This window comes from Brienomyrus brachyistius, chromosome 15 (assembly GCF_023856365.1).
Source record: "Brienomyrus brachyistius isolate T26 chromosome 15, BBRACH_0.4, whole genome shotgun sequence".
NCBI classification, from domain to species: Eukaryota; Metazoa; Chordata; class Actinopteri; order Osteoglossiformes; family Mormyridae; genus Brienomyrus; species Brienomyrus brachyistius.
This window is the reverse complement of record NC_064547.1, coordinates 3,934,227-4,059,116: the sequence shown is the minus strand read 5'-3', so window position 1 is coordinate 4,059,116 and position 124,890 is coordinate 3,934,227. Positions and strand designations below refer to the sequence as shown.

Sequence of the window (124,890 nt, the reverse complement as noted above, 5' to 3'; positions counted from 1 at the left end):
ATAAGCGCAAACAGTCAGAACCCGTCCCCCCACCCGAAGGCGAAGGGAGGCTACCCTCTGGTCCACTGCGGTAAACCCCAATGTACAGGCACCCAGCCTGGGGGCAATAAGTTTGCCCACGCCCGCTCGGCGCCTCTCCCCGTGGGCAACTCCAGAGTGGAAAAGGGTCCAACGCCCCTCAAGGAGACTGGTTCCAGAGCCCAAGCCGTGCGTCGAGGTGAGTCCGACTATATCTAGCCGGAACTTCACAGCCTCGCGCACCAGCTCAGGCTCCTTCCCCATCAGAAAGGTGACATTCCATGTCCCTAGAGCTAGCTTCTGTAGCCGAGGATCGGACCGCCAAGGTCCCTGCCATTGGCCGCCGCCCAGATCACATCGCACCCCTATGGCCCCTCCCATGGGTGGATGGATGTTTAAGTAATCATGAACAATTTGGAAATCCTTAGAAGGTCAAGGGTTGCATAAGCTCATCGATGTTAATTATCATTACTAATACTAATGACTATACCGATGTTTCTCTATCCTATTTCAATATGTGTCCCCTGGTGTTTTAACTCCATGTACAGACGACCTGCCTCATAATACATGAACTATTGTTTATGGGTGAGGAAGTCATCTGTGTTTGTGCAAAGGACCTATTTTCAATTACTGTAAATCTGTCACATCAAAAGCCTCAACGCACACATATATCCATCCATCCATCTGTCCACCTATTTTTTATAAAGTGTTATTCAGTAGCTGGTGACTGAGATCCTGGATCCTGCACCCAGAAGCTCAGGCCAGGGCCCACAGTACCCCCCCAGTATGGGATCCCAGTGCCTCACAGGGCATATATTCACACTAAGGGCAGTTTAGAGACAGCAATGCAGATATGAAACTATGAGGCCAGCTAAGGTCCTGTGGTCACCAGGGCTTTAGTGCTTAGTTCCCTCGCAAACACACAAAGACACGCTGTTAAGCTAAACTGCTCACATTGCTTTACATATGTCCTGTGATGTAGATTGCCCCACGTTACCCCCTGCCCGGTGTCTGCGCAAGCTTTGTATTTGCTTTATTAGTTCACTCGAGTCACATAATTACTAATATCTATCGTACATAGAGTTAAAGATATATTTCCAGAAAGTCAGGGTCGGCTTTTGGTGAGAATAAATCGAGAATCTGAACAGCACGTTGAACGTAAAAAGGTACAATTGTGACACCTACTGGCAAAAAGCCCAAAAAGTGCTTCGGAGATGAAGCTCTTTGCTGGCACCACGACTAAAAGAAAACAGCAAGCAGGGAATGTAATAATAATCCAGCCATCAGCCACTTATTTTGTGTGGGATACCGGTCCATTGCTGGGTACACGCACTCTACAGGCAACGCATAGTCAATTGTGAGGCAGCATGCAGCCTTGGGGGCTTTGAGGCAACAGTGGTATTATTACTACTGTTATTACCAGGGGTGCTGTAAAGGACTGGGGGGGCGGGACGATTCCAAGGGCCCCTGAATGACAGGGGACCTAAAAAATGTGGAAAATAACTGGATTGGTCTGGGGGGCCCAAAGTAATATACTTTCTTCAGGCCCAAAATCTCCAGCTACCCCCCTGATTATTACTGTTGTTATCACTACTATTACTACTCATAATAATAATAATAACAGATTCTTGATCATATTAACTTTTATTATTAGACATGTAGTTAACTGGTGTCTCTCAATTGCCTGTAGTGTGTGTGTGTAGGGGGGGAGGGTCTGATATACATTACATTGTGGGGACCAAATGTCCCAAAAATGTGTTAGAAACCTGTTATTTTGATATTGTGGGGACCATTTTTTCGGTCCTCACAAGAGGAAATTCAGTTTTAGAAAAATCTGTGAATGAAATCAAAAAACTAAAAATGACAAAAGGCTCGTATTTTATTTGCTTACTTATGGTTAATGTTAGGCCTGGGTGGGGGTTAGGGTCAGGGTTGTCAGTAGGGTTAGGGTTAGGGTCAGGGTCGTCAGTAGGGTTAGGGTCAGGGTCATCAGTAGGGTTAGGGTTAGGGTCGTCAGTAGGGTCAGGGTCGTCAGTAGGGTTAGGGTCGTCAGTAGGTTCAGGGTCGTCAGTAGGGTTAGGGTCGTCAGTAGGGTTAGGGTCAGGGTCGTCAGTAGGGTTAGGGTCGTCAGTAGGGTTAGGGTCAGGGTCATCAGTAGGGTTAGGGTCAGGGTCGTCAGTAGGGTTAGGGTCAGGGTCGTCAGTAGGGTCAGGGTCGTCAGTAGGGTTAGGGTCAGGGTCATCAGTAGGGTTAGGGTCAGGGTCGTCAGTAGGGTCAGGGTCGTCAGTAGGGTTAGGGTCAGGGTCATCAGTAGGGTTAGGGTCAGGGTCGTCAGTAGGGTCAGGGTCGTCAGTAGGGTTAGGGTCGTCAGTAGAGTTAGGGTCGTCAGTAGGGCTAGGATCGTCAGTAGGGTTAGGGTTAGGGTCATCAGTAGGGTTAGGGTCAGGGTCATCAGTAGGGTTAGGGTCAGGGTCGTCAGTAGAGTCAGGGTCGTCAGTAGGGTTAGGATCGTCAGTAGGGTTAGGGTCAGGGTCATCAGTAGGGTTAGGTCATCAGTAGGGTTAGGGTCGTCAGTAGGGTCAGGGTCATCAGTAGGGTTAGGATCGTCAGTAGGGTTAGGGTCAGGGTTGTCAGTAGGGTTAGGGTCGTCAGTAGAGTTAGGGTCGTCAGTAGAGTTAGGATCGTCAGTAGGGTTAGGGTCGTCAGTAGGGTTAGGGTCGTCAGTAGGGTTAGGGTCAGGGTCGTCAGTAGGGTCAGGGTCGTCAGTAGGGTCAGGGTCGTCAGTAGGGTTAGGGTCAGGGTCGTCAGTAGAGTTAGGGCCGTCAGTAGGGTTATGCCCGACCTTCTGCCCTACGCTGTCTCTCTTCCTGCCTCACTGACCAGGACAAGCTGCTGTAAGTTGGATATATAATAAGACCAGTTAAGTATCTCATATTCATTTTCAGGTAGGTTCAATGTCACCGTTCTCAAAATTGAATAGGAGGGAATTAAACATTATAAACTGAAGGGTGCGTAAGACAAAATTAAAGGAATCCTTGCAAGCGGTGAACTGAAAAAATGTGTCACTCGAGGGCATGGCAGCGGATTGCGTGGAACGGCATAAAAGCGTGTCGTGAGGAGGCTCAGCGAATGTCGACCACAATTACTAAACAACCACATGACTGTCTCTGATTGGACAGCACCCAGTTTCCTGAGGGCTGAAACTCACGCTTGCGAACGCCAGCCACAGGCGCTCAGCTTGATAAGATGAGGTCGTACATTTCGGAATAAAGGGGCACTTGTGTTTGGCGAGTTCACTTTGAATTTCTTTAATAAATCTATTTACTGCACAGTGATTCAAGTGAAAAGCCAGGAAATACTATTTACTCAAAGACGTTTTAATGTGGCCCCTGTGACAATCCTCAGCACTTTAATACTTAACATTTACTAATAAAATCCAAGAGTGGAGAAAGGATACAACACGAGCCTCCCATTAATTGGTAATATTTAAAAAAAAATGAAAATTTAGCATTTATAATCTATTGCTTTTATGTTATATGTCTGTCATATAAAAAAAATATCTACGTATAATCTCATAGCCTCACAATTAAATTTCACGTAAATTCCCATTCAGAATCCTAATTTTAATATTCCTCATCAGGTATGCAGATACGTGGGTCAAAAGTGTCACCGGAGTAGGGTGACGAACCTAATCCAGGTCAGGGGGGAGACTATGAGCCAGGACAAGGTTTGTGAACCACTATTTCAATTAAAAAGACTTGGAGTTCTTGCTGTGTGCTGATTGGTCAGTCTCCTATAATCATGCATGTGTCACTAACGTAACGAATCAGCTGGATGAGTCTCTCAACAAACCAATATAAGCACAAAACAAACAATTTAGCCAAACACAGTAACCTTTCAGTTTTGAAGTAGTTTGAAAAATCGTAGGTCATAGTGCCCCCCCCCCCCCCGACATGATTTAGGTGGTCACCCAAAGCTGCAGCCCTTGAATGCACTGACGACGATCAACCAGGCTATGATCATGACGCAACACAGAAGAAAAGCCTTCAGGGTCCTTGAGGAGATGGAAAAAAGTGCTACAGTGCCTCACAGTGGCCGCTTCGCTGTAGTACATGCCTTGCGAGGAAAATACAAACAAAACACTTGTTATTCTGCCGCTGCTCTGTGTTCATTCGAGAACATCAGACATTTTAGTTGGTTTATTCAGTATTGTTCTATTTATGTCATTTAAATAGGAATAACACTGTATATGTTTCCAGCACTTCGAAAGCAGTGAGATTTCCCCTACGCTTACACGATCGACACAATGAGCTGGGGGGGTGAGTCCTCAGATTTTTTCAACATAGTTCCCAGGGAAGAGGCCCTCCCTGCCCTGGAATCTTCCTCTCCACCAGCCAGAAGGGTCTGCAAAGGCAAACAGGTGCAATCAGACGGCTGCCCTAACTGCTCTGTGAGAAGGCGAGAGTGTGCGTGTTCTCACGCCAGCTACGATGCGTCTTGCTCGCTCATCCTCACCTTCGTTGAGGAGGTCAATGATGTCATTGACGTCAAAGCTGAGCTCGTCGACATCCTGTCCCACGTATTGGTACAGGGCCCGGCAGCGAGGGCCTGTGGGCCGGGGTTGGGGTTTGGGTCGGCTCGATGGGGCAGGCGGTGCGTGACTGACGCTCCTCCTCCTCTGCATCCTAGAGGAAGAGGCAGAAAGATAAAGCGAGTAAATAGTTTCTTCGCATGATGGGTTGTGCCGCTTTGTACAGATCTTTACGGTAACTGCCAGACGTGGTTCTATGAGTAATACATACCCTGCCACGCCTTGGTCCGGCACATTGAGGAAGTCCAAGTTTCCCTGTTTTTTATGCCCTGGCCTTTCTCGGGACTTGATGGACCCTAATTTCGGTGGCCCTGTGGTCGGGGGACCACCCCTCTTTTGGGGTGCGCTGTACATCTGTTCTCCTTTTGTCGATCGACCGTGGTTACTCTTCGAAAACTGGGCTGCGCCATTTTGGTGCCCTGCATTGAAGTGGCCACAGACAGTCACATTGGGGTTAGGGTTAGGGTTAGGGTTAGGGTTCTCTTTAAACATTTAGTCTCTTTATGAATAATATTGTGAAAACATCAGTAGACGGCATAGTTGAGGGACAGACGATGTGACCAAAATGTTTCCACGTCCCTGCAGGGATTTTGCTGTTGTCCTGGTTTCTACACAACTTTTGGGTAGACGGTTAAGGAAATCCTCCAGCTGGAGGGATCTGGAGCTGAAGATGACCATGTGTGCTAGAAGAGAGACGCACCTTTGCTCTGTGCTGGGCCCCGCCTCCCTTGGCCCTGGGGAAGGCTTTTCCTTGTTGGCTCTGAAAAACATTTGTTGTGATTATAAACACATCACTTCTTGGTTTCAATTAGCGAAGCCCCCCCCCCCCCCCATTCCCCCCCCCCCCCCCCCGAGATCTGCTGCTGTGATGAGAGCAGAGCCACCATCGCTGCCTCCCTCTCTCTTTTCTTCAGTTCTTTCTCTCCCTCTGCTCTTTCTTTCTCCACTCTCCTGCTCTGGCACTCACTGGATGTCTTCGGTAAGCCGTCTCCCACGGTGACGTTGAGGGTCTTTCCCGCTGGTTTGCTCTGGGCCAGGTCTCCCTGCCCCCGAAGGAATGCCACATAGCGGGAACTACCACCTCCCCAGCCTTCCTTCTTCACCTTGAACTCCAGTCTGAGAGGGGAGACGGAGGGAGGACATTATGGTAGGAGCCTAACCGGCCACCTTGGGCCGCAATGCCGACACGTGACTGCGTGCGGGTGCGGGTGCGTCTCCGGACACTCTCGCTCGCACCGGTCGTTGAAGGAGAGGGACAGCTTGTTTTTCATAACTTCCTCGTAGCGCTTGCACAGCAGGCTGAGGAACTCCGTTTTGAAGGTGGACTCCAGCAGACTGTCATACTGAGAATCGTGAATGATGAAGAAGTCATCTTGTTTTGTGCTGGAAGGGAACAAGCGTGGAGATACGTGAGAGTGATCATTATTACCGATGCTCTCTGTACAGCTTATTATGTTAATCGATAACACTTTACTTTGAGATGTGGTCCTTTACTAACTATTAACCGCAGCAGCAACAGAAAAGCTAGCTGCAACAACTGAGCAGTCATTCGTGTTTTATCAGCAAATTAAGCAAAAGGAGAACACATGCAGCAACAAGCATGAGACATATTCTACTTCCTGTATTAGCCATAATTAGAATAAAGCAGAGACGAGAGCATCTTCTACTCAAAGGCCGATGACATCACCTTCACATGGAAGGCTGTGGTTGAGTTGTCAAAGCAAGGGGCAGGCCTGAGATGACTCAGGGCCGGTCCCCACGGAAGCCGGCTCTCTCACCTTAGCGATATGCAGCGGATGCTCCCGATCTCTAACTTCCGTTTCAGCACCTCTTTGATTTGTCCCTTCTCTGGGCCTTTCTTCACCTTCTCTCGGCCTATGAGGTAGATCCCCTTTGGCGTCAGGATCAGGTCCCTTTTGATCGCCTGGAAAGCAGTGAGAGGAACACATGCAGTGTGGTATCACTCACGGACATGTACTTAAGCAATCTACAGTGGGAGTTACTCTGTAAGTGATGGGGAATTCTGAAAAAATTACGTAATGAAACAATAGTCTAGACATCGCATTTCCTGTTTTCCTATGAATGTAAATTTTGAAGAGTCATTACTTCAGCCTCTCCACACCACATGCTCTCTGAAGTAACGTGTCTACTTATTTTCACGCTGCCAGACAGATCTGGTGCGTAAACTAGATATGTCTGCTCTGGAATGGCCCACCTTGAACCTGCGATCGAATTTGTTGACCGAGTCAGCAAAGTCCACGCGTTCCCTCTTGGCCAGGAACTGCCGCAGCTCTGGTCTTTCCTCCATGCCCAGGTAATCGCCGACAAAGTTGCGGTTGATGCTGTTTCTGCGGCGTTCCTTTGAGTTGTACAGGATGTCTGAAGCTGAGGGTATAGTAGAGACTGGTGTGAATGCAGATGGAGGATAAAGGCCAGGAAATTCTAAGGCATATCTCAGAATGCCCTCCCTCAGCCCCGCATCATTTCCACAGGACAGTGTTTGATGTTCAAACCCACGTCTTCCTTGATGGCCACATCAGGTCTCCCCTTTGCCTTTCACCCTCCAGGCCCAACCCAAAGCCCTTTTACTCACCCTCCTCTCTCATCTGCTCATACTTCCTCCTGGCTATGTACTTCCTCCAGGCTTTCTGGATGGTCCTGGCAAATGTGTCAAACTTCCTCTCCCTCATCTCCTCCAGTAAAAAAAGCTGGTGACAACAGTTAGGACACAGAGTGTATTGTGACTTGTTATAATCGGCTTCCTGCATAGGTTACGGAAAGGGGCGTTTTACATTAACCAAGATAATGAAGAAGTGAATGCCATGCAAGGTCAGTTGGGTGTTTTGGCTAGTCTATACGTGTTATGAAGTGTTTCAGGGAGGCCAGCCCTACAGTCCATTCATTTGTACTAATTTGACAATGTGTATTATTCACCTATAATGCATAAGTTCCAATGCAGCAAATGTATGGCCATACCGATTCTGGGTTTTTGACAAAGATTTTGGAGCGGCCCATCTGGTACTGGTCTGTATCCATGTTGACAGAGCGTAGAAGATGCTGTACTCCCTGTTTTTCTTCTCCCCTCCAGCATGGCCATGTCTCCGCTGTCAGGATGGCATACCTAAGACAGGCAGACGGGAGACCATCTCATCAAGGGTAAGGGATCATCCATTAAGGGTAAGGGATCATCCCATCAAGGGTAAGGGATCATCCTGTCAAGGGTAAGAGATCATCCCATCAAGGGTAAGGGATCATCCATCCATCCATCCATCCATTTTCCAAACCGCTTATCCTACTGGGTCGCGGGAGCCTATCCCGGAAGCAATGGGCACGAGGCAGGGAACAACCCAGGATGGGGGGCCAGCCCATCGCAGGGCACACTCACACACCAGTCACTGACGCATGCACACCTACAGGCAATTTAGCAAGTCCAATTAGCCTCAGCATGTGGGGGGAAACCGGAGTACCCGGAGGAAACCCCACGACGACATAGGGAGAATATGCAAACTCCGCACACATGTGACCCAGGCAGAGACTCAAACGCGGGTCCCAGAGGTGTGAGGCAACAGTGCTAACCACTGCACCACCATGCCACCCCCATGGGATCATCCCACGAAGAGAAATGCAAGATAGGAGTGGAGATATGTTGGAATCACACACATATACAAACTGAATAGAACAATCTGACAAACCCTCCACTACCTCTGTAGGAACTTGTTGAAGACGCGACGGTACGCGAAGCCGGCCCTCCTCACTCGGATGTTCTCTCTCAGGCCCAGGTACTCCACCTGGTGCTTCACTCTGCACATGGCCACAGTGATCACAAGCCTGCCCACCTCGCACAGTTCCCACTGGACATTCACTAAACAATCGGACACAAGAAACGAACCGGCTCTCCTCCCAGTCCTTGGACCTCTTGGTCTCGTTGGGCTTGATGCATCGGATGTAGTGTGGCGTGCACTTCATCAGAGTGTTCACCAGGTCATTCGCTTGTTTCTGCAGACAGAATGCGTCTGGTCACCCGATGTCATGTGACGTCCTCCACACTCGTCCTCTACACTGTAATCTAATGTGGGTTTTGCTAAACGCAGCAGACGATAGGCCAGAAGTCACACGGCTGAGTGGCAATATGCATCAGACCTTGATCTTTGTGCTGGCGGTGCTGGGCCGGCCCTTCTTCTCCGTGTTCAGGTTTTCTGGAAACAGACTCCGTATGAAGTCACTGTGGGGGGGGGGGGGGGGGGGGGGACGGGAGACACCGCAGCCATGAAACTTCCCTCCCTCAGAAATACCTCAACACACTTCAGCAGTCCTAAGCTACGGCACTTCATGTCAATGTCATGTCGCCTGTGAGGCGGCAATTTCTGTCATCTTGCTCTTATCTTTTGTCACATCGCCGATATCTTGCCCAGTACAGAATTGGCATGCGAAGGACGGAGCCCTCACTATTCACTGCTCTGCATCAGCTCAATGAGGTCCGTGAAAAGCACGTCTCGGTTTCTTTCGCAGAACCCGTTGATGTCGTACGAGACCTGGAATAAGAGACGAGAGCCAACCAATAAAGCACTAATGTCACTTCGACTCTCCACTGCTTATTCGCTATTTATTCACTATTAATAATTACTTTTTCACCCCTATAAAATCTTATTCAGTATCTAATTCTGAGAAGCTCACTGCTCTACCTGGTGATAGAAACCCCTCCTCAGAGTTATGCCCCCTCCCCCCCAGCCGTGCTGAGCCCACCTTGCCTGCATAGTGGTGGATGACAAAGCCCGAGCTGAAGTTGTTAAAGTGATCGTGAGTGCCCACGGCGGCCTGCAGCTTCTGCAGCAGCGTCCCATCGGCCCCCTCGCCCTTGGCGTGCATCGTGGCACAGACATCATCCAGCACACTCATGATCCCGGGGGGATTCTGTAGATCGGGGGGATGTACTGGTGACGACATGCTTTAATGTGTCTGAGTGAAGCCTTTATAAAGACCTATAACACCTGGAATAACTGCAATATGTGCATCCATCTTTCAAAGCCATTTACCACAGGATCACTGTGAACGTGGACCATATACCAGGAAGCTCAGGGCATAAGCAGTCTCTGAGTGGGATGCCTCAGTGTGAAAACTGGCTAAGCTAGTGACCTCAGAGTGAAAACTGACTAAACTAGTGACCTCAGAGTGAAAACTGACTAAGCTAGTGACCTCAGAGTGAAAATTGACTAAACTAGCGACCTCAGAGTGAAAACATAGTTAGACTAGCTACCTCTGAATAGCTGTCAGACATACAAGAGCAGCAGGGGAACTCAGGGCAGAAAACTTACCAGCTTATTCTCTATAAGGTCACACACCACTTTGTTGTTAAAGTACTCTATGGGAGTCCACTTAATGCCTTCCTGCACATACTCTTCCTGAGAAAGTAACAGGAAGCAGGCTGCTGTTAGTACGAGAAAGTGGAGGAAGGGAACGGACCTAAAAATGACATATGACGTTATTACAAGCAGACTGTGCTCTAGGCTCTCAAGATGAACCACAATCTTATACAGTTTGATATTCCGTGACACAGAGATAAACAGTGAGAAGAAACAATGGCGGAGACTTTCATAAATACAAATAAGTAAATAATCGTGACGTGCATCGACATATACAGCTCAATTTGCCTCAGCTGATTACAACTGCTTTAGCAGTCCCATGCATCTGCAGTGACTGGCTTGTACATGAGAAATAGATCAACCTCAGATATCGCAAAAGCAAGACTTGGAGAGAATGAAAGTGGGAGCGGATCTGTACCTGCTCCGCCTTCAGCGTCAACTCGATGAAGATCTGCTGCAGCTTCTCATTGACGAAGTTGATGCAGAACTGCTCAAAACCGTTTTTCTGTACGAAAAGGAGGAGCGAGTGTCCGTGTCCATTTCACTTCAAACTCACAACTTACTAAGACAGAAGAGAGTGCCCTTTATCAAGGTGTCTCAACGTGAACGTGAATACCTGGAATATTTCAAAACCATAGATGTCCAGAACACCGATGCTGTACTCTTCATATGGTTTCTGCATGGCTTTGTTGATTGCCTGAAGGGGAGATGCGGTGTGAAGGTGATGAGAGAGCAAATGAGGTTGACATGTGCCAATCAATTGCGCTTCAAGGTACTGTCAAGCTTTTGGCATGATTCTGACCTCCACCAGAAAGTCAAAGAGGCGTGCATAAAGAGCCTTGGCCAGGGCATCGCGGGTGTAGCACGCCTGCTCCTTGCTCAGCGTCACGTCGATGGACTCGGACTTGCCGCCCCACTTGGAGTCCATTTTGCGGCTGGTCAGCTTCTCCTGCAGGCGACCCGAGTTAATGCCCAGCAGGTACGCGGGGAAGGCGAGCACTGCGGAGCAGATGTGAGGACAGGGGCATGCGTCATGCAGAAGGCCAGCGCTGACACTGCAGGGGGTGTCGTGCTGGTGATAACAGAGTGGTCATCAGATTCCCTCTCTACCTTCAAGAAATGCCTGGAGATCCATCTGTTCCATGAATCCATCTACTAGCCTGATGCTTCTTTACATTCCCTGAATGTTCTTATGTTGCGTTTCTGGTCAGTGAATAGTTATATTAAGTTGTTGCTTTGCTAGAAGTCGTTGTGTAGATCCCGCTCACACTTGTACCTGGGCAGCTCAGCCTAGCTGCACATATGCCTTGTTGACTCCTTGACAGCACGCATGTTTGTCATATGCTGTTTGCCTGGCTTGTAAGTTGCTTTGGACAAACGCATCTGCTAAGTATGTAAAGATGTAAATACAAATGTAAAGTATGCTTGCAAACAGGAGTGGGAAAGCATTTCATGGGGTCCTTAGCCGTCACTAGTCATCTCGTCGTCTCAAGTCATTCCATTCAAGTTCCAAGTGATGACCCAAAACAGGAATGTCTCAAGTCAAGTTTCAAAACAAGATAGTCAAACACTAAGTCAAGCCCCGAGTCAACAAAAGAAAGTCTCTAGTGAAGCCTCAAGTCCTACACTACAAGTTTATTATCCTTTTTTCCAATTTAATGGCACAGCAAAGCTATATAGTATATAGCTTTAATAACGTAGTATGTATAGTGTATAACATTGCTGCTTTGGATTATAATCAGACTTGTGTAAGACTTTGCCTAGGACTTCAGACTTTGTTGATTCGGACTTGACTTAGTGTTTGACTATCTTGAGCAGAAACTTGACTTGAAACTTGCCTGTTTTGAGTTGGAACTTGAGTTGTAAGATTTGAGACTTAATTGTTACTCGAACTCTTGTTCCCATCTCTGATGTTTAGAAGTCCGTGTGAACACCAGCAAACTGCATGGATGTCGGTGTATCTCACTCACGATCTGTGCTCTCCACCTGGCCGTAGTTCCCAGCTTCGATAAAGTTTATGTTGCCCAGGTGCAAAATGCCTGCCACAATCTGTAACACCAGCGTCTGACACTCCTCTGTGATTCCGATCACCTGCATAGCTTCCTAAAAGCCGAAAGACATTGCAGAACATTCCTCAGTGAGACAGCTGGCACATTCATGCTGAAATTAAGCTGTAGGTCTTCGTTTTGACACGGTTAAATTTCCACCGTGATAATCTTATTAAGAGCTTTGCAAAAGCAAGTGCCTTACAATGTGCTCTTTAGCAATCAGCGGCAGATAATAGCTTTGACTGTCATAATACGTCTGGAAATATCAGTGTCTGGTGTGTCAGAAAATGTGAGCCTCACAGACCCCATGTGACGTCAAGACAGGCGAAGTGCACTAGGCCATGACTAGAAAGATTATAGTGCAAAACAAGCATTTTCAATTTTGCCATGGGTACATCTTTTGCCAAGGATGTCAAATCCCGACTGGTCCTGTCCTTTGTGTTTCTTCCCCGTTAAGCCAGCAGGTGTCGCTGGTCATCCCATCACCCCTTGTCAAACCCTTGTGTGTTTCTGCTGTTTCCCTAAATGCTGCATAGCTCAGTGGGTTTAGCATGTGGCTCAGCGACTAAGTCAGTGGTTATGGGTTCAAGGCTGATCTTGGGCCAGCCTGTTTATTTGTAATTCTTGGATTTTGTTTTTGTTTCTCAGTGTTTATCTTCTATATTAGTTTTCCTGTCCTAGGTCTTCCCTGCTTGTGTTCTGTTTTGTTCCATTCAAGTTCTGTTTGATTATCCTTGCTTTATATTCTTAGTGTTAAATTCCCAGCATATTACCTAGTTTTCGGTATTAAGTTCCTAGATTCTGTGCTTGTTAACTGACATTGGTTCCACCTACTGCCCGTTATCTTGTGCCAGTGCATGTTGAATTTCCAATTCTGATGCTCGTTGTCCTGCGCCCTGTGTTGATTGGTTATTTAATTAAGCCTTACACCTGCTCCTTGTTTGCCTCAGCTTCTATGTATATTTAAGTGCCTCTGCTTTCCTCTCCAGTGAGTGATTGTATTAGGTGCCTGTGTTAATGGCGCGCTGCCTGGTTTCCTTAGTCCTGTGAACTAGGTGCGATCACTTTTGAAGCCAGAGTCTTAAAATTGAAGTATAACACTGTTTAGTATTTGTTTTGTACTTCTCTGATAATTTTACACAACTGCAGTACTGTGTAAAAGTCTTAAGCAATCAAAGCTGTTTATCTGGGTAGGAACTGCATGCTTGGTTAGGAGAAGACACAACTTAACATTAGAACACGTGCAAACTAAGTCTAACAAAATGAGAATTTCTTTTGTTCTCTGAAAAGTTACTGATGTCTCGCTGCTCGGCTAGACGAACACCACTTCATTTCCTTTCCTTCTCCTCAGGGGCACCTCAGTCATTCCCTTTTAAACTACACCACAAGCTCAATTAATTTGAGGACAGCATGTGGTGCAGTGGGCTAAGCCTATGTGCGTGCAAGCAGCAGGTCGCAGGTTCAAACCCAGCCACAGCATGTCTGTGGCTCCTTGAGCAAGACCTGTAACCCCCAGCTCCCTGGACACCATTGCGGGTGGCAGCCCTTCACAGACAGCTTACTCTACATGGAGCAAGCTGAGGGAGGCGTAAAGACGATTTCCCCACAGGGGGATCAATAAAGTATCAATTATATTATTATAATTATTATTATTATGATTTGTAGTTAAGAAGTCAAAGAGGAACTGATTAGCTGTAAGAGGTGTGCCAGTGGTAAGCTGACGTTTTCACAGACACAATATCACAGTTTTTAACTAACATGAAGATCATTTAAATGCTTTCTTTGACTGCCTAAGACTTCTTCAGAGTACTTTATTTATTACACTCGTCTCAACAGTCCACCGAGCTGAAGCAAGACGGTGTACTACAAAACCCCCCACCCATCCATAACCACAAAATGGTGTCTATCCCAAGAAGCACTTGACGATCAGGCAGGGTTTACTCTCAAACCCACTACTGATAAATGAAACACACTGCTTCACCTACATTGTACATCTCTGGATTGTGGGAGGAAATCTGGAAGATATCGGCACAAACAAGGAGCCCAGGCAGTTATCAGGCCTGTATGTTACCTACAAAACCATTGTGGCGAGGAAAACGACCAAGGAGACCAACCATGCAAGATTTCTTATTTTGTACCTCTAGAGGCATACAGTGCCGTCCACAGATATACAGTAAGCCGATTGCAGTGAAACTAAATGCATTGAGTCACATGGGCAGGATGAGATCATAAAAACTTGAGCAAAGTAAAAATATAATGAATTTCTTTCATTTTACCAAGAAATAAATACTGTACAGTACTGAAACTCTTAAGAACAAAACATTAGATTATGGTCTTAAAAAAATATTTTTACCATGGTTTCCTGGAAGTCTTTGCTATCAACGGTTCCATCCACCTTGTATGTGCCAGACTGATTCAGGTAATAGAAATAGTCGGGGGTCATGATTCCCAGGGCTTCTCTCTGCTGGGGAGATGCTCCTTCCAACAGCTGGATAAAACAAGAGAGCGAAAACACCTATAGATACACCGTGCTTATATCACACACCCCATATGTGGGCTGCAGCTTGCTTTAGATAACTGAAATAAGACACTAAGAATCAGACCGAATACGGCGAGATGTTGCGATAGAGCAGAAGCTGGCCTGTGTCTGCTGGAGCCTGACCTGGTAGTAGATGTGGAAGTTCCTCTCGCTTTCATTCTGGTTGACCACTCTGGACTTCTCGAGCAGGAAGTTGGAGATCTTGCCTCCATCTGGTTCTCCTCCACGACTGAACTGAATCTCAAAGTATTTACCCTGTCAAGTCAGAGACACAAACCCACGATAAAATGTCAAATAACACGAAGAAAAGCATGCTATTTTAATAACAATTTTGTTTTGCCTGATAAAAAGTAAGTGTATTGGTCGGAAGGTCTAGACCATCTGTATTCGACTGATCTCCTCCTCTACAAAAACATGCAGACTGAGACTAAAAGCTTCATGATGCTTTCAGACTGTGCTGAGCAGCGCACACATGCCAACATGCTCGAATCTCATGAGCTCTTTCACCAGCATGTATATTTGCAAATGTAATTTCGTGATAGAGAAATTCATCAGTGACCCAAAGTGGTAAAGGAGGTTTGGGGGAGGGGGGGGGTGGATGAGGAACTGGTTAATGGTTCGGTGGGTTGAAAAATCTATTTAGGTAAACAAGCTGCCTGAAAAACCACACATGAGCTTGATGGTTTATAGACAGTTAGCAGCTGAAGTATGAGAACCTTCACAGAAGACAGGTGTTAGAAAACGCCAAGTATTGGTGTGAGACACCAGTAATTATTGAATATGCAAAATACAAGTTTAAAATATGAAGTCTGGAATTTGAGGAGGGTTCTTATCTGAGGAGGAGGGACTCACAAAGCGGCTGGAGTTGTTGTTGCGGACGGTCTTGGCGTTTCCGAAGGCCTCCAGTAGAGGGTTGGATTGCAAGATGATGTCCTTCACATGCTGGGGGCAGCCAGAGAGGAATGTGAATACGGACGAATGTGGTGGGCAACTGACTGCGTACAGTGCAGTGTCAGCTGGCACACAGGCCGGCACGGGTTACAGAGGCCGGCACGGGTTACAGAGGCCGGCACCTACCTTGTGTCTGCTCTGTGCCCACACCCCTCTCCCCTAGAGCAGTGTCAGTAAACCCCAGAGGAATGTGAGAAATGGTAACTGACACTGAGGCTTCCGTCTGCTGACCACAGCGCTCACTAACACAGCCCGACCCGTAAACAAACTACACTCATTTACATATATGAATAACGCAGCACTGAAGAGTCACTGTTACATTAATTATATGTTTTTTATTGAGGTAGTTCGGCTTGCATAGCTATATATTTGCATTTTCCCAAAGGTACAGCAGTTTTCCTTCCGGGATCTGAACACACACCCTTCTTGCCAAGGCTAGTTCCTTGGCATCGGCACTGACTTCTATGCCAGTTTAAGATTCCAACTCCGCTTTGTTTTCTATGAAGCACCCGTCTACCCGGCGACGGCAGCACCGAGTACCTGCACTTTGGGTCCCCCGCCGGACACCTTGGAGATGTAGCCCATAATATACTTGGCAGCTACGGTCTTTCCGGCTCCGCTTTCGCCACTTCGGTGGTGCAGAGACAGACATCACATGGAAACACACACAATGCACTGGTCAATGCTTACACCAGTGCTTTCCAACCCGATCCATGGGGATCCACAGCCAGTCCACATTTTTGCTCCCACCCAGGTCCCTATCAGACAGTCCACATTTTTGCTCCCACCCAGGTCCCTATCAGACAGTCCACATTTTTGCTCCCACCCAGGTCCCTATCAGACAGTCCACATTTTTGCTCAGGTGGAAGCAAAAACATGGACTGTCAGCAGGTCCCCGAGGACAGGTTTAGCAAACACTGGCTTATAGGGCAGGTCAGTCCCGCTTCCACAAAGACGGAAGATAAGCATATTAGACAATGTTTAAGCCACTGTAGAAGAAGGTACTTTCAGTTTAAAACCTCCTCAGGAAGGAAGTCCTCTATTTGTGTAAGGTATTTTGAGAAAACCGTTCTCCATTAGTGACAATCTACCGGAAGTCAGGTCCATAAAGCAGAAATCAGAAAGTACAAGCGTGCAGGGTAATGGGCCCAGATCTCCTGTGTCACTGTGTGACTTAGTCTAAATATTACCCATAATTGTCATATGAGCGTGAAATGCCTAAATTGGCAATAAGTTATCAATTATTAAAAACTAGGCAATGCCTATGTTCTTGGCATTTGAATGAACAGAAGTCTGGTTTTTAATATCATCACGTGGGAAATGCATTGGTATGTGAAATCTGCACTCACTGTGCTGCCTTTCATAACCTAAACCTGAGCCTGTGACCGTCAATCATTCACTGACCTCGAGTTGCAATGCGCTACAGTACAACACCCAACTACGGATCCTTCTTGTCATCGCAGACGATAGAAACTCGCTCCAAACTACGGCCGCTTAGAAGCTACCTTTACACATGTAAACCACAAGAGTAGTCAGGAAACTGAGAACAGGGGCCCCTCTGCTAGATGGGGGTTTTAAAGGTAAAGAAAATAATGATGATGCAAAGAGGGGAATGCGGTTTATCATCTTGCAGATTTCCTCTGAATCTGACTGCCCTGTCAACAAAAGCTATGGAGCACTCATACTTCCAGCATCGTCTTAAAGTAGATACACTTTAGGCCATGTTGTGAGATATAACTGGAATAGCCAGTGCTGGGCAGTAGCTAGTTACATGTAACGGCATTATGTAATTAAATTGCAAAATAAATGTAACTGTAACCTATTTTAGTTACTGAGAAAAAAACATGTATTCAGATGAAAATTCTGGCGATTACGAAGGGGTTATATCTGAATATATTCTTTTACGGAAAAAGCTCATATGTAGAACATAGTTATTCTGTTGCTTTACATACTTTTGCCATGCAAAAATGCCTTCTATGGCTTAATTGCCGACCACATTGGTCAGGCGAAGCTATTGGGATCTGTCAGCTTTAATGTTTAAGACATTTGTTGGAAAAGTAATCAAAATGTAATCAAATGTAATAAGTTACATTATTTTGATGAAGTAGTCAAAGTCACATTACTTATTACATTTTTAACAGGGTAATTAATCTGTAACCTATTACATTTCAAAAGTAACCTAGATACGGCCTATGAGTGTTTCAAAATCGCCATCATATTCCACTTCTCAGAAACCATAATCTAAAGAGGGGAACTGAATGATAGTCTTTGATAATCACAGATAAAGAGGCAGAGAGCTCTGTTATGAGAGATTCCGTGTTAATGAAACGTCCAGTGAAGGCAGTGAAGGTTACGTACCTGATAATAACACACTGGTTTTCACTGTCGATCATCATGTTTCGATACATGTTGTCTGTCAGAGCATATATGTGTGGTGGGTTTTCATACTGGGCCTAAGAGACAAACGGAAACGATTCGAAATGAGGTCATCGTTTATTCCGTGCCATGAGAGCTACACTCTGAGTCAGAATGAAAGCAGGAAGGTCTCACTCACGGCTCCTTGGTAGAGTTCGATTTCCCGGTCTGTGAAGTAGGGCATCTGTTTGAAGGGGTTAACAGATATCAGGACAGAGCCGATGTATGTCTGAATTGTTCAGTTAAGTACCAGAAAGGAGATGCGGCAGAAGTGCGGTTGTGTCTTTTCCCAAACTGCCTTTCAGCCGGTCATTCTCAAAGCAAAAGAGAAAAAAAGAGAAACCACTCTGGAAACTAACGTCGACATATCAGCTGTTATTCTGCTTTCATTGTGATACATGTTATTTCGCCATGATGCAATAGAAGAAAAACCCGCGTATTTGAATGCAATGGAAGGTGCTTCAATATAACAGAGAACGGGGCTCAGTATTTAAAGGCCAACAATAGTGACAATGTTCTGATGACGCGGATGACAGGGGTGATGCTCCGCTAACGGTGAGTGCAGTATCATCTAAATCCAATACCCAACACTGAACAGCTTCAGACAGTAAAGAAACTGCAGAGAAAACAGAGCAAGCAACTGAAATGTTGACTGAGGAATGAGGAAGTGTGCTGACGAAAGGCTGACAATATGATGCTGCACAAAACAGGAACTACTGTTTGCATGTTTAATTCAAGGTTTTCAGCTTGTTCATCTCTCACTTCTTCCCACTCACAGTACAAATATATATATGAATAAGGCTGTTTAGAGCTAGCAGGTCTTATTCTTTCAAACGAAACATCTTTGAACTAAAGGCAAACTTCGGAGGAGCCTGAATAATATAGCCTCTATCTTGGAGTGTGTGGAATGAAGTTGCAACATTTTGCTTGTGCAGAATATAGATGCGATGTGTTCTGATGGTTTAGATGAGATACAAATTGTCATTATATAAACATACTCATAAAATTCCACATGGACCTATGTTTGATTCACTGAATTTATCTAATAAGCCCAATTTTTCAGCTCTTTCCCTGCATTGAAAACAGACATGCTAATGTTTTTTTAACCAAAGACACAAAATAATCTTAATAGAAAATAGTTTGTTTATATTTTTGTACAAGAAGGACCTAGGGTATTTGATGACGATGCAGTAAAGGTGAGATCTATAAGAAGTACTGAGTTTAGTATGAAATGTATAAAATGTGATGTCCCGCCCATCACACTCCCGTGCTTCTCGTTTTCCTTGTATGGTAAAGAAATTGCAAAACACGAACAAAGCTCATGTCACCATGTTTTAGGCTGGACGGACCACGCCGCAGGATGTGCTACTTCCCCAATATTTTCAGTCTCCTTTCAGAGCCAGCGTCCATATTTATATTTAGAGTACTAACCCAAGCGGAGGGCCTAATCTTGTGCATATTCAACTAATGACATGCGTTACACCGTTGTGTTACGATGTTGTCGTAGCATGACATGCACTAATTTTATTCCACAAGCCGACCTCCCGATTAAACGATCATTCACGACAGGGCCGGAACATTCAAAGATGGCCGAGTCGATCGCATGTATGAATATGGGTGGCTGGATGCCAATTTAGATGGACTACTGTGATTACAGCCCCCCCCCCATATCAGATCGATTGTATTTTTTTGTTCTCACAGCTATCTGAAATGTACCTTTCACCATCTATTATTATATTAAGATGGTGACCACAGTTTCGCACTCTTTCACAAGGAGTCAAACACTTTGTTATGTAGCCAATGTGTTTAGAGAGGCAATAAAGCTGCATTGTAAACCACACACACATCACACCACACATAATCACTGAAACAGAAGGATACAAAGATGTAGTCATCCATGTATCGCTTCTTCAGGTTCTCCACGATGGCGTCCTCCGTGATCTTTGATAAGAGGACCATGTCATCCACTCCACTCTGCTTCACATTCTGACTCTGCCAGTGGTATTTACTACCCTGTAGGGGAAATACAAGCATAAAGTGTCTCCACAGGACAAGTAAACCAGATCAAGTGATAGGTGTAATCTCATATAATCATCCCGTTTTGATACACTGGGGCATTGTTTACTTACTTACTAACTGACTGACTGTCTGTCTGTCTGACAGACAGACAGACACTTTATTAAACCCGAAGGAAATTGTGGTATGTCTAATATAGGTATGTATAATTCTGATATCAGAAAGGGGCTATAAGAGAGGGTCTAAAAGTGCCAGCTATATGGCTTGTGACATGCTCTTAATTCATCATTAAATCTGGTCCGCATATCGATCTTTCGTTTTACACAGCAAATATAAAAGATGTAATGTCCATATCCCCCCCCCCCCCCAAAATCGGCAGGCTTCACACACAGATATTAGTGGATTATTAATGCTACAACATTTTTTATTATCTCCCAATTCTCCTTCAGCTCAGAAACGCCCTCGAGTGGCCGAAAGCCCCCCTAGACAGTGCCCCCCAGGTTGTCTAAGCTGAAGACCCCTGACTCATGATCTCAGTTTAACCGTTATTGGCTCCTCCTCCTCTTTGTTCCCCAGCTAAGCCATTTCATGAAACAGTTACTTTACAGCACTGAGAGCCTCATTTTTTGTATTTGCTGGGTTCATCTACTTTCTTTATGAAATGAGACTAATAACATTATCTTAGAGATTAAGATTTGAGTATAAAAATCTATATTCTACTCACAAACCAGACTTCCTATCAACTAGCACTGGATGAGTTACGTATTATATAATTACTCAGCCCCTAGGCATCTACGGAAGTTGTTACATTTCTTGATCACGTTTCAACCGCTTTTAATTTGGGTACAACCACTACCAAAATGGTGGACATTGTGGTTACGTCTGTGATTGTAAATTACCAAATTAATAATATATACCTGAGACAGACTAATGCAGATCCAGGATTTTTTCAGATGCTGTTGTGGAATTTCAATGCCATTTGTATGGCTGGGGACGGAATTCAGCCCAGAGTCACGCTCACCCATATGTAAGCATCACCGCCAGGCCACACACACCAGCAAAATGTTTCCAGTTTTTTGCTGTTACTTTGAACAGCATTAGGGGTGCATAGTCTTGCTATTGTTCTGTGTGTTTGGCCCACGCCCATTCAACTTTAGACTTTCGCAGTGTTTGGAGATGTAGAACAACTCTGAACTTCATCTTGCACTGCCAAAGAACCTGAGATGTCTTTGCTCTCCTTCCACGCGTTTTCAAACCCACCGGTAACTGTGATTAAGGCTGAGCATGCGCAGAAGAGAAAACCAGATCTTCTTCTGAAGAAGATCTCTGCCTTTCAGAAATTATTCCTAGAGGTTCTTTGCTGATCACCACAGTGTTGGATCTGGTGTTCAGCCTTTGCCTATCTTGCCTGAAAGGATCATTATCACTGATACTGAAACAGGGTTTCTGTTACGGCCAAGGCTACGCTGATGCGGTGGATTGTTAGCATGGCAAGGGTGTGATAAAGAAGGGAAAAGGCTTCAGCAACCCTGAGGGATGCGTCTCTGATGGCCACTGTCTTGCCCTTACTCTTTTCTTGGCTTGTCCCTGGGGCAGTATCTTGACGCACCAGCCTTTTTACTGGCCGATTCTGTGTTTGGCCAAAATGCGTACTGCTGCAATTCACGCCCACTCGTCCATTGTGATAATAAGCACCTGAGACACCAGTCACTTCATGACAATGCGACCACTGAAACACTAGCCTTTTTTATGTTACATGTAGCAGTTCCTATTAAAAACTAAAACTAAAATGTTGGCACGGGTAGAGAGGAACAGAAAGCATGGAAATCTTAAATTATGGTCCAGTCACCCTCATAATCCCCATTTATTTCATATACTGATAAACCAACTACAACATATCAACAGCAGCCTTCTTGAACACAAAATACATAGCCCGGTAGTACTCAAAGAGGAAGTGTGGTCAAGGAGATTGTAAGGCCTTCTGAAAGTTCCTCCTTGCCCCCAGCCTTGTGAAACTTCGATGTTGTGACACGCAATTCTACAGTTCCTTCAGATACTGCTTCCTCTTCATGCTGGTCAGATGAAAGTTCCTGTGGTCAGGTCTCCCAAAAAACCCGAAGAAGCTAACTGAGAAACAGCCCCTCAAGAGGAGAGATCTTTATAAGTGGCCAAATCCGGAAAAAGGGTAGCACGTTACCAACGTGTGACCTCTGGCGTACCCAGACCAGTCATCGTGAAATCGTGAACATCGTGAATGTTAAACCAGACCCAAACAAGGAAACAGAAACAAGGCTGAAGATGTTGAGTAGAGGAGCATAAATCACACAGAAGAGTGAGACTGTAAAAAAAAAAACCCAATCCATACAGCATCAGACAACAAAACAGTATATGAAGGTATTAATAAAAAATAAACAGATAACTTAGACGGCACATGAGTAATCAATGAACTGTCTGAATGATATTTTGCTGTGAAGGGCTTTGAGTTTATGTAACAGCCCATTAAAAGGCGATCGGGTATAAGGTCTGCAGGCATCTGGAACACGATCTTACAATCATGGAGTTTGGTTTTTTAGAACCTTGGACTGAGCGCTATGCAAACCTTAAACAGGATGAAGAAGACCTGAGCCCAAGTCTCAGGATTCTGTCTGATCTTCCAGTGCACCTGTGCATATCTGTATTTCAATGAAGTAACTCCCCACACATTAATGTGCGGCAGGAACATTATGGCATCTCGAATATCTATCAAATTAAACTCTACTCATCATTTGACAAAATTATGGATTCCAGTCATAAACTCTGAACGCAGTCATACTGTATGTCCTATGTTTTAAATACCGCACTGAAATGACATTAATGAGAAGATATTACTTTGCCACATCAAAAAGTCAAGCTTAAATTTGAATTAAATACAGGCTTGAGTGAATCAAACTTCCTCGTCTAACACATACACCCCGCCAATGAAACAACGGAAGGAGCTGACCACATTTTTAGATATTTAACAGCTCTACACGGAATCGTAATAATGATCGAAATGAAACCGGTCCATTATTGAAATTAAGGCAAAAGTCTTCATTAGCTGAGAAACGCTTCGAAACTTTGTGCAAATAACTCATAATGTTGACCGTCATTAAAATGAAATTGGATACTGAAATATCAATGCAGATATTATAGATCTATCAGATAGTGGACATTTAATTCAAACTTTTTTTTCTTGCCGTGTAAATATGTTTTAAGGTCAGTTTTAATTTTGGTAATTTTTGCATCTTTTAACGGGACAGATATTTCAACAATAGGCTGCAAATGAACAAACTTAAAACACCGATGTGAAAGACAATTTCCCCACCATCACATAGTATTAGCTGCTGCGGCGGTGCATTAGCCATCAAGCCCCAGTGTAAGGTGCAGCAGGGAAGGCGAGTTTTACCATGGCAGCGGCGTCTGTCCTCGGCGGACGGGGAGCCTCTCCTGTCTTGCGGTCCACCGGCCGTTGTGTTTCTCACCTCAGAGCCTGTGCACTGGAGCTGGAGATCAGACGGGGCAAGGAGATGTGCTCTGACTGTGGACTCAGACTGCAAAAAAGCTCTCACTTCCTCATCCTCCCACACAACAGGGCAAAGACCTACAACCTCTCTTCCGCCAGATCGGCAACACCTTTCCCTATTAAATATCGGTGGACTTTAACACTGGCCTCTGCCTCCGGAGAAGGCGAGCTTTTCCGGCAGAAATACACTCTTCCGATCTGGTTCACACAGAATGGTCTCCCCGCGGCCTGCCCTGCCTCATGAGCTCGAGGAAGGTGGGGATCCAGGAAGGTTAGATGTTCAGAATTAGTCCGTTACATCTCCCTTTCCGGCCAAGGTTACACCTAACTGATGAACAGCAAACTCTCCTCCCAGTAATCGCTTAGTAGTAGTTGTCACTGCGAGGGGGGCACCTCAGAAAAGGTAATGTAAAAGTTACAGATGCTGACTGTGCCCAAATAGCATTTCAACGGTAGTGATTCGCAATATCGATGCATTAAACTTTACTTCCAAATGATTTTGAATGAATACATTTGAATTAATGTCTACTTAGTGTTTGGCCATGAATATAGCGGTGTGCTACGCCCCCAACCGCAATAATTTCACTACTCTCCCCACCCATGAAGACGGAAGACTTTTTACTAACATCGACTCCTGGTCACAATGCATCGATCAGAGACATTTAGCACTATAAACGCAAAAAAGATGACAAAATATAGTACCAGTTATTGTTGTCAGAGGGATCTGGATTGCGTATTAAGCCCATAACAAACAATTAGCCCCAATTTCAAGAAAAATGACACTGGGATACTCGATGTAATACTCGAGAATGGGAAAAATAATACAATTAGCAAAACAGTGTAAAAATGACAGCATCGGTCCCCAGAGAAACGTGTGTCCAAGCGGATTTCGATGTCAGTGCTGAAACTGGCTGCTGACAGACCGATGAATACCAGTAGTGAATAAAGGGCCACTGCACATGAAATCTATTTACAATGCACCATATTTAGTCATTTATTGAATTATTTTCATTTCAACTGGTGTACATAAGAATCGCAAACATTTCGATAATACTGGATGTACAGTACATATCTAATAGCATGTGAAAATGGCATCTGTCCACATTTTCTCAGAGAAGAAAAAAATGGTTTGATTGTGGTCAGCCACAGTACATATTTGTTAAGCTTATATCTTGAAAATTTAGTTTTTAAAAAGTTCTGCTGATTTGTTTCTGAGTTAAAATCATCAGAGTGATTAATATTGAGTATTATTTCTGATGCAAAAAGCTTCCGAATGCGCGCGACGCAGCTGCCCGCTGGTCTGACTTGGGGGGGATCGCCAGCTTATTGCAGAAGGGGGGAATCGTATGCCCTCAATTTCTGCTCCTCTTCCCCTGACTGCGAAATTGCTGAAAACTAACCTCAACCAAACCATTTATATTAACTGAAATACATGGAAAAAATAGCACCATCTCGAAGCTGTGTAAGAGCGGTAGGTATGATATCTCCACGTGACGTGCACCATTGTGGCATTAGGGCAAGTGGCAGATTCAGCAAGCTTTTGCAGCCATATATATATATGCACTTTATATTCTTCTATATATTCTTTATATTCTTCTTTTAGGAATCAAAAACAAATATCAAAAAATATATCTATTTGTTAATGCTATGTTAATGTCTGAAACTTTTATTTATTTAATTTAAATGAATATTAAAAGTTTTGTTGCTCAGAGTTTAAAAGGTGCAAAATGATACATGGCTGGAAGAGCTTGATAAATCAGTCCATCCATCCATCCATTCATCCACCCATTTTCCGTAAAAGCTTAGGCAATACAGGGCATGGGGACCCTGGAGCCTTTCCCAAGAGGCATGAGGCATAAGGTGGGATACACCCTGGATGGGATGCCAGTCCGTCACAGGGCAAAATCAAGCCAAACCGTTTAGTAATAAGGAAAACTGGACATTCCCGTTCAAGTGTACTGCTGGTCTTCACACACTGACATTAAAAGCACTGCAATCCCACACTGCATTCCTACTGTTATTGCACATGAAGTGCTACATTAGTCATGCGACAGTGCTTTTCAAATACAGCAGTGGGAGCAGGGGGCTGTCCTGGGTACAGTAAGGAATTCCTACCGTGCCCCTGTCAATGGCAGTGCAGTAGCACGCAGACTGACAGAAGCGTAGGGCAGTGATGAATGGACTTAATGGCACGTCTAGCAGCCAGACGCATGCTTGTGAACATTGACAGGAACAACTGTGCAAATCCATCACTTCACATGACGTATCAGATGATCTGTGAGGTTTCCGAAAAAAACAGAGCGATGCGAAAACAGCAAAACAAGGCAATATAAATTCCATCAAAAGCAAAGGGGAAAATATCAATTTTTTTGTATCACTGCAAGGTTTCAACGCGACCACAACATGTAATACAGTGTTATGTTATACAGTGGTCTCCCATTACAGACATATTAACAGGCTACAATTTAACAGGAATAAGGATTTCAAGTTGAATGACAGTTGCAGCAGAGGGTGGCTGACGGGCTGCTATGCATTCCCTATTTTTTCATTTCATTCCTCTCTCATTTTTTCTTGCTGAATAATACCCGTCCCCCCCACCCCCCATGACCACTGCATAATTCACCGTCTGTGTAACTCAAACCCCCCCCCACCACCACCACCAGCATTGCAGGTCATCAGACGTGAGCTGGGCACGAGGCTGGGGAGTAGGGAAATCAATGTCCTTGGCAAGTCTTACAGCACATCTGTCTGAAGTATGGTCGGCTGCAGAACTTAAACCTGAGCACCAGGGGGCAGTATGCCACTGTGTTCACATCTTTGCATTCTGCTTGAAACGAAGAAAAAAAAAACAACAGGTGAGAATAAGCTAGGGAATGGGAGGAAGCATGAGACAGGCATAGAGCAGAGCGCCCAAGTCCTCACCTTCAGGGTTGTCCGTGGGGCCCAGTTCACACTTGCTCTCACACTGCTTCATGACTGCAGGCCGGTGGGTCTCGGAGCATTCGTTGGACTGATGGCCGGTGTGCATGAGGCACTGCACAGAGCGCATCTCCTGACCCAGCCCGCACTTTGCCGAACACTACGCCACACAAAAAGACAGAGTTGGGCTCTCATCATATACTGCAGTGGCAGACCGCAGGCCAAAAACCTCTTAAAGGAACAAGCGCATGAGGAACAGAAACCGTGGCTAATCGTCGGTACGTTTGCCGTCACCGCTATCAGAATGAAATGTTTCCAAGTTTCTTAGAAAAGCCCATAAATAGGGGTGAAGCGGCGTTTGAGAGAAGCTTTTTATAACCCTTACTTTACTTCCCTACTGTGGCAAATTGGTACGGAACCCTGGATCAGGATGTAGCAATAATAACACAAACATTTGTGTCTGCATTAAAATAGCATTTTCTCACCTCTCCCCATGGGCCAGTCACCCACTGCGGCGGAGGGCATCGTTGGAGGTTACAGCGCACCCTGCTGGTGGGGCGGCTGCTCTTGAGGCACTCCGCCTCTGGCAGTGCATCCCCACTCTCCCCTCTCTTGCACAGGATTACACGATGCCTGTAGCCTGGGCCACAGCTGGAGGAGCACTGAGGATGGAGACAGAGAAACAGATGTAGGCTTCATCCCAATTGTCCCACTTAAGGGTAAGCGCACTGAGATACTACATTACGTACGCTGACGTAAGATGCAAAGTGCTCATGTGTATGTGAAGAGCCCTTCTGCACTATGGGCACGAACGAGCAGGTCGCACGTGGTAGTGTGTAAGTAAGTGGGGAGTTAACTGGGGTTAAGGGGATGAAGCCATCTTGTCTGTTCTGGTCCATTTTAACCAAACCATATTTTGGATTTCGTGCCACATTAAAGCTATAGAATAGATTAATACTGTCTAAACTGAGTTTTTTAATCCAAATCCTAGTGATATTGGGACTTCTGCAGATAAACTTGTAATCCCGGTACTAGCCAGGCGAGTGAACGTAAAATGAGTTGAACTGGTAGATAATTTCAAATGCAACATTTCGACTGAGCTCAACAAATATCATCAAACACACAAGACATTTTATATGTAACTTGGCTGTTTGTCTTGCTAGGTATCGGTACAGTAGCTTACACTTTGGCTAGCAGGTTTAGGGGTTTATTCAGTTAATTGGCATTCCGTCTGTCAAATTCACAGCAGCTGTCATTTATCAGTTGTGTTACGTACAGTACCAGTCTAAAGTTTGGATATGCGGAGCTGCCAACAAAGAAGAGTGACAGTGATGACCTGTCCACCTGACCCAAACAGCAGAAATGGTTTTGGAGGAGTTTGACCAGAGAGTGAAGGAAAAGCAGCCAGTGAGAACTCAGGACATGTGGCACCTCCTTCAGGACAGCTGGAAAGGCATCTTAGGAGGCCACCTCATGGACCTGACATGGAGGAGTCAGTAGGGGCAGCCAGTTTCTGGAGTAATTTGGGTTAAGAGTCTTGCTCAAGGGTCCAGTGATCACTCTGCTGACCCAGGGATTTGAACCTGCAACCTTCTGAGTCGCAACCCACAGAGCTGACCCCCCGCAACAACTAATTACTATACTATTATAATACTATTGCTTTGTTTCGTAGTAGAAATACACGTTTCCAAACTTTTGACTGGCACCACACACACACACACACACACACACACACACACACACACACACACACACACACACACACACACACACACACACACACACACAGAGCCTTCAAAGCACTGTGCTTGCACAGCAGATGAAGGACAAAAACATTCAAAACATTCGGTTTCTTTTGAATATATATTTATATAATCTTCCTGGCCCACCCTATTACAGAGAGCTGGAGTCAGGCCTGTTGTACAGCCCAAGCATGAACAGCTGCAACCAACAGCAGACTAGCAACAAACTAAACACAATTTGTCCGACACTAAAATCCCAACTGCTGGAAACAAACAAACAACGAAACATTTCTGTAGGAGGAAGTACAATGCTATCACAGCCAGGGTTGCCAGCTTTGGTCAGCTAGCGGGATTGAGACTTTCATTTCAAGACAAATCTACACATACATTTACACGTATGTAAGTTTTATTAACTTGTAAATAGTTTGTAGGGTTCGCAAACTACCCCATCGCTTTTGTTGTTGCTAATTTTGGGTTTATAATGGAATAATATTGATTTGCCGTAAGATTTCTTGCGTGAATGCGGGAGTCTGAAAGCGTGAGTATCACAGCAGATGCGTGAGAATCGGTAACCCTGCACAGCTGTTATGGCCTGTGTGGTCCTGACATATAGTAACATTTCTAGGGAGTGCGCGTCTACGCTATACTGGCGACGTCGATTAGTACTTATCAGCATTAACTCTCTTAGCCTGTTGATTATAATTGACAGAGCTCTAATAAAATGCAGCCTGAAACACAAATCTGCAGATCTCAATCTGGTACAGGCTGTGAGTGATACGTACCTTACAAATAACTAATTACCACATACAGAGGGACTGACAAATTAAGAGAAACAGCAAACTGAAAAGGGCCTAACTTTGAAGTAAGCAAATCAGTTACAAATTCAGCCACAAGTCCACGATGTCTGCCAGCACTCTGACAGGAGTCATCAGGGCTGATAATCACTACGCTTTGTTGTGTAACAGCCACAGAGTCTGAGGCCATTTTACAGCACCAGGTGCACCTGGTGATACAAACACTGCTCCCTCATCATGTTCTATGTTCCCTGGCAATAATCTCCCCCCCCCCCAAAAAAAAAACACACTACTAAATATATTCAATGGTGGTCTGAAGAACAACAGGATGATGTCAGAAGTCTTCCTTCAAAGAAGTGGAGGTTCACAGTGCTCCATCATGTCAATACACACAATTTGGGGCATGTATGACATCATCCCAAGAAAGACAGAAGCTATTCATAAAGCACAGTGGCTCTAGTCCTTATTAGGACATTTTTATTAACGTATTTGCATTTCCATTATCCTGTCTATCCCTATTTGTATTTCTTGTAACCCTGCCCACTCATCCTTTGACCTCTCCCAGCTCTTTGTAGAGCTCATGGTCAAGGTGGCACTCTGAGAGAAACCTGCGACATTTGTATCAGATGTGTCACGTCTCCACTATTATGAAGCAAACAGGCTTAAACCAATACCGGCTTTCTAGCAGAGTTGGAAAGTTAAGCTTCAGAAAGTACAAATCCAGACCAAGACTTTGTTACAACCAACTAGTTGAGTACGTATAAATAGTCATGTTCACAGAGTATTCAAATTGTTGGTTGGAACAAAATCTTGGTCTGGATTTATACTTTCTGAACCTGAATTTTCCACCTCTTTGTAGAAGACTTTCCTGGTATATATATGGGTCACTTGGGCTTTTGTGTTAGCTCACAAATCATTTGCTGCTGCTAGCGTGTCCCAGCAGGCTAAGCCTCAGTGCCGACCATTGGAGGGTTGCTGGTTCAAGCCTGGCTTTGGCAGAATAGTCCAATGGTCATGGCCCTTAACCTGATGCAGGTGGCTGCCTTTCGCTACAACTTTCCCTCACCTACATATGTGTCTGTGTGTCATGGACGGCAAGATGACGTACGTCAGAAGAGAATTTCCCCCACAAGGGATCACTAAAGTATGATTATAGTTAAACAGGCACAGTGCAATTATTAATAAATATGTATGAAATACATAATCTGAAAATCAAATAGTATGGATTAAAACTGTCTATTATTTAAACCAGTTATTAGTCCAGTTATTATTTTTACTTTAAATGAATACAGTGCAATTAATAATAAAAAATATGCATTGCGAGGTAACACAAAAGTAGGCCTTATGAAATCTGGTAAAAGTGTTGCCACTGCATCTTTTTTTCCTTTTGGTAGCTGATACAGAAGGTTATTGTACCTACCCAACTTTTACTACAACATTTAATGCCAGCGAAATACTTTTGATACAACAGATACTTTTACTCAAGTGGTATTTTAATGGGTGACTTTAACAAAGTATTTTAATGAGTAAGGTTGCTTATATGGATCAAAAAGCTTGGGACAGAATCATTCCTGCCCAAATACTGTCAAAACAATTCGCTTATAGTAATCAAGTAGTCCGCTTATAGTGTTCATGACAACATATGGAAAAAATTGAAATGACCCTTTTTTCCCCCTTTCGACTTTGATAAGCTGACTCTGCTAAGCGATAACCCGTCTGCTTCTGGCTAGCTACCTGAGGCTAATGCTGCGTGCACAGAAAACATGATGAGAAAAAGAAAGTAATTTTCTCTCAATGACAAATATAGGCGGGCAATTATACAATGGGTAAGACACACGAGGATGAAGCAAGGACCGAGTACAATCACAGTTAAGGGCACACACAACAACTGGATACACAGCACAACAAGTACCTACACTAAAAAATACAAACATGGGCTATATACAAAACATACAAGGGGCTATATACACATGCTCATGAGGCATGCTGGGACATGCAGATGCCGCCGGCGCTACAGTATCATAGCATATCTGAAATATACATAGTTTAATAATTTAAGTTCTGTAGTACTGTCATTTGAATCTGAAACACATGTATTTTACCCTTTAAACTTGACTGACCAGCGATCCCTAAAATGCCAGGAAGTGTCAAGTCCTGTCATTTCCCCCGAAGCGTCCCCCACCAGTCAAAGGCACACTGGGCATCAGAAAGAGCAACAGGCCTTACAGGACAGTGCATCTGCAAACGACTGCTATGTAAATCCCCGACTTGTCCCTAGTAGGAAGACCTGACAGTAACCCTTGATTGTAGTTTGCAACTATGGAGTGAAATGGCACCGACTCAGATGGAGTGTATCAAGGTTGCAGTACACTATCCTAAAAATTCGACCATACAAATACCTTACACCAACGCCCAAATATGTTAAATGATAAAAACACGATATGGCCAACGACACCAGAAACTTACACACTAACTATAAAAGAAAAAACACTTCTAAATGTAGCATAAGGACTTTTTTGGAAAGATCGTGAACTATACCTCAGACCAGTCCAGGGCCAGCCATTCGGGGGGGCAGGTCTGGTTGTTACAGGGTTCGGTGAGGGAGGGACGTGGAGGCGCGCACATACTGTCATCCTGGACTTTCTCCTCCGAGGGTGAGATCTTCCTCTTGCAGAGCACCTCGCGGGTACGGACACCCCCGTTACAGCTGCGACTGCACTCAGACCACTCCCCCGTCCACCACCTGTAAGAATGGGAAACACACACATCGGCTCTCACCAGCTATATGAATGGTGTACACACACACTGGCTCTCACCAGCTATATGAATGGTGTACACACACACCAACTCTGACCAGCTATATGAATGGTGTACACACACACTGGCTCTCACCAGCTATATGAATGGTGTACACACACACCAACTCTGACCAGCTATATGAATGGTGTACACACACACCAACTCTGACCAGCTATATGAATGGTGTACACACACACCGGCTCTCATTAGCTATATGAATGGTGTACACACACACCAACTCTGACCAGCTATATGAATGGTGTACACACACACTGGCTCTCACCAGCTATATGAATGGTGTACACACACACCAACTCTGACCAGCTATATGAATGGTGTACACACACACCAACTCTGACCAGCTATATGAATGGTGTACACACACACCGGCTCTCATTAGCTATATGAATGGTGTACACACACACCAGCTCTGACCAGCTATATGAATGGTGTACACACACACCGGCTCTCACCAGCTATATGAATGGTGTACACACACACCGGCTCTCATTAGCTATATGAATGGTGTACACACACACCAGCTCTGACCAGCTATATGAATGGTGTACACACACACCGGCTCTCACCAGCTATATGAATGGTGTACACACACACCGGCTCTCACCAGCTATATGAATGGTGTACACACACACCAACTCTGACCAGCTATATGAATGGTGTACACACACACCGGCTCTCACCAGCTATATGAATGGTGTACACACACACCAACTCTGACCAGCTATATGAATGGTGTACACACACACCGGCTCTCACCAGCTATATGAATGGTGTACACACACACCAACTCTGACCAGCTATATGAATGGTGTACACACACACCAACTCTGACCAGCTATATGAATGGTGTACACACACACCGGCTCTCACCAGCTATATGAATGGTGTACACACACACCAACTCTGACCAGCTATATGAATGGTGTACACACACACCAACTCTGACCAGCTATATGAATGGTGTACACACACACCGGCTCTCACCAGCTATATGAATGGTGTACACACACACCAACTCTGACCAGCTATATGAATGGTGTACACACACACCGGCTCTCACCAGCTATATGAATGGTGTACACACACACCAACTCTGACCAGCTATATGAATGGTGTACACACACACCAACTCTGACCAGCTATATGAATGGTGTACACACACACCGGCTCTCACCAGCTATATGAATGGTGTACACACACACCAACTCTGACCAGCTATATGAATGGTGTACACACACACCAGCTCTCACCAGCTATATGAATGGTGTACACACACACCAACTCTGACCAGCTATATGAATGGTGTTCACACACACCAGCTCTGACCAGCTATATGAATGGTGTACACACACACCAACTCTCACCAGCTATATGAATGGTGTACACACACACCGGCTCTCACCAGCTATATGAATGGTGTACACACACACTGGCTCTCACCAGCTATATGAATGGTGTACACACACACCAACTCTGACCAGCTATATGAATGGTGTTCACACACACCAGCTCTGACCAGCTATATGAATGGTGTACACACACACCAACTCTGACCAGCTATATGAATGGTGTACACACACACCGGCTCTCACCAGCTATATGAATGGTGTACACACACACCAACTCTGACCAGCTATATGAATGGTGTACACACACACCAACTCTGACCAGCTATATGAATGGTGTACACACACACCGGCTCTCACCAGCTATATGAATGGTGTACACACACACCAACTCTGACCAGCTATATGAATGGTGTACACACACACCAACTCTGACCAGCTATATGAATGGTGTACACACACACCGGCTCTCACCAGCTATATGAATGGTGTACACACACACCAACTCTGACCAGCTATATGAATGGTGTTCACACACACCAGCTCTGACCAGCTATATGAATGGTGTACACACACACCAACTCTGACCAGCTATATGAATGGTGTACACACACACCGGCTCTCACCAGCTATATGAATGGTGTACACACACACTGGCTCTCACCAGCTATATGAATGGTGTACACACACACCAACTCTGACCAGCTATATGAATGGTGTTCACACACACCAGCTCTGACCAGCTATATGAATGGTGTACACACACACCAACTCTGACCAGCTATATGAATGGTGTACACACACACCGGCTCTCACCAGCTATATGAATGGTGTACACACACACCAACTCTGACCAGCTATATGAATGGTGTACACACACACCGGCTCTCATTAGCTATATGAATGGTGTACACACACACCAACTCTGACCAGCTATATGAATGGTGTACACACACACCGGCTCTCATTAGCTATATGAATGGTGTACACACACACCAACTCTGACCAGCTATATGAATGGTGTTCACACACACCAGCTCTGACCAGCTATATGAATGGTGTACACACACACCAACTCTCACCAGCTATATGAATGGTGTACACACACACCGGCTCTCACCAGCTATATGAATGGTGTACACACACACTGGCTCTCACCAGCTATATGAATGGTGTACACACACACCAACTCTGACCAGCTATATGAATGGTGTTCACACACACCAGCTCTGACCAGCTATATGAATGGTGTACACACACACCAACTCTGACCAGCTATATGAATGGTGTACACACACACCGGCTCTCACCAGCTATATGAATGGTGTACACACACACCAACTCTGACCAGCTATATGAATGGTGTACACACACACCAACTCTGACCAGCTATATGAATGGTGTACACACACACACCGGCTCTCACCAGCTATATGAATGGTGTACACACACACCAACTCTGACCAGCTATATGAATGGTGTACACACACACCAACTCTGACCAGCTATATGAATGGTGTACACACACACCGGCTCTCACCAGCTATATGAATGGTGTACACACACACCAACTCTGACCAGCTATATGAATGGTGTTCACACACACCAGCTCTGACCAGCTATATGAATGGTGTACACACACACCAACTCTGACCAGCTATATGAATGGTGTACACACACACCGGCTCTCACCAGCTATATGAATGGTGTACACACACACTGGCTCTCACCAGCTATATGAATGGTGTACACACACACCAACTCTGACCAGCTATATGAATGGTGTTCACACACACCAGCTCTGACCAGCTATATGAATGGTGTACACACACACCAACTCTGACCAGCTATATGAATGGTGTACACACACACCGGCTCTCACCAGCTATATGAATGGTGTACACACACACCAACTCTGACCAGCTATATGAATGGTGTACACACACACCGGCTCTCATTAGCTATATGAATGGTGTACACACACACCAACTCTGACCAGCTATATGAATGGTGTACACACACACCGGCTCTCATTAGCTATATGAATGGTGTACACACACACTGGCTCTCACCAGCTATATGAATGGTGTACACACACACCAACTCTGACCAGCTATATGAATGGTGTTCACACACACCAGCTCTGACCAGCTATATGAATGGTGTACACACACACCAACTCTGACCAGCTATATGAATGGTGTACACACACACCGGCTCTCACCAGCTATATGAATGGTGTACACACACACCAACTCTGACCAGCTATATGAATGGTGTACACACACACCGGCTCTCATTAGCTATATGAATGGTGTACACACACACTGGCTCTCACCAGCTATATGAATGGTGTACACACACACCAACTCTGACCAGCTATATGAATGGTGTACACACACACCAGCTCTGACCAGCTATATGAATGGTGTATACACACACTGGCTCTCACTAGCTATATGAATGGTGTATACATACACCGGCTCTCATTAGCTATATGAATGGTGTACACACACACCAGCTCTCACTAGCTATATGAATGGTGTACACACACACCAACTCTGACCAGCTATATGAATGGTGTACACACACACCAACTCTGACCAGCTATATGAATGGTGTACACACACACCAGCTCTCACCAGCTATATGAATGGTGTATACACACACTGGCTCTCACTAGCTATATGAATGGTGTACACACACACTGGCTCTCACTAGCTATATGAATGGTGTACACATACACCAGCTCTCACCAGCTGTAAGACTCATAAATACAAATAAACATCCAATAGCTGCAAGAATCGATAACATACATGAACATAAATTAATGCACAATAAGATCCACCAGTTGAGAAAAACACAAACCAGCTGTGAGAATCGCACGTACATTTGATTTACCAGATATCACTCATATAACTTTACTTAAACACATAAGCCCACACTAACACTCACCAACCATAGCACATTAACACTATTAACACATTAACATTTTCTCCAAAACATTAGCACAAAACCTCCAGACAGCTTTAAGGGTGAAGTTCAGGGTGCACCTACCCAGACACACACAGTCCCATTAACTTGTACCTTGCAGCACGACAAAGTATAAGTGATTATTCACATACAGATACCCAAGAGCAAGGCTTTTCTCCAGGGGATGCAAGGTAAGACAGCCAAATAGCATTTTCATTTGAAAGGTAAGGGGTGCAACTCCACCCCCTGCAGCCGTAGTGAAAACGCCCGTGCAGATACCTACTCTCACACACACCTGGCATACTCAAAATATCATTAATAGTATTACTTTTCTAACAGTGAATGTCAGTGTGCAGACTGAGCATTGCTACTGTAAGACGAGCCGACCACCAACACATCATGAAACTGGAAGCTCACGTTGGCGGGCACGGCTCAGAGTTGCACGCTCTCTTCTTCTCCTTGGGTTTGCTCCTCTTGTCGCAGAAGTGGTTGAAGACCACCGAATGATCAGCCTGCTTCTTGCACGCTACCTGCTGGGTCTGAATCCCTGTGAAGATGAGCAGAGCAGAACAATGACCTTAACTCTGGCCCGGTGATATTACAGGGGGGATCCATGCAACGGAGCGGGACCCCGACCCACTGAAAAGCCACTGGCTGGTTTTGGTGGCATCACATTTCAGGTTTGGGAGAAATAGTTTGTTTTTTGGGACAATTAGTGATTTCATCAGGTATTAGGTTTTCGGTTTGCTTCTGTCACATGTGCTCCCCAAGCACAGGTGGCTTCAGACCCTCCTGAACCCAAGGAGTTTGGCAGGTTCTGGGTGTTCATTCATTCATCCATCCATCCATTTTCCAAACTGCTTATCCTACTGGGTCATGGGGGGTCCGGAGCCTATCCCGGAAGCAATGGGCACGAGGCAGGGAATAACCCAGGATGGGGGGCCAGCCCATCGCAGGGGACACTCACACACCACTCACTCACGCATGCACACCTATGGGCAATTTAGCAACTCCGATTAGCCTCAGCATGTCTTTGGACTGTGGGGGGAAACCGGAGTACCCGGAGGAAACCCCACAATGACATGAGGAGAACATGCAAACTCCACACACATGTGACCCAGGCGGAGACTCGAACCCGGGTCCCAGAGGTTTGAGGCAACAGTGCTAACCACTGCACCACCATGCCGTTCATGATACGGTGAAATGCATGTGTTTGTGAAGCGTTGTATGTGCGTGTGATGGGGAGAGCTTTCATGGGCCAGGGATTAAACTAGAAGGTTGTATGATTCTGGCAGAGGGACGGATGAAATCCAGCAAGGTAGGCAACAGCAGGGGGCGCACCTCCGGCACACAGGGAGGAGCAGCGGGACCAGGAGGTGTAGTGCCAGGCGTATCCACTCAGTGCGTCATGTTTCATGGGGGGGTTGAACCGGTAGTGAATCCCTGGGTTTGGCTCCCGTACCAGCACCTGCCCACACACAGTTGTTGGTGAATTCAAACTATCCATGACACATACACTGATGTATCCTGGATGCCACTTGAGCAATTGGGTGAAATTGTTACCATAACAACAAGCGATATGTTGGTGGGCCCGAGTGCCTCCAGGGTTTCCGGTTCATCAGCTGGCCGCCGGTAGTGGAAGGTGGTCCCAGCAATGTCGAACCTCCGCGGGGTGTCGATAGTCAGCTTCCCATTAATATAGTACTGGTCCCCTTTACCCTTCAGCACTAAGAAATGGGATTGCAGGGTGACTGTCCACATGGAAGCCATGTTTCAAGGGGGATCCATGTCAGGCAAACTCAGAAAATCCAATCAAGTAGCCAAATAATGGAACATTCGGTGCCACAGAAATTGTTTTGTAATGAGCATCATTGTAGAACTTTCCAGAAATTAAAGGACTCACCCAGATAGTTGAGGGAGACGTTTAGCTCCTGGATGTGAATGAACACTGAGCCTTTTGGGATCTGAACCACCTCTTCATAACCTGAGGACCCAAAGACCAGATGGGTGTGTCAGAAGAACAGGCACCTAACTGTGGAGCGAATGATGCATAACTACTGTTTGACTGTGCCGGTTCCCAATGGATTAAGCAGGGCCTCTGGATTCCAGCAGAATTCCTGGAGAACATCCCTGCAGCTCCACTAGTGAACAGCAAATACGTCTGTAACCAGACTGGTCTGTCCAGCCACCACAGCCCTGTAAATAACTCCAACCCCGTTCAAAAAAGAGGAATGAAATAAATAATTCATTCCAAGTCAAGGGAACCGTCGGGGGAAGGAGAAGCTTTCCTCCAGACCTTTTTCTGGAGCAGAAGCCGGGGGGCTGGGGGGGGGGGGTGTGAGTAATTTTCGGCAGCCGAGAGCCCCACTTGCGGTTTCTGGTGGACAGGAAAACGGAGACGCTTTCCTGTTAGAATCCGAGGACCCGTGTGGTAAACAGAAGACGCAGAGTGCCAGAGAGCAGTAAACCCCCTCCCCCTCCCACCACGGTCCTCGAACCCTGAGTGACCCCTTGTCCCGGCCAAAGCTGGATCCAGGTCAAAGAGAGAACAGGGAAAAAAAGAAGGGAAGAGAGTGGAGAAGGGTCGCAAGAGATAAACGAAGACAGAATTCGGTGAATGGAAAAAAAAGCACGGAAGTGTGACGGAGAAATAAATGGGACTCAAATGACGATTAAGGCAACGCTGACAGGAACCTGTATTTCTGTCATCTGAGATTAGGAGGCCGAAACAGTCGGACCATGGCAGCAGTCTGAGACAAATAACAACCTGGTGTCCTGGGAGCGAAAAGGAGCAGATCGTGATGCACTGGTAAAGGTCCAGGATAATTAGCGGAGATTTAGCCCTGGGGTCAACTTTTTAGCGGGTTGGTTTTCTATGGGACACGCTTCTCCGGAGCAAAATTACGCTGCCTTCAGCAGGGTGAGTCCACCACTGGGCCGACTCGCACTCCCGGCTTTTTGGCTTCAGCGTGTAAGAAATCTGATATCTGGCACTGAGTACAGCCTGCTGTAATTCAGACGGGAAGCGAGGCTCAGTTACAAAAAAAAATTCAGTGTGAGCGAGCTTAGTGCGGGCTGTAAATTAGCCCCGGCTCAAAATACATGGTACGGCTGCGGCTGGGCCGGGCTGGGTCCAACTGTCCCCAGATACGGCTGCCCCCACAGCGGGTGTCAGTTCTGAGGCTTTCCGGGGGAGGTTGGCCCAGAATAGAGCTGGACTGATGCTCAGATCCATGGGCAGCTAGAACCGAAGGATCCTGCCTCATTTCAGTCCAACACCACAAGGTCATGCCACAAGTCTGGCTTACCAAGGCAAAGGACTGGCCTCACTGCCAATGACCCAATGTATGACCCATCCCAGGCACATTAGGCTGGTGACCTCAGGTGCTAAGAGGGATTAGTGGGGCTCAACAGGTTAGGATTCATGCGCCCACAATTGGCAGAGTGATGTCATCACCAGGCCCTTGAGCGAGGCCCTTAATCCCAGTCGTTCCAGGGATTGCTTGACTCTGCTCTCGCAATCGTACATCACTTTGAACCAAAATGTCTGCTAAAAAAATAAATGTAACTGTAAATGCAATGGGATTGCAGAGTGACCCTTAGGGGCCAGGGAAGGGCTAAAGACAGAGCCACATCCAGACACATGACGTACACGCGGTTTATCCTGCCCAGGAGCTGCCACCACTCGCTCCTGCCAGAAACCCTGCCTGCTTATATTCATTCTATATATAAGAACATTTTATCAGAACTAAGCCGTCTAGACTCAAACTGCTAAGCAGAACGGCCAGCTGCGGTCCGAGGGCAGGAAACAGCACTTGCCCTGGAAAGTCATTTTTAAGCATGATTTTTGGGGGAAAAAATTATGGGGAGTGGAGTGGAGATGCAAACAGTCTACGTGCAAACAAATAATTATAAATCATTCCAAAATGCCTGAGACCCCTTAACTCCGCGGGCAACGGTCCAGCGTGTGGTGGAGTTTTATCTAAAACCCAACAAACAAGCACATAATAATACCGCTTTAATTTCCGCAGGGCGATTAAACTGACTGTTTACTGGTGTGTGACTTGGCACAGTAAAATTCGCCACGGGCCAAAATTTTTATAAATATTTATGCTCACAGTTATTTTAGATTTTCAGCTTTGGTTTCAATTTCTCCATATTTTAAAGAGAAATTTTACTGGGCCAAAAAACAAATAAGCACTGCAATATTTAATGGGATGTTCCTTGTCACTAGGTCCCCGGACAGGTTCAGTTAATGCAGTACTGAGGCTGAGCTGGGGACCTTCTACTACTAGTAGTCATGGAAACCAGCATCTTCACTTCACCGGCAGTGTCTGCAGGACCGGGTTACTTTTGCCTTGGCATGGATTTACAGATTTGACGAGATCTGGAGCCACGTTCCAAAAGACAGGCGGAGAGAGAGAGGACAGAGCAGTACATTGCTGTGGACCTGCCCTGCTTTTATACCGAGTTGGTCAGAATGAGCTCAGCAGGCGTGGCGTTGAAAGGACGAGTACCTCCTTCAGGCAAGGAATCATTGAAGATGCCCTCAACGACCTCACAGCTGCTGCCGTCGCCCCCGCAGACCCGACATCGGTCCTCTCTGGTGTCGGAGCCCAGGATCCGGTCACAGCCCACATGCTGCCAGACATTTGGGGATGAAGGTTGGGGGTCAGAGGGAACAGATCTGGCACTTTTGCCCAACAGAGGCCTCAAGCACAGAAGCCAGACTGCACTCACCTGTACTGTTCACCGTAGCGCCTTTATTCACGAGTGAAGCTATCGCTATACTTTAGACGGTCGGAATATATTTATTCAGTGTCATCTAAAGAAAAAAATCCTCCTTAACTTTATTCTGTCATAAAACGTTTGCATTTCCTAACAGGACTTGTGAATTATCCAAGGAAATTTTAAGTCTCGTTTAATTCTCACCATCTGCATCATAACAGCTAAATCTGCTTTGGTTTTCTGACTCTACCAGCTGGCCGACAGAGGAAAATAGGTTTCAGTTTGATAATGAGTGCAGAGACACTTGTAGCAGGCAGACCGTGCGCAGGACGGGCCGCGGGTATGCTGGGGACATGTGTTATGTAAGTCTACACGATGCCATGTGTTTTTAAATGGGCCTCCCAACTTAATCAATCTCTCCGTGTCTGGAAGCACACGGCACCGTGACGAGAAAGAAGCCTTTGCACTTTCTGCTGCTCTGCTGTGGAGCAAACGCAGGGAACAGAGAACAGGAAGACAGGCACAAGGAAAGGAGAGAGTGAAAGGAATGAAATGACTGGGGGAGGAGATGCGGAGGGAAAGCGAGTCCGATCCTGCACAGCTGCCCACAGACGAGCCCCACAACGCGAGGGTCACTGAGTTCTCGTTCAGCTCAGGCCCAGCCTCGCTGTTGATAAACAGACTCGTTCCCCTGGAAGGGTGCCACGACTCCCACTTAACCCAAAGCAACCCTGCTCCCCCCGCACTCAGAGCGAAACAAGAACAATCAAACAAACGCTAAACAAAACAAAAGAGAACAGAGAGAGACTTCAAGCAGCTAATGAAAACCTGCTATGTTCTATGCAACGGCACAGAAACTGTACAGCAGCTGCTGTGGTGTTTCCTCCTGGATTTTCTCTGCTGAAAGGTTTCGTGTTTTTCCTGCACCTAAATTCACCACGTCCCGCTCATGGGTTTACATCAACAGCTCAGGGTACAACTATGAGCCGCAGTCTGTGAGTATGACAAACCGAAATGCCAAATTTGTAAAAGGAAACATTTCCAGGAGGGACTGTAACTTGGATGGACAGCACAGAAGCAAAAACCATTTGTGCGCAGAACTTGTTCTGCCGTTGGTTCAGACAGAAATCCGTCTGTCTTCGGACAACACCTGCCATACCTTGCACTCCCCATTCACACAGACGTCCAGAGAGTCATCGCGACAAGGTGTTCCGTCCACCACGGCTGGGGCGCGCTCCGTGTAGAAGTTGTAACCCTCCGCCAGGCAGTTCAGTGAGCAGGACTTTACACCACCTGAACAAAAGAAAGAGGAAACGACATTTCTGGATGTTGATCATGTATGGCTTCTGCTTTGGCTCATACACTCTTCGCTTGCATCTGTGGATGCTGCAATGAGCTGTGTTTATCAACATTTTACCAAAGTACTCCCGAGAATGTCCTTTTATGGATGCTCACTTTAAACCCAATCAGGATGGCATCACCTGTTCTCTGTTGATCTAGTCACCTGCAGGATGCTGCAAACAGGATATTTTTAAACATCCCAGTGGTAAACACACCCCTGTCCCAGTTGTTTTGAAACACGCTGTGGGCATCACGTTTAGTCCATTTATAAAAATAAATTAAGTTGAGTGGTTCAAGATTCACATATGTGGCTTTGTTCACACTGCTTTGGAAATGGGGTCGCATTACCTGCACTGCATTTCAAGCATTCACTGGAATTACATTCAACCGCAGTCACTCAGCATTGTTCCACTTTGCTGAGTTTACGACGCTACGTAAATTACTAATGGCCAAAATACTAATTGGTGCCACTTTCCAGTTTTCCCGTTACACAGTGGCACATACGTATGCTTTGGATTTCTCAGAGGGAAGACAAAACAAGTCAATTATATAAAATGTTTCCTTCGATTATGCGCTCGCGCCATGGAGATCGAAAATGCCTTTGATGGCCGCGCGCAGCATTTTAATGGCTTTACGAGTCATGCCGTGAAACGTCGTCGGTTTGCTCTTCCACAGCTGCTGAGGACTGTGGTGCCAAGGTGGAGACAGAGAGAAGGAGAGGAAGGGAGAGAGAGAGAGAGAGAGTGGAAGAGGGAGAGAGGGACGTAGAGGGGGAGAGACAGAGAGACTAGAGGGTCCGAAAGGGGAGAACACTGGGACTGAGGCCAGCTGAAGGCGATTATACGAGTATCACTCTCCCTCTGCTGCCCAAACACACAGGCACTGACACACATGTGTTGGTACATACAATCTGTTCTCTGATGCCTAACCAACCCTGCAACCCACCCAAAAGAGGTTTTACACTTTCTGAATAGCTACAGTAGACCCCTATTTTAGGAAGAGATATCAAGAGTGGTGAATTTTTCAAAAAATTCCCGGGAATGTGGGATGATCCCATGGGCCATATGAGAGACAGGGAGAGAATGTGAGGATGGCGAAGTTCACTTGTGCCTGCACAGCCCCCCCCCCCCCCCTTTGAATTCACATGCACGCCCCGCTGAGTGGCGAGTGCCCATTCCTACAGGCTGCTTCACACCTCTCCTTCCCACCGTGTCTCACGCTGCCCCGGAACGTGATTTGAGAGGGAGGCAGACAGCTGAGGGCCTGCAGTTCCTCCCTCCTGCGCTCACATCTCCCTTATCGTCTCTCTGACTCCATAATTGACCCAGATTCCCTGCCTGTGTCTGGCTTGACACCAGTCATGTGAATCTAGCAAAAAAAAAAGCAATAATCCATCGTAAACTTCTTTCCGGCCGGAGCACCGTACTGCAGACGACAATCAGAGTTTATTTGTATTTATTGTCTCAGCATTCCTGCTGGTGACCCCCCACTTCACACCAAAAAATCTAAAATGGCTTCCTACATACTGCTGGGGCTTCCTCTCGACTACAGAACCTCAGGGAGGCAGTTTGTTTGTTTGTTTGGTTTCCACTTTATGTGGTGTGAAAATTCCAGGATCCCAAACAGGAACTATGAGGCCCTTCAGGGAATAGTGGGAAAACCAAGACTCCTGCGCTATTCTACTCTGCTCCAACTGCAGAGCGCAACAAGCGTTTGCGCGTCTGCATATGTCAGTGTGCGCCAGCGGAAATGCGAAATCAAGGAGCACAGGAACCCTTTACGTTATCTCGCTTCATCTCGGTCTGCGATGTAGTTTACGAGTCGTCAGCTGCAGCCAAGGGGGCGTGGCCAATAGGCAATGGCTCGCACGTGTGCATGAGATTTGTGCTAGGATGAGGAGGCGATAAAGAACGGCTGGCTCGCCGGATTTATTGGGCAGACTGCAACGACTTGAACGGATCCGGAAAAGTAAACGTGGCCGCAAGAACCTCTGCAAGCTCCTTTCACGAACCTCTTTGGCTGACTAACAAACGCGTATGAGCACAGAGGGGTAAGAAAAGAAAGAGAGAGAGACTGAGTGTGAGGAAGAGTGAAGGGAGGAGAAACTGTGGTACTACTGGAAAGAAAATGGAGGGATAGAATAAACAAAAATGTGGGGGGGGGGGTGGGGGGGAGCTGAATATAGACAGAGAAACAGTAGACGGACAGGACAGAAGTGCGGTCCGAGATGTATGACCAGCTTTGCGAATGTGATGCAGGCTATGGCTGGGTTCATATTTTAACAGCTGCTCAGGATTTTCATTGTAAAATCAGCTGACTGGATGAAAGGGGCACTTGTTGTCTGCAGTTGCAAAGCGCCTCTCTGTAAGCCATTATGTTATTGGACTCACAGATGAAAGGCAGTTATGTCGTCGAAAGTATTTATCTTTTGCGTCCAGCTCGGTGCTCATCAGGCGCAAGGAATTCTAGCGCAGGATTCTGGGAGAGGGCTTTCCAGGGCGAGCATATGGGAGCCAGACTGGAGGGTATCGGCAGCTCCCCCTTCCTGGCCCTCATCTGGGCCCCGTGCCCCGACGCAGCGAGACGCTGAGCTCTCCAGTGGCAGGTGGTGCATCTGCAGCCACATCACAATGACACTATAGCCCAGGAAGCTGGGGGGGGGGTGTGGCCACTTCTCAGTCACCTGGCAAAGAGCGGAATGGGCCCCATGCTGGCCGCTTCATGGACATCAGCAACATATAGGGTTAGCAAAGTATCCCTTACATGCAAAAACCTGCCATAAGGTGTCTCACACAGTCCTGGTACTAACCTCCTCTATACGGTTTCCAGGTGTAGAATTTGCCTCGGAATGGCACGTTATCAAAGTCGGAACACTGAATTTGCCGGAAGTCCTGAGACCCGACAGGACACTCCTGAGGGAGAGAGAGAGAGACACTGATAGTTAGGCCTGATCAACCTGCTATTACATCCATGGCCACCTAAGTGACCACGGTAACCTATCTATGGTAAGGAACTTACGGTGCACGATATTAAGTTTAATTTCATATGACCTTAATCGGTCTCCAGTTTGTATTATTTTTGCTCTGAAACCTAAACTACAGCAACAGGTGGAAGTTAGGAGTTAAGAGTGGGGTGACCTTTCGGCTTAACAGGACCTAGGAAAAGGAGCTGGGATTAAGGAAGAATTAGCCCTTTCATGGTGGCTGTGGCGGCTGAGGGGCTGGAAAAAGCCCAGCGCAGGTTTAGGCAGCGTGTTCTGACGCTGGCACCTGATATGACGAGTCCAGCAGGACACAGCGATCCTGAGGAAATGTGATGCACCTCAGGCCGTTCCCTGAGAGACTCCAGAAGCATGGAGATGTCTGGCGTAATAGCCGACCGGTCACCGACTCCTTAAGGGTGCTGAGTGATCTCTTCTGGACTGTTATTAGGAAAAATCCTGTCAGACAGCAGCGAGTCGCAGCCCCTGCCTGCAGCAGGGTTACTGCGCTCGCTACGGCTTACACCCCTGGCCTGGGTACCAGCACCACTGGTGTTTATTTAGGAGGGGCTGGTCACATCATTCACACAGACACTGTGCGCCGTAGGAAAAATTGCCTTCATTCCCCCACATTACCCCTTTTTCTGAACCAGCTGATCATGAATTGTAGGGGGGGGGGGGTCATACAGATGTATAGTTTTACAAAATTACTTACAAGAAATAATTGTACTCACATATCTATCTATCTGCCTGCCCATCCATCCAACCATCCATCCATCCATCCTACCGACCTACCTACCTGTCTGTCTGTATATAGCATATATGTATGTATACATACACAGCAATGCATAAATAGGGATAGATTTTCTCCTGACTTGCTAAATTCTCAAAGGGCCCCTCAGCCCACCAGTTTGCAAAATGACCTTGGGATCAACGGTGCTGCAGTCGCAGTGTGAAATGCGGCGGCTGAAATGCAACGAGACGCCGCATTTCACGCGCACCGAAGCGGCACTCACGTCGATATTGCAGGATCTAAATCGCTTCCTCTCTCCCAGACAATACTTCCCACCGATCGTTGGCCTGAAAAGAAACCAAAGACACATGACATCTGAGTATGATTCATTGTTAATCACACGTCCATCCATTCTAAGCCACAGCTTGGAATCGCAACCTATTTTTCAGTCTCTTCAGTGACTGATACGTCTGAATCGATCCTAGTGGCTCCCAGACTGATACAGTAAATGGGGCAGTCTGCTCAAATGTTTTATACCCTGATTGTGAAATATACATCCCATAGCGTTATTATTAGGAATTCTGCTGGCAGTCGGAGGCAGAAACTTTAGGAGCCAAGAGACCAGCATTTCCCAGTCGGAACATTGCACACGCTTCCAGCGGAGCGGTTCGACACGTGCGTGGATGGCGGAGGGCTCCTGAGGACATCGCTTTGCTCCGACCTTAAAGGGACCTTGGCGCAAAGATACTCCGGACTTAAAACAGGAGTTTCAAAACGTCTTGAGGAACTGTCGTTCTGTTCACAAAACTGCCACTCTACACAAAAGCCTATAAACTCACAAAAGCAATTTAACTCCGGTGTCAATAAAAAACAAAACAAACTCTGACGTCCACCACATTACGCCTGTGGCCAGAAGCAAATTTTGGTGGGGGGTCCATCAGCTCTACTGATTGGTCCCCCTCGGTAGATTTAGTCAACATTTATAGGGGGCGTGGCTGGATATATTTGGGGGGGTGGGGGGGTTGCTACAATTTTGTGATTTTACTACATGGTTCCCGTCCTGGTCAGGCGCAACGTGAGATGAAGGCAGTGAGTCTATGAAGCAATATGAGAGAAAATCATCCAAATTCAGGCCAGAAAGTCACCTGGCCTTCTGTCCCGCACACTGCGGCCAGGTCAGGGGACCGTTAGCCAGGCCGGCTACCACGGAAATGGCTCAGTCTGCCCCCCCACTTTCCATTACCTACCTCGGGCTGTCGCAGTGCCGGGTGGAGGAGGAGACACCTCCCCCGCAGGTGCGGCTGCACTCCTCCCACGGCGACCAGAGGCCCCATCCCCCATCCACACCCTCAGGCTGGGTGCCGAATGCCACACACACCCGCTTGTAGCACCACTGGGGACGAAGGATGGGCAGTGGGCTGAGAGGTGGAAAGGCGAAGAACGAGGCCTGTTCTGGGAATGGAATTCTGGGACAATGTGGGTCATTACCATGGCCCGAGGATGAATAAGTGGACGAGCGTACTACCGGTGTGAAATGCTGATGTTCAGCAATTAAAAAGTCCATAGTCCGCACATCACACTCCAGCTGCCAACACGGTATAACATCTATCTCTCACTCAAGCACTTTGTTTATCATTTTACCTATTTAATTAATGTTAATTAACGAGTATTGCATATACGCTTTGTCTGCCTAGCGTCATGTGATCACAACTGAGCCGATGGTTCTTCTCTCTCTCTCGCTGCGGGATTGTGGGTAATCGTCTCCCATGCTCGGTACCAGTCTGCATGCCTCACTCGTATAGTCAAAATTTTGTAGAAAAGCACCACCCAAATAAGGGCGTAGCAGTGCAAGCGATGAATATGTTTAATGACAACGCAATGTCACATTTCCGCGAAATCGAAAAGGAGGTAAAAGCGGCTGTCTTCGGATAGGTTCCTTGTTAAAGTTGCTCAAAAAGAAAAAGATTCCAGCGAGCCAACAGATAGCAGTGATTCCGTTCGTTATAGTGAAAGTCCTCCTCTTCTCCTCTCTCTCGTCTCCCTCACACCATCCACGATTCTTTTCAAAGGTAAAGTGCAGGTTAATTTGTTTTATGATTTTTATTTTATATTTTGTATTAATCATTTTTATATGAATATTTTTGGGTTGTGGAACGAATCATCCGAGTTTCCACTATTTCTAATGGGAAAATTTACTTTGATATACAAGTACTTTGGATTACGAGCACGTTTCCGGAACGAATTACGCTCACAATCCAAGGTTTTACTGTATTTCTATACTTCATAGTCTTGTTTACATTTTCTTTTTAAACCGTGATTGAGGAAACCGTGCAATAATTTCAGTGCCTTCTATACCTCTGCGAATGACACATAAAGCTCCAGTTCAATTCAGTATCTGCTAATATTGCAAAGTGTTTTCATACGAGGTGCATGAACTTCGCTGGCACTTAAAGGCCTTCACTGGAGGGTGCACTTTGTGTGGTTTCCTCAGAAAACAACACAGCGATTTGAAGGTGGCTGCCCTGTAATCAGTTACGTTTGGCCCAATCCAAAGCACATCGGGGTGAGCCGGAGGTCAGATAGGAGGTGCATTTTTAACAGTGGATGTTCATTTAACTCTGAGAATGCTGAATTCAGCCCTACACTCCCCGAGCACCAAAACCCTCCAACCACAAATCATTTCTCATTTTCTCCACGAGAGCACTCCCCATCAACACTACCATCCCCTCTTTCCTGGGAAGAACGCTGTAGCCCAGTACTTACTCCCTTCTCGATAGTGTTGGTCTGGCAGATGGTTCCTTCTGCGGCGGGGATGCTGCTGGTGATGCAGTGGTTGCTTTTGCTCATGCACCACAGCTCGCTGCAGACTTCCTGCGAGACACGGCAGACACGCATCAGTGCCGCCCCCGTGAGGCCTCTGAGGTGACGGAGCATAAAGATAATACAGCAAAAGACGCCACTGCTCTGCCTTCTTCTATGGTGGCTAAGCGCTCTGGTGCTTAAGTACAGTGCATGAAGGTTAAATGCTGCACAGTGAAATGCCAAAGGGGACCCAGGTGTGGACCCACACCTGAAATTCTGGGTGTAGCTACCAGTGTAACTTAATTAGCCTTGGGAGAACAATAGGTTGGACCTCTGAAACACTATGGGTTTCAGATCCTCACTGTTTAGCCTTTATAAAAGTACACTATGTAGCCAAAAGTATGTGGACATCACTATCAATTAGAGGAATTAGCTAATTAAGTAGCTAATTATCACACCCATAACTAACACAGGTATATAATTTAGCATCCAGCAACAAAAGCTAGCAGCGGAGTGAGTGCTTGTACAGAGAAGGTGCCTCCCAGCTTGGCACTGCCACAGGACGCCACCTTCCCAATAAGTCAGTTTGCCAAATTTCTGCTCTGTTATAGCTGCCAGGTTCAACTGCAAATGAGGTGACTGTGAAGTGGAAACACTGGGAGCAAATTGGTGGGTCACACAAACTCACAGAAGGGGACCTTATCACCCAGCATTAATACCAAACCTGGATTGCAGCAGATCCCACCAACAATGTTCCAGTAGTTAATGGAAAGCCTTCCCAGAAAAGTACAGGCTATTATAGCAGATAAGGGCTAACCACCTTCATATGAATACCCTTGGTTTCAGAATGAGATGTTGGACAAGATGGTGTCCACATACTTTTGACCAGATGCTATACGTGACCCTTCAATAACCCTAACTTATCCTACTGCATTACTGGGTAAAATTATACACCAGGATGTGCAACATTGCACATAACCTGGCAGCGACCAAGGACTTAATAAACGATGTAATCTGCTAAATGTAGCACCCTGAGATCTTTGACCATGAGGTCTGAGAGACATAAACCTTAAGAACATGCTTATTGAATGACCGCAGTGTCACTCTGACGGATCGACAGCATTGATATGAGGGCAGCTGAGGTGCAGCATGACTGTGAGCTGGAGATGTTTCAGTCAGGGAGGGAGGGAGAGACAGAGAAAGGGATGAAAACAGGAGCTGTGGTGGGACAGAGCAGCGAGGCCAGACATGGGCCCAGGGAAAAGCGAGTACCCCGTATTTACACTGGCGAGACTTCACCCCATACTGGAAACGGCACTGCTCGTCCGCGTCGTACACCTGGCCCGGTGCTGTGGTGGGGTACACAAACTCCTGCTTGGGAGGCATGTTGTTCAGGCAGGAGCCCATACCTGAGCTGCAGGGGGTCAGAAAGGGGAGGAGCACGGGTTCAGGCAGCCGGAAAAACACAGGACACCGAGACTCAAAGAATCACAGCCTGGTGGGTGGGGGACAGACAGAACAGCAGCGCGGACCAAAAAGAATGACAGGAAAAAAAACAGACGAAACAGCAACGTGAGGGAATATGAACACAGCAGCAGGACAGGAAACACGAGGCTTATATGGAACAGCCTGGACAACGCATAAAATCGAAGGAAGGGACAAACCAACAGCCTTCCAACAACACTGACACAGAACGCAAGCCTGACACGCTCCATTCTCACTTATTTGCCCAGCCTGCTGTAGACTGTTACAAAAGCATGAATAAACCCCCCCACAAAGCCAGGCTCTCCTGACTGCTGACGGCTGTCATCATGCTGGTGGCTGGCTCACTCCAGAAAGTTGGTGATGTAATCCCGGCTGCAGGCTGACCACACAAATGGGTTGGTCTTCATGGTGATGTGGGCAGCCATCAGCTTGGCCATCTCCTGGCTTCGGGCGCCGCATGCATTGCCCACACCGTCGTGGTTCATGCCAAACCTGCCAGAGGGAGGCATCATGGTCACCTTGCTATGCTGATAAAGCAAATAACACTGTGTGACTTACAACAAGAAAATCACGAGCATCATCTGGCAACCCTTTGGTTCCAAGCAATACGTTAACCTAGTGTTTCCCAACCCGGTCCTCGGAGACCCATAGGCAGTCAACGTTTTTGCTCTTTCCCAGCTCCCGATAGGGAGCAAAAACACGGGCTGTCTGCAGGTCCCTGCGGACCAGATTGTGAAACGCTGAGCTAAGCTACCTGCTTTTCTTCTTTTTTGCCACATTACTGGTGTCTCCCTTTTCCCCCCAAGTCCAGTCCTCCATGACATGCTCATGTTCTCTATGCTCCATCTCTAAAGCTTCTCTTTTCCTCTTTCTATCATTAATAACCCTCTAATACGCACTAATGTCCACAGGTGAGTAGTTCAGGGCCAGAAAGTAAAAATCCAGGCCAAGATTTAGTTTTAACCAACCAGTTGCGTAACTGTGACTCTTCATACTCAACTGGTTTTGGTTGAAAAAACCAATTGGTCTGGACTTTTAATCGCTGGACCTGAACTATCTACCTCTGTTAATTCTCAGAATTATACTGAGAAAGTGTTCAGGGCCTAAAGTTGAGTGACGTAAAGTGCACTCACGTGTGCCCGATCTCGTGCGCGATGGTGAACGCGGTGGCCAGGCCGATGTCCTCGTTTATGCTGCAGCTTCTCTCTGGTTCACACATGCCTCCGACGGGCGCCAGACCTGGAGGTGGGATTTACAGGCTCAGGATGGTGGGAAGAAAGGGTCCACTATGGTCCCACGTTCGCACATGTGTTTTCACAAGATTATTACGCTCAAAACGCCCTAACACAGGGAAAGACGCACACTGTGTAACACAAATATCACCTCAGTGTGCACAAAATAAGTCATTATTTACTTTTTAATGCGTTCATTTGAACTTCAAACATTTTTGGTATATATTAGCCAAATTGGCAGCAAAAAAAAACACTTTCCAACGGATGATAAAGAAAAGATCTTTATTCGTCACTTTTAGACGTGGTTGAGCCCAGAAAGGTGGCCAGTGCTGGACGGGGCCCCCGAAACCCGCAGAGCCGAATCAAATCACACCCGCTTCCTGGGTTGCTGCCCTTCCCAAGATCTAAGTTATATATAGTTTCATGCCACGACACAGTGCCCTTGTATACGAGGTCAGCGTGAGCTGCCTTGTTCCCCAGGTAGAGCTGTTATTCACCGTGGCCCATACCTAGTGTTCCACATGGCTTGTTCTTGTAGATACAGATGTCGTACCTGGAAGGGAAAGCGAAATAAACTGACCTGTTTGTAAAAATGTACAAGTCAGCTAAGGCACACAGGGGTGCAGGCACTCCTGCTGATGTTCCTGCCCCGGAGTCCGTCCCCAAACTTCAGCCTGCTTAATCATCTCAAATCCCCCTCCTAGTGCTATTTCAAAACGCATGAAAGACAATAACAGAGAAACTTTTGGAGCTCAGCTTAATGAAGATGGAGGAGTAAAGAAATCAAGTTTTTCATCCGACTTCCACGAGTGAAACACATGCAGATCCCGAGCGACGCTGGGCCCATTCAGATGCAAGGGGTTAACTTTCTGAACAATTGCAGGAAAAGTGGGGCGACCACAGCAGAGATGTTTTTCCAAGTCGGCCTATAAACACCTTCCATTCTCTCTAGTGCGTCTCGCTGCCTGCACAGCCTACGCCTGCCACACTATTGCTTTTGTTCCATTTGATGTTTCTTTTGCTTTGTCTTCCTCTTGGCCCACATCACAGTTCATACCCCACTGCCTTCCCCTATCTGTTTGCAGGGGGCCACCAAGGAAAGCCGATCGGCAGATCTCCTGACGTAGGCTAGCGCCCCCTGCAGGCCCAGCGCAGGAGTTACTGAGGCGGCAGACAGCTAGCAGACGGACCTCCCTCGAGACGAGCCAGTGTCACTCTGGGGCTTCTGACAGGCTTTTCAGACGATTTTATTACATGCTTAATAAAAACAAAGCTGTCACTAAACGCGGAGACGAAACTCATCCAGCATTCTCGGGGCCTGCCGCCACTGGATTTTTCCACCGACACGAAAACCGCGGCACGACGAAGGCGCGGCTGACTCCTCGGAACGCACTCAGGGCCTCCGGACGCCAGACGGCTGTGCGAGTCCTGCATTCTTCTCGCTATCCAGATGTGCACTGGAGCACAGCGAGCCAGACTTCAAAACTGCTGCAAGGCCCGGTGGAAAGGCGCAGCTTCGCACATCCAGTGAAAGGCAGAGTGCAGAGGAACAGCAGGGTGCTCGAAGAGGCAGGTCATGTGACCTTGCACGACAGCCACACCGCCTGTCATAAAAACAAATATCTACGCGCAAGTCGATGATGGAAGTGCACAGGCAAAATCCAGCAGACAGTGACTGTGCTGTGAGTGAGAGACACAGTCACACGCAGAGTCACAGACACACGTGGAGACGTGGGACTGACCTTGTTACGAGCACTGCGGTGTCGTGGTGAGCAATCCCATTGTCAGGGATGGCGTTGCCGTTGCCTTTGCGGTTGGTTATGGACTTCTGCCACTTGCAGAAACTGTCCAAGGACTTTCCTGCGTGGTGGTTAATCTCCAGATTGGGCTAACATGAGAAGACAGGGGGTAAAGGCTGCATTACTACTGTATCGACAAAACCCTCCCTCAGGAAGCATTACCATAACTCGTCCGGATGTAAGGGACAGCTATTCTGAAACAATGATCGCTCCCTTTCTTTCCAGTGAAAAACCCATCTGATCATGTGATAACCCACAGTCTCCATAGGGGCCAATTAGTCTCCCACAAGCAAAAAAACTCCACCACCCCTACGTGGCATCCTCTATCCCAGGCTACACCCCTGTTTCTTCCTTTGGCTGCTCACATGCAGTGCTGTGACCGCATTTCCTGGCCTGGTCCTAGGAGTAGCACCCACTGCCATCCCCAACACTGGCAGTGAGATCAGAATATTTTCCTGGCCTGCTGGGTTACACTCATAACACAGGAATGCACACAGAGACATAAGTTGTTATTATCCCATCCCACAATGCCCCCCTCTTTGGGGCCAGCGGGCTGCCTTAGTGCACAGAGGCTTCTCCATCCGCCCATCGGGCTCCACTGGACCGGGCTGGACCGAGACCTGTACTGTTTGACTGTGGTGCTTTTGCATACACATGTAAACAAGTCTGTGAGCTTCTTCTGCGATGGCTCTGGGTTACCGAGCTGATGAATTGAGGCTGACTTCAATTACTCAGACGGCAGGTTGAAGGGAACAATACCCTACAGTCTCCTGAAACATGACATTTTTTTTTTTCACGTCGAAAATGGCAGCGTCCAAATGTGCGTCACAGCTGGGGCCTGAATGGTAGCCGGTAACAACGGGAGCAGTCATGACTGGCCGGGTGGCAGTGACCCAGAATCCACCAGCGCGAATGGCCAGGCACACGAGGCGCACCTCTGCAGGCAATTGGGGGCAAGGAGAGACACTCAGGCTAACAGCCTCTCTAACAAGGGGCTCATTGAGGCAGAGCTGCGGCTGCATGGATGTGGATGTCCGGGGCAGTGTCTGGCATAGTAAACACCGCCGATGGGCAGCCGACGAAGGCATGAGCGCGTGCCGCGGTAACAGGGTGTCACGCCGGGGCACGTACCTGGTCCTCGGTGAGCAGGATGAGGCGGGTCACTACGATATTCACGGCATTCCCCAGGCTAGAATCCTGGAACAGTTTGGCAACCTGACCTCCAAGGAAGCAAGAAAAGACCAGTCTTAAAAACGAGAGGAGCTCTGACACTCAACAGGGCGACACAACAACAGCCATTAGCCGCACATTTCTGAAGGGCACTTTCTGCTAGTTCTCAGGCTGAAAGACAACTGGGGCACTTACAGGAGAAAAAAAGATCCCAGAAGGGCGGCGCCACTGACTGTTTCAGCTCAAGAGTAAAACAGTATGTTGCAGAAATGTCCAGCCAGACACTTGCTTCTTATGCGAAGAGAATATTTTTTTGCATAATTGGTCTAACAATCAAACTAAAGTATACATATAAGATCACTAAACTATTCAAACCAGGCAGATATGCACATCAGTCAGGGTTGAGGCAGTGAGCGAAGTTTAACAGTTTTCTTGTGGCAGATATAGGGCCATCTAAGCGGGGTTGGATGACTGCGTCATTCAGTGACATCATCGTCTAAAATGCTACAGACGCGACCTCTCACGACTCCGGCGGTACCAAGGTCGGGAATAGAGTGTCGCCCTATCTATCCAGTGAATACACTGCATCAATGCATTTCAGCTGTGTTAAAAAAAAACACGTCTTAGCCTTCACAAATGTCCTCCACAAGTGAAATCTTCCAGGAACGACCGCCGTGACGCGATGAGAAACTTACAATATTCATGACGGCGAGAATGTACTGCTCGATGTCACGCCGGCCGTGGTAGCCCACCATCATCTTGTCGGCCACCACCAGAGTCTCCACGTAGCGCTCGCGGCTCACCGAGCGCTTCAGCGGCAGCTGTCCGCGGCCCATCTGGTTGGGGGAAGGTTTCAGGGGCCGCTGCCACCATCCTGGTCCCTTGCCAGGCTTCTCATCTGAAAGGCGGGCGGGTGAGGTCAGCAGGGAGAGCCGCAGCATGGGCCGCTTAGCCATGTGGCTCTTTACTCTGCCGTGTGACGCTATACTCAGCAAGCTGCAGCCCTCTAGGGTTCCCCGTGGGGGGGGGTCCCGACCTGAATCTTTCCGTCTGAACCACTGCACAAGGTGTCTGTGTTTGCGAGCTCGAAAAACTCAAACTAAAGCTAAATTCTCAGTGCTAATGGACTGCAGAACCTGAACAGGGTTCAGCGGCATATCTGAGCATAGTAACAACTGGCTCCACGGCAACATTGGCACGAAGACATTTTTGTGCTCATAATAAAAATACCTGAATGCTGTGTTTATTTATCCAATATTTTAATGGGCTAACAGATTTCCCAGCAAGCACAGAACAGATTTATGAAACTGAATGAACATTTTCAAACAAGAGCACATTTTATTACAAAACACTGACTGATCACTGACAGACACATGCCATGACTCTGCACAGATTAAACAGTTGGAAGATAATTGGATGGATGAATGATGGAGGGATACATGGATGGATAGAGGGATGGGTGGATGGCTGAGAGATGCCAAAAGAAGTCATGCCGTATGTTACCTATGACCCCGCAGGACTGGTCCATGTACTGGTGTCGCAGGGAAGACCTTTTGTACACCACATGGGGGCGACCCTCCCTCTCCTCCATACTGGTCAGGTTACTCGCTGGCGTCAGCGGCTCAATGAAGAACTCTTCATCGCCGGACACTATCACCCCCTGCTGGAGAAGTCAGGACATAACACAGCTTCACAGATACTGTGATAATTGCCAGAATGACAGTTTACCACTATACAGTTATAATATCATTACTGGGAGTTCCTGTGACTGTTTACCTACCTGTTCTTGGTCAATCCACCCTTCATCCTATCGACACCCATCCAATCACGGGTCTCCAAAGCACGCTCATCTACAAAACTGGACCTTCTCTTCACAGCCTCTCTAAACCTCCCCCTAGCGCTGGACGGCTCCAAGGTACCCATATAGTGTCTCAACATCACTTCATAAGTACCTCAGTACCATAATGAAACCCTTCCACACAGACCCTGAACAGGCCAATGGGTTTGAAACATGTTGTTTCCCTCTTCTGTCGCTCAACATCACGGTTTAAAGTGTGCATAATCCTATCATGTATTTAGTAATGCTCTCCTGAACACAATGAATTCCCCGCTGAATTAAATTACGCCACTCCGGCCACAAGTAATTATCTGCAGTGTTTTATTTGGGCTTTTGTGCACATGTTTAATTCTCTGTTGAGGGCACGCACATGTCATAATGGGCCCAATTAACTCATAGCGCTCTCTTGTAAAACTCTTATCCACGGTGCTTTTGCGCAGCTGTGTAACGCTCACAAATCCACGACGGTGCCCAGATGTTAGGTCACCCGAGGCTTTGTAATTACGCCCCAAGCTCAGAGGTAGGCATGGATGAATAGGTAATCAAGGCAAGGTACTCAGTGCATCGCTATGTCAGGCAAAACACACCATTAATTCTGAGAAGCACGTGTGATATTTTCTGCCTGTTAATAAAACTTCAGATTAATGGGGTGTGTGCCTCTGCAGGTTAGGGACCATGGTGGGAAGGTCGCCAATTAGAATCCCATGGTCAGCAGAGTGATTTCACCATTGGGCCCTTGAACAAGGCCCTTAAATCCCAATTGGCCCAGGGACTGGCTGACCCTCCTGTCTCAACTATATATCTTTTTGGATAAAAGATGGTTTCCAATGAATAGAGGTAACAAACGAATGCGACAATAGGTATGTTTTCGCATGGCGTGGAACTAATTTCAGCCGAGGAGACTTATTCCCAAGACCAGCACATTTTGACTTTGTTCTGGGGGAACTTTGATAAATGTCTCTGTCTAACATCCATCGTTTGACAAATTTCCAGTGTGCACTGGTGCACTTAGCTGTGGCACCTCTGCAACCATGCGCTACGCTCCAGTGACCGGACAGACGCATGTACTGCATATTTGCATATTCTTCTATGCAGAGTATTAGTGGTCTATTGTGCGTGTTTGAAAATTCCCTGGTTAATATTCTTAAGTGTTTTTGTGGAATTTTAACTGTAAAATTATATCGTTTCCGACTGGCTCCATTTTTAAACTTGTCAGATTGTTTTGTTGACTGGCACAACAGCTAATTCTCCCGAGTCTCCTGATTGGTCATTCCTAGAATTCTCCCGAGTCTCCTGATTGGTCATTCCTAGAATTCTCCCGAGTCTCCTGATTGGTCTGGGTGCATTTCAGTCCGGGATTGTGCCCCAGTGATTGGACAGTCCTACCAGTACCTACCAAGCCATTGCAGTTGCTGAGAGCCACCTTCGTAGTGTGGTGCTGGTTCAGTAGGTGACCCACGTAGTGGCAGTGCAGGGAGTAGGGGTGGCTCCAGGCCAGGCGATCCTTTATCCAGTACTCCACGCGGAAGCGCTCGGACAGCAGTCCCTGCTGTAGAGTCAGGTTGAGCAGGAAGTTGGTGCGTGGCATGGTCAGCTGGTAGTAGAGCTGCTCAGAGCTCACTGGGCTGTCCGCATTGCGCCGGTGCCGATGGCGCCGTGCCTCTGCGCCCGCTGCTTCCGGAGACAGCGCTTCGCCCTGGGGCCCTACGCGCACCGGAATGGCGATCTCATAGTGGTCCAGGCTGGAGAGGAACGCTGCTGTGTAGAAAGAGGCGGCAGCCTGTGTCACACTGGGGTAAAGCCCTAGTATAAATAACATTAATGTACCCCAAGGGTACACAAATGTTCCTCAGAGCCCATTTGTACCTTAAAACGTACATTTACCTATAACTAGGGTACAACTGGCAGACCCTTGAAGGTACAGCCCCAGTACAGTAACTGTACCCTCAAAGGCACTATTTTTCCTGACAGTGCAGCGCATTCACCAACGAAACTCTCCAGGTTCAGGAGACCAGCAACATGGCTAGCAGAAGCTGTGTGTCCTCACACTCCCAGGGCCGTCGGTCGTGTGGAACGGCATCCCCTCCCCATGCGGCCGTGGTACATCCTCCAGGTGCCCTACCTTCCTCCGACACTCCAGAGATGGGTTTTTGTAAACTGGTCTCTGAATCTGTCAATAGTATGTGACTGTATGTATATATGAGTGTCTGCCTGAGCTGGACTAGGACCCCACCCTGGGTGCCCTGGGTGCCCTCAGCATCCTGCACTCCCAGCTCAACACAATCAGCGTAGGATCACATTAATAATAGTCATTGGTTCAGATCCAGCCCATTTCAGTATTGTACGTCGCTGCGGATAAAAGTGTCAGATAAATGACTAAAACAGATAGACAGATGTTATTTGCTTATTGTAGCAGTTTTGCTGGTGTTGCTTCTGCAGCACCTACAGAAGAAGCGGAATTGCTGCGAAACTTTAAAAAAGTTCTCCAAAAAAGCCTCTTGAGGGCTGATGGGCTCATGCAGTTAAGGCCACGATCTGTCTCCTAAGGAACCCTGAAATCACGTACTTCCTGTCACAGGCAGTGGGCTCCTTCATTTAGCATCCCGACACCGCGACTGAATGCGCAGTGCTTACAGGGGAAATGGCGAACGCACACGTGTCATGCCTGCAAGGTCCTTCTGATCGCTGTACCTGTCCATGGCATCGAAACCGGCGCAGAAACGCAGACCCAGCGTTTACGTGCCTGTGCCAGCTCAAATAACCAGATGGCAAAGCATCGTTCCCTTCTCCCTAAGCGCTGCAGGACTCGGCTACGCACTGTGTTAGTCTGCAGCAGCAATTTTTGGACTGTCGCTTTGCAGCTGGACAAAAGTTATTGGCTGCACACAGAAAAAGCTATTGTTGGACGGCTTGTCCAGTAAAAAAAAGGGGCCCTTTATGAGTTAATAACGGAATGCGACAATGTGTCGTAAATACTGTGGACAAGGACAAAAGGCTGGTTAGGACTGGAGATTAAGACAGGGCCCTGCTAGGAAAACAGCACCAGTGCATAATCAGTTGTACATGTGAATGCAGATAGGAAATTTCTTTGGCTGCATATTAGCTAGCAGGCCTTTCTAAAAATTACTGGAGAGTCCTATCAGCTGCCCGGAGGATCCCAGTTCTGCCACATTCTTCCATGTCCTACCCCTTCTCCTCCCGCAACCCAACTTGAGTAATGCTGTCTAATTATAAAGCACTTCATGCACAATGACTTTGTGGGTCTCCACATCCTCCATAGCCACGCATTTCCCTAGACCTGCTTCATCCCTTGTTTACTCGCTAATAAGGAAGAGAACAATACCTTTATGGTGTCAATAAAAGGGAACACAGAGAAGCCCCAAGCATATAAAAACGCTCCATTTACTTGGGGTTGCTTTAATTAAGCTTTCAGAAGGGAAAGCCACTGGGAGCAATGGCCATTTTCACTGTACCGCTCCCAGGGAAATGGAGTTGTGGAAAGAGCTACTTCTTTCTCTCCCCAGATGTGCAACAGCTGTCTCTGGGCTGCAGTGAGGAGAGGCCGCCTCACCTTTGTGGAGCTTCTACTTATTGCTGTGGACCGTGTTCCCGACTCCCAGACCAGGGGGGTGGTCACCACGGAGACTGCACAGCATCGTCAGGACGACACGGCGGCTCCTCTCACGGCCCCGTCACTTAAGGCTCGCCGTGGGCAGCTGAATACGTGTTTCATATCCTCACTTGAATGGATTTAGCTCTTTATTAGGCTTAGGTTAATATGAATAAAGCACAGTCTCTGTGGGAAGCCAGCGCCAACACTGTACAGGAATAAAGGGCCTTCTTATGCCTATAAATATGGATTTTACAATATATCTTTGTAGAGCATATAATCAGCAACTACACGTTTATATGCGAATGCTTTACATTAACTGCACCTTCATAATGCATTCATAGAACATGCAGCGCATGATTATAATTATGGTTATATCCATCCATCCATCCATCCATCCATCCATCCATCCATCCATTTTCCACCACTTATCCGGAGTCAGGTGATAGGGGCAGCAGTCTAAGCAGGGATGCCCAGACCTCCCTCTCATCAGCCACCTCCTCCAGCTCAATACCAAAATGTTCCCAGGCCAGCCGAGAGACAATCTCTCCGGCGTATTCTGGGTTTGCCCTGGGGTCTCCTCCCCCCATGCCCAAAACACCTTCCCTGTTAGCTGTCCATCAGGCATCCTAGATAGATGCCCGAACCACCTCGACTGGCTCCTTTCGATGAGGAGGAGCAGCGGCTCCACTTTGAGCCCTTCCCAAATGTCCGAGCTCCTCATCCTGTCTCTAATTCCAGCCACCCTGCAGATGAAGCTCATTCCAGCCGCTTGTATCCACAGTCTCATTCGTTCGGTCACCACCCAGACCTCATGACCATAAGTGAGGGTAGGAATATAGGTTGACTGGTAAATCAAGAGCTTCGGCTTCCAGCTCAGCTCCCACTTCTCCACATCAGAACGGTACAGCATTCACATTGCTGGCGACGCTGCACTGAGTCGCCTGTAGATCCCCCCACTCCCTCCCTCTCTCACTCATGAAGACCCCGAGATACTTAAACCCATCCATTTGGGGCAGCAATTCATCCTCCATCTGGAGTGGGCAATCCACCCTTTTCCGGTCAAGAATCACGACCTCAGACTCTCATCCTGGACGCCTCACGCTCAGCTGCAAACTGCCCCAGTGTTCACTGCAGGTCACTGGCCGATGAGGCCAACAGGACCACGTCAAGACGAGATCCTAAGGCCCCCGAACTGGACCCCCTTCGCCCCCCGGCTATGCCTCCAGTCCCACTTTGGGAGGTCAACAGTCACAGTCATTCCCCACTTCCTTTGTTTAATGTGTAATGCAGCGTGATTGGCCCCATCTTAGCCAGTGGTTCATTTTTTTGTGGTTCATTCACAAAGCAAAGCATAATTACCCCCAGAAGGACGGCTATAAAACTGATATGAGCTGTGTGATGCAGACTGGGCACCTTAACACAGCTACAGAGGATCAAAGTAATTCATTTATATCGCTAGCTTTTACTTTATCTAAATACCTGACTAATGGCTAAGCTAATGAGCTACTTTACTATGGTCATTATGATCTTTTTTTCAAAGCGGTTTTCAGTTAATAATCCAAACATTATTCAGAAGCTTTTTTCTTTTTGCTTGCTTGTATCTTTGACTCTACAATCGAATAGCTATTTTCCCAGTCTGTTTAAAGGGTTATAGCCATTAGCGTATTCAGTTTAACAAGAACAACACAACCAGCTTGTCAGCTTTGGGGCTCAAACAGTATAAAGTGTGTGATTGTGTACATCACATTTCACCAGTATCTGAGTAAATAATAAATCCAAATATGGAGAATGAATGAATTAGCAGAGTCAGAAATAGCCAAAGTGCCCTGAAAACCTTTTGTACAGTCGTTTGTGTAGGGGTTCTCTTGTGTAGGGGTTGTGTAGGGTAGGGGTTCTCTTGGTGAAAACACATCCTGGATCGGGAGTTTAGATTAAACCATTTTAACAGAGGGTAGGGGTTCTCTTGGTGAAAACACATCCTGGATCAGGAGTTTAGATTAAACCATTTTAACAGAGGGTAGGGGTTCTCTTGGTGGAAACACATCCTGGATCGGGAGTTTAGATTAAACCATTTTAACAGAGGATAGGGGTAAAATGCTTATATTTAGATTATAACATTTAATTTGCTTTGCCATGTAGACTTGCCTTCTTTTGGTATAATTCCAGACAATGCAGGTCAGCAAATCAGTTAAGGCAAAATAGACTTTTCAGCTTTATTGCCCAGTTTAAAACATTCATTAGAAAAGTAATCAAAATGTAATCAAATGTAATAAGTTACATTACTCATTACATTTTTACAAGGTAACTAGTAATTTGTAACCTATTACATTGGATGACATCCAATGTAATAGGCAGTTTGACTGTTTTTCATGTTTGTTTTTAAAACTATCGTGATAAGATTGCGGATTGTGATCCCGCCTCATGATAGGATGTCCTTGCTGTATCGCCCACCCCAGCATGCCACTATTCTGCAGAGGCTGAAAGCGGCAACCTTCCTGAGCCTTAAACACCTATTTTGACTGCAGGCATTCCGTCTGCCACCTGAATGAAACATTTCCCAGAGTGACAGGCCCACGTGAGACGAGCCTCACCTTGAGACCGAGTGAATCCCTCAGCAGGCAAACTTTCGGCGACCTCTGTGGCAGCCATGATGAAGAAGACGACACAGGCCAATATCCTCCCCACTGCTTCCATGATTACTGCTGGTAGCGTCGGTGAGGAGCCCAACCCTCCGTCCCAACATGTCTTCTGCCCTGTAACTCTGCCTGTTCACCAAGAGGACGCAGCGAACCGGCAGGCCATGGCAGTGGCACCGTCACCTCAGCTTCTCGACGGCTTCGGAGGGTGAAGGAAACAGGCCGGGGCGTCTCACCTCCGTCTTCAGCCGGTGGTCGCAGAACAGACGAGTGCTGGCTGGCAAAACGGCCTCGGCACGCGAAGAATACGATATTATGGGCCTCCCTGTGGAGATGAAAATAACCCATTATTAAAAGAGCATAACATCACGTAGCCCAGTCCCCCAGCATTCAGCGTAACAACATGAACACATCTGCTCTCTCCCACTCCGGCTCCTCAGGAACATCTGCTCCCTGCTGCCTTTTCTGGAGATTCGGTCCATCCCTGCTTTTGTAGAAAACACACCCTGCCAATCTGAAGGCAAGACAAAGCAACCTTCACCTCAGGGACTGCTTCCCTCTGCTTTTGCAATTGACTTAGCAAACAATTCAGAAGCGGAACCATGAAGGAGGTCCTCCGTATGCTCGGCTTGGAAAGACACAAACCGGATATAAGGGTATGTAAGACAACATGGAAGAGAATTAAAGAGTCTGGGTGAAAAGATACCTTCCAGATTAAAAAGAGACACAGATTTTCTCATCTAATCTCTCAAGGACTGTAACCGGCAAGGATGAAAACTCATCACATTCACAGAGCTGGGTAATAGCTGGGGTCTTTCATATACGCTTTACCTGTAAATAAGGACAGTTCTATAATTGTTTAGTGTGTCCTTGACATAATCACCCAGAGTCTTAGAAACCCAAGAAATTTTATCCTCCTGTTACTTTACCCACACACTCCCCACTACAGTAACAATTAATTTCCCCGGTATTTTCCAATGGACAGTCTCATTTACCTTATCCATTGCTGCAGTACAGAAGCAGCATCTCAGACGCCCTACACCCATCACCGTGCCCACCCCACAGCCCCCCCCCCCACACACACACACAGACACACTCAGTTGGTGCAGTCTGGGCCAAGACCCGAAAGCTGAGACTGCACATTGGCCCAGAGAGCTGGCGGCAGGCCAAATGCAGGCAAAGGTAATCAGAAGCAGATGGGAAAATGATTTGGTGATGGGGGTGAAGGAATAAGCTACATCCTGACAGAAAAGAAAGGAGAAGAAAGGGAAAAAGGAGGGGAGCGAAGGGGGCTGAGCAAATGGAGGGATACGAGAGGCCTGTGTGCACTATTGTCCAGCATGGACAACCATTGCTGTCTGGGTTGGGTGCAGGTTGGCACTTTGCAGCGGCAACGTAAATAACTTCTACGGTTCCATCTTTCCTGTAGCCAAGGAGCTTCTGTCCACAGGCTGGGAAGGCCAGTGACCAGCCTGACATGAAGAAGCCAGGCCTGACTTGCAGTTCATGGATCCTACATGCTGGACGTATTCCTTAGACTGAAATCTTATCAGAAGAACCACCTTTCAGGGTAAAGGTTTTGTCAGAAGAAAGCTCTGAACGTGCCCAGTACAGGGCAGCTCCTGGGTAACCTTCTCCCGGGTCTGACACTGAGAGCGACGTCCATGGAGTGCCAAGCTGTCCACCAGATCTTTGGCTTAGGCCAGATGCTCCTGCTCCGTCTTCTGTGAGGCTTGTCCCTTTGGCCCAGGTACTGCCACATAGCGAGGTTTCAAATGCTACACACTCCGCCTCAAGGGTTTACCAAATAGAAATAAAACAAGCGGTGAAGAGGCCATTTAATGTTCCTCACGTTTCCTGATTTAACGGAAGCGACACACACAGCGCCCCCAACAGCTCGTCATGATCATGTGCATTACGGATGAGCTGAAGCCCATCTCATCTCGACCAGCCTTCACCCCCCCCCCCCCCACTTGGTACAATCCTCCTTTTCATTACTACTCATTAATGTCTTATTCTGTTGTGCGGAGATTAAGCGCGCAGCAACACGGCAAATGTTTTTCATTAAATCTTTACTGTGTTTTTAAACAGAAACCAAATTCTTTAAATTCTATTTTTGTTTCTTTATTGACAGTGATCTGTAAAAATGTAACTGACATTCATTTATATTCATTTCTGCCTACTCAGTAAATCTTTGCACACCAAAGCAGCTCCGCATGCCAAAAATATAAAAGAACTGACCAGGATTTATGTACTTGGCAAACTAGAAACTTTTGTCTTTTATAGTCTGTACTTCATAGTCCTTTAAAATTTTCGTTTACTCCTTCCAAAGTGTTTGGTATTAAGGAAATACGGCTCTTTCTGAACTTGAAACCCACAGGTCTGGTTTGCCACCTTTCTCATTTTAATGTTACGTCCAACTCATTACGCTCCTGGCTCATGCTGGCTTCCCTATACGTCTTGTGCCGCCTCAGACAAGCTCAGCAATGGGGTTCTGTGTGGAGACCCTGTTCCTGCCTCATGTGTCACACTTCCGGGAAGGCTTCCAGGTTACTGAAACCCTGAATAGGACCGAGAAGCCGGTGTAATGCGAGTAATTTAGTCATAAAGGCCCTAAAAGCCAGGTCACCCCTGAAAAAGGAAACAGTCCTTCAGCTGTACTCTAGGCACCGTCACCAAAGTTACCCTGATTTTAAATCAAGAAAATAGAATAACGTAACACACTAGGGTCAAATTAGGGACTCTGTGTAACTCCCCCCCCCCCCCAAAAAAAAAAAAAAAAAAAAACATGGCTCCACTTTATTTTCCTAAGCAAAAGAAAGAAGTATCAGATAACGACACCCACCCAGCAACATGCAATTTCAGGGTGTGTCAAGGAAAACCGTTTAGGCTCAACATAAAAGGTCACTTGTTCTAGGGGAAAAAAACCTATCAAGAGAGAAATCACTGCAGAATTGAGCAAAAAGCTATTGGATGTAGGACTGTCCTTCTCCAGGTAAAAGCAGTCCCCAGTACCCAAATTAACATTTTTTTCACGGTTTTACCCAGTAAAGTCTACGCTTGTAAACGGTAAACCTGGTTTTCACTTACTGCAAAATTTCCTGCGGTCAGGAAAAAACGTTCAAACATATGACCATTAGGTTATTTCAAAAGGCAGAAGCCTTCAGCATACCCCACGGTAAAAGACTCGCCGAAGATATTAAGTCACCGTGCATAATCATCTCAATATACTGTTCAGAAAGTAGCTTGATACAGGTAATGAACAGGAATCGGATTTCAAAGATGCGAGTACACAGCGCTTAACCGCTCAGGTTCTCTTTTCCCTGAGAGCAGAAGAACGGAAAATTGTCTCCATACGAGGCTTTCGAGTCCAACCTTTGCAAATCAAAGAAACAGGCGATAATGACACGCGTTCGTTTAGTGTATTCTAGTGGGAGAGAGTTTTATGGTACTTACTTGCAGTTAATCGAAAAACAAATAACCAGAAATGAGCGCAAATGCAAAAAGCCACCAAAACAATGAATACTCCATGTGAATACGGTTCTGTATTTCTATTATTAACCGTACGCGAAAGCCTGAAGTGACCCTGGTAACTGATGTTAAAGCCTCAGCTCCGGGGATACTATTGCGCCAATTCCTTGAGTTTAGTTCACGTGTGGTTCAGCTTCAGCTCACAATCTGAATATTAATTTAAGTGTATCCTCGCCGGCCTCACCTCAACATTTTAAATGACTGAAAACAGACCACAAAATGTTCTGTTATTACAGGAAAAGAATATGCTGTACTTTTGCATACAGGTTTTTTGAAAGCAGTTTTGGGTACTGTGAAATTCTAAATACTCTTGTGCATACGTGGAAGTGCACAGGATATAGAAGTGTACACACAAATAAAAACTGTCACATAATTCGCAAACACACTGGTTCAATAAACACACTGAAATAACAGATATTGGTCAAAAATGTAGCGTTTGATCAACGGAAAATAAGATATGAAAAAAAAAATCCATATACTTCCGAATACATGAGGGCACTACTCAATTATAGAAAAACATATTATGAAAAGTATTATGAAACCAGCTACCAATTTATAATATGTTTAATTAAACGTTCAATACCGATAATAATATTTAGTTTATCTTGATTACCCTCCTATCAGCCTTCAGATATCAATCCTCACCGCTTTTGTCATGCATTGTTACTTCAGTCATACCTTCAAAGTTAATTTCACGCCGTGTTGTGCGACCGTCCATTCATATCGGTTCAGCTTCTGCCCGCTGCTGCTTTAGTGCTGGATTAGATCCGTAACCAGATTCATGCTAGACTGACTAGCGCTGGACAGGAGCCATGTGACCCAGACTGGCCGGCCGGCCCCTAGACGCGCACAGCTCCCCGCAGAGCCGCGTCGGATCGGTGCACAATGCAGCCCTCCAGATTACGTTCAACTTCCGTGCGTCCATCAGCAACAACAATGATGTGTTTTATTTTTATTCTTTTCAACGGAATTGGCGAAACAGCAACGCTATAAAATGTCATTTAGTTATCTGCTGTATGTGACAGACTGAAAATAGACCGAAACAGTGCAATTCGTGGCTTCCAGCACACGACGTCTGGCCAAGCTGTATTAAAAACGAACATAAATGCATTGCGAATCTTCGTTTTCTACTTTTATTGTTTTAAAAAATGTCAACCGGAAAACAGGCTATTCTGACTTATCTTTAACCGAAGCCTGATATAAATTCTACTGTTATTGTAAACGCACTCACAAAAATCAACGTTGTTAAGCACCGTTTTTGGACATAAATTTTCTACATGTCCGAAAATGCCCCGTATTTTATTACGTTATTTATAGTTGCAACTTTCAACTACCTAACGTCCACCTGATTACAGCAGCCATACCTCTCCTTTTGTAAATCCGCAGAAATGAAATGTGTACATGTCCAATCAAACACTGCATCTACATAAACACGTTTTCTGCAGATGTAAAAAGTACCGTAAATACCAACCTTTGCCTGCTAATGTTAATGTTTTAAAGCACGATCTTTCCTTATGTGAGTTGAGATGACAGGCGAATAACTGTAAAATACCCAGAACTTTTCCTTACAACATTCTCCTTGGTTGCTTCTAAAAAACTTACAATTGCTTTTCCAGATCACTTTCAAGAAGAGCCGGTAGTGTCCCGCATAGTGGCTAAGCTGAAGCGGTGGGTTCAGTGGCTCGGAGTCTCGTACCCACACACCCAAGGTCCCAGTGAGAAAGAAACGAAAGTACGGTATCGCTCACACTGGAAACAGCGATCACCCAGGAGCAGGAAGTAAGAAAAGTAATAGCGGTCCGGTCCGCAGAGGAGACCTATTCTCCTTCTCTCCCTCCCTCTCTTTTCACTCTCTTTTTTTTCCTCGAAGAGTGATCGCTTCATATCAAAAGACTTGCATCATTTTGTCTTAAATATGTATATATATGTGGCTTTTTGTTATATGCAGGATAGTTTTTTACTGTGCTATAACATTTCTGTATGTTTAATATACGGGCTTCTAAAGCATGTATAATATGCAATAAAACAATGACTGTAAATCCAAGTTCATAAACTAAAACATAATGAGTAAGAAGCTGGCACTGGGGTAAGATAAATGCAATGGCCTTTTATAGGAATATTTTCTGTTTTTATTGATGTTTTAAATTTGTTATTCTGTTGCCATATCTTATTAAGAATATTGGTGCTTTATACTCCAGAATTTGAGTTGCTTATATAATAATATTAATATTAATAATAATAATGATAATTAAAATGTTTCTCTCCGTGGCTAAGATCAGAGCGCCCTCTGCTGGAATCTTTAAGTGCTACGCCTTTCGGTTTGATAAATCGTTAAAAAGGACGAGGAGTTACCAAGTACAAGATGTACAGACAGGGGGCGACGTTTTACCTGAACAGCGAAATCAATAACCTAAGCATATATAAATAGCAGGGCTGCACGATGATTCTGAGTACTACGATTCCCTCCTGCAGTCCAAAGAAGCAAGGTTAAGTTAATCTGTGTCTCCATATTGTGAATAGTGTGTGTGTCACGTGATGGATCGTACTCAAGCAGGGTGTATCCTTGTGTCACACCCTCTGCTGCCTCAATATACCTCCATCCATTTGTTGTAACTTTTTGTCGTATTAAGGGACACAAGGGGTCTGGAGTCTGTGGGTGCAAGGCAGGAAACAACCTAGGATGGGGCACCAACCCATCACAGGGCACAAGGCAGGGAATAACCCTGGAGTACCCAGAGGAAACCCCACAATGACATGGGAAGAACATGTGAACTCCACACACACAGGGTCACAGTGGAGACTCAAGCGCTGGTCCCAGAGGTGTGAGGTAACAGTGCTAACCACTGCACCATCGTGCCAGCCCACTGCCCGGATTATGCAAAATAAATACAGGTATATTTGATAATGACAATTAACAACTATGTTGCTCATTTATATATTTCCTATACTGTACTTCTTAATTGTTGTTTAGGCTGTACCATATAGCCTAGGTGTGTAGAAGGCTTTATCCTTGGCTGGCCATCCTTATCCGCAAAGGCCCAGTGTGTATGCAGGCTTTTGGGAGCACCTATAGGTCAGCTGTTCACACGCAGGTGTGAGGAGTCTTCAGCCAATCAGTCCTTTAATTAGTCATCGATTTAGGGAATTGCAGTGAAAACCTTTATACACAGTGGCCGTTTCGGAATGACTGGCCACCTCTGCTCTATCAGGGTTTCTTAAAATGTCAACAAGTTAATTTTAAGACTTTTTAAGACCTCTTTAGAACCATTATGATTGCAACACATTATTTCACATCTATACCAGCAAAAACTATGAAGGATATGAAAGAAGCCCCAGAGTTATTTGTAACGTAAATTAATTTACAGAGGGAGCGCCTCGGGCGCGGGAGCCGCAGGCAGAGGGGCGGCCATTGGTAGGGTTGCCAGATTCCCCCAAGGAATTCATTTCTGGCTGCAGGCCTGGCCTGATATGTTGGTCTCTATGGCCCCGTCAGGTGGACAAGGCAGGACTTCTGTTTAGAATTGTCTTTCAACATCTTCGCATACAGCACTGGTGGGAACGAGAAACTAGTACTATACTTTTTGATAAGGCCCACATTTTTTCCCTTTCATCCTCCAGGGAATAAAAGCAATGCGACGATTCACTGTATCCACTGATTTTATTTTTCTCCACTTCGGTCTTCTCTCTGCGATTGTATAATTTCAGCTCTGCAATGTGAAAAACACCTCAACTGACACACATGCACAGCCTGAAGGTGGCCTGACTCGCTGGCAGAAGAAAGTCACTTATATTCCTGTTCACTAAACACATCGTGTCACTTTTGAAAAGCTCATCGTTAGGCTACTGTTTCAATTAACCCTTAAATCTTCTACCGCCAAACCATATTGCTGACATGCCTGTGTTCCAGTGAGGGCATGATTTGTTTATAAGCAGACTTAGTGGCTTTAAGACCCAAGTCTGGCTCTGGTTAACAAGGAGATAACAACACACAAATTCAAGGCAAGTAGAAATATAGAATTCAAAATCCACTACTGCTTGTTTTTAATTTTCTTTTTTCTTTGTAGATGTTGGTACAAATATTGAGTGCGTCACCGGCAATTGCTCTTTCACATTTGGCAGTTAAACAAAGACGAGGAAGTTGGTTGCTGCTTCTGAGAAGCAGCTAGAGAATCCAGAGCCGCCTGCGTTTCCCCACGCGCCCTGGCTCACGGCGGAGCCGATGCTGGTTTTCAGCCAGACGTTGACGAGCGGGCCAAGCCTTCAGGTGTAGCTGTCGCCCGTGAGAGCCTTTCGCCACGCAGGGCCCTGAGAAGTCCAGCCTGCAGCTCGGCCACACACTGAACTCCCTCGCCGTTAGCGGAAGAAATCCGTGGTGAGTGTTTGCAGGCTCCTGTCCCATTTTTTATTCTGCCGGGGGTATCTGACAGCATGTCTTCATATACTCAGGGAAATGCTGTCAAACACAAACCACTTAAAATAAAGCATCCGAAAAGGTAAAATGTCTGGATTATTTACCTGTCAGGCTAATTTTATTTTTAACACCAAATAAGTGTCCTATTATAATCATTGAGTATTTAACTTGCATCTGCAGTTAAATAGCATGGCTATCATTTGTAACTGTAAAAGACTAAATTTGTCCTCCATTTTGCCTTCATGAAACCTGAACTTAAAGAACCTAAAGAATATTGCTAATCTAAGCAATACTATATTAATTTCTGCTTTCATTAAACATCTTTAAACCACATCATGTTATGCCTTTCAATACTACTGTGCCTTTATATTATTTTCATAAGAATTATATAGCAAATGAGAAAACATGCGTCTATATGTTTCAGTGTATTTAATGCTTTAAATTGCAGGCAAAATTTCAAAATCAACCCTGCTTGTTACATAAAGGAGACCAAATATAAAAATAGATCATTTGTGGCTAAAATGCTACAACATGTAAAGTTTATAATATAGCCCAGATACAGTAGTTCTCTGACATATTCTTTACGTTCAGGTTCTCACATGATATTTTCGTTCTTTTTGATAATTATGGATTTTCATGTAATAACTTCAATAAGCATCAGAAATAGCTGAAATCACAATGGCTTATTGTAATCAGTTTATGTAACTTTTAGCCGAAGTTAAGAAAACCCATTGAATAAACAATACGTCACAAATATTGAGTGTTACATATTTTTTATTTGCATGAGGGAAATCATAATTAAAATCATAATTGGACTGTGGTATATTACCACATTTTCAAATCCAATTTACCTTCTAACTCAAAGGAGCCATTTTAAGGTAAATCTTTTCACCAAAAATGTGTGTGTTTAATATTTTTTCTTTGCCAGTATAATCAAAACACATTTGCAAACTGTAAATCGGTTCAATACACCGATATAAAATAATTCTCCTGAGCAAAGTGTGGATGCTTGTTATGTTTGAATGAAGAGAGGAGATATTAGCATGACTCAGATAATTGGGCTCCTTTAATATCGACTGACTGCAACTTTCTGATTGATACATTTGAGGAATATGAATACAGCACCACGGAGCATAAATCTATCAAATGGCTGTTATATAATGTAACAGCCATTTGATAGATGACTATTAAAGGGAGGAAAGCGGGGGCAGAGTTTAATAATTGTCTACGTGTTGGAAAAAAATGCTTCTGGTTTTGGTTTCCGTGGAAACAGATTTAGCTAGGAGTTTGTTAATAGGCCTGAGCAGTTTCGATAACATATACTTAGTAAATAAGTAAATAAAGAAATAAATACTGATAGTAAGTGTTCATTTTTTACATAGTCCCCACTGAAGAAATTATAGTGAGGAGCCATGGCATTATAAGCCAGATCGAGAAGTCGGCAGTGATCCAGTGTATTTTGTGTATGTAAGCACAAAATGCATGGCTATGGAGGAATATATGTGAATTTCTTTTATATAAATGGCAATACACATATAATACTGTCCTGCATGCAAAATGTGGAGCAGGTGGTTACATCAGAAGCAGACTTCTTTTTATCTTTACTGCTGGTGTCATTATTTAGGTAGAAATCAAGCACACGCCGTGAGCACTCCGTTAGAAAGTAATTCTGCAATTTATGATGTACTGCATAAAAATTTGCGTTCTTGTTGTATGGTACGGCTGTGAAAGCAAACCTTTTTTAAAAAAAGGTCAGATCCTACTCATGCAATGGCCCTGGTTCTTGCACATTTCTTGCGCTGGAGTGTGGGATGTTTAACCTTTAAAGCCTCGAACTGCCACTCATAGATCCACAGAGCAGCACCAATGAAAAGTATCTATGCTCAGAGATGCTATCGCTAACCCTATGTATTTTGCCTCTCGGCTGTAGGATCAGTAGAACTGACAACCATTTCTTTCAAGATGAACTCCGGGCATTGAGGCTCTGTGCTTTGCTGTTAGGTATGTTGGTTACATTTTCTGTTTTGTGACCTTGATTGCTAAGAGGAAATGACAGTTTAGTTGAAAAACCGTGCATGATTTAATACTCTCTTCATTTCTCTAGTTTACAGAATACACTGGTGCAAGAATTAGGGCTTCGAGGTATTTTTTTTTGTTATGGTAGATATATGTAATGTTGTATAGAAGTGCTCTATATATACAAAGATATACAAATAATTTTTTAAACATTTTACCTTTTCAAAACAATGTAAGAATTATACCAAAACAAAAAAATATTTAATGCATAGTCCAATGTAGGACAATCGTGGTCATATACAGAAGGATTGCAGAGGTTTAGGGCTGTATGGATGTTGAGGCAGCGTCATACGGTAGGCAGCAATTTAGTTATTTAAGTTTACAAGTTGTATGGGTGCACGGAGTCAAAAAAAAAAGTTTTCCAACGCAGTGAAAAAGAGCAAGGGCAGCACTTTCTGCCCGCTGTCCGACCAGCGCTGTGCACTTTTCGTACCTCTAACCACAGCGCAACACTCTTTGACTTTCAGACGATACACCTTCAATTTAGTGGAATGTAGGAGATTGTGAAAGATCTGAGTTATTGTGCTAATCCAAATTAGGGCAGAATAACACAACTGAGAGGTAAGGATGGAATATTTTACTTCAAAACGGTCGTGCCTTTTCACTCTCACTGTGCTAATGAGAGAGTAAGTTTCGAATTGACTCACGCTTGCTGTGTTATTTTTCTATTCGCAGAGTTTTTATCTTATTCCTATTTCGGCAGCTTTAGCAATGGTGTCTCCAATTATCATTTTCCCCTAGAAATTTATTCTAGTCTTGGATCCTGAATATAGTGACTTCATATGATTTTTCAGTTTTTTTTTTCCAGCATATGTGAAATTTCGCTCCTTCTTCCACAGAGCTAGTACCTTCTTCTATAGAGCGTTTAGTGTGTACGCATATTGTGCCTTAAACACCTTCACAGTGCAGAAACCTGCCACACATCTCTACCTCTTAGTCTCATCGCTCCTTTGCTGTGGCCAGAGGTTGCTGTTCTGTAAGGTACTCTTTGGCCAGATGTGTTATACAGTTGCCTTTGCGTTTGTTGTGGCTGTGGTGGGCTCTCTGTCGGGACCTCCCTCGTGAATGCAGGCTGGATTATGGGCTGCAGCAGCTCTGCTTGGGCTCTGCTTGACTGCAGCCGGTGGGTAGAAAGCCCACCTCTGCTACGGGATCCAGTGCTGGTTGGAACCCTTGACTCTACAAGAGAGCAAATCCTCACATCCTGCTAACCAATAAATGAATTCTTCCTGTAGTGTTTCTACATATACAAATCATAACAACAATAATAATGTGTATGTTAGTCAGAATAACAGTTTTATTATTGGTCTTGATTTGTATATAAGTTTGAAGCAACATCTACATCTTGCCGATTTCCCTTGTCGGCTATATTGCGCAGCGATTCAGGTAAATCTGTGTGAAAGCTTCACTATAATTCCACACCCTTCACCAGTTCCCTACCACCATACTTTGTGTGTTCGTTACTTATGTATGTGGCAATCTGTACCAAACCGAGGTCATCCTCACGGCGGACATTTTGATCAAAATGCTTTTTTAACATATTATTTAAGAAGTCTTGCCATGGACACGTTTGGGTATGGAGAGGTTGGGGATCCCAGTTTGGCGAAGTTACAAAGTCCACTAATGTCCACAAGCTAATGAGAAGACTGGCGCCATTGGCAATGTGAATGTCACAGAGACTTGAGCCGATCGTGAGACTGGAGAGCAGAAGGGCACGGGCCGGACCCTTCATTAGCCTACAAGCATTTTAGCTTTACTGCACATGGTTGCAATTCCATGCGTTTCACTGAGGGTGAGCTAGACGTCTTTGCTGGGGAATCCTGAATGAATCCTAAAGAAATTCAATGGTTTTACGACCTTCAGCTTCTTCTTGTCCCGTCTGGTGCAAAAAACTATGCGTATAGCAGCCATTGACAAAAGCGGGAGATGAAATGGTCCTCATTTGTTTCTGGGATTTTATTGGGCCAGTAAAAGCAGCATCTACTACTATTAACACATGAAAAATACTACAATTATTAGGCTGCTCAGTTGTTCTAACATATAAATCACAGACAGCAGTACATTCATATATAAATTAGTCGACAGAGACAGCCGGTACCAAATTATAATAATACATAATGAAAGGGATAATGAGCTATAATCTTCGAATGTTTGACGCAGGGGAATGTTGCCTGTTCAGGCTTCAGTAGAGCGTGGAAAAGCAATCATGATTTGTGCTATAAATGTTTACCAAGTCTCTTCTCCTTCCCACATGCACGGCCTAGATTTGTTGACCACCGCTCTTAAAGGACAGCCAAGGTCAGTGAAATGTCTTATTTCAAAACATACACGCAATTATCTTTACAACGTGCGCTATTTTTCCGGATTTATTCTACAGCAGTATAAATTGACACTGCGCTGTTTTTAGTCATTTATAAAACATTCATAACAAACAATACATTCGCAAGGCATTAGAAACATAGCTATAAATATTTATCAAAAGGTATAAGACGTTATAAGCATGTATTATTATGCATTATGACTGCCTTATGAAGCTCTCATCTATAATGCACTATAGATACATTTATAATGCAGTACGAAGCATCCTTAATGGTTATGCTGACCATTATAATGCATTATAATGCCTCTGGAAGGCGTATTTTATGCTGCTGTAAGGTACAGGAACTTTTGAAAATGTATCATGTTTAATGCATTTTGACTGACACTCTGTGTTTTTGATCCCTGTATTTCTTGCTTTTGTGCACCTGGCTCCATACTTGCATTCTGCTAGCGACTTCCAGACCGTAATCTGATTGAAGGCGCCTGTTTTCCTCTGATAAAACAGTTTTGACATCTCTCCGCGCCACTTGAACACCGAGACATTTTCCATTCTCTATCAGCTTAATCTTAGCTGTCTACATGTTAATACCTTTCATATGCAGTTTTGCGCTTATTTGTGGTTTACGTGAATTTCTAAGTCTTGAGTATTTTAGCAGAAACTTGATGAGGATATTACTTAACATTTAACAGAAACAGTAAATAAACTGACCCCTAAGACCCCTCCGTGTTAAATGAATTTATTTCATTGATCGAGGTATTTCAGAAAATTTAAAATTACCCTATTTAGTGTTTGATATGATTTTTATATGTTTCTCCATATAATTCTACAGTATACAACACAATTTAATTTTCTCAAGGCATATGATCTCAAGCAGGTAGTATTTCACTGTAATGATGTTACTGAAATTGTATTAGAGATATATCTTTATTATATCGAAGGTATTAATGCCCAATACGATTTCAACTACATAATTACATTTAAATGCCACTTCGGAGCCTGTCAACCGGTTACTTAGTTTCTGTGCTTTTTGGCATCCCCCTGACAAGGTACTACGGTAAAGAGTTGCAGTTGTCTGTTGTAGAAGCCATGGAATGCTGAAGAGACAGCTGCAGTAGAGCGCGGGGGGGGTGGGTTCTACGAGGAGGAGAAGCCGTGAGGGGGCGGATGCTCAGTTTCCTGTTGTGTGGCTGCGTTCCTTTGCGCCCGTCAGTCCTAGTTAATGCAGTGCAACGCAAAACACTTGCTTTCTTAGCGCATCGTGTGCAACACCAAAAAAACATGCCATGTGCTCTAGCTACCAGCAAGGCAAGGCCATGCTTTTGATAATAGCGGAAAGTTCCCACCGTGGTTGTTTTTACGTTTCACATGCAACTTCGTCACAGTCTGCTAAACATCCATGTAAAAGTCAGCTTAGTAAATGAAAGGTTTTGCTTGATTTCTCTATTTCTCACCGCTCGTCTCTGTCTCCTTTGCTCCTCCTCCCACATCTTATCCAGGCATAACAGGGAGAGGAATACACGTCCGTCATATTCATTTCGCACCGAAGTAGCCCTAACACCATCGCATCCTCCATTCCGCTGCTGAGGTGCAGCCTCTCTGCGTTTCTGACAGCCGGTGACCCTGACTGACACTCACGCACGCTCAGTATGATAGACCCAGCCTCTGAGCTGCCCTTCTACTATGGCAGCATCAGCCGCGCCGAGGCAGAGGAACAGCTGAAGCTGGCTGGGATGTCGGACGGGCTCTTCTTGCTGCGACAGTGCCTGCGCAGCCTGGGCGGCTATGTGCTGTCCATCGTGTGGAACCTGCAGTTCTATCACTACTCGGTGGAGAAGCAGCTCAACGGCACCTATTGCATCTCAGGCGGCAAGGCGCACTGCGGCCCAGCCGAACTCTGCGAGTACTACAGCAAGGACGCAGACGGGCTGGTGTGCAGCCTGCGCAAGCCGTGCCTGCGCAGCTCCGACACGCCCATCCGCCTGGGCGTCTTCGACAGCCTGAGGGACAACATGATGCGCGAGTATGTGCGACATACCTGGAACCTGGAGGTGAGGCCTCTTTCCCCACTGATGCGTTGGTGCTGCTTCGCTGCTGTGTCACTGCCGGCCTCAGATTTCTGCGGGATCCCCTTCATCCAGCTGCTTTGACTGGTGCAATGGTGGCCATTTTTAATGAGCCGCAAAGTGAAAATGGCCGGCAAGCCAGCGCCTCCTCAGAAGTTCTCGCCCTAAGCAGCCGCCCATATTGACAAAAAGATTGACCAGATTGGGATAGTTAGCGGGATTGACTGGGATCTACGTCTTGGAATTTCTGGGATAGAGTCCATGCACACGGTGACCCTGCATGGAAGGTGGATGAATAGATTATCAGAGCAGAAATATAGATGGCAAAATATTCATCCATTTTCTGTAACCGCTTGTCCCATTCAGGGTTGCCGGGGGCCCAGTGCATATCCCTGAGGGGACGCAAGGCAGATGGCAAATTAATGAATATGCAAATATACCAAGTTTTTAATTTTCGCTCTTACACTGAAGGCCCAAAACCCACTCTGCCTCCTACTGGATTCGTATGTCCTTGCACTTTCCCATCTTCAGGAGCGTAGTTAGATTTGGGCCACTGTGGGCCTCCCAATAAGGCTGCCACTTTTACAAAAGATATAATTTCTTGGTGGTTGGATACAATTTGCAAAGTGGAGGTATGGTTCCCATGCATGTAAATGATCATTTTTCATATTTAGGGGCACATATAAAGTGCTGCCCCCCCCACAAAATCTGCCCATGCCCCAAGCAACACGCCTGACTGTCTTTATGGGTGGGTTGTGATTTGTCCTCAGGGCGAGGCCATGGAGCAGGCCATCATCAGCCAGGCCCCCCAGCTCGAGAAGCTGATCGCCACCACTGCTCATGAGAAGATGCCTTGGTACCACGGCAAGATCAGTCGCATGGAGGGGGAGCGTCGCCTTTACTCCGGGGTGCAGCCCGACGGAAAATTCTTGTGAGTTCAATAATAATAATAAAAATCCTTTGTTTTCCATTTGCACAAGTCTGAGTACAGGTACACTGGAGCCCGTCTCTTCACCTGTCCCATCTTGCTCTCCGTAGCTTGGGGCTCACAGCACAGGGTCAGCCAGTATTTGGTGCCCCTGGACCTGCGGGTTAAGGGCCTTTCTCCAGGGCCCATAAATACGTTACTTTTTTGCCGATGCCCGAGTAGATCCGAGTAGTGATTTTCCGATTACAGGCACAGAGACTTGGCCCGCTTCAAGACCTGTCACGTAACGCCTCGCTTCCTCTCGATCTTAGGCCAAGCACAACTTGTTTACGAGGTTGTGCAATAACACTGTCACGCTATTAGCTGAACACACCACTCTTTGTCCACGTTCACTGTTCTACAACAGAGTACAACAGAAAGTCCCTCCTGGGAAGTGGTCACAAGTCAGTCTACCTATCCTATACGCTGCCCGTTTTCTTCATAAGCATTGAAACTCGGCATTGCCAGTTAGCGTTATCTGCTAGTCACCGTGCCCTCCAGTCAGCTTATTCTCTGAAGCAAGCAAGTGCTGTGTGAAAATCCTCTACATTTCTCTCCTGCCTATCTATTGCCATTCAGAGTGAGAGAGAGGGAAGAATCTGGGACCTTCGCCCTTTCGATCATGTATGGCAAAACCGTCTATCATTACCAGATTCTGTTGGACAAGTCAGGGAAGTACTCTATGCCAGAGGGAACCAAGTTTGATACTGTGTGGCAGGTAAAACTTCTTGCCTTCGTTAATCACAAATGATGAACGTGCCTGTGAGCCCACTGTTGACGTAGCTGCCTGCCCCCCCCCCCCTCCGCCCATCTTCTAGCTGGTGGAGTATCTCAAGCTGAAGCTGGACGGTGTCGTGACGATTCTGCGGGAGCCCTGCATAAGCCCCAACTGCACCGGTACCAGCGCCCTCTTTGGTTCGACCCACCTTTTGCTTTTAGGCCGCCGGATGTGCTAGCGCTGTCCTGCAAACCTTTTACTGATAAATACAAAGTTAAATGGCGTGAGATTCAGCCAGATTTTCTAGAACACCGCAGCTAAAGCAATTATCAGTGCTTGTTATTAAAATGAACCATGCTTACGTCGAACGTTTTTTTTTTTCAAACTCATTCAGACGTTCCCGTTTTACCCACCGCGGTAAGTATTGGCGCCATGCACATACACTTTCCATTGGCATTGTGACGGTAATGAATGCATGAATAACCCAACGTCAAACTTTTCTCGCTCACTGCAGAGACGGCTTCGTCCTAATGGATACACGCCGGCACCTGGAAGTCAGTTCTATACCCCGTCTTACCCGCAAATAACGTGAACCCCCGTGTCTATTTTCGGGCTTTCGCCGAATTCCCGCTGGTCACAATTATTCAGGCAGACTTTCCTATATCAGTTCATCTCAGGCCGTCTGCCTTATTTGCAATTCTTATATAAATAAATGGTAACCAACTGAAATGAATCTGCACAGGGATATCGTCAATAGCTATCACATGGCTAGCTCACCACTGTTGTATGCAGGAACTTATTATGATAATGAATCTCATGTACACAGCTGTTACATTGTTACGTATGGGGACCTTTATTTATAAGTACAGTAGCTGAGTTGATGTATTACACAGCTGCCATTCATGTGCACGTCTGCTAGAGGACAGCTCACTTGTCAGACTGATTTGCTTTGTGTAGCATCACTTGGTAATGCAGAAGAGGTGGTTGTGTGCCCATATGTAAATCAACTTATGATTGGCACATTTCTTAGAAACTGGCTTGGAAAAACAATCCCAAAAGGGTGATATAGTATTCATTTATTTGTTAGCATTAAAAATCCCTACAAAACCCCCCCTAAGTAACGTGCAGAGGAATCCGTATTGGGTCGGGCTGCCAGCGGCAGCCAGCAGGTTCACGTTCACATTCAGGAGACTCACAGGTCGCCATGATTTCTGCTCGCTCTCCAGTCCCCGCCGCTGCTGCTCCTATCGACCGGCGTCAGATGCCGATGGACACCAGCGTGTATGAGAGTCCCTACAGTGACCCCGAGGCTCTGAAGGAGAAGAAGCTGTTCCTCAAGAGGGACCAGCTGATGATCGACGAGGTGGAGCTGGGGTCTGGCAACTTTGGCTGCGTCAAGAAAGGCGTGTATAAGATGAAAAAGTGAGGAGGGGCGGAGATGTGCGTTGGGGGGAGTTTGTTTGACTACAGCAGTAATAAATATATACAGGAAGCAGATCATGGCACCTATAACAATGTGGATCAAACGAGCATGATCCAATTAACCTAGAAGAAGACATTACGTGTTTTGTGCTTACATACACAACTGTAGTCTTTAAGGGGATGAGATTTAGAACATATCTAGTGAGTGCCTGATTTATACCTGAAATACCTAGAGGTGACACTCTACTTATGTACGGACTTCACAAAAGAAATTAACGTTAAGCTAGCTAACGCTAACACCTCTATTCAGACACTTTTGTCCATTGTATTTCTTAGTAGTTTGCTACAGTTTCATTCTCACTTGGCCTGGCTGACTGGTGTTGATTGCTCCTTGTAACCTTTCATGCCAAACCACAAATATGTCCTTCTCTATATGTTCCTCCAGGAAGCAAATCGACGTAGCTATCAAGGTGCTAAAGAACGAGAATGACAAGTCGGTGAAGGACGAGTTGATGAAGGAGGCAGAAATCATGCACCAGCTGGACAACCCTTACATTGTTCGCATGATTGGGCTCTGTGAGGCAGAGAATCTCATGCTGGTGATGGAAATGGCACCAGCTGGGCCTCTCAACAAGTTCCTGTCCACAAAGAAGTGAGTTCCACCTGCGAATCATGCAACTGAATCATGCCTGAACCGTTTGCCATTCACCATTTAAAGCTGCAGTCATTTTTATTCTATATCACGGTTGACCACGAAAAAAAAAAAAGATTTTTCAATATATCATTTTAAACGTAGGTTACTATAATTATGTTGATCGCATTTGTTACTGATAATATATTTGCCCAGTTGCACAGAACCTGATTTCTTCAAGAGAGTGACATGGTGCTATCATGAATGACCAAGCACGTGCAAGAACCTTCCTAGCAGTATTATTTAAAATTCTGAGTTTGAGCAAACTTTGGTTTCTTTAAAGTAAACCGGCATCGAGAAAAAAAAAGTAAAAAATAGGACTGCCTGATTACAATCATGACGAAATAAGTTCCATGTTCTCTACTACCAAGTATGGTCACATATTCGTAACGATGAATCCACAGCATTAAACACCACTGACTGCTTTCTTTTAGCCCGGTCTGAATATCCTGACAAAAACATCTTAAATGTCACAGGGAGATTAACTTGTGGAGGTAGTTTCTCACTTGCTGTGCACACACAGTCAGATGATCATCTCACAGGGGATAGCATGTTGGATGTGTTCGCAGCGACATAATCCAAGTTCAGTATAACAGAGCCGACAGACAGTCTTGGTCTTAGACTCTCCAGTGTTTGTGTGATTTTATTGGGAAGTCAAAATGTTCCCCAACTTCAGATTTAAGTGACATTGGAGGGTCTTTGAACTCTGTAGCACTAGGGTTAACCAACTCACAGCCACAATTAGCAGGCTGTTTTCCATGTTGAACATCTACTTGTGAATTTAAGTGTCACCCATGTCAAGAAATGTACACATTTGTTTCACTGAGGGTACCGAACTGAAAAGGATGTAACTGAACCACACACGGCAAATACTTGTACGGTACCATTTTAGACCCTGTCTTTAAATGCGGACCTGAAATGCTCTTTAGCAAAAACTATTTAAAAATGACAATGCTTATAGAATTGTAGGACCCACCACTAGTGCTTCCCTATGATTACATTTATTTATGTAGAAATGCTTTAATGCTTTTTAGTGACAAACAGATGAGAAGACAGCTGAAGATTTTGGGTGAAGCCCTCACTTTTGACTGTAAGCTGGGGCATTGAGCTCCACAGTAATAATAATAATTATTATAATTATAATAATAATAATAATACATTATAAAGGCGTTGGACCATAAACTACAGAGAACATATAGAATAAAACGAGTTTCATAAAAAAAATCTAATAATAATAACAATAATCAAATAAATAGAAAATTTTGAGAGAAAATGCTAATTTGAAAAGATGGGTTTTGCAGGCAGATTTAAAAAGTGAAAGAGACTATGACTAGAGACTAGAAATAGGGTTAAGGTTATTAAAAGTAAAAGGATCTGCACCAGATTTTTTCAAGAAGGGTTTTGAAGCTGTAGGTACACTGCAGGGAGATAGCTGCATAGATGTTACCGTACAGAAATAATAGTGTGAATGAAAAGGAGAGATAGTAATGTCTACAGCAAGGGCAGGCAACCCTAATCCTAGAGTGCTGGTATCCTGCAGGTTTTCTAACCTACTTGGTCTCTGATGAACCAAAACTGATCTCAGGCAGGTAGCAGAGGTGAGTAATTCAGGTCCAGAGAGTAAAACTCCAGACCAAGATTTTGTTTCAAATATCCAATTGTGTAACTCTGTCTGTGACTCTTTATTCTCAATTGGTTTGTTGAAACAAAATCTTGGCCTTGACTTCCACTCTCTGGACCTAAATTACCTACCACTGACCTATAAGTTCTAGCAAAGTTACTGTTTGTCCAGTCATGTGTGGTGTCTCTTTAATTCTCAGAGAGCAAGTCAACGTCGAGAACGTGGTGGAGCTAATGCACCAGGTCTCCTTGGGCATGTTGTATTTGGAAGAAAACAACTTTGTGCACAGGGACCTGGCTGCACGTAACGTTCTGCTGGTGAACCAGCATTATGCCAAGATCAGCGACTTCGGCCTCTCCAAGGCCATAGGAGCCAACGACAGCTATTACAAGGTGCGGCCACAAGGCAGCGGCATGGTCTCTGTTCCCCGACGTGCTATTTGTTGTATGTGTACTTCCCGTCTGTTGTCCTAACCTGAAAAACGAATTGCCTTCCTTTGTCCTCCATCTGGACATGTGCGGATGCATGTGTAGGCTCGCACGGCAGGGAAGTGGCCGCTGAAGTGGTACGCCCCAGAGTGCATCAACTTCCACAAGTTCTCCAGCAAGAGTGATGTCTGGAGTTTCGGCATCACCATGTGGGAAGCCTTCTCTTATGGGGGGAAACCTTACAAGGTATGGCTATGAAAATACAAGCTAACAGTAAATAACTTATATATCTTATATTAATATCGACCCTTCTGCAATGCCACTTTCTCCTTCGCCGTTTCAAAATATCGTGGGGTCAGCATTACATGGGTGTTTACGACACCCCCTCGCAGTGAACTTCGTATCTCGCACTTCTCGTGTATTTTTGCACCGTTGTATTGCCACTAAACTGCACTATTATCCAGAAAACTTCGCTTTGCTCGTCAAGGGGAACAAAAAATCTTATGTGGTTTTTCCACATTGCATCTCATGAGCGTCGCCGCCATTAAACCTCATTTCATAATTATTCACTTGGACCCCCCCACATTTAACATAAAATATTAGTTTTATGCCAGTGTGGGGGGCATGGTGGTGCAGTGGTTAGCACTGTTGCCCCACACCTCTGGGACCCGGGTTCGAGTCTCCGCCTGGGTCACATGTGTGCAGGGTTTGCATGTTGTCATCATGGAGTTTCCTCCGGGTACTCCAGTTTCCCCCCACAGTCCAAAAACATGCTGAAGCTAATTGGAGTTCCTAAATTGCCCATAGGAGTGCGTGCCCATAGGAGTGTGCCCTGCGATGGGCTGGCCCCCCATCCTGGGTTGTTCCCTGTCTCGTGCCCATTGCTTCCGGGATAGGCTCCAGACCCCCCGCGACCCAGTAGAATAAGCGGTTTGGAAGATAGATGGATGCCCCCCCCACATTCGAAATTCTTCTGACGCCTCTGAAATATATATCAATATATCATATTGAGTATTGTTAAAATGTGACACTTGAATGTGAAATGTGAAAATCTGCTTACTGGAAAATACTACAGAATCATCTCAATGTCTTGAATCCCTGCTTGACACCATTGCAAATACATTAATGCCCTTTCAACACTATATACACTATATAGAAGAGAAAATAAAGTATTACAAAATAACTGCAAAGTTTAACTGACCAGTTTTGCCATGTGTCCCATTATCACATTACTAACCCAATATGTATATAAAATACATGTAATATATGTATCTATATAAAATCTTGATGATTCTTGGTGACTCTTGATTTTTGGTGACTCTTGCCCTTGCCTTTCACAGAAAATGAAGGGTCCTGAGGTCATCAGTTTCATAGAGAGTGGAAGTCGCATGGATTGTCCCACTGGGTGTCCAGACGTGATGTATACTCTGATGCTAGACTGCTGGACATACAAGTGAGACCCACCGTTACCCCCTTCATAATATTAACATTTAGGCTGATTCATGCTCCCATATCATTCATCAATTGCCGAGAGATTCTTTGTACTCTATGATTCTGATGAAACAGAATGAATGTCTAATGAAGTACAGTCAGTTATGCTACAACATGTGACATCACACCATGAATCCAATGAAATGTGGAATCGCATTTGTATTTGCACGATTTTTAGTTGCAGAGAAAAACACTACTCAACTACTCAAACTACAACACGATACGGTCTTAGCAAGAAATACTAGTTGTACGCAAAAATAGCTTTCCGAGTAAACGATTGTGGTGTCTGATTCGTGCGTGAATCATTCTTTTGAAGTGATTCATTTTATTCCCAGTACAAAATTCAGTGTGAAAATTCAGCGAAAACTGTAAACTTGTTTGACAGTTTTACTATGTAGCTTCACAGTTCTACTATGAAACATTCATAGTTGAACTGTAAACTATATGGTATAACTAAGAATAATTAAGGTATAACTGTAAACATCATAGTTTTACTGTGAAATTTCACTGTCCATTTTTTGCCTTGGGTGAACTGATCAATCAGACTCAAGCTCTTTGTACATATGAAAATTCTAAAAATATGAAAATATTTGGCAAATTGTCATATAAAAACCCAGCAAACTTTTTCAATTCACTTATATTTGCTATTCGTAGACTGTCTACAGCCATGTTGGCTTCAGTGCCCCTCCTCATGCCTTAATCCGTTGTCTTTGTGTCGTGTACGTGTCCTGCCGCATGGTAGCCCTCCACATGCCGTAATTCATTATCTTTGAGCTATCTGGCTATCGACAAATAATAATAATAATAATAATTGACACTTTTATTAACAAGTTAGTGAGTTAGACACGTTTGGTTGAAATTGCTAGACAATTCTCATGCGACCCAAAAAACCCATAAGAGATGTTTATGATGCAATTTCTTAATGTATTATTATTGTTTGTTATATAAAATGCATATAATTACATTATTAGCCACTGATATCACTGTCTTTTTGTTTAATTCATTTTTTTGGCATGTTAGTAAATTTTGAAGTTACATTCCCCTAACTCACCCCTTTCTCACTGGATATGTGTCCTTTACTATGCGATTGCAGTGAAAGCAAGGTTTTCCAGGAAGGCATTAACTGTGTTGTAGCAGGACTGACTGTATAATGAATGTGGCAATGCATTGAAATCTCAACCTTTTATCTCCAGGCATGAAGAGAGGCCCGGTTTTGTCAAGGTCGAGGAACGCATGCGGACATACTACTACTCCATATCCAAAAAGACCACTGCAAGCGAGGCAGGAGCTTCTGCTGAAGCAGCGGCACCATAGACCAGGGCGGCTTTTGGTGACACAGCCTGTCCACCGATTACGCAGCTTGATGCTATGATTAGCCTGTCCCTCAGCTGTAATGTGTGCTGTGTAAAACTGCAGCATTGGCTAGACCAACGAACGCTGTGTTTATTGAACAGAAGGCTTGTGCATTCAATGAAAGTTCTATTTGTTTTGTCCGTACTTATTATGGGATGGTAAAGGTGACTTGGTTAGGCATTGAGTAAGGTTAAGGAAAAAAAATGTATTGTGAACTGGTAATCTCAGTGTTTCAATGTTTCAAGCAGTTTTGCTAAGACCGACCCAACAGGAAAATAGGTGTAAATGAAACTTATTAACAGTTCAAATACTTCTTTTGCACAAAATCTCAGTAAAATTATTACCTATTAACTTACAACTGTTGTAACAGCGACATCTGCTGGTAGATAATGAGGAATTGCACCTTAGCAACAGGCAAACTATACTGTACAGCATTGCTCTTAGTGTCCATTCATATTTGTAGGATGAATGTTGATGAACGAATCGAATATTTACTCTATTATGAATGTGCATTATAGGTATCTTAAGACAGGACCAATAATCTCCTGTAAGGGATTATCCGAAATAAAACTTAGTCATTAGTGTGCTGACAGCATTGTTTAAGAAAGGTGTTTCTTTTTGGTAACAAAACTTTGACAAATGTAGTCCAGAATTCATAAATCGCTCTAATGTTGCTATTTTTTATATTTGAGCTGTTTCTACTTTAATTGGATGGGTACGTTTGCATTTGTTTTCAATTTTTTTTCTGTATTGTTTGATAACGTTTAAATAAAATGCTTTAAATTTGTGTATTTCGTTTACATTATGTTCACGTTCATTTAAACTACAGAATTCCACCCTAAGCGAATTTATATCCTGCCGTATCACAACACAGCACCGGCTATGTATGTAAAATTTGGTTGTTCGATGTACGTGGCGCAGATACTGTGGTGTCCTCTACAGTGCAAATACATGCGGGTGAGTTAGCTGGAGCCTCGAATCTGCCCATGATATGAGATTCTGTATATTAGAGTTCGGGCTTTAGTTCACCGAGATTCCGCGTTGGAGAAGCTAGTACAACTATCATAGATGGATGGATACGCGAGTCCAAGGACAATTAGTTGGGTTTCAACACTGATACGTAAATGAAACTATTTCCTAGAGTACTTACGTATTTGAATATGTAAGAGTAATTTCCGCTTTTGGTCATCAATCGTTTAGTCAATTTTCACAGCAAAAGAGCTGCAAATGGCGATAACAAATTTCACAGTAATGAGAAATGTAGCCCACTAAATCAAGAGTGACGTGCGTGGGGTATCAATATTTTGCATTTCTATACTGTTACTTTACTGGAAGCACATCTGTTGCCGAGCCTGGAACTGAGCGTCGCATAACTAGTAGGGGCACACAGCCCCGGGATGCCCGGCTGCAGCCCTCCGCCCTTCCTGCACCCTCCCCTACCACGCAGCAGGGCGGCAGCAGAGGCACACAGCCCCGGGATGCCCGCCTGCAGCCCTCCGCCCTTCCTGCGCCCTCCCCTACCACGCAGCAGGGCGGAGTGCCTTGACGTTGATGCAGGAAACATTGGTCTTTTGACCAAGTTTGCAGGAAAAGTCGGGCACTGCCCTTTGCTGTATGCGCTGTATTTTACTGTGTTATTGCAGCCATCTGTATGTTACTAATAAGCGCTGAGGGTGGGGCGGTCATTTGTTAGAGAGGGATAAACGTCGTTTTCGGAGGGAAGAGATCGCGAAGCGGAACAAGAGTCTCTGACTTCCCCGGTAAGTTCGGGCAAAGTAGCAGCGGGCTTGGTAGTTTCCTCGCTTCGCATGTCCTCTGCTTGCCACCTTACTGATAAATATTGACGTACAGTTCGGTCCGCTTGGCAGATAGACACGAATAGCTCAGTTATATAATTTGCTAAATGGGCTTTGAAAGCGGGTCGATCTCGGTGGCTACGGGGGGGGAAACCTGCTTCACTTTTATGCCTGTTTTTACTGCAGCTTGTAATGTAACACTGATAGGATCAACGCAGACGGCGCAGAACAAAGCATGTACAGGTAGCCGAAGTCGGCTTTTTCTAAGCGGTCCAGTCGCAGCCTTCGCTGATGGGCGGTTGCGCCATGTTACAATGTTACGGCAGATGGCTGGTTAATAAAAGCCCGCGTTAGCAACGAGGGCTGAAACGTGCAGTCCGCCTGCTTCGTTACGGAAATGAAGTAGCGCATTTTATTTAGCAGGTGGTGATGATGGTCGACAAACGTCTGTAAACCACGGGCGCCGTCCGATCGCTGCCGGAGCGGAGACAGGCGCGGATCGCGGCGTTTGCCTGCCGCTCGCTGGGGCATGAGCTCCGCGTCCCATTGTTTATGCTAAACCGAAAGAAATGTGTCGCCGGAAGGCGGGGATCGGCCAGGTCCGGTCCGATGGACCGTTCCGTTACGCATCATGGTCCGCGGATCAGCTTAAGCAGGGTGGGGGGTTACTGACATACATCGCCTCTCAGCTGAACTTCCTGGAACTTTTCCGCTATGAGCTACAGCGCTGTGCGCCTCGCCGTTATAATGAAACGCAATGTCATGCTTTAAGCGTTGTAAAAAAAAAAAAAAGTCGGTAATATTCAGCGGACACCTTATAATTCATAAATGTATCATTTTTACGTCATTCGTGTTTGTATGAAGTACACTCTGTATGATGAAATAAGCCCAACTTTCCATAGGCATTTTGGAAGACTATTGCATAAAGCATTACTGGTTTTTTTAGTATCTATTGGGTGGTCTGGTATAGTGTAATTCAGGGTCTATGATCTATATACTTAACGCACCAGTTCTGTTAGCTGTGTTTGGTCTGTGATAGTAACGTCAGACTTGCCAACTTTGGTCAGCTGGCTGGAGTGAGATTTTCAATTCCAGACAAGTCTGCACAGGCATTTACATGCATGGAAGAGTTTTATTACCTTGTAAATGTTCCGTATGGTTCGCAGACGACCACAACGCTTTTGATGTCGATAATTTTAGGTTTATAATGCAATAATAAAGATTTGCCGGAAGATGTCTTGCGTGAGAGTCTGAAGGCGTCAGTGTCGTGCCAGATGTGTGTCGGTAACCCTGCAACATACATTAACATTTACACAGTAAGGCATTTGGACAGAGAAAGTGAAAACCATTTTTATTTGGCAGATGCAGAAATCTGAAGTAGCACACAAGTATGTATCGGAACTCAGGACCATGCAGTACTTGCAGTATTTATACTTGACTGCCTTTCTCAGGCTTGTTTCCTGGTAATTTCAAAGAACTTATTCATAGCTGTTGTGGTGCGTGGGACCATGTGGGTTTGCTTCATAGACATTGGTTTTATTGCATTAAAGTGACCTGGTTCTCTGTGCCACGCTTTTTTGTAACAGATGGAAACAAGCATCTGTCCCTGTGGAATCGCATGCATGTTCCTCCTCTCTGCAGCTCCATCTGCACCAGACATCTTCTCTGTCTCCTCTGCTCTGACCTTGCTTGCTTCCACTTTTCTCGGACAGATCCCAGGACCTTCAGGAGTGAAAACGGCTGTGTGCTCTTCATGCGAAGCCGGGACCTGCGCCACCTCATCCCTTGCCGTGTTTATTTTTGTGTTTGATATTAAAATAGAAATTGGGGCGACCGGAGTAGCGCAAAATCCAAACAAACGGAGTGTAGTCCGCTGACGTCTGCCGCCATGTCTCTGGCGCTGAAACAAGTCTTCAACAAGGACAGGACATTCCGGCCCAAGCGTAAGTTTGAGCCGGGAACGCAGCGATTTGAGCTGCACAAGAAGGCCCAGGCCTCCCTGAATGCCGGGCTGGACCTGAAGCAGGCCGTGCAGCTGCCCCACGGCGAGGGCCTCAACGACTGGGTGGCCGTGCACGTGGTGGACTTCTTCAATCGCATCAATCTCATCTACGGCACCATCAGCGACTCCTGCACGGACCAGTCCTGCCCGATTATGTCCGGCGGGCCCAAGTATGAGTACCGTTGGCAGGATGAGCAGAAGTACAAGAAGCCCACAGCCCTCTCTGCCCCCCGCTACATGAACCTGCTGATGGATTGGATAGAGGTACAGATCAACAATGAGAACATCTTCCCCACCAATGTTGGTAAGAGCACTTAAATTTATATATATATATATATATATATATATATATATAAAATACTTTGATAATATACACATACCATAAGTTCCACATGGGCTTCGACCAGCAGTGACAGCGGTGAATGGGCAATTCCACAGCATCTGTAATTTCTGTCACCAAAACGTCATGCATTACTATAAGAACCAGCCTAATGTAATCTATATGGTTCCTTTTTTCCCCCAGCTGTTTCGGTCTCAGGGTTTTAGATAACGGTCGTACCAGCATATTAACACCCAGCAAAATCATTTCAGTACTATACAGATTTACGTTTACGTGCGCCCACAATTTGATAATTAGATTAATAGCTCACCTAAAATATTAATGAGGTGTATTTTGATCTCCAACAATTAGTAATATGAATAAATTCAGTGTATCCCTCTGCTTATTAAATTCAGTTAACGGAGCATACCACGTGTTTTGGTAAAGCATGGAAGCGATAAGCACTGATGCAGCAGTGATTTTTGCCGTTTTAAGCTCGACACGTTTATTAAACATGAGGATATGCCGAATTCATACAGATTCCTAAATTTTGGGCATCACGGTATGTCTCATTAATAATTTAGGTGCACCACTAATCTGCTTACGAATCTGTGGGCGTAAGCAGGCCTAAACATCAACATGGAACTAAAGAGGTCATCGGATTTGCCGGAGCTGATTCTCACCAACTTTCACTTCTGTTTCCAGGTGCATTATGGTATTTCCCATCTTCTCCAACTTGTATTCACCAAAAGTACAGTCGAGCCTTCCACATGGCGGGGGTTATGGGCACAGGCCCCCCCCCCCCAGCAATGTGGGGAAAAAAAACACCTACAATTTTTTTGGTCCCCTTGGTGAGCAATATGAAGCTTTTTAGCTTTTCGTACAGTGTGGGGGACTAAGACGGTACAAAAAGATACAAAAAAAAAACCGTGCGACACAAAGATCGCTGCGAGATTTCACTAGAGGCCACCATAAACACGCTTGCCGTCTGCCAAACCAGCACTGTACGAGTATGTTATGCATTTATGAGTGGATACACTTTTTGTGTGTCTGTGCCTTTTGCAAAGCTATTCAGAAACACCCATTTAATTTCTTATGCTGACTGTGTGATATATCGAAACTGCGATGGGGAAAGAGATGACTGTATATGTCTGCATGTCCTGATTACTTCAGCCTGAACCTAGTCGTAAAACATTTCAAGTGGTCCGTATTTACATCAGTTGTTGGGGCATAAACCTGTATAATTTTTGTTATTGAAGGGGTGTCCATGAAATTATAAATCGGTCTGCTTTCCAGAGCATCGTATCGATTTACCGTCTTTCCTTCCTGATTGTGAGTCGTCTTTTCTTCTTGTCCATTTACAGAGTGGTAAACGCTGCGTTTGTCTGACTGACAGTGTCTTGGACCCATACATTGAAATTTTCTAACGCCTAGGATGCCAGTTTGTGAGCGCCTTACATTTCAGCTTCCAACTGGCAGCATCGACGCGTTGACTTTCAAAACGCTTCTAACCAACTCTTAGTGAGATGTTGAGGGGCCAACTTCCATTGGTGATGCCATTGCTGTCACCCATGAGGTTTTCTTGTCAGGATACAGAAGTGGTTCACCGTGGCCTAATTCCATGCAGTTTGAAATGGTGTGATTGCTGTTACTATGTGTCATAGACCAACGTTGCTGCCGCCTAATGTACGATGCATGGCAATTGTCCTCATTTAGAAGGCATGGTCTCATGAGAAGTTTACATTATGAATAATTATGATGAATGATTAATTGACTTTTTTTTGTATGTATCTCTTTAAGGTACACCTTTTCCCAAAAATTTCATGCAAGTAGCGAAGAAGATCCTGTCTCGCCTGTTCCGGGTCTTTGTACACGTCTACATCCATCACTTCGACCGCGTGAGCCAGCTAGGTGCGGAAGCTCACGTCAACACCTGTTACAAGCATTTCTACTACTTCGTCACAGAGTTCGGCCTCATAGACCACAAAGAGCTGGAACCGCTGGTGAGAGAGAGAGACCGCCCTGAATCAACGTACGATGCGGGTTTCTTTTACCGATAATGGCGTGCAGCTGTAGAAGGTGTTTGCCTTTGTTCAAAGTGTGGGCCTGCCTGACACTTCAGAGTAGTGGGAGACAACAGCCAGATGGAAGTCAGCCGAAAACAAAACTAGTGCAACATTTGGCCACAAAATGATGGGGCAGAAATTTTACTCCTTTTTTTGAGGAAGCAAAACCATTATGATGGTTCTTGGACAACCTAGAACCAAAGATGAACGTAAGCTTTATAAATCTCAATAGGAACTTGTAACAACGATTGGAGGAAAACAATTCTCCTGGGGAACAGTTACGGAAGTAGGAGACGTATTGAGTTCATATGCTACGGATGTTCAGGTGCCCAGGGGCACAAAGACTGTTGCGACACAGAATAATTCTCCGAAAGACCTGAAGTGTATATATTTTAAAAAGTAAAATCACATATGACTGGAACCGAGCTTCTCTGTCTTGTCTCTCGCACAGAAGGAAATGACGTCTCGGATGTGTCATTGAGAGGGACCCAGCAGCGATCGCTTGACTTCCCACCAGCTTGAGACGGCTACCTATACAGAAGACTGAAACAGGAAATACAAACCACAGAGTCTATTTTTTTTTAAATATGTATTGTAATTACATTTATAGGTGGAAATGTATTGAATAGCCTATTTTCTGTTTTTCATGGAAGATGAAAAATTTATAATCTAGTATTAACGAGCTATTTTTTTTAAATGAGATGAAATCAGTCCTTTCCTATTTTGCTTTTGCTTTTAGCTTACAAATTATGATTTATACCGTCATATATATACTATTGACGACATAAAATACGCACTGAAGACCACTTACCTTTCATGTGTGATCATGTGGTTGTTTGGTATGGGATTTTTTAGATGGTTTTAATATTTTTAAAGTATCCAGTGTGGATTTTGCCGAGCCACAGAGTATCAATCCTGATCAGAAACCTCAGTTGAAAGACTTTGTGCCGAATGATCATCTGAACAAAAAAGTGTTTAAGATAGCATGACTCGAACATTTGGTGAGAGATTTTTTTCTCCTGGGCTACACATTATTTCCCAAAATTTTGTACTGGCGGTTTTAGAACTAAAGTATTTGTTTTCACATAGTGGGGGGAAGTGGTGTCTATAATCTTGCTATAAAGAAATCCTGTACATTACAGCCTCTCCCCAGGTTTCGATAGGTTTGTAGGAACATAACCCCATCATAAGGTGAAATTTTAATACACCTAAATTAAACAGCATAGCTTAACCTAGCCCACCTTAAACATGCTTAGAACACTCACATTAGCCTACAGTTGGGTAAAATCATAAACACAACACCTAATTTCTATAAAAAATTGTTGAACATATCATGTAATTGGTTGAATTATTTAATGAAGGTGAAAAACATTTACCCGTAACACGGAGGATCGTAACCCGAGGAGCATCTGTATGTACGTGCTGACTGTGTTTGCACCAGCCAGTTTGTCAGCATAAAAATCCATGTCGTACATTAACGCCTTACGGTTTTTGCCACTAGATGGCGCAAAAAGCCGTGCAGCCAAGGATGGGCCGCCCCTGGAAGATAAAAGTTTGCTTCCCGTTTAATGTAATTTATGATTGGAAACATTTAAATCTCGAAGTAAACTGGTTTACGATATACAAACGATGTAACAATGGGCTGTTAAACAGACCAAGTAGAATCCAACGTTATAAAACATGGGGCGAACCTACGGTTCCTCGCCATGTGGATCATTAAGTGATATTGGCTGTGCAGCAAATCACTACTTCCAATTGTGCTGTAGTCTAGGGAATGCAATATTTAAACGCAATATTTACAATAAAACTAACAATGCAAATAAAAGTGCGTAGTTCATTATTAATATTTCAGTGTTTCTTACTCCTATAAAACTGTAGCAGTCATTGCCATTAACAGAGCTAGAATAATCATCCTCAGACTTTATCCTAATGTTTTTGACGGCCGTCTCACTACGCATGATTATTTTTATGATTATTTTTAGTTGATAAAACTGTTTCAACTCAGACACACAAACGCAACAAATACAACCATAGAAACAGTTAGTTACTCTAAACAAAGCAATATCCTTTGTGCCCTGTGCGTCCAGGGTTACAGATAAGCGTTTATGTAATTTGGACCGAAGAAAGGACCCAGTACTGTACTATACAGCTGATATACAGTGAAATTGTTTACATCGTCACCCACAGCGTTTATTTACTTTGGAATTGTTACGTAATTAGTTTCGTTATAGTTTGCGTTTTATTTCACGGTCATTTAATCACCCTTTAAAACCAGCAAGAGGTTTTTTTTATCGCTGCTCTGCTTTGGGACTTCCGCACACTGCCCGCCCCCACGCGGCCCTCAGTGCGGTACGTGAGCGCGCCGCCTCCACCGCGCTCTATCACTCCACAGGAATGTGCGCGAGCTTTCTGGAATGGACGCGAAGCGCCGCGCAGGAGGCGGGGCTTAGTCAAACCGGTTTAAAGCGGACCTCGCATGCTCTCTTTCGGGTCACGTGCGACGTCTGACGTCGTCTAAGGCTAATATTGCATGACTCGAGTTATCAAACTTTAATAAAACAGGGACCGTCAAATGAAAATAGACCAGAATCCCGTGAGCCCAGCTCCCAATAGCCTGTAAATTTACAAAAATAACGAGAAATAATAGGTTTGGCATACCATATTAATATACTTTACAGTAATTACGAAATTGACGAACGTGTTAATCAAACTACATTTGGCCCACCTGCAATCCGAATAAACCAGTTTAGTCAGAATAATAGTTATATTACTTATTAAAGATGATAGACCTTCGCGTTTAAAATGGTTTAACTATGTAACCTGAATCTAAATTGTCTTTAAAAAATCTACATCAAAGATGGTATATACTTACCCTTTGACCACTGGATCTGAATGCTGCTGAGCTGGTTTTCAATTTTAGTGAAGGCTTCTAAAAAAGCGTGAAAACCTGTGAAAAATATAATCAAACTTGCAGAATGTTATTTTGTCATTGTTATGCCAATTAAGATATTTGAAGCCGATAATGCCAACTTATTACACAATATTGAGCTCTCTTGCTAAAATTATTCAAATCTAGATCTTATAGCTCAGACTGGCCAGGGTTAATCAAAACAACAGGTTATTAGAATAAAATCCTTTTTGTGCAAACCTCATGCTGAAACATTGTCATGAAACAAGCAAGATGTAATCATGTGAAATGTCTCCAAGTTAGTCATAGTGTGTTAATGTGCCCTGCAACAGACTGGCATCTCACTTAGGGTGTTCCCTGCCTTGGGCCCTATGCTGCCTGAGATAGCCACCCCCTAGAATGGAGGCGTGGGGGATGTTTTGATCATCTTTGTATACTGATATTGTACACTGATTATACTGTTTCCTTTTGAGCAACTGCATGTCCATTCTAACTATGTGTGCATGATTAAAATAGATACATGATTCATTAGATTAGCTATCTGTCATACATTAGTTCTATGTGGGCCTACATCACATAAGCATGTTTGGGGTAGCTCAGTGGGTTAGGAATAGGCGTCTAGAAGGTTCTGGATGTCTGGCAGTATAATTATATCATCAGTATTGGGTGTTGGTTGACCCTGATCACTGGGCCATGCTTTTTCACTTACATGCCGCATTGGTCAAAAGTATTTGAATGAATAAATGTACATGCATTGTAATAGATCCAACAGTCTACGAAGACAAGGTTATTGGTGGCTTGTTAGTCTCTGTTAATCTCTTTTAATTTAGGAATAAAATTAATCTAATTGATTAACCAGGCTATCAGCATTCAGGATTAAGGCATAAAATGACAGAAGAGTTTTCCTGTTAAAGAAATGTACATAAAAAGACATACGAATAAAGGAAGCCGTTCTTTTTTGGCCCGAGTCAATAAATAATTACATCGTCTACTTTAAATCACGTGACAGAACGTTGCTATGTAGGCTTTAATGTTAAAATCATCAGCAGAAGCAAACGAATACACAACTCTCACTTCCTGTATCTCTTTTAGTTCACACAAGCAATAGCTTTTTGTTTAGGAGGTGGGAAAATCCTACGCGGCACTAGCATTAAGACCACATTTCAGATTCCAGCCATGACTGGTTTCAGGGGAAATGTTCTTTTGGGAATTTAGGAGTCGACAGGGAGAGAGCAAAAGAACCACTCGCCAACGCAGCTCCTGCAATTTATTCCAAAGTGTGTGGGTAGAGTCATACAAACCGAATTAGACTTTACATTGGGGAGGCGCCTTTGATCGCTAGTGACACTTTATAGTATGTAATCCCTTTTCCAGCGCAACAAGAGAGGCTGCGGGAGAGTTCAGCAGGCTCTCCGAGCCACGCCCCCTCTGCGCTGAATACGTCTCCGCCATTTAACGGCCGCTGAGAGCAGTACTGGGGGGAGGGGCGGGGTTAGCAGGGAGTGCTGGGCGGGGCTGGGGGGTGCAAGCTTATATAAGCGGGCCGCAGTGTTTTGTTTTTGGCAGCCACCTCACCCCCATTCCTCTTGCTGCACGGCGGCCCTGCTTCCTCCGGAGCGGTGGGTTAGTCAAACGGCGCAAAGGCTGGAGCTCCTGAGATAACGACGGGGTACTTTATTCTACTTCATTTTTTAAAAAGATGTTTTTAATTTTACACTAAAATATTAATTGCCGGTCTTTTCTTTTGTTTTAATTAGGTAGCCTGCCAGTTATTCAGCCTTATCTTTACCATGATTGGCTAGCTTGCTGTTAAGTCGCTAGCATCAGAATCTGCTGTCTTACAGTTGTATAGCTGCTATATGTAACCTATCATAAGATGGATATAAACCTCATATAAAAGTGAAAGTGTTTCAGATACAAAAGCGCAGAGTTTAGCTACTAATGTAACCACCAATTACAGGATGTACCGCGGTGATTGCCGGCCGTTTATGGTACTGCGTTTGTTTCTAGAAGCCCGAGTGATTGTTCTTTGACGGTTTATTTTACGGCTCGCGACAGTAACGATATTTCGGACTGTTCGGACGATTTTCTGTCGTCCGCACTGGCTGAAACGTTAGCCAGTTAGCTAGCTAGCGCGCACTCCGGGAGCCATAGACTTGTCAAGACAAAGTCGAGGCGAGATTCTCTCACTGCCCCCCTGGCTTAATACCTGAACCTTTTTTTGAGCTAATTGTAGCTTTTGTTACTTTTTCCCCCCCAGACATCCCGTTAGACGGATATTCTATAGGCCAGACGTCTTCGGGAGGGTTTCTGCTTCTCCGCAGTGGGGGGTTTCTTCGAGAGTTTTCTGACTGTTTTCATCCTGAGCGCTCCGTTGTCAGCCATTCAAAGAAACGAAAATGGTCCAGAATAAAATCACCGAAGTAACCGGATTTCACAGATCCTTCAAGGTCAGTGGGCTCTCGCAGACCGTTCCGTGTATTGATGTATGAAAAATGTCCGAAAAACTCATCCTTGGTCCGTTTGCAGCAAAGATGCACATGTGAACGTTGCGTCGCATTGTAACCCCCGAATGCGGGTCGCACACGTATGTTAGTTTTTAGCACTTTTATAATCTTTTAGGCTTTCATTCGTGTTTTCCGTACGAACGTTAGCAGTAATTTTTGCTAAGGTGGTTAAAATAGATGGAAATCTGTAGCATTTGAGTGCATGGGTATTTTATAGGGCATTTATAGGTCATGGGATGTGTTATCCGCTCCCAGCTGCGGTGCTGCCGCTGACTTGTACGTGCATGATGCCGTTTCTCTTTGCCCGTATCTGAGTGATGTGCTGCTATCGTCCTAAATGAGCGACAGTTGGCGTGTATTATTAGATTCAAAAAAGACCTTAATCCACTGGAGGGATGTGCTTAATGAGGTGTATCTTCTCTGCATACAACGTTTCTACCTTCCAGTATTCATAACAAAAAGCTATAGAGCTTACGAGGCGATGAGGCTTTGTTGTGACTTGGATTAGAACCATTTTTATCTGTAGGTCCAACCGTTAATATGTCGTAAAACTGTATGAAGCCGATAAAATGCGCGATTCCGTACAGGACTATTTAATATATATAATATGAATATCTGTATTTTTCTGTCCTGCTTAGGGTCAGAACCCCTTTGATTCTGAATTCAGTAAAGCTAATGCCCACTTCCTTGGCTCAACCTTCGATTTGGATTCCCCTGAAAGACCAGGTAAGTTTGTGATCTTAGGCTTGATTGATCTTTTTTGAATAAATAAATGTCAGTTTTGGATGAGTTTTCTTGTTTTGGCTGTTCTTGCATGCATATGTGTATATATATATAGTGCGTTGGTATAGGAGCATTGGTTTGTTGGCTGTTTCTGTGCAGAAATGCCTGCCAGTCAGCCAATTGACATTCCAGATGCTAAAAGGCGGAATAGGAAGAAGAAAAGGAGCAGGGCGACTGATAGCTTCACAGGCCGATTTGAAGGTTGGTCTGCCATTGACGAGGTTTAGCATGAGCTTTGCATGGCCCTGGTACCTCGTCATTCTTTTAGTTAACATATATGATTGCCATTTTGAGAGCGTATCTGGTTTCATAGCTTTTTAACAGGGTGATTCAGTATAGTTTGTGTTGTATTCCCTGTCTATATGATGTTACATGTTTGTGCCGTGTTGGTCGGGGTATCTAAAGCACATTTTAAAATCCTTTCTTAGATGTATACAAGCTGCAGGATGAGGTGCTGGGGGAGGGGGCTTATGCCAGGGTCCAGACCTGTGTCAACTTAATCACCAGCAAGGAATATGCTGTTAAGGTAGGACCTGCCTTGAGGCTCTTAGCTTTGAGAAGACTGGACAAAATGGCAACGTGAATGAGTTTTGCTCACTGTGTATTGGTACATGTTTTTTTTTCTTTTGAATGGTGTCAGTTTTATAATTTGGTGGGAGATGCATGTTGTGTAGCTTCTGGACATTCTGAAAGACGCATGTCTGGCAATGTGGCCAATATGCATGCATTGTTGCAAAATCCCTACGCCCTCAGCTTTGTAGTTCAAAGCCACAATTTAGCCGTGAACATTTTGTACAGTTATCTGTGCCGGATGTCATCTGCCAACGGTTTTGCAGCTAGGCTTGTGCCTGTGGTGCTGGTTCAGCACAAAGTTCCTTTGTTATTGTTGTTGTCTGGCCCATCAGTCAGCCAATGAGTGGTGAGGGGTGGTAAGCTCCACCTACGGTTTCTTGAATACAGGATCTCTATTGGTGGGAATCATCTGTCCTGGCAGATGTTCTAGAACATAAGGCACTTCTGAAAGGGGTGGAGGAGGGGAGAGGTTATAACTAAAGATACTTTCGTTGTGCGTGTGAGATATATTAAATGAATATCTTACACATGGTTTTTTTTCTCCTTGTATAAATTATGCACTAGTTTATTTCTACTCTGTCAGTTTTATGATTAATGGATTTGATTTATATTTTATTTATAGCTGATTTTGACATTGTTTTATTTATATAAACAACCAAAATAACAAATTCATCTGTTATTCCAGAGTAATTTTTTTTGTTACTGTTGCTCTTTTCATGACTAAGTCTTGGAAGAGCGAGACTTTGACATTGGTTTAGCTAAGATTAGGCCATATGTCACCCCACCCCCGCTCCCTGGGGGTGTACTTGCACTGGTGATACTGTTGGAATGAAGCCAAAAGCTGAATGAAAACTCTTGTAATTGGCTGGCCAGTGTCAAGCTCACTGAAGCCCCTGCGGTTTGTCTTCCTTGGGTGTTTACCCTCCCGAGACCTCTGAGTATGCAGCTTAAGACTTGGGATCGGAATGGTCTGTAGCAGTTGCATTTGCATTAAGGGAGACCAAGCATTTTGTTTGTTTGAAAATGCTGCTTTTAACGTACATCCTGAGAATGTCTTTTGTATGAAAAGGGAACAGGCTAGAAAAGGGAGTTTACGCCGAAGTAAAATGACAACCTCAACCTGCAGTAAACGCCTGTTGTCAGCAATCACTTTCCCAGTCATTTCATGTGAACTTTTTGGGTTTTCCAGCACTGTGTAATAAAAATGTAATTGTCTGCCGTTGAAGCACATGCGACCTGACTGCTGTTAATGAGACCCGGCTTATTTTCTCAGATTATTGAGAAGCGACCAGGGCATAGTCGCAGTCGTGTCTTCAGGGAGGTGGAGATGCTCTACCAGTGCCAGGGCCACAGGTATTCACTAACGCTGCGTTGGAATTGCACTGTTGATATGCATACTTTCATCAGAGAGGCGATAGTATAGCAAAGCAGTAAATGTCTGTGCAGTGTTTCCCCTGAGCTAACACAATCCTGTCATCTTGATTGTCCAATTATCTGACAATCCAGACTCTTTTTCAGAAAGAATGACACGTGCTTCGGATGTATTATCTGTCTTGCATCACTTTGGACAAAGATGTCTGCTAAATGTAAAAAAAATATTGTGATATGCTGAAACATAGCATTATTGCTTTTCATAGCCTTCTACTGATCCTGGTTCTTGCCTTTTTTGCAGAAACATTTTGGAGTTAGTGGAATTCTTTGAGGAAGAGGATAAATTTTACCTTGTGTTTGAAAAACTCAGGGGAGGTGAGAACAGTCCCTTGTAATGGAGGAGATGCTTAAAGCCTACCTGAAACATTGAGAGCTGCTATTGGATACAAGTCAACTGTAGAGCTTTTTGTGACCGTATTGGTTCTACTTCATGCAGATGTTCTAATGGAATATTGCTGTGCTTTGCAGGCTCCATATTGAATCACATCCACAAAAGACGCCACTTCAGTGAGCAGGAGGCCAGTGTTGTGGTGCAGAACATCGCCAGTGCACTTGACTTCCTGCATACCAAAGGTAAGTTCAGTACCCCTTCTAAGGTAGACGCGTATTGGCGATTCCGTACCTTGTCTGTACCAGAGTACAGTTACATGCTGCACGTCTTACCGTCCTTTTCTGTTTCAAAAGGAATGGCACACAGAGACCTCAAGCCTGAAAATATCTTGTGTGAGCATGAGGACAGAGTGAGTAGATTTCACAAAATGTTTAAGAACATGATTTCCGTGTGATTATTATGCATGTTCATTCTTCTGGAAGGTATAACCTTTACACTCTTCTTCCCCATGTCAGATCACGCTTGTGAAGATTTGTGATTTTGACCTAGGCAGTGGCATTAAGTTGAACAGTGACAGCTCCCCTATATCAACACCAGAGCTTCTTACTCCGGTAAGAAATTAAGAATTAAATCCGTAACCTTTTACCTGGTTGACACATCGCATGGAAATATTGCATGAAGTAAAAACAGTGATACAAGGCTGCACTGTTGGGTGCACTGTCAGTTTTCTGTTTCTCTGCCTGATAAGATGGAGTATTTTATGATTTATGCTCATTCGTTTGTGGGTTGAAGAATGATTTAAGCTGATTTAACTGGAAGCAAAACAGCCTTTTCTGTATTTTTTTCTCTGTTCCTCTGTACTTGTTTAATCAACCAAGCTGTCATAAGGCCACGTTCCCTCTGGGGTAAAAGCTCAGGGCTAATGGTCACCTCAGTTGCTTAAGAATGGTAGTGAGAGTTACTCATGTTCCCATCTTTGTCAGGTATGGCAAAAGTGTGGGAGGCAGAGATTCATATGTTATTCAGTGGGACATTTAATGGCATAGGGCAAGGTGCTTTTATTGCGCTGGGAAGTTACCAGAAAAACCAGATGTTCAAGACAGGGAAGTTAAAATTTAGTCTGCTTGTACTTTCCCAACTGCTTTTTTTGTTTAGAGATTGTTTTGGGGCGGAAACTGCTGCGGGCCTTTTTCCCTTGAGTTATCGAACAAAAGAGAAATTTTAAACAAGGTTTATGGCTCAGTGTTTTGAAGAGGTTCAAAACACTGATTCCTTATTTCCTCATATCGTACTTGTCAGTAAAGGCCGATCAACTGAACGTCTCCCCCCACTTTCTCCTCACCCATTTTGTGCTAACCAACTCTGCATTTTCATTTTACACGTCTAAGGCTGGTGTTCAGACACACGGTTTAAAAGCGTGAGCAACCCATCCTACCTAGCAACTAGTCTGTGATTGGCTGCTCTGCTGGGGGAGGGGAGGGCGGCTGGGGAGGGATCATACACTCTGTTGCTCATGTGCTGTCTGGTGTCTGTCTAGGATTCTTACCGGTGCCACTCTTATCTGGGTTTAGCTTTACCCAGCTAAGCTTGAAGACCATCCTGCAGCATTTTTCAGTTTTTTTTTTAAATAGATAAGTTGCATAAAGGATATCTTAATTATGTTATTGGAGTAAGCTTGAATTCTCCATCAAGAAGTATGGTCTTTGTGAATTAACTAGTCAGTTTTGTTTTTGGGGTGTTGTCTGTATATAGTTTGGTAAATGTGTACTTCTATACATGGCTTTAGGTCCTTTCGTGTGTTTACAGTTGCTGTCTGTGAAATTTGGGCGAGCCGGTAAACGCTGTGAGAATTGGCACCATAGTCCTGAAGTAACTGTGGGCCGTGGCTTTGTGCCCGTTAGCACAGCGGCATGAGGCTGGGACAGACAGCGGCTCAGGCGGAGCAGCCGCGATGAGGTCAGGCATCCGTTCGACCTCGGGGAATTCACTGCGGTTCCCAGCGGCAGGATGTGAGTCGAACGTGTAACAGGCAGTTTAAATTCTCATCACATGCTGAGCTGAGCTGGGACAGTGCGACGGTGATGGCCGTCGGTAAATAAGTTTGTGGGAGTGGCAGGGCACAAGTGACTGTGCAAGAATGATGGAAGCGTCTAGAAATAGTGCTCCAATATGGAAGTTAACTCCCTGTACGACAGATGCGCCGTTTGCATTTTTTTGTGCATTTGTGCAGTGTGGTGGAGCTGAATGGGAGCATAGGTGTCCCTGGTTTTCATGATGGTGCTTCTTCCATCTGCTGGGAGCTATCAAGCTTTCAGCTTGTACTCCCCCACTCTTCCCCACCATAACAGTGTGGGTTGAAGTCAGATGCAGGACAGCTTTTTTTGGGGGGGGGACGGGGGCTGGGAGTGAGCAGCAGTGAAGAGGGGTGGGGGATGGGCACCCAGCCACAAAGCTGGCTTTGTCTGCCAGTTGGACATTCCTGCGCCGCAAAGATGCCATTACATGGTTGTGCAGGGGCGGGGGCAGAGCAAGGAGACAGCTGGGCTTGGGTGAACAATGGGGGCGCCTTAAAGACACATGTGCACCTACAGTGATGAGACTTCAGGCATGCCCGCGCTCCGTCCTTTAAAACACAAGTTTGCATTCTGCTATGAAAAAGGAGGTTGCAGAAAGTACTCCTGATGTTGAACAGGAATTTGGAGTTATGCAGCCCCAAACGCTGCAGTCAGACCCACAGATGGTCAATGTTTTTGCTGGAGCTGGGAGGGAGCAAAGACATGGACCGTCTGGGAGTCCCAAAGACCCGGTAGAGAAACACTGGTCTAAGATTAGGTCCCTGCAGACCTCAGTACTGCAGTCAGCCACACTTCAGTGGAACACAGCAGTTGTCTACACTGCAGTAAGTGTAGCAGACATCTTGCACTGCGTGATTGTGGGAATGCAGGCTCTTATGTTCTGGCTTGCTTTGCCAGAAACCCACCTCGCATCTCGGTTGTGCTGAATTTAGCTTACACTTGCATAACAAAGGTTTTTTTTTCCCCCTCAGGCAAGCAGTGCATTTGTAACTACAGCACCTCAGTAATTTGAATCCTCAGACGTTAACAAGGATTTTTGAACTGGATTGAGCCAGTGAGCTTGGTTATGGAGATTGTGGGGGGTGTTTTTGTTGGAATTGGTGGACAAAGCAGGGCTAGGGTAGGGGTGGAGTGCAGATCTGGAGCAAAGTGGTTGGTGTCTCGTTTCAAAGATCCATTTGTGAACCTCTTTGCAACCCCCATCCACCCAGAAACTGGTGCTCATTCATCCCCTGTTGGGCTGAGGTGGAACTGCAATGGTTTTCAGCACAGGGTCAACATGATTGTTTTCAGACTTCTGCATTTTTGACAGTAGGCGATCTCCATCTCAACAATTGTCAAGCAGTGACATGAGCTAGGCATCGTCCCTTAACATGTATCCATGGCCATCTTTCCCATTTGGCAGAAAATGAATTCACATTGTGACATAAGCCCTGTCCTGTTTCAGTGTGGCTCGGCAGAATACATGGCCCCTGAGGTAGTGGAGGCCTTCAGCGAGGAAGCCAGCATCTACGACAAACGCTGCGACTTGTGGAGCCTTGGGGTCATCCTCTACATCATGCTGAGTGGCTATCCGCCGTTCGTGGGCCGCTGCGGGGGTGACTGCGGATGGGACTGGGGTGAGCCCTGTCAAGCCTGCCAGGTAGGCATGGAAACACTTAAAGAAGTGTCATGCTTCATGCATATCGTAGGCGCTATGGTGCATGTGGGATTTGAGATTTAACATATTACTTTGATAAAAACAAGATTTGCTGTTTTCCATAAACCGTTGTAATTTTCATTAACACTGAAGATATAAGGTGCCGTAGGAATGTAGGCAGAATGCAGTGGTTTATAACAGCTTTTTGTAATTTTAATGGTTATCTGTAGTTTGGAGTTGGGTCAGTTGATGGCTATTGAAAATGGATAGCATTGAAGAGTTGTATGTTTGACCTTTGAACTAAAATCCAACCTTTCTACAGAACATGCTGTTTGAGAGCATCCAGGAAGGGAAGTACGAGTTCCCTGAGAAGGACTGGGCTCACGTCTCCTCTAGTGCCAAAGACCTCATTTCCAAGCTTCTGGTGCGGGACGCCAAGAACCGTTTGAGTGCTGCTCAGGTGCTACAGCATTCATGGGTGCAGGGGGTGAGTGTTTAATGACACGACCTGCTAAGTCTCGTGGACACTTGTGTGGAAGGTGTTGAGTGCTCATTCACGACCCTGTGTTTTCCCCCTTAGTGCGCTCCCAATGCTTTGCCTACATCCATACTACTTCAGAGGTATGTTCTCTTCCTTACCATCTATACTGAATCGATAGAATTCCAGTGCCTTTGTGATGTATTCTTTGCAAATGTGACATGTCTCTGCTTTTTAAAAGGAGTTTCTTTTGTGATGCAATTTTTAAATGAGAGCCCGCGAATATAGTCTCCATTCCACACTTGGTCTCAGTTAAAGGGTGATGACTTTCACTGGCAAACATGGATGGTTAGTTGCTGGTTCCATTCTCATGTTCTGGAATCCCTCCTTCTGTTTTTCAGAAGAAGCAGTGCCAAGGATCTGACACTGTTTGCAGGGAAGGCAGTGGCCATGAACCGGCAGCTAGCCGAACAGGAAGAGACAAAGGAGGAACACGAGCGCCCCCTGGTGGTGACTGCAAGCTCTAGCACCATGCGTCTTTCCCCACCCTCCAGCTCCAAGCTGGCCAAGCGGAGGCAGAGGAGCGGTCTGCTGAAGCAGGATCCCGTCTCTGCCTCTGAGCTGCACCAGCTCCTTGCTCCTCTGGTCATCGTGGGGGACTGTGCCTAGTCCAGTGTGCTCATCCTACTTCTGCTCAGGGTTTTTCATGAGCCCCGTGGTCACCTTGCCAGAGCTCAGTCCATCTACCCTACCCTCCCCTCCCCCCTGCACCCCCCAGCCTTCTTCCTGCAGGAGGAGATGGGAGCAACTTGTGTGACCTCCAGTTGTTTTTTGGTTTTTTGTGCAATTAGTGGCATAAAGTGAGCTCACCGCCAAAGGACTACCTGTCACTTTGTCTACATGTGCTACAACTGGACCCACTGTGAATTTCATTAGACAGAATATCGACCCCTCTCTTGCTTGTATGTGTGTGGGTACTGCTGTTTGATCAGTGACAAGCTTATGCAATTGCAGCAATGAAGGCAACTATGTAACCAGCATTGAATTGAACCATCTGGCAGTCAGTGATGCCAGACTGTCTAGCGCCATCTGTTGCTGGGTTCCCTTAAGTGAACTTACCAGTGTATTTTTAATATTCACTCTGCAGTGGGTCAGTATGCACATGACCTGTGCTTTCCTAGAAGAAAATGTCCAATAGAAAACCACCCCAATCCAACAAAGGTTTCATAAAGGGTTTTTAAACCCTCAAGTGTCGTCCATATTGGGTTCTGACCTGGACCAGCAACAACTGCACCTTAACACTATTTTGTTTTTGTGGTTGGTTGCATTTCAAAGGTAATACTTGATTTTCCAAAGTGTTGGAGAAGCTAAAGTGGGAGCTTCACTGAGCATGTAAGCCATATGCTGTTGGGAAGAATAAATATGTAGCGGTTCCTGAATTCATTGTGCACCGAATGTCACATGACATCGTTTATTGAGTTAGTATTGCCCTGGGTGGGTTCTCATATGATCCAAGACGGACAATATCAACACATACGTTTGCTAATTAGGCTTTTCCGAAAGGTCAGGGGGAAAGGAGATGCCCTCTGGCGGAAGGCAACAATGTCTGTTTAGCGAAATGTCAGAACATTTCTAACGAACGCGTCGGTTTTTGGAAACTGAAAAAAAATTTAAAAGCAGACGTTTGAGAACTGAGTATTTAAATAATGCTCACGAATAGGGGAGGAAAATCATTCCAGGAGTCTTCCAAAGAAATGTCTTAATATGTAAGTAGATGGAATTACATATTTGGATCTCCGTCTAAGCTGTGCCATTTGTTAAGCTTTTTTGTTGGTGTACAAACCGGTGCTGGTAATTGATCTTTTTATGTTCACATTGAATTGTATTTAGTGGTTATGATGGCAAAGCATTTGTGTTAAAATGTGAGACAGTGGAGATGAATCTGTAGAAGTATGGCAGCAAAAAAAAAACAATCTAGAAAATTAAGCTCAATTTCTTTCTTTGGTTTCATTTAAAGCTGAGCAGTGACTATTTCGCTCCATCTTATTCTGGCAGTGTGTAATTTCAGTTAGATGTGGTAACCTAAAAATTAATAATCGTTGCAAATATATTTTTATAATAGCTGTAGTCGGAATCAACTTAACCCTGAATTTTGCTGTTAAATTCGCTGCCATGGGACAAAATTTGGCCCAAACAACTTTCTGAACGGTGGTTGCCCAGATGTTTCCCGCGTAATGTGGTGCTCGAAGGAAGAAAAGCAGGTTAGTTTTGGCTGGGAAGTGGTTGATGCTGGCAGCTGTAATCCCTGATCTTTCTACAAATGCATTTATGGTGTTTGTCTTATAGTAAGACTTGATCTGTACATACATCTTTGTTTCCCTTTGTTTTGTTTGGAGGAGTCACCATTCAGCAAATTTAAAGTGAAAACAAGGCCCAAGTTGAATGGTCTTTGGTTTTGAAAAGACATTTTTATAAAAATTTTTTTTTTTTTTTTTAATTCAACCCTGAAATCCCCCTTGGTGCGTAAATGTCAGGATTTGATAGCATTATCCATTCACTGTTCTGCATGCTACCTCTGTCATAGAGGTCTCTGTGTTACTCTTGGTCCTAAACATTTAGGCACTAGCACGGGTATGAAATCCAATCTTTTCACATCTCATTTTCTATGCAGAGTAGCACTATTCGAGATCTTCTGACAACTGGGTCAACTGACAGTGGTCTCAGGTTAAAAACTGGTATTGTTTTTCATTCATAAATTCTGTGATTTCAGGTTTGCTTTCCAAAGCAGCGGAAGAGTGTGACATCTGCTTTAGCATGTCCCTGAAACTGGCATTTACCAACTGCCACACTAAAGGGGGATCAGTGTGTGGTTGGGTTTTTTTCCTTTAAAAATGAAATGTGAATTCTACCTGTTGCTGACCAGTCCTGATGTTTCCATGTTTTCTTGTTTAAGGTCTTTTGTTAGCACTGTTTAGAATTTTTCTTTTTTTTTTTTGGTTTGTTCTTGAGCCCCAAAACACTTAAGGGGCAAGTTTGAGAGAGAAACCCAACAAACTTTACTGATTATTTATAAAAGCACTTTACTGTACCACATGACAAATTGCAGTTAAAGTAAAATTTCATAAGACTGTTCTAGAATTTTGTACCATTTTCTAAAAAAAAAATTAAAAAAATCAAACTGATCCATTGTGCTTGTTTCAGTTTATATATGTGTGTATGGAGGGAAGAGTTTGATTAGTTACTAAAGATTGCATTTAGACTAAGAAATTTGATCTGAATCAGTCAAATCAATACATGTCCTGATTTTCCGGTAATTTTGAGAAATACCACTGGACCTGTAAAAATAGCTGTTTCTCCTCCCCTTGCACACTTTTATGACTTACTACTATGGTTTCACTGTTTATCGCAAATAGATGTGAGATGTGTCAGGATCCACCACAAAGTCTTGATCTGGTCAATATACTTTTTTTCCATATACTTGCATTATAAGTTATTCTCATTCTCCACCTTAAGCTGCAATGAACTCCTCCTTGAGGCTCATGGCTACGATTCACGGGGCTGATTACTTACAGCATGTGTGAGCTTCCTTTCCTTCATCGAGTTCCTTTATCAGTCGGTCAGAAAGAAAATCATTTGTTTCCACCTCAGTCTTATGTTGGTTCAGCTTGACGACACATTGTGCATGCGACTAAGGAACGTAGAGCAAGGAGGGGACGATGCAAGTCAGATACAGCAAAGGGATACATCAATGCACAAAATCCTGAAAATGGAGTGTTCTGGAATATTAATGAAATATTTTGAGTTTAAAGTTTTCTGAGGAAGACGGTAAAATTCTTGTGCCACGGTTGCAGGGCAGGGGAGAGGTGAAAGGTGGGATGCGAGGACAGTGCAAATAAAGGACAAAACAGTAGGATTATGGGGAAAAATAAACTGATATATTAGATGTACACACGGGAGCTGCTGTCACAGCAGCCACTCAGGGTCACACTGGAAGTTAATTACCTCAGACTGAGGCTCTGGAGAAACATTTGGTTTCTGCTTCTATGCGTTCAGCATGAGAGCCCCGAGAGTTCTGTACGAGCTGAGACAAGCCAAGGATTTGCAGCAGTTCCTTGCATGCAATGTGACACACTAACTTACCAATTTATTTGCAGGGAAAACATCTCATCACATTTTGATTCCAGATCGTTCTCTAGTATTGGACAGGGGGATCTGCAACACCTTCGGGCATCATCTTGAAGGACAGGATGCTGGTGTGTAGGTTTTGTTTAACGTTCAGCTCAGTTTGCACCAAAGGGCCAAAACCATCTTTCCCACAGGAGAATCTGTTTTATTAGTACCTTCTATATTTACTCTTTCAGGCTTCTGTTTATTTCAACTTTAGTCACCTGATGAGAATGGTGTTAACCATTATTCCTGCCTCTGAATCTTATCTCAGTCTTTGGGGGACCCACACACAGTCCATGTTTTTGGCCCCTCCCAGCTCCCGTCTGTGGGTCCCTGACCACCGGATTGTATTTTGCTCCACTTGTTTTCCAGAGTCTCTTCCTGTGCAGAAGAGAGCTGTTGTCCCCAATTCCTTGGCTCTAGCAGAATCCATATTACATCATCAGGGCTACATGTGGTTTTACCTCCCTTAGGTAGGTAAGGTGTTTTAGGAATTTTGTCAACAAATCTTTTCAGCACAGGACATCTGTATAGAACTTGCTGCTGTTTCCTGAAATGGATTTTAGGAAACTCGACGTGTCTTTTGGAGTGATTTCCCCTCTTTGAGAGCTGACTAACAGGCTGCATTTTCACTCGCTCCTTTCATAGTCTGGGTGGGACTAACTAGCACTGTGCATCCCCACCGAGTGGAGAAAATCTCCCTGTGCACATTTATCTCCAACACGTGCCTCTGGTGGTTCTTCAACCATGGCAAACTGCAGTGGTATCCCATCATCCAGTGCTGTGTCATTCCTGTTGGGGCTGGTAGGCCTACAGGGATCGTGCTGTAAGTGGGAGGGTAGCTTGTCTGCAGTTCAGGTGATGCTCTTCCACGACTGGTTTTTCCTCTTTTTCTGGGTGAGGATAAGGTGACAATGGCAGTATTATATTTAAGGACAGGGGAAAAAATAAAATCCACCCCTTATTCACACTTGCTTATATAGTGCAGGGTCACATTAATCCTGGAATCTGTTTCAGATAAACACACCCTAGATAGGATACCAGTCCATTGAATAGAAACACGAAGAAACAGTAACGGTTATTTGAGCAGGTCAATCATATGTTTTAGACCATCGGAGAAAACTAGAGTACATGGACATAAATTATGGGGGGATGTAACCCCCCCCAGTAACCAAAACCAGCCAATACAACCTTGTGGACCCCCTTAAATGGATGGAGACCTCAACCCCCCACTATTCAACCCAAAGTTGTGCCCTTGCCAGAGTACCCAGGGTCTCTGCAACCCACTTTAGATGCCGTCTAAGTCTCCACTTCAGTGTTGCTGTAACTAGAGGATCAAGGAGGAAACCTTAACATGGTACTAGATATTTGGCAAATACTTTACAAAATTACTTTTTGTAAACAGGATAACACAGCTGCGACAGAGAAACAGGAATCAGGAGCTTTGACGTCCTTCTTTGAAAGAAAGGAAAACATTGGGAATCCATAGCAGGACTGATTCAATTTATTTTGTAATTTATTGCAAAAACACCCTTCTTTTCCCCCAAAATCCCATATTATTATTATTCAATTAGGATGAATGAAAACAGTTTATTCTTAAACTTCCGAACGTTACATAATTTCCAATTGTTACTTTAGGCTGATGGCTGATTGCCGCGCAGGTGTGATGCCGCTTGTGGGCCATGATAAAACACGTTACCCTAGGCCGGTATGGTTTTTTTTTTAAAGGTGCTTTGGTACGTATCCGTAAATTTATTAAGTCAGAATCGTATTTTCCGGCGAAACGTCTTTACGTTTGTTTTGCATCGGGACGCTTTACCTGTGGTTTGACCCACGGTACAGACTAGGTAGGAAATGCTGGAAACGCGTCGTTCTGAGGTGGAAAACGTGATTTATCACAGAAGGAGCTATCAGGGGCTGGGCTTTTGGAGAAATGTAAGTTTTACTTACGGCTATCTGGCTGCATTGCGTTAACTTTTTATGAACTTTTGGCCAGCCGACTAGGACAGCTCTGAGACACCGTGGATGTTTTAGCTAGCGATTTTATCTGTTCTTTACATTTTACGTTTGGACCTTTAGGTGGCAACCAACTTCTCACATTGTGTGGGGTTTTTATTTTATTTATTTTTATTTTTTTGGAGGGGGGAGAGAATTGGAAAGGCGTTAACTGTGATCGAAATTTTGCCCAGGATAGCTACCAGCGTCACGGCTGAAGCGGACCAGTGCTGCATCGTCGCAGGAGGCTCGCTGTAGCGCAAGCATGGACTGCACCCGGGGAAAGTCTCCACTTTTGCTTATTACTGGGGCGGCTGTGGTCCTGCATCGCGAACCCCACATGGAAATGGCCGCCAGTAATTCTGAACCAAAGTCTATGGGCTTCACTGGGTTGGAGACTTGGCGAAAACTCAAGTTTGGTGGGGGGTCGAGGTAATGAAAGTGACGCTTCTCCATAAAACTTAAATTCCATTAAATAGCAACTGATGCCATTGCACGGAATGCGAAACTCTCTTACCGCTTGATCACTACGGTCGTGGATGTTGTGCGTTAGACTAGAAGTCTTCCTTTTGCTTACAGAGTGTAATATATGTTTCAATAAAGCTTGGATGTCTTCGTCATCTTGACAAAGTAGTACAGCCCAGCCTCTCAACTTAAACCTCGTTCTATCTTTACATTATCTCCCTTTCTTGGTTTTAGTGTGCCTTTCCTTAGGCCGATATTACCCACCAGATGTCGCTGTGGATTAATTAAAGCTTTTTGTAATGGTTGAAAATGAAACGCCATAACCGCTTTGTTGTCGGCTTTCCTTTAACCTCTGCCCGTTAAACTACGAGGCATAATACAGCTGAGGCAACCGCTTCATGACTCGTACCACAATGACCACATAAGCAAACCCCATTACCTAACCATTAAAAGGCTATGTGACTACCAACAAAATAGTTTAAATGACTACACGCTGGTCCTGATTGGCTATAAAATCAGGGCCATGTGCTATTTAGCCTGTACACAATATTAATAATCCTCTAGAAAGGAAAGTTTAATCACACGTTTCTACCCCTCACGTACCAATATTCAAGCCGGCAGGCAGCTCGTCGACCTACCCAATGACGTCAACACGTGCGACAGTTGGGTCCATCCTCTGTAATTGTCTTCTACTAAACATGGCGCCGTTTGGATTCCTGTGTGTTGTATGTGTAGAAGGCTAAACGGTAGTGAGCGATACTCTAGGTTTGAAGGTGGTCGTCGCTTAAACATTTCTTGTTTCTTGTTCCGTTTTGGTTTAGCGGGTATGAAAGTGGTGTGCGTGGACGATGCTGAGATCCACCGGTTTCTTCCGTGGGATTGACTGCCCGTTCTATTCGGAAAGCCTTAACGGGAGGAGCGATGGTGATAACTGCAATAGACCGTACTGTCACTTCAGGCACAGCAGACAGAGGAGGGAGTCTCTTAACGCAAATAACAGAAAATCGCTGCAAGCTTGTTTCAAACAAAAGGGTGAATAGCCTTTGTTTTATATAAAATATGGAGTTATGCTTTGTATTCGTTTCGTAGGAGTATTCGTGGAGAATTCTTGCAAGCATAAACAAGAGGTTGAGTAGTGATGCCAATACATATTGTCTGTGACTTTAGCATGTACAGAGTGATGTCGTTCACTGTGTAAAGCGTATTTAAGCAGCCATTAAACTTCCCTCCCCAGGCGGCGATGTTTTCTCCTGCTGGCCTGTGAGAGAAAAACAGGAACTGCTGTTTTTTTTTTTTTATTACAACACTCGCAGTTCATATACATACTTTCAATCTTATGTTCATTTTTAACAATGATTACAGATTAATAAACTTCAGTTCGCATTTGACGTAGGTCTTGCATTTTCCGTCTGTGTTGTTTCACTTGTTTCGCAGATATCTTAATAAATACTTGGATAATTATGTCAGTTCAAAATACTTAACCTGAACACTAGAACTATCTAAATATGTCTGAGCTAGTGTTGTATTCTCTGTGAAAACAACATATAGCTATAGTAAATTTTTCTTAGTTGTTTTACTGTTAAAAGTTTTACTGTCATACAGTATTTTGTCATTTTCAGTTTTGTAATAACTTAAAATACAACGTTTCATTTTTCTCTGCAGAACCAGACTGTGAGCCATACAACCCAGAGGTGCAGAATGGAGAGCTTGTGTCGGATGTGGGCCCCCTGGATCAAGGGGCCCTGGAGCTCGAGATGGTCAACCGTGCAATTGAGGCCATGCGGAGTGAGGTGGAGCGTGAGCAGAAGAAACTGTCTCGCATCGGGGATCAGCAGTATGACCCTACTGCTAGTAGCATCCAGGCGGGTGCCAAGAGACATAAGGCTTCTGCCACCCCCTTAGAGTACGACCCAAGCAGCTACCAAATAAGTCCAGCGGCTGATTATAATCCAACCCCCTGTTCCAGCAAATACACCTTGGACTCTGATGATAAGAACACCTATGCAAGTGCCCTGGAATATGTGCCCACTACTGTCACCAAAACAGCCACAAAAAAGCCTCTTCCTTCCTCCAAGACTCTTCGCTTTCCCCCTCCAAGTCCCCCAAGAATTCCCAGCTCTTCCTCCAAGTGCAAATACACACTGGACAACTCCAAACCCCCCACTGACTTAGAATATGACCCTCTGTCTAACTTCTCAGCGCATTCTGGGAGCAAGAATAACAGGAGCCCTAAAGAGCAGAAGTGCATGGGTGTAGCAGAGGTTGAGGCACCGTTGGGGAACAAGAAGAGGCGCCATTCTGCTGTAGTGGAGAAGCAGGCTGTAGATGAATCAGACAGCAGTTATGTACCAACTCCAAAGAAGGCCAGGCAACAGCCAACAGTAGTCTTTGATTCCAAAAAGTATTCTGTGAGTTTTTCAGAGTCTGATGGCGAGAGTTCTGGGTTGGAGTACAGGCCAACTACTGTCAGCCGCCTCCAGAAGAAAAAGAACAGAACTGTGCCCACAGAAGACCCCATAGTCCGGGGTGGTGAGAAAGGGGAATGTGCCTCGGCTGGTAAGATGAGGCAGCAGCTAAGCTCAGAGACTAAAAGGATGGGGAGGTCATCAGTGTGTGATACAGAGGACTCGGAGAGCCTGGAATTTGTTTCCCGAGATGATCGAGCCACAGGGAAAAAAACGGCAAGTGAAAGCAGTAATAAGAAAAGCAGCAAATTGGGGAAAAGAGACAGTGACCAGAAGGAACCCTATAAAAAGAGTTATAGTTCAAAGGAAATGACAGGAAGTGTTGGCCGAGATGGTAAAAAGCCTGCCGCTAAGAAATCGGGCAAAGCGGAGCTCAAGAAGGATGGAAAAAACGAGGGAGAGAGTGCAGAAGAGATGGTCCAGGTGAAGGACAGCAAGACCAAGAGCTGTAAGGATTTGCATAAGGTGAAAAGTGATGGGAAGAGTTCGAAAGCGGAGAAGAAATGGGAATCTGGGCGGAAAGTCAGGGAGAGAGGGGCAAGCCATCCCAAGGGGCTTAAGGCTTCTGAAAAGGCCAGCAAGGAGTTATCTGTGTGTCATGAATTGAAGAATGGGAAACTGGAGGGCAATAGACAGGAGAAAGAGAAGAAGAACCATCGTAGTAGTAAAGATAAGAGGACTGAAAGCAAGAAGTCTTCAGATAGCAAATCCTCTAAACTTGGGAAAGAGAAGCCAAGGTCTCTGAGTCATGCAGATCTGTTTGGGGATGACAGCGCAGAAGAAGAGGAAGAGGGAAACGTGGTGAGAAAGTCAGCAGCTGCTTTCAAGAGGAGGGGATTGATGATTAGTAAGAGGACAGCTTCAGAAGTCACCGGCTCTTCCTCAGAGGATGAAGACGGGGAGCAGGGAGACTGTGCTGTTGGTCATGATGATGAAGATGATTACGGGGTTGGTGACAGTGGTGGTGGAAGTGAGGATGACTTCTCCGGCTTGCAAGTGGACCTGGATTTTGACTCGGACCCTATGGAGGAGTGCCTTCGCATATTCAATGAATCAAAGGACGTGAAGACGGAAGACAAGGGGAGACAGACTAAGCAGGTGCCGTGTCCCTCTGTATGAGTCATGGGAAGCCGCAAGGGAGGAATGGAGTCCTGCTAGTGTATGTGTTTACAGATCTGTTTGTGTGCATGTTAAAGAGCATGACTAGGATCCGGAATAGAGTCTACTGAGTCAGTGCTCGGAGACTGAGATGCTTGGCTGATAACATCTCCCACGTATTTCACGCCTGCCAGCTGTGATTAGAGTTTCCACGGTGACCAAGCATGCGTAACTGGCGGTGCTCTTCTTTAATGCCAGGGAGGGTGTATTTTTTGGGGACTTCAGAACGATGGGTCCAGAAGGAGCAGTTCTGAGGAGGAAATGCAACGCGAAGCCACATAGCAAGAGAAAAGCGGCTATTAGAGATGGAGGGATGGATGCTTTTCTGGTTTGAACTTTGTAGGCAGGAAACTAGTCCAACTGTGTCTTCAGTCCACAGGTGGAGCAAATTCGGGGCTTCTTGAGTCGCTCTCCTAGAGATTCCCGTGTGTTTCATTAATGCCTGGAGTAATGCCTGAATAACAAGGAGATGCCCCTAGATTTCCATATACAGACGCTTCACTACTTACGAACGAGTTACGTTCCGAATGGCCGTTCGTAACTTGAAATGTTCGTAAGTCGTTGTTCAGCATCATCTTAAGGGTATACGCAAGTATTAAGAACTAGGATGCTACGCTGCTTTGCGGTGGGAGTAGGGGCCAGAAGTCGTACTGGACGGAATTAGTGCACAGAAAAAAAATTGATGTTGCGGACAGGAAACGGGAGCCCAACAAACACAATTTGGACCTGCAGTCCTCTTGGTTCGTATGTCTGAAAGTAGAGGAGTGTCCGTAATTACTTGAGTAAAGCTATAAAGTTTGAAACCCAGCAGAGTCTGGTTTGTGAGGACAGGATGAGCCGCCTTGGTCCAGTACCTGTGCTTGGACTGTGCTGATATTATCATTTGTCTGCTTCAGTCGCAGCCAGCCAAAGATGTCGAGGAGAATGAAGGGGCTGAGAGCTTGTTAACCACCCTCTTCCCAGGCCAGAAGAAAAGGGTTTCCCACTTCCTGGCCAAGGGAACCGTGAGTATGAATAGTTGGAGGTGTAACTGCAATAATCAAGCTATCTATCTATTATCTATATCTATAGCTTCTCTAGCCCCTTATCCAGTTTTGGTTGTGAACTGCCCCTTTAAGCATAAATGGAGCCTCAAAGCAAAGAAATATTATTATTATTGAAAATAATGATTTTGAATTATATTGTAATATTTTTTTTCCATATCAGTCAATATTGATAATTGTCGTGATGAAATATTTTTCTGTATGGCCCAGCCATACTGAAAGCAGTGTTTATTTAACTTATTAGTATAGGGTAATTTACCACACTTGCAGTGAAGTCTTTAGCAGTGCTAGTCTTTTAGGTGTCCATTTGACTCTCTTTTATTGAAAGAATAGGCAGTGATTATCAAAAATAGGACAGGTATGATGCTTAAATTCGCTAGAAGGTGAACCAATGGTTCCCTCGTGACCGGCAGGCGGAGCTGAGCCCAAAGCCTGTGGTGCGCCCGTACCGCAGACCGACAGCGCAGGAGGTTTGTTACCAGCGCATGCAGACTGCCCAGCAGCAGGCGGCACAGCTGGCCACGGCCGTCAAGGCGGCGGCCGCCTTGACCAGCCCTGCTGCCAGGTTCCTCGGGGAGAAGAAGAGGGTGGCCCATCGCCCCAACCCGGCCCTCTCCTCCGCAGGTTCTGTTACTGCACTCGATTCCTTTTTAATCTTTTACCTTTGTTTGGTCTAGTATGTATCTCTGTGGGTGCTTCTGAAATCACATACTTGTTCGCTATTTAGTAGGCAAAATACAGTATGTGTAGTGCAACCGGCAAATGAGCCGTGGGTCATTAATCCGACGTGCCCTGCAGGTCCCGTGCTGAGCAAGCAGTCGGGCAGCAGGTTATCTCCTGGGACGTCTTTACTGAAGTCACACACATTTGCCGGAATCCTCTCTAAGACCTCTTCCACGTTGGCGCAGAAGAGGGTAGCACACATACCCACGCTCAAGGTAGGTCTTTCACCACTGTCTGAGGCATGTCTAGTGCGGTTTCAGTAAGGCTACCAAGGTGTGTCATCCGCTCCTCCAAGGCTGGGGGTTTGCTTTCAGACCCGATCTTCATCGTTTACATTCTTTGCGGTGTCAGCAAACCAGTGGTATTGTTCATCTGAGTAGGTAGTCTGCAGTGTTTGGTGCCTTTATACTATAATTACTTTAAAAACATAAGAAATTTACAAACGAAAGGAGGCGATTTGGCCTATGAAACTCATTTAGGGTGAACTTAACTAATAGCTCAGAGTCGTTAGAATCTTATCTAGCTCTGACTTAAAGAACCCAGGGTTTTAGCCTGAGCTACACTAACAGGAAGACTATTCCATACGCTAACTACACGCTGTGTAAAGAAGTGTTTTCTCAAAATCAGTTTCCAATTTCCACGTATGGCCACTAATTCTAGTATTTAAACTAATATTGAAGTAGCCATTTGGCTGAACATGTAGAGTCTGGTCATGTAGAGTGTCATGGGATTGGTCATGACGTTGCCGTCTGATTGAAGTGACACTGTGGTTCCTCATCTCCGGCCAGAGCTCCTCTCTCAAGCGGCCGGTCATTCCCACTGAGTTCGGCGCCAAAGTGCCGACCGGCGTGCGCCAGCGATACCTCAATTCCTTCATCGACGAGTGCCTCAAGTTCTGCACCTCCGAAGAGACGGCCTTCCAGATGGTGAGTGGCAGTGGTGGGCGGAGGTATGCCGACTAGAACCTGATTAGGGGGTCGCTTTGATGGACTCTAGCAGGTGTCTCCCAGGAACAGCCTTGGCTGTGTAGAGTGTCGACCTGCGCCCTCGTTCGGTGAGGTCTGTGCCACTTTCGGTCTGTGCTGCTTTCCCAGGGTCTGGATGAAGAGAAGATGGTGTACGACCGCAGCAGCAGCAAGAACATCTACCTGAACGTGGCCGTCAACACCCTGCAAAAGCTTCGCAGCAAATGCAGCACTGCAGCTCTGCCTGTGCCCAGTAGGTAGACACGTCAGTGGCGTGTCGACGATGTGTGCTGTATTTATACAGACAGATGTGGTGGTCTTGATTGTAACAGAGGCTTCATTGCGAATTTCCCCCCTCAGGCAGTCCAGCTGTGAAAGCCAACAAAAGGTCTCTGTCCCACGAGGAGGTGCTGGGGGGTCGTCTGGCTGCCAAGACCAGCTTCACTGTTAACAGGATGGGTAAGCAGCAGGAGGAGGAGCTCATCGGTGAGTCACTGTCTGTCTCTTTCTCATTGGACACTCTAGATGTCTGGGCCCCGCCCTCATCTCTGCATATTTGCAATGCAGAGTCACCCTGATAGCAGTCTTACGTCTGTGGGTTAGTGCCCGTGATCGGTAGGCTGCAAGTTCAAACCCTAGGGTCAGCAGAGTGATGGCACCATCGGGCCCCCGAGCGAGGCCCTCAACCCCAGCTGTTATAGGGATTGGTTGACCCTCCTTTCTCAATTGTATGTTGCCTTGGATAAAAGGGTCCTGCTGAAGAGAGAAATCTTAGCGTAAAATAGGCAGTAGGTGAGGAGCGTGGTGACTAGAGAGGCGATGGTAGTGCAGCGTTTCAGGCCGAGGTCTGTCAGCTCCTGGAGGTACTGTTCGTTCATTTCATATCGTTAGCACTTTTTACCTGGCACCATCGCTGGCAGTGAAACAAAAAGCCCTTTCATGCTTGTATTCAATTACGTTAAACTTATTTTAATAAATTTGCCCTTCCCAGCATACCTTGCCCAGAGCACTTAAACATATAAATATATAAACACACCCAGTGCCCTGCGCTAATAAACAAAAGACGGCAGAAGGCAGGGCGGGGGGAGAGAGCCGCTTAGGGTGAGCTAATAGTGGAGGAAAATGTCTGCGGGCTTATGAGTGCGTTCATAGTTGGTTGAAGCTTACAGTAGCGGCATTTTGTGCTTTTTGGCCCAGGAGCCACCCTGTACAAGAAGCTGAAGCCCTACCTGATGACTGAAGAGCAGCTCCAGGAGCACGGCTACCCCAGGCCTCACCCCGAGCACTCGGGCCGAGCCATGGTCTACAACCTCCCGGAGAAAAAGAATACAGATCGTGGGTCCCCCTTCTGTCTTAGTGGCGCCCTCTGGTGGTGAGCTTCCTATGTTGCGCTTTCCTCTTGTCGCTCAGTCTGCCCTGTCTCGCCAGCACTGGCCAAGGTCTGCTGTAGGTGTGGGGCGGAGTACAGGATCACGGCTAACGGCAGCTGCGTCCGGAGAGAGGAGTGCACCTTCCACTGGGGGCGCCTGCGGCGGCACAAAGGTGACCCTGAGTGTGTGTGTGTGAGAATTACCTTTATATTATATCGTGGGGATCAAATGTCACCCACAATGTAATAAAAGCCTGTTGTTTTGACATTGTGGGGACCATTTTTAAGGTCTGTGAAAATAAAAATGGTTAAGGTTAGGACTGGGTCGGGGTTAAGGTCGTCATGTTGGGATTAGAGTTTTCCCTATAAAAATGAATGGAGAGCCCCCACAAAGATATAATTACAGGTGTGGGTGTGTGTCTGTGTTTGTGTGTGTGTGTGTGTGTGTGTTTCTATGTCTATATTTGTGCTTCATCTATCATAAGAAAAGTGTTTGAGGTTTTCTTAGACTAGAGATAGAGGAATTAATAATTGATCTCATTGCTGAGGATAGTGACACCTGAACTGGACCTTGTGAGGTCTGTGATGTGAGTGTTTGTCTGTCGGGTTTTAACCAAGTGGACTGGGAGAGACTTTGACTTGGCCTATGACCTATAACCTATGGCCTATGACCTATGGCCATGGACCTATATCCTCTGGCCTATGGCCTCGTTCAGCATGTTCTGTTGGTCTGACATCAACCTGTGGGTCAGAATCCTGTCCAGTATCTGCTGCCCTTCCCAGTGTTTCACTTTAGATTTCTGTGTGTATAATAGGGATGGTAAGACTCACCGATTCACATCCATGTACCGACATTAAAAGGTCACAATGTGATCACCCCGATTAAAAAAAAAAAAAAAGAAAGAAAGAAAAAGCATACACTGGATACAAGTTGGGATGAACTTCGAATGCGTCGTTTTTAACTGTAAAATTCGATTTATTCATATATTATCATTAGTAGAGGCCCTATACTTTTAGTATTTAGGAATGTGATCAGCAATTTTGACCAATAACTATATTCAGATTGATGTCCCCTCTCTCAAATGTTTCTGTATCTATGCCATGTCAAATTGCATAGCAATTCATTTGCATCGCGTCGTATCGCATTGAGTCACATTGTGTTGAAACTGCATCACAATAGGGATGAATCATATTGTATCTTATTAGGAGTTGCTTCATATGTATCTTTAATGTATCAAATTGTTGCCGGGTAGCATAGAGATGTGTATCACATTGACCTCAGTGATGGAGATGCACATCCCTGATGTATACCAGGGCTCAGCAGCCATAGTCATATAGGGTTGGAGGATGGGGCCTATAGCAGCACTGTGGTATCTGTTTCACCCTCACTGATTAGAACAACGACCTGTAATTTAGTTCCCTGTTGGTGAGCCGGGAGCCCGTAAGCTGGATTTTTGGGTTAGCAAGATAGATTTAAGGTAGTCTGGGCCAATTGTATGTGAACGAAGATTAAAATCCATTTAAACTGGGATACCTTAAGTCAGACTCGTTATCTAACTGACAGATCTTGTTTAGTGGTTCAGGCCTCAGGTGCCTGCAGGGTTTTATTGGAAGCTTTAATTAGTGCTGATATTTGGATAGAAAGTTCCCTCACAGACCAGGCTAGAGAAGCCTTTGTTTAGAGCACCTGGAAAGGCCTGGGGCATTTTGGAGCGTCACATCGCTGAAGCAAAAGCAAAGCCCGGGCGAGCTTAAGAAGCGTGTTTTCAGCGTGTTACTGTGGCCATGCTGGTTAAACTCCACTGCTCTGCTGGCTGCGCCGCACCCAACTAACCGTCTCTGTGCCCTCAGTGGCGGGGGGCTGGGAGACTCAATACAGCTGCTGCTCTGGGCTGGTGGGGTCCCCTGGTTGCCAGGTATCCAAGGTAAACTTCATGTACCATCCATTTACATTATACATGGAGCCAGCCGCATGATTTGCGAATAAAGGTTGTTCTGTTAGCTGAATTAATATTTTAGTCTATATACACAATATAGGGCGTCTCTGTGCATCCATATCATGAGTGCCTGTTGTGTCCACAGCAACACGTGCAGGACGGCCGGAAGGAGTCGCTGGACGGATATGTGAAGACCTTCAGCAAGCCTCTGCCCATTGATGAGAACGTGGGAGTCTTCGCCCTCGACTGTGAAATGGTTTGTATTCTTTTCCGGGTGTGGATCAGCGGTAGATGGACCCTGGATGGTATTTCCCTGCATGGCGAAATCGAAACTTTCCATACAGAAGAACAGGAGCCGCAGTAATTACTTTAGCACAGTGTTCCCCAATGCGGTCCTCGGAGACCCACGGTCGGTCCACATTTTTGCTCCCTCTTCGTTTTGTGTGGGAGATGCTCAGAAGTGTTTCCCTTCTTGCCTGGCAGTGCTACACGAAGCACGGCCTGGAGCTGACCAGGGTGACGGTCATCAACTCGGAGCTGAAGGTCATCTATGACACTTTTGTGAAGCCGGAGAGCAGAGTGGTGGACTACAACACTCGGTGTGTCGCGTGGGCTCTGCTCGCCGCACTGCAGACAGCAGACAGTGAACAGCTCACTTAGTCCGCATTCACCTTTAAACAATATCGCACTCACAGAATTCCCTACAAATTCACGCTGTATATCAGGGGCAGGCAGTCCTGATCCTGGAGAGCCAGGAATCCAGCAGGTTTTCCATCCTACCTGCTCTCTGATGAACCACACCTGATCTCCACACCACATCCACTCCTACTTAATAATAATGATCCGCACTAATGGAAAACACAGCCAAATGTCACAGACTTAAGTTCTTGTAAACCTTTGAAAGGTAGATTTAAAACGGTAGATTTTAGCAGCCATGAGATGCTCTGAGAAGAGGAGCTCTGACTTGCTAAAATGCTGCTGCTTCGTTGTTCAGTGTTCATTTAGGCTGTTTATAAACCTGTGGTCTGTTTTATTGTTTGTGTTCGAACCCAGGTTCTCGGGGGTGACGCAGGAGGACCTGGAGAGCACCACCATCACCTTGCGTGACGTCCAGGCCGTGCTGCTCAATATGTTCAATGCCGATTCCATCCTCATCGGACACAGCCTGGAGAGTGACCTCTTTGCACTTAAGGTATGTCCCCTCGTGTCCCTTGGGGGCCCCACTGGGATGCTGCTCACTCCTGACACTCATGCCTTGCTCCACAGCTTCTCCACAGCACCGTGGTGGACACCGCTATAGTCTTCCCCCACCGCCTAGGCCTGCCCTACAAGCGAGCTCTGCGGAGCCTTATGGCGGACTACCTCAAACGCATCATACAGGACAACGGTGAGCACCTCCGTCGGGGGAGCTCAGGACACTGGGGTGACCAGCTGCGGCTACAAGTTAGGTTCAAAGCCAGAATTCAGTAGAGGGCATTCAGATCTGAGACATCTCTGTCCAGAAGGGGCTACAGGTTTCCTGACCTTAAGGTAATTGTTAAATGTTAAGACATGATTTAGAAGCGCTAACATGGTAACAGCGCAGTAAGCTGCACTGTCAGAAAAGGAGTACAGCCCTGGTGTGGGTTTGTTCTCCAAGGTACAGACAACATCAGTGTGTCTGTAATTAAAGGTGTGGCTTACAGGGGGCATGGGGGGTATAACCAGCCCCAATAATTAGAACCTCCCAATACAGCCCCCAAATCCCCCCTCAGAGTCCACTTCTGTAAAAGGTACATTTACCTTCAGCCATAGACAATTGACCCTTGAGGGGCACATTTACATTTACAGCATTTAGCAGACTCCCTTAGCCAGAGCTACTTATGTAAGTGCTTAGAAGGCTCAGTGAATACATTCTGATACTGTTTCGATAGATCCCGGCTAAGAGTATTATCACTCCTAAAAACTCTGTTGGCAAGTAATACATTTTTTATAATAATGAGTAGAATCCAGGAAGTGCTAATCCAAATACTTCCGAAAGAGGTAGGTTTTGTTTGGTTGGGGGGGACAGGGGTTATACAGAAAAGCAACAAATTGAAGGTGCACTGACCCACGTCGGAGGGTGTCCTACTGAGTGTGTCCTACTCACGGACCCCCCTCCTCTCCCGGTTTCACCAGTGGAGGGGCACGACTCCAGCGAGGACGCCAGCGCCTGCATGCAGCTGATGATCTGGAAGATCCGAGAGGATGCCAAGGTGAAAAGATGATGGACATCCCTGCCATCATCTCTCTCTCTCCCCCCCCCCCCCAATGGCTGCTGAGAGGGACTGAAAGTGGAGAGACTGAAGGGGGCATGTAGGGCCTGGAGCTCGGCCCCAGCCCAGCGAGACTGTGATGGAGCTGAAGGTGAAGGATCGTCTGGGGGAATGGCGTATTAGGGTCACTGTGGGGAGGCGCTCTGTCACGCTGGTCCCAGGTCAGTCGCGTAGCTGAAGTGTTCTATGAAGCTGGGCTTGTCCCACAGTGTTTCTTCTGTTGTCGATGATCCTTACTGTTGTCGTCGTTATTATTATTATTATTATTATTGGTTTCTATATAGGCTGAATCCTTCAGCTAGAAATAAGATGACAGGTCCCTGTGAATGAACTGTGAGAGTTCACCTAATGGGCCAACCGTATATTTTGTTTACAGTTAAGTCCAACTGCCCTGCATTTAAATCCCTTTTTTAAGCGGAACAGAGGATCTTTGCAGCTAGGCCGGGGAACGGTAACTGGATCACTGTGGTTCTTGGAGCGTGGTAGGCGGTGCTCTGACCACACCCAAGCAGAGCTTTCTTTCTCAGAGGAGGGGCCCGTTGATAAGAAATGACCTGCATTACCAAGCTCTTGTCAAGGTAGTTGCGAGGGGGGTGTGGGCGTGTCCGCACGAGTGCGGCGCGTGTACACCGGTAACTAACCATTCCTAGGCCCTGTCGAGGTGTTCATGAGCTCTCAGCCACCATCACAGCTCTGACCATGATGTGCAAATGTCTGTGATTAGAGAGCAGCACTGACCAGACAGCAGACCCTGGCATAAACGTCTAGGGAGGCTCATTAGAGCTTTAATGACATGGGTGGCGAATAAAGCCAGGATTAGCCGTAAATGCTTAGCATTTTGTAGAGGAGTCTGATTGTACATATTGTCAAAAGTGGGGGGAGAGAGGGGTTAAAAAGGATGTTGGGGTTTAGTTTTCCTTTCAGGACGTGTGATCTAAGGAAAATCTAAGAAAGAAAACAGAACCTGCGTATGAGAAATCAGTCCTGCAACGCTGCATTCCCACATGCGACGGACATCCAGCACTGTCCCGCCTGTCCAAACCCTGCCAGTGTGGGATGTGTACAGTGAGGTTAATTTCCCCTCACTGGTACAGTGGCCTGTTTGCACAGCTGTATTCCTCCCTGTCCTGTGAGTAACACTGCGTTAGGTAGACATGCAATAAATGCAGATAGAATATTATATTTAAGAAGATACTTGATTAACGTTCAGTTTTGTGTAAGGCACAATAATATCCACAATGTCAGCGAACACTTTGGCTGTAAATATGCTGCGGAGTTTATTTTGTATTTGTTTCTTTGTTTTCTATTAAAAGTGTTAAAGTAAGAATCGATGGTCTTATTGAACTGTGAGTGTTTGGGATGGAGTGACTCTCTTCAGTCTGGGTTTAGGTTCGCAGGTGTTACACATCACTCTCCCCATGGGGGGGTCTGGCGTCTGCTTTGGTTATTACCGATTGTGTCTTCCTCTCATCCTCCTCTGCCTGTTTTTTTTTTTTCCTCCTTCCTTTCTCCCCCCATTTCTCTCCTCTTGCTCTGTCCTTTTGCATTTTGTGGAGTCCCTTCTGGCAGATGTTGCATTCGAGGACAGGATGAAAAAAGACACACAACTCTACAGTCCCTTTATCTCCCCCCCCATACACCACCACACACTGCTCACATGTCAGCACGCGTTTCTCCAGTTTGGCTCGGGCACCGCAGATCCCAAAGGTCCGGTAAGCCCAGATCAATACGAGCACAATGTTAAGGTGGCTGAGATGGGGGAGGGGGGGTACGAGGGGGTGTGTATCGGGCGTTTCCGCGATTTGAGCTTTGGGCTGAAACAGCTTAAAGCATTTCTCCTTCATTTCTCCTTCATTAGCAAATTCGATCAGCTTGCTCCC

General features: G+C 45.3%; 6 protein-coding genes across 14 annotated transcripts; 4 read left to right on the top strand and 2 right to left on the bottom strand.

Annotated features, from left to right (window-relative positions):
- Window positions 1–3,310: 3,310 nt before the first annotated feature.
- myo1f (myosin IF) lies at window positions 3,311–23,776 on the bottom strand. Of its 2 annotated transcripts, XM_048977012.1 has the most exons (29): window positions 23,363–23,776; window positions 19,804–19,935; window positions 18,062–18,151; window positions 17,866–17,960; window positions 16,048–16,135; window positions 15,409–15,498; window positions 14,680–14,811; window positions 14,371–14,505; window positions 11,940–12,072; window positions 10,772–10,968; window positions 10,586–10,666; window positions 10,388–10,474; window positions 9,922–10,008; window positions 9,353–9,520; window positions 9,056–9,141; window positions 8,750–8,831; window positions 8,499–8,605; window positions 8,312–8,410; window positions 7,586–7,730; window positions 7,203–7,317; window positions 6,825–6,994; window positions 6,388–6,533; window positions 5,846–5,992; window positions 5,577–5,725; window positions 5,310–5,369; window positions 4,821–5,028; window positions 4,534–4,703; window positions 4,313–4,422; window positions 3,311–4,134 (listed from the first exon to the last, which is right to left on the bottom strand). In XM_048977012.1, exons 1-28 carry the CDS (start codon window positions 23,363–23,365, stop codon window positions 4,346–4,348), a joined length of 3,279 nt encoding a protein of 1,092 aa, XP_048832969.1. In that variant the 5' UTR covers window positions 23,366–23,776; the 3' UTR covers window positions 3,311–4,134; window positions 4,313–4,345. The 2 variants fall into 2 exon arrangements, with proteins under 2 accessions (XP_048832969.1, XP_048832968.1); XM_048977011.1 differs by having other exon boundaries at window positions 3,311–4,422.
- Window positions 23,777–24,444: 668 nt separating this feature from the next.
- Window positions 24,445–67,771, bottom strand: adamts10 (ADAM metallopeptidase with thrombospondin type 1 motif, 10). 4 transcript variants are annotated; one of them, XM_048977010.1, is made up of 25 exons: window positions 67,563–67,771; window positions 62,385–62,754; window positions 57,577–57,935; window positions 55,847–56,006; window positions 55,039–55,241; window positions 54,305–54,388; window positions 53,117–53,262; window positions 51,884–51,927; window positions 51,276–51,381; window positions 50,488–50,634; window positions 49,930–50,071; window positions 48,619–48,726; window positions 47,103–47,248; window positions 46,139–46,202; window positions 44,952–45,054; window positions 41,961–42,094; window positions 40,591–40,714; window positions 37,977–38,057; window positions 37,637–37,800; window positions 37,415–37,541; window positions 36,491–36,620; window positions 31,473–31,677; window positions 26,884–27,060; window positions 26,402–26,558; window positions 24,445–26,303 (listed from the first exon to the last, which is right to left on the bottom strand). In XM_048977010.1, the coding sequence occupies exons 2-25, from the start codon at window positions 62,485–62,487 to the stop codon at window positions 26,194–26,196; spliced, it is 3,324 nt and encodes a 1,107-aa protein (XP_048832967.1). In that variant the 5' UTR covers window positions 62,488–62,754; window positions 67,563–67,771; the 3' UTR covers window positions 24,445–26,193. The 4 variants fall into 4 exon arrangements, with proteins under 4 accessions (XP_048832967.1, XP_048832964.1, XP_048832966.1 ...); XM_048977007.1 differs by having other exon boundaries at window positions 57,577–57,938; window positions 67,563–67,770; XM_048977009.1 differs by lacking the exon at window positions 67,563–67,771 and adding an exon at window positions 67,432–67,551 and having other exon boundaries at window positions 57,577–57,938.
- Window positions 67,772–70,080: 2,309 nt separating this feature from the next.
- Window positions 70,081–86,308, top strand: LOC125709103 (tyrosine-protein kinase ZAP-70). Of its 4 annotated transcripts, XM_048977182.1 has the most exons (15): window positions 70,081–70,332; window positions 72,302–72,372; window positions 74,712–74,745; window positions 76,264–76,815; window positions 77,601–77,761; window positions 78,377–78,515; window positions 78,616–78,694; window positions 78,910–78,932; window positions 79,030–79,069; window positions 79,742–79,937; window positions 80,383–80,589; window positions 82,449–82,641; window positions 82,783–82,923; window positions 84,018–84,130; window positions 85,362–86,308. In XM_048977182.1, exons 4-15 carry the CDS (start codon window positions 76,414–76,416, stop codon window positions 85,480–85,482), a joined length of 1,815 nt encoding a protein of 604 aa, XP_048833139.1. In that variant the 5' UTR covers window positions 70,081–70,332; window positions 72,302–72,372; window positions 74,712–74,745; window positions 76,264–76,413; the 3' UTR covers window positions 85,483–86,308. The 4 variants fall into 4 exon arrangements, with proteins under 4 accessions (XP_048833139.1, XP_048833140.1, XP_048833142.1 ...); XM_048977183.1 differs by lacking the exon at window positions 72,302–72,372; XM_048977184.1 differs by lacking the exons at window positions 70,081–70,332; window positions 72,302–72,372 and adding an exon at window positions 72,381–73,008.
- Window positions 86,309–87,028: 720 nt separating this feature from the next.
- Window positions 87,029–93,529, top strand: mob3a (MOB kinase activator 3A). Its single transcript, XM_048977244.1, has 4 exons — window positions 87,029–87,281; window positions 89,030–89,623; window positions 91,439–91,641; window positions 92,156–93,529. The coding sequence occupies exons 2-4, from the start codon at window positions 89,206–89,208 to the stop codon at window positions 92,183–92,185; spliced, it is 651 nt and encodes a 216-aa protein (XP_048833201.1). The 5' UTR covers window positions 87,029–87,281; window positions 89,030–89,205; the 3' UTR covers window positions 92,186–93,529.
- Window positions 93,530–96,145: 2,616 nt separating this feature from the next.
- On the top strand, window positions 96,146–107,611 carry mknk2b (MAPK interacting serine/threonine kinase 2b). Of its 2 annotated transcripts, XM_048975856.1 has the most exons (14): window positions 96,146–96,281; window positions 96,873–97,062; window positions 97,758–97,845; window positions 98,002–98,103; window positions 98,331–98,428; window positions 99,749–99,828; window positions 100,148–100,221; window positions 100,375–100,479; window positions 100,591–100,646; window positions 100,753–100,848; window positions 103,760–103,954; window positions 104,274–104,438; window positions 104,532–104,572; window positions 104,831–107,611. In XM_048975856.1, the coding sequence occupies exons 2-14, from the start codon at window positions 97,012–97,014 to the stop codon at window positions 105,096–105,098; spliced, it is 1,419 nt and encodes a 472-aa protein (XP_048831813.1). In that variant the 5' UTR covers window positions 96,146–96,281; window positions 96,873–97,011; the 3' UTR covers window positions 105,099–107,611. The 2 variants fall into 2 exon arrangements, with proteins under 2 accessions (XP_048831813.1, XP_048831812.1); XM_048975855.1 differs by having other exon boundaries at window positions 100,375–100,646.
- A 4,103-nt stretch (window positions 107,612–111,714) lies between these two features.
- rexo1 (REX1, RNA exonuclease 1 homolog) lies at window positions 111,715–124,337 on the top strand. Its single transcript, XM_048975854.1, has 16 exons — window positions 111,715–112,088; window positions 112,719–114,619; window positions 115,576–115,683; window positions 116,136–116,346; window positions 116,521–116,660; window positions 117,234–117,371; window positions 117,540–117,663; window positions 117,771–117,896; window positions 118,608–118,745; window positions 118,839–118,952; window positions 120,631–120,704; window positions 120,862–120,972; window positions 121,200–121,315; window positions 121,770–121,908; window positions 121,983–122,103; window positions 122,874–124,337. The coding sequence occupies exons 1-16, from the start codon at window positions 111,905–111,907 to the stop codon at window positions 122,960–122,962; spliced, it is 3,834 nt and encodes a 1,277-aa protein (XP_048831811.1). The 5' UTR covers window positions 111,715–111,904; the 3' UTR covers window positions 122,963–124,337.
- The last annotated feature ends 553 nt before the right edge of the window (window positions 124,338–124,890 follow it).

Bases quoted from the DNA above. Each gene is read 5' to 3' on its own strand.
- mknk2b (XM_048975855.1), top strand. From the start codon at position 97,012: ATGGTCCAGAATAAAATCACCGAAGTAACCGGATTTCACAGATCCTTC. The intron at 100,647-100,752 runs GTGAGTAGATTT...TCCCCATGTCAG, and splicing joins TGTGTGAGCATGAGGACAGA to ATCACGCTTGTGAAGATTTG. The intron at 100,849-103,759 runs GTAAGAAATTAA...GTCCTGTTTCAG, and splicing joins CACCAGAGCTTCTTACTCCG to TGTGGCTCGGCAGAATACAT.
- mob3a (XM_048977244.1), top strand. From the start codon at position 89,206: ATGTCTCTGGCGCTGAAACAAGTCTTCAACAAGGACAGGACATTCCGG. The intron at 89,624-91,438 runs GTAAGAGCACTT...TATCTCTTTAAG, and splicing joins CATCTTCCCCACCAATGTTG to GTACACCTTTTCCCAAAAAT. The intron at 91,642-92,155 runs GTGAGAGAGAGA...TCTCTCGCACAG, and splicing joins ACAAAGAGCTGGAACCGCTG to AAGGAAATGACGTCTCGGAT.
- rexo1 (XM_048975854.1), top strand. From the start codon at position 111,905: ATGCTGAGATCCACCGGTTTCTTCCGTGGGATTGACTGCCCGTTCTAT. The intron at 112,089-112,718 runs GTGAATAGCCTT...TTTTCTCTGCAG, and splicing joins AGCTTGTTTCAAACAAAAGG to AACCAGACTGTGAGCCATAC. The intron at 117,372-117,539 runs GTGAGTGGCAGT...CTGCTTTCCCAG, and splicing joins AAGAGACGGCCTTCCAGATG to GGTCTGGATGAAGAGAAGAT.
- adamts10 (XM_048977007.1), bottom strand. From the start codon at position 62,487: ATGGAAGCAGTGGGGAGGATATTGGCCTGTGTCGTCTTCTTCATCATG. The intron at 53,263-54,304 runs GTACGTGCCCCG...TTCTCATGTTAG, and splicing joins TCCTGCTCACCGAGGACCAG to CCCAATCTGGAGATTAACCA. The intron at 51,928-53,116 runs GTCAGTCCCACG...TTTCCCTTCCAG, and splicing joins ACCGCAGTGCTCGTAACAAG to GTACGACATCTGTATCTACA.
- myo1f (XM_048977011.1), bottom strand. The intron at 8,606-8,749 runs GTCTGATGCATA...TTCTGTCTGCAG, and splicing joins CCGCCAGCACAAAGATCAAG to AAACAAGCGAATGACCTGGT. The intron at 5,370-5,576 runs GTGAGTGCCAGA...AATGTTTTTCAG, and splicing joins CGGCTTACCGAAGACATCCA to AGCCAACAAGGAAAAGCCTT.
- LOC125709103 (XM_048977185.1), top strand. From the start codon at position 76,414: ATGATAGACCCAGCCTCTGAGCTGCCCTTCTACTATGGCAGCATCAGC. The intron at 78,516-78,615 runs GTAAAACTTCTT...CCCATCTTCTAG, and splicing joins AGTTTGATACTGTGTGGCAG to CTGGTGGAGTATCTCAAGCT. The intron at 82,924-84,017 runs GTATGGCTATGA...TGCCTTTCACAG, and splicing joins ATGGGGGGAAACCTTACAAG to AAAATGAAGGGTCCTGAGGT.